Source organism: Phytophthora cinnamomi (assembly GCF_018691715.1).
Source record: "Phytophthora cinnamomi strain GKB4 chromosome Unknown Contig79, whole genome shotgun sequence".
Classification (NCBI taxonomy): domain Eukaryota; phylum Oomycota; class Peronosporomycetes; order Peronosporales; family Peronosporaceae; genus Phytophthora; species Phytophthora cinnamomi.
In genome coordinates this window covers 84,841-207,913 of record NW_027151012.1, presented here as the reverse complement: position 1 = coordinate 207,913, position 123,073 = coordinate 84,841, and the positions used below count along the sequence as shown (strand labels likewise).

At 53.6% G+C, this 123,073-nt stretch overlaps 8 protein-coding genes across 9 annotated transcripts; 7 read left to right on the top strand and 1 right to left on the bottom strand.

The window, feature by feature from the left end:
• Positions 1-14,154: 14,154 nt before the first annotated feature.
• Positions 14,155-14,445, top strand: IUM83_19944 (uncharacterized protein; the record flags this gene model as incomplete). Its single annotated transcript, XM_067945015.1, has 1 exon — positions 14,155-14,445. The coding sequence occupies one exon, from the start codon at positions 14,155-14,157 to the stop codon at positions 14,443-14,445; it is 291 nt and encodes a 96-aa protein (XP_067785498.1).
• A 7,223-nt stretch (positions 14,446-21,668) lies between these two features.
• IUM83_19943 (necrosis inducing-like protein NPP1 type) lies at positions 21,669-22,381 on the top strand (the record flags this gene model as incomplete). Its single annotated transcript, XM_067945014.1, has 2 exons — positions 21,669-21,800; positions 21,980-22,381. The coding sequence occupies 2 exons, from the start codon at positions 21,669-21,671 to the stop codon at positions 22,379-22,381; spliced, it is 534 nt and encodes a 177-aa protein (XP_067785500.1).
• Positions 22,382-31,184: 8,803 nt separating this feature from the next.
• IUM83_19942 (uncharacterized protein) lies at positions 31,185-31,690 on the top strand (the record flags this gene model as incomplete). Its single annotated transcript, XM_067945013.1, has 2 exons — positions 31,185-31,331; positions 31,394-31,690. The coding sequence occupies 2 exons, from the start codon at positions 31,185-31,187 to the stop codon at positions 31,688-31,690; spliced, it is 444 nt and encodes a 147-aa protein (XP_067785501.1).
• A 4,974-nt stretch (positions 31,691-36,664) lies between these two features.
• IUM83_19941 (Annexin (Annexin) Family) lies at positions 36,665-37,884 on the top strand (the record flags this gene model as incomplete). The annotated part of the gene is made up of 2 exons (XM_067945012.1): positions 36,665-37,115; positions 37,184-37,884. The coding sequence occupies 2 exons, from the start codon at positions 36,665-36,667 to the stop codon at positions 37,882-37,884; spliced, it is 1,152 nt and encodes a 383-aa protein (XP_067785499.1).
• A 12,927-nt stretch (positions 37,885-50,811) lies between these two features.
• IUM83_19940 (glyceraldehyde-3-phosphate dehydrogenase) lies at positions 50,812-57,106 on the bottom strand (the record flags this gene model as incomplete). Of its 2 annotated transcripts, XM_067945010.1 has the most annotated exons (4): positions 50,812-50,838; positions 50,903-51,623; positions 51,769-51,930; positions 56,961-57,106. In XM_067945010.1, 4 exons carry the CDS (start codon positions 57,104-57,106, stop codon positions 50,812-50,814), a joined length of 1,056 nt encoding a protein of 351 aa, XP_067785497.1. The 2 variants fall into 2 exon arrangements, with proteins under 2 accessions (XP_067785497.1, XP_067785496.1); XM_067945011.1 differs by lacking the exon at positions 56,961-57,106 and having other exon boundaries at positions 51,769-51,803.
• A 1,850-nt stretch (positions 57,107-58,956) lies between these two features.
• IUM83_19939 (uncharacterized protein) lies at positions 58,957-59,298 on the top strand (the record flags this gene model as incomplete). The annotated part of the gene is made up of 1 exon (XM_067945009.1): positions 58,957-59,298. The coding sequence occupies one exon, from the start codon at positions 58,957-58,959 to the stop codon at positions 59,296-59,298; it is 342 nt and encodes a 113-aa protein (XP_067785502.1).
• Positions 59,299-69,727: 10,429 nt separating this feature from the next.
• Positions 69,728-72,327, top strand: IUM83_19938 (Gag-pol fusion protein; the record flags this gene model as incomplete). Its single annotated transcript, XM_067945008.1, has 3 exons — positions 69,728-70,133; positions 71,234-71,451; positions 71,506-72,327. 3 exons carry the CDS (start codon positions 69,728-69,730, stop codon positions 72,325-72,327), a joined length of 1,446 nt encoding a protein of 481 aa, XP_067785503.1.
• Positions 72,328-72,419: 92 nt separating this feature from the next.
• Positions 72,420-93,169, top strand: IUM83_19937 (Serine protease family S33; the record flags this gene model as incomplete). Its single annotated transcript, XM_067945007.1, has 5 exons — positions 72,420-72,688; positions 72,854-72,990; positions 81,831-82,135; positions 92,118-92,271; positions 92,385-93,169. The coding sequence occupies 5 exons, from the start codon at positions 72,420-72,422 to the stop codon at positions 93,167-93,169; spliced, it is 1,650 nt and encodes a 549-aa protein (XP_067785506.1).
• Between the last annotated feature and the right edge of the window lie 29,904 nt (positions 93,170-123,073).

Below are 123,073 nucleotides of genomic sequence, written 5' to 3'. Positions count from 1 at the left end.
CACTCGTCTCCAGCGTCCGCCAGCACTTCCGTGCCGTTCGTTGTTGTGCATCCGGTTCGGCTCGTTCGTCCACACTCGCGTCCGCAGCACGCGTGCTCTCGTCTGCGCGTGTTCTCGGCACCCTGGCTTGCGGCAGGATACAGTGGTCGTAAGTTGGTGCGGTGGGGCAATAACCGCCACTTCCTGCAGGCGCTTGTCGTTCCTCGTTGATTTCGTTCGTCGTGCTCCTCGCGATGACGCCGGTCATCTCTCGTCTGTCGGCTTCTCGTCTCCGTGTTTTGCTCGTGCTGGCGTAGGGTATTGGATGCCGTGATCGGAAGCCTTCGTGCGCGCCTCTTCATCTGGCCGGAATATCTGGTGCCGTGCTCATCAGCTTCGCCCCTGCTCACTCGTCGTCATCGTCGGTCTGGACTCAGCAAATCCTTGGTCTTGCGCCGGGTGATGCGCTTCGATTCGGACCTGGATGCCGTCTTCGTGCGCGGAAGTCAAAATCGTCATGGGCGATGCCTTCGTCGTTTACACCCTCTGTAACGAGTTTACACGTTCGAAGCTGGCTACAACCGCTTGTGAATTTAGCAGAATGGATATCTGTTAAAAGTTTTAGATACTTCCTCACCTTTGGTGTAAGTCACACCAATGGATACACCCACAATGAGTGTCCACATACCTGTAAAATCCTATTGTAGAAAGCAGCATCTTTCTACCAATAGAGACGATGATTTGGGGGGTCAACAGCCAGCCGCTGTCAAACCCTTTATAGATGATAAACAGTTTTAGCAGATTTAGGAGGAAGATCAATTTACAAACAATACAGTTCTCATCTTTACCTAATCTAAGTCATTGAGTCTTTATCTGATTAAATTATATTGTGTATTCAAATATAATTAACCTATAATTACTAAGTACTCACGCTTCCTCATACACGTAGCGCAACGTGAGCTAAAGTAGTGAGTCAGTTAGACCTACACCTGGTAGCACTTTTGTAGTCCGTCCAATGACCGACTGCTTGACGTTCGTATGCGGTGTACGAACGCGGAGCCGAGAACCACAGAGCACGGAGGTGCCCATGGAAGCTACAACGCCTGCAACGCATGTTGCACGCTGACTGCCCCACCTGTCTGACCCAGAGTGGGGAGGCCCTCCAACGACTGTCAACAGTCATTGGAGAAGCGGCGATAGCTACAATGCTGCGTACGCTATCGCCGACGGAGCAACATGGTGTTGCTCTGGGATTCATCATGAAGGAGCAGCGTGACGCTGTTCCTCAGTGACGGCGTCGTCAGGGACGACACCGCGTGCTCAACCATTAAAGTTGAGCGTAAGCAATACGTGGGAAGAGGAGGCCTCTCCTCCGATGGCTTGTCGAACTCGACAAGCATAGCGGCTCGACGTATCGTCGACCCGTTGTCAAAGGTTGCGTTCGCCATGTCATAGCTGTCTTAGCGGACGAGCGAGGAGTTGGGCGTACGGACGCCGACTCTCCGATCCTACGTGCTTTAGCGCGAGAGATATTCAAAGAGGAGCTCAAACAAGGTTTGAGCCCCAAAACGAGTTCCGGTCGAGGGCGGAGTTCCTCGACCTTCAGCAGGGTAAACATGACGTCCATGCTTACGCGCAGCGCGCACGATATTTGGTATCGAATATCGTAATTCAACCCGATTGACGAGGCGACCAAGGTCGTCACGTTCATGAAAGGGCTTAGAGATGGGCCTGTGAAGCCTATCTCTTCCGAGTACCGAGTACTCGAAGCTGCAATCGCCCTTGCCATGCAAGAAGAGTTTGCCTGCGGCAGGCTAAGTCATGCAATGCGCCGAGGCCGCAACCGCCCCGTAGCGAGGACGGAGGTCCAGAACCAATGGACTTCTCGAACGCAACAACTGCTGGTTACCAGCAGCAGGGAGAACGTGCGATTCTTCCGTTGCGGAAGGATCGGTCACTTTGCACGGGGGCACAGCTCCCATGTCCCCTGGAAGAGGCCGTCTGGTGACGATGCTGGGCATCGCCGCGGACCAACAAAACGCGAACATCCAGTAGGACGCGGGGCGCCCTACTGGTAATGCAGATCGCGCTGTGCCGACATCGGACGCGACACTGAGGACTGCAGCCCCAGTGAGACTAGCTCTCGCAAGAAGCAAGATGACAGGCCGAACCTAGTCATCTTGAGGTTTACTCGAAGAGCGAGTGACTCTCTTCGAGCTTTGAGTGATCTCAGGCGCGTCGAACAACTTTGTTCGACTACGAAGCCTGTCGAGACTTGACTTCGAGGAGGTAGATACACTTCGGTCTTGAGGTACCGATTGGCAACAGGTGCCATCGTAAAAACCAAGAAGCGCGTCGTGAACGTGCGCTTCTCGTACAAACTAACAGTGTTTGTCGAACACTTTATCGTCCTGGACCTGGACGATAAGTTCGACGATATAATGGTACCGTGGCACGGTATGATCCGGTAATTGACTGGAAGAAGCGCACGATCGTGCGCTTCGGCCACGACACGGAACAGAGATGATGGCCGTGTTATCGCAGGGCACACCAACAGGTGCGCGCGGGCTTCACAGTCGAGACAAGCAAGCTGCTGCTGTCTCGAGTGTCGAAGAAGTGCGAGGGCGCGCAAATTAGACCCACGTCGGCAATGCTGCCGACGTCGGAAGAAAAGATGTGCTGGTTCCGGGAACCAACACCAACGTTCAAGCGTAGGAGGACAGTCCCTGACCCAAGAGGTCCAGGTCGATAACGACGCGTCGGCTCCGGCCGACGCCACCCTCGGTCATGAGGGGCCCCGCCAAATGAATGGCGTCGAGCTGACGAAGGCGTGTCAATCCGGGTTGATGCTGTAAACAGTGCGGACGGTTCAAACGTGCCGCACTGACGCAATCTACATGATGTCGTGCAGCCGGGCTGCACGACGAAGCTGCACGTCGCCGGGCCTGATATCGCGCGCCCGCAGACAGGTCTGCCGGCGAAGGAACACATTTCCGATAAACCGGGCTGCACGAAGGATATGCAGTCAGGCCGGGCATTACCGCCGCGCCTGCGGTGCAGGGTTCGCCGGTGAACAACTGCCCCACGGCCGAACCTGGACTAGAAGAACAACTTCTGTGCGGAATTTGGCTCCGCACAACAACGCAGGCACAGCGCACGAAGAACGCTGCGCAAGTCTCAGTCCGGGACCGAGACGCAACAAGGGCTGATCTGCTGGGCAGACTGAGGCAGTGACGCCGTTACGTCCGGAACGCTGAACGTCTTGACGCAGTCGTTTGTTGTCAGGAAGTGATGGAACTCGCTAATCCTCCGACGAGGGCGTCGAGTTGACTTCACTTCCAGTCATGAGCTGGAAGGCGCTACGCGACTTGCACGATGGACGCATCGAGCAAGTCTGCGTTCTCTCAGACAGCGAAAGGGTGAGCGGAAGCAGAGCTGAGGCAGCTCTTCATGGGAGAGCCCTCTGAGGCCAAGTGACACTCTGGTGCGAAGAGGTAAGCAGAGCGCTTCGAGGAACAAGGTTGGGACTCGCTGAAGTCGAGTCAGGTCCTATTGAGGGGTACAAGACGTACTCCCGGAAGAGGTCCTGCGGAGCTTCCGCAGGATAAGGCATTCAGCACGAGATTGATTGATCGTGCCGGGCACGAAAGTACTGTGTTACGCTGCGAGTGGCCACTGCGGCGAGCAAGTAAAGCAATCGACGACTTCTTTGAAAGTCGTCCTCGCGAAATAGGACACGTGCAGGAATCAAGTCCCGCACAGTGCTCCGACGTTCTGTCAAAAAAGCCACAGGGCGGGTGGCGCATCGTTCATGCGTACAACAAGCTGAACGATGCGACAGTACCGGCACGAGACGATACCGCGAAAGAGATGTTATCATCGATTCGATGGCCAGGGAGCACCGTTTAGTGCTCTCGACTTGCGAGATGGATTCTATCCGATCCCTAATGCGTGAGAGCGACATCCCTCTCACGGCAGTGAAACACATAACGGCATGCTCTGGGAACGGCTAGTAATGCCGCAGGGGCTCAAGAACGCCTACGACCTCCAACAAGTGCGTGACGCACTTGTTTGTGCGGTGACTTCGCACCGAGCTACTTCGATGATGTGTTCATCCACAGCCGAGCTGAGGACGGAAGCCCGACGTAGAAATACACAGGGTGCATCTCCGGAAGCTACTCGAACTTATGCGAAAGCATAAGCTCTACGCAACCTGAAGAAGTGTATCTTCGGGGCAAAGCGAGATACCGTCCTCGAGTGTATCGTAGGGAAAAATGGTGTTCGCCCTGACCGGAAAGGTCAGAGTGATTAATGAATGGCCAACGCCTTCAAGGGTGCAAGGAACTGAGACAGTTCCTTGGCAGCCACATGCTTATTGCAAGTACGTGGAGGATTACGCGAACAAGATCCATGACTGTACAGTCCCTCAAGAAGGGAAGCTGTGGAATCGGACAACCGATTGCCAAATGGCATTCGATACAGTCAAGCGGGGCTTGACTGAGGTACGCCAAATCTTAGCAGTGGCTGACCAAGATCGCCCATTTCACGTAGTGTGATGCATCGATTTCGCGATCGGATGCGCGTTGATCTAACAGCATGATCAGGACCGTGATCGCGTCGTCTACTTCAGCTGAAGCCAACTGAGCGCAACTATCCGGTACATGACAAGGAACCCCTTGCTATGAAATATGCACTCACAAAGGTCCGAGTGAATCTGCAGAGTAGACCATTTGTGGTTTTACACCGACCATGCATCACTGCGCCTCACAGGTGAAGTCGCCACACATATCACAAGGGCGAGATGGCTCTCATTCTTTGCAGAATATAACTTCCGGGTCGAATACAAACCGGAAGATTGAATGTGGTGGCCGACGCGTTATCACCTCAGCCGGACTACGCAGAAGCAGCTGACGTCAATGCCATTGACGTCACGCGATCGAGCAACCTACACCGTCTCTGTTGGACGATGTGAGGCCGCGTACGCGCGCGGCGGGCGCAAGCTCTGCTGGCCTATGGCGCAGCGCCTTCTGACAAGTCCCATCAGAAGCTGCCCAGCACCAGCCTTCGTGCGCGTGCACACTTTCGAGTGCGCGACGGAATACGGCTTTATAATGCAGTCGGCAGCAACGCGGATCGCGTTGTCGTACCGAATGATCATGACCTGCGACTCAGGATCATGTATGAATATCACGATGCCCCGACTGCGCGACATCTCGGACGTGAAGACACACGTTCTTCTCACGCGCGATTCTACTGGCACCACCAGTATAGTGGGTGCGCAAAGTACATCCGTGCTTGCGAGGTATACCAACGCGTAAAGCCTGCGCCATTCGCGCAGGCTCCTTTACTCACTACCGACTCCGTCAGAGGTGTTGGAAGTCCATCTCTTTCGACTTCATCTTTGGCCTTCCCCCCGGACGGCGGAGGGAATACCGGTGTTGTGTTGGTCTTCGTCGACCGCTTCAGCAAGATGGTACATCTTGCTGCGGTGCTCAACAGAGGTGACCGCGAAGCAGACGGCCCGTCTGTTCGTCGACATGGTGTTCAAACACAGGGGTATGCCGACCGACATCGTGTCGGACAGAGACCCGCGCTTCACAGCGCACCTGTGGCAGAAGTGTTTACGCAGGAGCCAACTTTCAATGTCGACTGCGGATCATCCGCAGCCGGACGATCAAACTGAGCGCGTGAATCGCGTGCTCGTCGATATGTTGACTACGCTCACTCGTTCCAATACTGGAGCGAGTGTTTGTCGATGGCGGAATTCGCTACCAACAACTCAGTGCATGCATCGACTGGGCATACACCGTTTTTGTGAATGCCATGCGGCATCCCGTCTGCCGAGTTTACTCGGGTGGTGGCTCCACTTTAAGTGGGGAGGATCTACGACTGCAATACAGCAGCCGCAGAAAACCACTGACTTGCTTGCAGTGTCAGCTGCAATAATGAACAAACCACATGAGTCTGCGCCCGCGAGCTCCTCAACTAACAAGGAAAAGACCATGGCTCTGCGCAGGGCGCAACCACCCGCGGAGAATCACGCAGAGGCCGAGCCTCTAGCGGAGAGCGAGCTGAATGACTTCAGCTCGGATGCAATCAACTTCATCCGCAAAAGACAAGCCGTAATTCGGTTTGTCCAGAACCCTATGCTGCAGCTTCTGTTGATCAGCATAAGCTGAACGCAGACAATGTGGGCAGAGGCAACACAAATGAATTTAAAGTTGGTTCATTGGTTTTGTTAGCTACGCAAAACCTGCCTAAACATGCAGTTTCAGTTTCCGGAGCAAGCAAGCTTGCTCCGCGCTTCAGGCCGTTCACTGTGTTGGCACGGCACGGCAACACATACACGCTAGACACCGTCTAGCATGCGCCTCCATCCGACCTTTTACGTCGGACGGCTGAAGCCATACCTGCAGCACGAGCCATCTAGCTCGGCTGACCCGAAAGCCTCGGCAGGAGCCGAGGCGAAGCAGAAGCAGCCTCGGCAACGATCAGCCTCTCCTCCAGCGCGCGGACGCTGAGTGCTGCTCTCATCCGGGTCCCCAACTCGACCTGGATATTCGAGGTGGTCTGTGAGACCGCCGCGACTTGAGCCTTCTGGTTCGCCAGCTCCTGCTTCAGGGCGGCAAACGCAGCGCCAGACGCTCCACGGCGGTCACCCGGTGGAGAGAGACGCGTACTGATCAGCCAGGACTGATCATGCCGGGGCGTGTTCCCACCCCCTGCCACCGCCGATCCGTGACGCCCGCGGCTCAACCCGCTGGATTGTTGAGCGGATTGTTGACCATAGTATCCCGAAACGAATCCTCAAAGGGCTCGTTTTCGTATTCGATGGAGAGGATTTCCTCCCCCATCAAGATGCCCGGGAGCCGCGGAACGTCTTGCTGGAGATTCCGGAAATGGTGAGGGCGTACGAGGAGCAGTACGCACTGGGGCAGCGGAAGTAGTACGAGCGCTGCGGTCATCGCATAGCGCCCGAACCCTCACGTCCTAAGAATTTAGCACGGAGCTCTTTGAGACTCTCGGGCACACGGGCGATGTACCGTTCAGGTCGCGGTCGCTCAAGCGGACCGCGCCTGGGAGGCACTTCGTGCACTGAAAGCCCTCGGGCACAGCGCACGGCACATTTGCCTCCTCCGCAGCAACGTGGAGTTGCTCCAACTTTCCACGCTTCGAGTACGTCTCAAAGCGATCACGCGCTTGCTTAATCCGATCACGCGGTAAGCACTCGGTTTCTTGTTGAAGTTTTCAACAAAGGCGTTCCAATTTTGACAAAGTGCCTGCCATTCGGGCACTTTGCTGCGAATGTCTTCTTGCTTTGAAACCATCGGAGCTCATGGAAGAGTCCGATGTATTAATCGCGCCTTTGATGCGTCTTCGCATCAAAGTTCAGCTCTGCAGCCACGGCGTCATCTTTGATGGCGCTGCATATGCTACAGCGGCACCTCATTCGGAGGTACCGAGTTCCCATACCGGTCCGTGATCTCGGACGCGAACGGCATCCACGGATCGCGCGCAGCGCCTGCTGCGCGCGGAGTGCCTAAAGAGCCCCAGCGGAAGCGAGTGGGGTATCACTCTCAGTTCGCGAACGCTTCGAACTCGAAGTCTCGTACATGTGCCTGCTGAAGGCCCACCCGTAGACCTCCACTGTTACAACAAGACAAGTACAAACGCCAACAACAGGAGACTCTCGTGGAGGGGTGATTCGAAGCTGCCCAAATACACCAAGCGCTTTGCTGCTGGCTTACCCAGAGCTGTCTCGCCTCGCCTCCCGTCACCTCGCCTCACCTCCACCCACTCCACAGACGCCGACGACCATGCACTCGCTCGATTCCACCGAGCAGAAGCTGGCGGCGTCTTCTGAGACGACGTGCCAGCCGTGGCCCTAGCAGACGCACTCGCAGTGGCGCTCGCACTAGCGCTCGCCGACGCACCGCCAGTCGCTCCGCCATTACCGTTCGACACGGACGCAGTGTTCGACGTTCCGTATCCGTTCGTGACGGTGACGGTCTTGCTCGAGTACGGACTATTGTTGCCGGCGTTCGCGTTGGCATTCGCAGTGGACGCGCCGTTGGCGCCGGAGGTCGTAGTCGTTGCCGTTGTAGGGGCGCTGTCCACGTAGTAGCGGGCGCCCGTTGTTCGGGTAGACGGGGGCAGCGTTGTAGCTGTTCTTTACAGCGGGCGGAGGGACATTGTAGCTGCGAGACGCTGAGTGCGTTCCGTGGTCACTCTGGTTACTACAGCATGCTTGAAAGGTGAAGTTGGTTGAGTACCGACTAGTGTACTTGTTGAAGTAGGGAGTGGTGGTTGAGGTCTTTGACCATGATGCCTGTGACTATGAGAGAATTAAGAGTGTTCTGCCGGATAAGACCTGCGGGTTCTGGGAACTGCTTCTGCATGCGAGCAGAATTCTTCTAAGGCTGCGACCGGTGTAGTCAAGAGTAGTCAACGGGGGTTTTGTGGCTCAAGGTGCTCCCCTACAACACTTAACGCCAAACAACAATAACACAATCAGTTTTCTCTCCAGATTGCACCCTTGTTTTACTACTCGATGCTCGGTCTCGTGTGACCATCTCGCTACTACCTGTTCCACATAGACGAAGTGCTGCGAGTGCGACCGAGCATCTCGCCGGTTATGAGCCCATGTGGCTTCTGTGTGGGATTTGGAGTTAAGCAAGAAGCAAGATGGAATTGGTGCGTTGCAGCGCCATGGTAACGCTGGAAGTCAACAAGGGCATCAACAAGGGCAGCCGCACCACAGCAACAAGATTGAAGACATGGTCAACAAGTAGGTCGAGCTCTCCAACGGCAACAAGAGGTGCGGAAAGTGGCCGCTACTACTAAAACGCCCAAGTATGATGCAGATGGTGGTTTTGATTTGTATCGGGCTCGATTGGAAGCATATCTGAGGCAACGAGACTGCTGGAATGTGGTTGTGGGGACCGAGGGTCCAGACGCGCAGAATGCCGCCCAGCAACAAATTTATGAAGAACGCAACCTGTTTGCGCGGGATGCTTTGCTCTGTGGGCTTCTCCCAAAGGATGTCAATTAAGTCTGCAAGTTCGCGCGGGTGAGTGAGATGTGGACAGCCTTCGTGCGAGACAAGACACGGCGAGACTTCGCAAACAGTATTCGGATTCGTGCTAAGTTGTATGGCGCGAAATTTGTGAAGGGTATGAAAATGGATAAATATTTGGAGGATATAGAGGATTATCGCCACCAACTCGAGAACGTGAATGATCAGATCGGTGATGCTGAGATGGCAAGTATCATTCTAACGGGAGTAGAAGGAACCTATCGAAATGTTGTCCGAACGTTCAATAGAGATGAAAATCCTCCTGATCCCGAACGAGTGCTGAATTCTCTGCGGAGCGAAGCCGAAATGGATGAAGCCGATGATGAAAACAACGATCTCTCCAAGAAAAAGAAGGAGGACGGCGACAAAATTATTGATTCAGTCCAGGGAAAAGACTGGCAAGCCAGAAACAAAACAAAGTAGGTCCTGGAAAGAAGTCCCAAGGAGGAGGCACGTGGAAAGAGACCCGTGAATGTCATTTTGCCATAAAGTTGGTCATCTTCGGGCTAAGTGCAGAAAGTGGCTTGCCGAACAAAAAGAAAAAGGAAAGCGGGCCAAAATGATGATGAAGACGACAGTGAGGACAGCGAGACGCGAGGTAAAAACGCCTCACAGAAGAAAAAAGAATAAGAAAATTGACTTCATGGGTCGATCGGTAAAATCCTCTGGTACCATTGGAATGATGCGAGGTTCGAGTGATGCTGCGGCTTCACGACAGGTCCTGGCTGGTTCAGATGAATTTACGCAGGAATGGATGTTAGATACCCGTACTGATGTGCATGTGTCCACTAATGTGGACTCATTTCAGCATGAATTGATCGAAGATGATATGTATTTCAATGACTGGAAGGGGGTAGTGCCAAAGCTGAAGGCATTGTCTGGTCCAAGTACGGACAATGAATGTTTTAGATCCGAATGGCTCCGGATTTATATTGAACTTGGAGGAAACGCGTTATTCTCCGAATGGACTCATTAATCTTCTGAGTCAAGAATTGCATGAACTGGATGGCTGGATTCTATCCACGCCGTTTACCCGTAACCCAGCAGATAGAGTCACCTACTTGACTAATGAGATGTATGAAGGTGTGAAGCTGATGTTCAAGAAGAGGAATGGGCATTACTGGCTGGATACGTCCCCCGTTCGCTCGAACGTTACTGTGCGTAGAATGACTTCAACTCCAAAGGAGAACAAATTACTGTTGTGGCACATGCGTTTTGCTCATCAGAATGTCGAAGCTATGAGAAAGATGGTTCAATTGGAGATGGTTGAAGGTATAGAGTCGCTCACTTTGAACAATTTAAAGGGTCCGTTGCGCTGGATTGCCTGTCAGTGTGCGAAACAAAGGCGAATAGCCTACAAACGTCAGCAGGGGAAACGTCAGACAGAGTGCTATGCGCGCCTGATGTTGGAGGTGTTTTGACTCCTGGAGGAAATATTTACTTCCAGCTTATTCAAGACGAAACATCACGGTATAAGTGGTGTTATCTTCTGAAGGAAAAGAGTGAAGCACCTTAGAATGTGATGAATTTGATATTGCGATTGGAAAAGGAACACTAGATCAATGGTTTTTCGTGTGATCAGGGGAAGGTGTTTGTCAACACGGTACTGATCTCCATCCTTGCCTTGCACTGAATCGAGTTGTTAACTACCAACGCGTATACCCCAGAGGAAAATTGTTTGGTTGAAAAACTGAACGGCGGGTTGATGAGTAAAGTGCGGGCTGTCAACGAAGCGGCTGGGTTGCCGTATTGTCTGTGGGGTGAAGTACTTGGTTATGTCGTAGATGTGGACAACATGAGTGCAACCAAGGCCTTGGATGATGTAACACCGTTTGAAAAATTATTTGGAAACAAGCCGGTTGTGCGTGATCTGCACGTGTGGGTCAGAGGTATTTCACTTTATTCCGAAGAAGAAACGTAAGACCAAACTAGACATGCGATCACACCCTGGTATATTTCTTGGATATGCCAAAACATCGCTCGGGTATCGAATTCTCGACTTGAGTACAGGAAATCTGGTGGAACGACGAGATGTCGTGTTTCATGAAGACATGGAGGCCGATCCCATGTACGTGAGAGATCTGATAAATAAGCGGTACTATGGCGAGGAAGTAGAGTTGGTCGAACACATCGATTTCGTGTCCTTACCGGTGAGCCGGGTATATTTACCGTATGATGCGTTTGACGAAGGACATAATAATGAAATTACTGGGCCCTCATCGTCGTCGGATGATGATGACGACGACGAGTTCTATGACACCGACGATGGTATGTCCGAAGCCTTTGTGGATGAAGAGATCGACGATGATGACAGTAGCAGTGATGGCGGTAGTGATAGTGACAGTGACAGCGACTTCAGTGGGAGAATGCTGAAGCGATGGAAGACGATGTCACTGAACAACCGAGTACTGGAGCAGGCGACGCCGGTGTTAGTGGGAGTGCTGGAGCTAGTATGAGCACCGATCGGAGCCCGGTGAATACTAGTACAGTAACGAGAACAGTACGGAGGTCGAACCGTGTGCGTCGACCTAACAGCCGATACGATTCTGGAAAATTTGTTTTGACGCAAACGTTGTTTCAATGCATGATGATTGCTACGGTTTGTGACTTACTGAATCCTACAACCGTACAGGAAGCGCTTGCGTCTGAGTGTGCGGCTCAGTGGAAGCGAGCAATGGATGTTGAGTACGAGTCATTGATTGAAAATCAGACCTGGACGTTAGTCCCAAGACCAAAGCCGACACGAGACAGGCCCATAAACAATTTATCGTCCCTATGGGTACTAGCACTAAAACGGAATGAAAAAGGAGAAATTGAGAGGCACAAAGCAAGACTGGCAATCAAGGGCTATCGACAAAAGTATGGATTGGATTACTTGAAAACTTATTCTCCAGTCGTGCGAATCGAGTCAGTCCGACTAGTCCTGCTTCTAGCGTTGTTGTTAGGCCTGGACTGTCAGCAGATTTTGTGACAGCCTTCTTGAACGGTGTACTGCAAGGTGTCGAAATTTACATGGAGCAGCCCGAGGGCTACAGCGACGGAACTGGGAGGGTTTGCAAATTGTTGAAAGGCTTGTATGGCTTGAAGCAAGCCTCCCGGACCTGGAACAATACACGGCATACCCATTTAGCAGACATGGGGTTCAAGAAGTGCCCATTTGATGCTGGCGTGTACTACAAGATGGGAGATCACAATAAGATTTTCTTAACAGTGTACGTTGATGATATTGTGATCGCGGCAGATCCGAGAGACGCGAAGAAAGTGGTGGAAGTTCTTGGGAAGAAATTTAAGCTGAAGAATTTAGGCAGAGTGAAGCATCTACTTGGTATTGAAATTAATTATGTGTCCGGCAAGACTCTGTGTATATCTCAGACTGCATACATTGAGCGGGTGCTGAAGAAGTTTGGATTGGCTGATGCCAAATCAGTTCGCTCACCTCAAATGCACAATGAACCAACACTTCGTCTAGAGGCCAAAACTGATAAATGATCCAACATTACCATTCCGGGAAATCGTGGGCTCACTTCAGTATCTCGTTCACTGCACAAGGCCGGACTTGGCGAATGCAGTGCGAACATTGGGAAGGTATGGAAGTGCGTACACGAAGCAAAATTTTCGTCAAGCTCAACGCATATTGAGGTATCTGCGTGATACTAAATACATTGGATTGGTCTATCGCTACGAGGAGATCGGTCAGGACGGTGTGAGGCTTGACTCCTTTGCGGATGCTGACCACGCAGGTTGTCCGGAGACAAGCCGTTCGGTAAGCGGTTGGACTCTTCGTCTTAATGACAATGTGTGGTACTGGCAGAGTAAGAAGCAGAGTACGGTAGCTGATGACACATGTGCGGCTGAACTAATTGCAGCGCACAAGTGCACGAAAGAGATTAAGTGGGCACAATTGATGTTGAAGGAATTGGGAATCGACCAGCGAGCCGTGGCTACGTTGTACTGAGATAACCAAAGTACGATCAAGGAAGTGAAAAACAATGGAAACTCACAAGAATAAAAACATTTGGCGAAAAAGACGCGTTCAATTGCCGAATGGGTAGATCGTGATCGATTGGAAATTGAATATGTTCCCTCAGCAAAGAACATCGCCGACATTTTTCGAAAGCTTTAGGGCCGTGTGTCTTTGAGCGTCTGCGTGACCAGCTCAACCTAGAAGATGTTCGCCATGTCGTACTGAGAACGCCGGAACCACCATGGACTATGATTGCGGATCAGACGTTGACATGAAGGAAGCATAGGTTTGCTGCGGCAACACGAATGAAGCACGTTGAGCAACCAAAGTGAAGTGGGAGTGCGAGACGCTGAGTGCGTTCCGTGGTCACTCTGGTTACTACAACATGTTTGAAAGGTGAAGTTGGTTGAGTACCGACTAGTGTACTTGTTGAAGTAGGGAGTGGTGGTTGAGGTCTTTGACCATGATGCCCGTGGCTATGAGAGAATTAAGAGTGTTCTGCCGGATAAGACCTGCGGGTTCTGGGAACTGCTTCTGCATGCGAGCAGAATTCTTCTAAGGCTGCGACCGGTGTAGTCAAGAGTAGTCAACGGGGGTTTTGTGGCTCAAGGTGCTTTCCCCTACAACAACACTTAAACAACAATAACACAATCAGTTTTCTCTCGAATTGCACACTTGTTTTACTACTCGATGCTCGGTCACGTGTGACCATCTCGCTACTACCTGTTCCACAGACGAAGTGCTGCGAGTGCGACCGAGCATCTCGCAGTAGCTGTTGACAGGCGCGCCGTAAGGGTAGCCGAGGCCCGGTACACCCACCCCAACGTTCGCACCGAGGCCCAGCACGTTGGCGCCGACGTTCACGCCGCCGTTGCCCAGACCGACGCCGACACTCGCGAGGCCAGGCACTCCGACACTGAAGCCGGAGCCGGAGCCGTGGTTAGCTCCGGATTGGATCATATACGGAATAGATCAGGTCTGTGAAACAAACATATGTTTTGCCGTGATCGGTTTTGAGGTCTGACATTGTAGTGACGAAAATTCACTGCTGACTTACATTCGAGCTCATTCGGCAAGATGCGCCGGTCAGCATAGGAGGCGACACCAACCGCGAGCCCAGTGCCACCGCCAACCCATGGAGGTGCCGTTTCATTCCCCGATGGCGGAGACGCTACAGTCTCAGTCGCGTCACCAAACACTGCCTCACCTCTCACGGCACTTCCTGAAGCCGGTGCTGCTCCACATGAACCACCAGGGGTCGCCGCTGTCGCACTACCGGAAGATGTCCCCGCAGCTCAAGCCGCGTCAGGAGGAGGTGCCGCCGCAGCTCGAGCTTCGCTACCAGAAGCCACCAGGACAGCCCAGCTCGCTCTATCCGGAGGTGTCGTTGCCAACGGCCCCACCGCCGGCGACCGCAAAGAGTTGACGACGTGCTACTACCGTGGGTATAAAAACGTTCGAGCGTGGATTCCCTCAAGCAAGATTGCGTATCATTGCGGTAAGACCTCCCAAGGGCATGGTTTCAGTGCATGATCGAGTTCACCATCGTTGCCATGGGTTTTCTGTTGGCCGCCCACATACGTGCGGTGTGCCGTTGGAGGCCAGGCGTGTGATTAACGTCACCGAAGCACTGAAGCGCCAAGCTGATACGCTGGCGATCCTGCAAGTTGCTCTGCCCTCACGCCATATCGGATAGGCGTTGCGCGAAGGTGCCAACGTCGTACGAGGGCTTTCTGAGCAGCAAGTCCTCCGTCGCGTGTATCGATCACGCAACTAACATTTCATCGGTAATGTACACGGGACATTGGAGACCCCTCCTACTTCTGTATCACTGAATGAGACTTTGCCTTCGTTTCAGTTTCACTACATCACTAAGCAAAGCCGTGAGGCGTTTGGGGGTATTGTGCAAGAGCTTGACTCGAACAATACGGGATGGACTTGTGCAACGTCTTCAGGATGCGTAACGAGCTCATTGCGCGCACTAACAACCCATTAGAGTGCTTCAATATAGAGATCAATGGCCGCTTTCCGAAGCCCCGCCCCAGTATGACGACGTTTGTAAGTGTCATGAAGACACTCTCCGCTGAGTACGTTCGTCGACTTGCTGATGTCCCACGCGGAGCGCTCCCGGTGATAGGATTCAACTGCCTACACCTGTTGAAATACCACCCGATATCCAGGGCGACGACGACCCTGTTGTCGCCGAGCTTCCTTCTGTGGAAAGCTGTGATGATGAGGACGACACCGCGGTTGTCTTGCTGCAGATGGTGTGTTTGAGGTTTTCGAGTCCTCTGTTTCTGTCTTGACTATTACAACACGATTTACGTATCTTACCGACGACAGGGATATATAGATAGCGCGAATTTAACTATACAAACACAGCGAGCGATTTCTGTTCCATCGTCTGATCGCACAGACAGCAATTCTATAATGGACCTACTTTGGCTCACTACTTTAGCTTACACGTGCGCCACGTGTATGATGAAGCGTTAGGTTTATCAAAATTTGAATTAATGATACATGACTCCACAAGCATAATATAAATCAAATAAAGACACCAAGTAGCTAAGTTAAGGTAAAATGAGAACTGTATTGCTTTTAAATTGATCTTCCTCCTCAATCTGCTAAAAATGTTTATCATCTATGAAAGGGGTTGGCAGCGGCTGGCTGTCACAGCCCCGTCAACATGCACGCCTCTGATTGGTAGAAAGATGCTGCTTTCTACCAATAGGATCTTTGGGTAGGTGTGGACCACTCATTGTGGTGGTGTATCCATTGGTGTGACTTACACCAAGGTGAGGAAGTATCTGAAACTTTTATCAGATATTTTTCTGTTAAAACCATAAATGACTATTGTCACGCACAAATGACAGTTGTCACGTATGACTTTTGTCATGCACAAGTGACTTTTGTCATGCACAAGTGACTATTGCCACTTGTGTGTGTAACCCCGTTACACCATCCCCCGTTAAGCTTAGACGTGTCGGTCTCGACACGTCAATTAATATTAACTGCTTGTCAATTGTTTGTGTTGGGGAGATCCGTGCTCATCCGCAATGAGAACGACCAAGTTGAAGACCGCCATTGCAACAGAGGGTAAGCTCTCTGTTGCTGAGCACCATGCGCAGCAGCGCGAGGCGCGCCGCTACCACGGGGACAGACAACGCGGTGTCTGTGTACGATTCGTCGATGTCGACCGCGTCAGTGCGTCGACATCTTCTAAACGAATTAGTGTTGCTTACCGTGATCGGGTAAGCAAGCGCCAAAGCACATCAAGTCCTTCTCGATGCGAGGCAAGTATTAGCAACTCCACGCTTTTGCGGTGGAGGCTGGTGTCCGTGCGCCGTGCGCACTATTCGTCCAGGTGGCGGTGCGTATTAGCAACCGCGACTTCAGCAGGTATGTTATATGTATTCCTGAAAGCTGCAACGATCTCCGTGTTAATTATCTAGCACGTGAGCCGTCGGGCGTTGTAGATTACTACAGCGCTCGCACTACCATCTTGCTGGTAGTGCGTGCTGGGCTTCGTATTCCTTCACCATGTCCGGAACGTCTTCCATCAGGACGTTCCGTGGTTCCCGTGTGTCGTGTTGGAGAGGAAACCCTCTCTAGCGACTGCGAAAACAATCCGGACCTCGGATCAACAATTCGCTGGACGATCCAGCGAATTTCTCCGCGTGCGTCTCGCAGCGGTGGCGGAGGTGGTGGAAACACGCCTCGAGTATGGCCAACGTAGTGTTGACCTTCCTCTCGTGTTGCTCCACGACCAAGTGACGGTCGTGGAGTACCTTCAGAGCGCGGAGGTTGCCACTCTGTATCAGAACCATCCTACCCCGGCTGTGGCGGTCTCCCTGACCGCTTTGAACGTGCCGGTCGGGCTGTAGGCCCGACTGTGTTAACTGCTCCAGCGCGTAGTCGCGCTGGAGAGGAGGGTTTCCCCTGCCAACTCTGTCTCTTCGGGTCAGACGAGCCACTTGGCTCGTGCTGGAGGTATGGCTTTAGTCCGACATAAAATGTCGGGAGGAGCCGCATGCTAGACGGTATGTCCAGCGTGTATGCGTTACCGTGGCGTGCCATCACTGTGAATGGCCCGATGAAGCGCGGAGCAAGCTTACTTGCTCCGAAATCCGAAACTGCATGTTTAGGCAGGTTTTGAGTAGATAACAAAACCAATGAATCCACGTTGAATTCATTTGTGTTGCCCCTGCCAATATTATCGGCGTTCAGCTTCTGTTTATCCACAGAAGCTGCAATCGTGTCCTGGACAAACCGAATTACGGCTTGTCTTTTATTGATAAAGTCAATCGCATCCGAGCTGAACTCGTTCAGCTCGCTCTCCGCTAGAGGCCCGGCCTCTGCGTGGTTCTTCGCGGTGTCTGCGCCCTGCGCAGACCCGTGGTCCTTGTTCCTTGTGGAGTCTGTGTTCTGCACAGACTCGTTTCCTTGTTCTGGGGGTCAGCGCCCTGCGCTGATCCTTGGTTCTTCCTGCCAAGGTCTGCGCCCCGCGCAGACCTGGTTGTCTTGTTCCTTGTTGTCGCGGCTGACACTGTGCAGGTGTCAGCGGCTTTTTGCGACTGCTGTGTTGCAGTCGTAGATCCTCCCCCACTTAAAGTGGGAGCCACCACTCCGAGTAAACTCGGCAGACGGGGATGCCGCATGGCATTCACAAAAAACGGTGTATGCCCCGTCGATGCATGCACTGGGTTGTTGATAGCGAATTCCGCCATCGACAAACACTCGCTCCAGTATTGGAACGAGTGAGCGTAGCTCTTCAACATATCGACGAGCACGCGATTCACGCGCTCAGTTTGACCGTCCGGCTGCGGATGATCTGCAGTCGACATTGAAAGTTGGCTCCCAAGTAGTGTAAACACTTCTTGCCACAGGTGCGCTGTGAAGCGCGGGTCTCTGTCCGACACGATGTCGGTCGGCATACCCTGGTGTTTGAACACCATGTCGACGAACAGACGGGCCGTCTGCTTCGCGGTCACCTCTGCCGGCACCGCAGCAAGATGTACCATCTTGCTGAAGCGGTCGACGAAGACCACAACACCGGTATTCCCTCCGCTGTCCGGGGGAAGGCCAAAGATGAAGTCGAAAGAGATGGACTTCCAACACTCTGACGGAGTCGGTAGTGAGTGCAAAGGAGCCTGCGCGAATGGCGCAGGCTTTACGCGTTGGCATACCTCGCAAGCACGGATGTACTTGCGCACCCACTTACACTGGTGGTGCCAGTAGAATCGCGCGTGAGAAGAACGTGTGTCTTCTCACGTCCGAGATGTCGCGCAGTCGGGGCATCGTGATATTCATACATGATCCTGAGTCGCAGGTCATGATCATTCGGTACGACAACGCGATCCGCGTTGCCGTCGACTGCATTATAAAGCCGTATTCCGTCGCGCACTCGAAAGCGGTGTGCACGCGCACGAAGGTGCTTGGGCAGCTTCTGATGGGACTTGTCAGAAGGCGCTGTGCCATAGGCCAGCAAGAGTTTCGTGTCCGCGTCGTGCGCGTACGCGGCCTTCACATCGTCCAACGGAGACGGTGTAGGTTGCTCGATCGCGTGACGTCAATGGCATTGACGTCAGCTGCTTCTGCGTAGTCCGGCCGAGGTGATAACGCGTCGGCCACCACATTCAATCTTCCGGGTTTGTATTCGACCCGGAAGTTATATTCTGCAAAGAATGAGAGCCATCTCGCCATTCTTTGTGATATGTGTGGTGACTTCACTGCAGTGCGCAGTGATGCATGGTCGGTGTAAACCACAAATGGTCTACTCCCAAGCAAATACACTCGGAACTTTGCGAGTGCGTATTTCATGGCAAGGTGTTCCTTGTCATGTCCCCCTTTCAGGGCGGGCGGCTGCCACTCCGTCTCCTCCTCCTCCTCTTCCTCCGTCTCGCTCTCATCGATCGAGCTATGAGAGGCGCTCGGAGGAGGTCCCTCGGCTACGCCTGGTGTGGCGACCACCATCGTCTTGTTTGGCTGATGGGAAATTGCGATTTGGTTGCGTTTCGATGAAGAAGTTTCCGATTGACGTTTTGCGACCCGATTGCCTAACGCGACATGGGACAAAGAAGGGAGACCACTTCTGCGAGCTGGGCTACCCTGCCGACATCCGGACCACTCCGGCGTTTGGACATTTTCGTCCGCCTTGCTACGCGTGGTCTCATCGCAATCTATCAGTTCGGGAGTAAATTAAGCGGCTCCTGAAAAATTGCCCAAGTCTCTGCTTAGTGGCCCGGCTAGCGACAGGCTCGTAAGACATGCGACGGAAGAGCACAAGAGAAGAGCGAAGACACAAGCGAGAAAGAAGACTCAAGCAAGTCCAGACAGAGAGCCGAAGAAGACTGCTCAAGATCGTCCAGACTCCCGCCATAGTGAAGTCAAGTCAAACTCCAGACTCACTCGCCTCCGGACCCCGGACTCAGGATTCCAGACACCAGGCTCCGGACGAAGATCTTCGATGGGCGACCGGTCGCGCCCTGTCCCAGCCTGATTTGTACCCAGAAAGACCTTCCAAGTTTCATGTATACTCCGACCAAGATGTTAACGACCGACCAAGACGACCGACCATGATATGTTATGCACCGACCAGATTTCTGCCCTATCCATGACCTGCTCGACACGCGACGTGATTACGCCACGCCCCGACTATAGTGAAACCAAGATAAAAGAGCTGATTCCAGAGAGAACAGTGGATACAGAAGCCTAAGAAAAGATAATCAGAGAGTTCAATTTGCCAAGAAGGGCGCAAGTGCTTCCCCGTCCCCAGGGACGAGGTGTGCTGTCAAGTAAGCGAGAGGAACAAGCCTCGACCGGAGGGATTAACCCTGCCGGCGGCCCTAAGCTACAAGACCTGCGTTTGGACGCGTCGTGACCGCGAATACCGCCGTGAACTCTCCCAAACGCTAAGACCAAGTTAGGCGGTGATCGGGCGACACGCGCTCCGAGGTGACCTGTCCTATTTCATATTCCAGTTGTTGGTCCTTCGTTCGGAGGTCCCATTTCATATTAACTGCGTTTCTAGGAGGTTGTGTGTAGTCACCCCTAGATCCGATCGATTGACTACTGTGTGATAGGATTGTATATTGTCTGACCGGAGGTTGTTCTCCTTTTTTGGAGTTTTTTTGGAGTTGAGCGTTTGGAAAGTCTTCCGCCTGGAGCTAATTATCTCCTTGCGGGAGCTGGTGCGCGTGAGTGAAGGGTGCTTTCGGACTCGACCGGTGGTCCGGAAGAAACTCCAGTAGACCGGTGTACGCCCCCCCCCCCCTCCCCCAAAGAATAAGTAGCGGCTGTATATTTGTATATGTGCATATTAACTCTCTGATTGTGAAGGTTTGGCTGGAAGGATCTGCTTGTGATCTCAACCCCAATCGTGGAGACCTACGTTTGAAGTAACGTAAGCGCTCTACACCCAAGACCTTATCATTGTGAAGACAACTCACCAGGTGGAGTTCGTTCTATCGAAGATAAACGACACCTACAGGGATTCACAAGGTCACATGCCACCTCCGTTTGGAGCACCTAGTGCTACTATCGGAGTCTGACCCCATTGGGAAACCCGGAAGGAGGAGTAATTCTCCGGACGGGCGGCCCGTGGCATCGTGCCACACACCTGGGCGGCAAAAGGCGCTCACCCGCCTCGCCACAATACACCCGAGTGACACAGCGTACCGATTTGTGAGGAGCCACCCGGAAAGATGACGCGAGACCCAGATCTCAGCTGGGCTCGACGACGACGACGGGAGCTTCCAGGGCCAGCATGGTGGCGTCAAGGACGGGTATCAGGACGTGCTACGGTGCTTCCCTGAATCAGGATGGAGGAGGTGTCGCGGCAAGGAAGGATGGCATGCCAGGGTGCCCCGGTGAGTAGAATGGAGGAGGAGTCATGCTTATGGGCGTGCGCGGCCGAGGCCGACGCCCGCAGTTGCTTGTCAGTCAAACATTTTCCCGCTAATAACGAAGTCTAACAATGTATCGTTTTACATTTTCGTTTAGCGCCGCCTCCTTCCTGAACCTACCGAGAAAAGCCCCTCCGAGCTCCAACCACCCTTGACTGTACTCCCCGAACAGCCCACGCGTGCCCGATCCTTGGCGGGAGGGTGCGCGACAGTAGATTGAAGATCGGATATTTAATATGAATAATGTATTGAAAGTATGCGAGGTAGCGGCTTCACAGTGCGCCAAAATTAATTCTGTGCCATTTTGGGTCGAGTTACCCTTATGCCGATTTGGTTTAACTCAAATTATATAGAGAACATTTGCCTTGTCGCTGTAAATGTAGAGAGTGATCACATCTTTGCGATGGATGGATCTTTCCGAACAGTACACAATGCACGTGCTACCTTGTGTACTTCGTACCGTATTTGAGATCTCATACCGCAGAGAGATCTCCTAATTCATACACTAGAAAACGTGCAAAACGCGATTGTCAGAATGTACTTTGCGCAATAAAAGCAAGCTAGGCTGTCGTACGGTATTGATCTGCTGGATAGTGATAGCCCGAGCCAGTTGGCATGGCGTTTCCCAAAGCGCAGATCTAGCGAGCGATGGGCTGTACCACCTTTCCTGCGTCTATGGTGCCAGCAGTGCTGAGCCACCGCATCTCCCAGCTCACTTTCAATTTCGTCGCCAACAGATCAGACCATGAACCTGCGTCCCTTGCTTTTCAGCGCTGTTGCCGTCGCTGCAGTGTTCGGCTCGGGGAAAGCTATCGTTATCGACCACGACAAGGTGCAGCCGTTTGCACAGCCGGACCCCGTCACCTTGTCCGAAAAGGTGGCCATCAAGTACAAGCCGAGTCTTCGCATCACTTGGGGGTACCACCCGTAACCTGCTGTCAATGCTGCCGGTGATACGAGCGGAATGCTGAAAGGCATGGGGAAAACAAACGGAAGGTGCACTGGGTCACCTCTGGGTTCGCAAGTGTATGGCCGTTCGGGTTGATTCAATGATAGGCCATCATGTACGCGTGGCATTTCCCCAATGAACAGGGCTACTACGCTTCCCAGGGTTCCCGCCACAAGTGGTCTGCCGCAGTCGTGTGGCTCTACAACCCTGCTTTCGAGAAGCCGAAGATTCTCGCCGTGTCGACCATTGGCGTTAGCGGAGTGTATACGATTACGAAGAATGATCAGCAGCGCGACCCACCCTTTGGTGACTACATCAACGAGACCAGTCCCATGCTCGCATACTTGTGTGGGTCTACGGCTACCAGGATCGGCTTGGCGGCAGCGAGGGATCAAGGCGAATTCCAAGATCTCATTATGTGGGACCAGTTGACGCAGGAGGCACGAAGCGGCCTAAGCAATGCAGACTTTGCACCCCCGTCATCGAAAAAGCCTTCAAACCAAATCTAGAGTCGGCTCGTCCGTTCTTCTAGCTTTCTATCGAAAAAGTGGCGCTGCCGAGACACGCGTTCCAAAGTCTCTCGGTACTCGGTAGTGTCAAGCGGAAAAGTGCCTGCAGAAACAAAATGTTGTTTTTGGTGGTTGTGTGGAAGAGGGCAAATGCCGAAGTGAGATTTATCGTTAAGCCTAAGTCTACGTTACTGTCCTCCTCTTCCTGTTGTTCCCCTTGTGCTCCTTGATGCCTCTCATCATGTTGTTTACCCTACCGAGGACTCAGTGCCAGTCTTCGGTCTATCCAACCACATCACGGCTAGGCACGTGCCGTGTCCACCGTCAACTCGTTCACCGCGGAGTCATCTCCGGACGAGTCTTCGCTAGGTCTGTCCCGTCTCCGGATGAGTCTTCGCTGGGTCCGTCCTGTCTACACTGGCGGCACACAATACCATCAGTCCTGTCTACACTCGCGGCGCACAATACCAACACTCCCACTCGCCGCTAGTGTTAAGCAGCCTTGGCGATGACTCGACTCGCCTCGGGCAGGTACTGCAGGCGCTTGGTTCCCACAGCCTTCGTTAACATGTCGGCGAGCTGATCCTTCGTCGGCACGTAGTCGACCGCGATGACTCCCTGCGCCACGTTCTCACGGACGAAGTCGTGCTTGATGTCCACATGCTTGGTTCGAGCGTTGTAGCCTGCGTTACTTGCCAACGCGATGGCTCCTTGGTTATCCTCCCACACTCGCGTAGCTCCAACTTGCTCGTGGCCCAAGTCCTTCAGCATGGATCGGGCCCACAGCACCTCCTGGGTGCACAGTCCGAGTGCCATGTACTCGGCCTCCGTCGAGCTTAGCGCCACTGTGCGCTGGTACTTCGACTTGAAGACCACCGGCGCCCCGCTTATCATCACCATCGTTCCGGACACCGAGCGGCGGTCGTCCAGATTGCTGCCCCAGTCCGCGTCCGTGTACGCCTCGACCACGATCTTCTCCTCGTTGCCGTTGTAGACGATGCCGACGTCTCGGGTACTCTTTACGTACCGGAGCACTCGGACCGCAGCATTCCAATGCTGTTGCCCAGGATTCTCCAAGAATCTTGACAACTGTGTGACTATGCATGCTACATCCGGGCGAGTGCACGTTGTGATGTACAACATACATCCAATGAGTGCTCGGTATGGCTTTACCTGCATTGTCTCACGTTCGGCGTGAGTCGTCGGTGACTGAGTCTTCGTCAGCTTCAGGCCCGACTCGCACGGGTTCACCACCTCCTTGGCGTCCTGCTGGTTGAACCTCTTCACCACGTCGTCAATGTAACGCGTCTGCTTTATCATGAGCGTCTTGTCCATGTAGTCGTGGTTGATCTCCATACCAAGGATGAACTTGGCCTCGCCCAACTCCTTCATCTTGAACGAGTTCTTGAGCGCCACCTTGACCTCCTGGATCTCAGCAGTCGTCTTGGCCGCAATGATCATGTCGTCCACGTACAGGCAGATGTACACGTACTTGTCAACCTTGCCCTTGACGTAGACGCACTGGTCGGCACCGCAACTCCGAAACCCGATGTTCACGAAGACTCGGTGGATAGTCTTGTGCCAAGCATACGCTGCTTGCTTCAGACCGTAGATCGCCTTCTCGAGTCTGCACATCATGTTCCTCGCGTTCGCGACGCCATAGGGCACATCCATGTACACTCGCTCCGTGAGTCCGCTGTTGAGGAACGCAGTGTCCGCATCCAACTGCTCGGTCACGTACGCCTTCGCCACCACCACCGACAACACAACTCGGATTGAGTTCATGTTGACCACTGGCGAGTATGTCTCGAAGAAGTCTACGCCAAACTTCTGCTTGAACCCTTTCGCCACCAGGCGAGCCTTGTACCTGATTACTTGGTCGTGCTCGTTGCGCTTCTTCGCGAACATCAATCGACATCCGATCGGCCGAGCATTCGCAGTCATCTGCACCATCGTCTAGGACCCATTGTCGGCGTGTGCTTTTAGCTCCGCGTTCATCTCCTTGATCCACTCCGAAGACTCGTTGCTACGCATCTCCTGTTGATACGTGCTTGGCGCGTCGTCCGCCTCACCGACATCTGCAGCGTACGCCAACACAGCTTCTGCAAGTAGGTTATCCTCGTCATACCTCGGTCGCTTAGGCGATGGAGGCCAGAAGTGATCGTCGTTGTCTGAGTCTTCGCTGCTGTGCATCCTCGAGTCATCGGCGCCTGCTAATCCATCTCCAAGATTCGCAGATTCACGTACGCACCGGATTCGTTCCGGTTCTGGGTGGAACACCATTTCCTCAGTCATCGCTGGATTCCCCACCCTTTGGAAGTTCGTCAGATCCTGTACCGATGACTCGTTCAACTCCGCCTCTCGCATCTCCGAGTCTACGGCGGAGTCTCCCACTGACTCCAATGGATTATCAGTCGAAGTTGCTGCGCAGGTTCCGGTAATGCAGCATCCTCTCCATCCTTCGTCACTTGGATTGTCACCGAGTCTTCGGTGGACGCCGTGTCATAGATGCCATTTACTTCTCGTTCGTCGAGTTTCACCGATCTGGTCACCTTCACCTTGTTTGACGCCAAGTCGTACACTCGGTAACCCTTCGAGTCTTCGGCGTACCCCAGGAACATGCATTTGAAGCTCTTTGCTTCCAACTTCGTGCGTTTTGCCTTGTCAATGTGTGCATACCCGATCGATCCAAACACACGTAAGTGGTCCAACCGAGGTTTCGCCTTGAACGACAACTCGTACGGAGTCTTCGTTGGGTGCATACTGTTGGTCGACCGGTTGGTTAAGTACACTGCCGTGCTGACTGCCTCTGCCACCACAACGTGGCCACACCCTTGTAATGCAGCATTCTCCGAGCCTTCTCCATGATCGTACGATTCATCCGCTCTGCCACTCCATTCTGCTGAGGGCTATACGGGACGGTCTTCTGGTGCATGATCCCGTTCTGCCGGCAGATCTCGTCCATCGACTTGTTGACGAACTCGCTGCCGTTGTCCGAGCGCAGACCCTTGATGCGCTCTCCCCACTGATTCTGGTACAGCTTCATGAACAGCTTGAACTTGACCGCGACCTCGCTCTTCTTAGTCAAGAAGTACACCACGACGTGCCGCGAGTAGTCGTCCACGAAGGTGAGCACATACCTGGCCCCGCCCTTAGACTTCGTCTTCATGGGGATCATCACGTCCGTATGAACGAGCTCTAGCGGACGTGTCGTTTTCGTTAACGATCGCGACGGGAAATGCACGACCGTCTGCTTGCCCTTCATGAATCCGCCGCATAGGGTCTTAACCGTTTTCTGGGTCATCGGCAGTCCAGTCGTGGCTTGCCGAGTCTTCGCCAACGAGTCGTCGTTGAGGTGTCCCATGCGAGCGTGCCAAAGGTCCCACCCGCTTTCGACCACCGAGTACTCCGTGTAGTACGCCGTGTCCTGCTGGCATTCCAGCACGTACGCCTTGCCGATCTTCTTACCCGAAGCGATCGCCGTCGACTTGTCCCAAATGACACACGACTTGCGCTGGAACTCCACGCTCATGCCGCGCTCAACCAATTTTCTAACCGAGAGCAGTCGTCGGTCGAGGCCGGGTATGTGGACTACCTCTACCATTCGGATCCGCTTGCCGTCGATGCCCGTCAAGCCTACTGACCCCGTCCCAGCCACGCGAATCTTCTTTCCATCCGCGATTGTCACAAACATGTCCGCCGACATGTCCGCGTACTCGAACAAGTCGTCGCGGTGTGGCGTCATGTGCGCCGTCGCACCGCTATCGATCAGCCACCCTGCCGACCGATCCTCACCAACAGCGAAGACTGAGTCTTCGTTGGTGTCACCATTGACTTGCTCTGGGCAGTCCCACTTCATGTGACCGAATTTGTCGCAGTTGAAGCACTTGCCCTTGAACCTGCCGAGCTGCCGTCCGCCATTGCTCTTCCGGTCGAACCCGTTGCCGACCTTGTTGAACCTTTGGTTCTTACCCTTACCTCCGAACGAGGTAGCCTTCAGCGCACGCTCCAAAGACTCCTTCTTCTCTTGTCGCTCGTACTCCTTGATCAACTTATCCTTGACATCGATGAGCGTCACGTCCTTGGAGTTCTCGACGATCGATGAGATCAACTCGTACTCAGCAGGCAGACTGCTCAGCAAAATAACGAGTTGTCGGCCATCGTCCAGCGGCTCGCCTAGCGCTTGCAGGCCCACGATGAGCTCGTCGAACTTGTCCAGATGCTTCGCCATCGTCGAGCCTTCCTCCATCTTGAACTCATGGAGGCGACGAGTCATCGCCACGCGGTTATGCATCGTTGTCCGGTTGTAAAACTCTCCCAGAGTATTCCACGCTTGAATGGCCGAGGTGGCCGACCGAATCTTCGTGTGGTGCTCCACCGCCACCCCTTGGGCGATGAGTCCGAGCGCCTTCATGTCGTTGAGCAACCAGGCCTCGGTGACCTCACTCGGGTCCTTCACCACTTGCACGTGCGCCAGCAGCCCCTTCCTCGCCAGCGTCATCCGCATAGCGAACTCCCACTGGAAGTAGTTGTCGCTTCCCAGGATGACTTCGGCCTTCTTGCTGGACGTCGTCATCTCCGTCGTCGTGGGCTTGAGCTTGTGCGGCTGTTAACCTGTTGTTTTTGGTGGTTGTGTGGAAGAGGGCAAATGCCGAAGTGAGATTTATCGTTAAGCCTAAATCTACGTTACTGTCCTCCTCTTCCTGTTGTTCCCCTTGTGCTCCTTGATGCCTCTCATCATGTTGTTTACCCTACCGAGGACTCAGTGCCAGTCTTCGGTCTATCCAACCACATCACGGCTAGGCACGTGCCGTGTCCACCGTCAACTCGTTCACCGCGGAGTCATCTCCGGATGAGCCTTCGCTGGGTCCGTCCTGTCTACACTGGCGGTACACAATACCATCAGTCCTGTCTACACTCGCGGCGCACAATACCAACAAAATTGTCACATTGTCAGCCAAAATACACGCGCCATTTTGAGTTTTGCGTGTGAGGTTGCGGTTTGCTAAAGGATATTACCGAATAACTTAATAACTTACAAACCCTGTATTTATTTAAAGCCCGGTGGTAAAAATGTCCCCGTCGTCAACTAATAAAGGCCCTCTATCAAATAAAAGCCCAAGTAATGACATCAATAAGCTAATAGCGTTGTGGGTACCTGTGGACATTACGCTAGCGGACCATTCAAACTGGGGGCTGCCACTTATCAACGAATGGGAATAATGAGGCAGATTGGGTCGGAGCGGCTTCGCGCTCAGATTTGAATCTGAGTGGCGGGCGTGTCATCCCTCCCCGAGGAGGAGGAATCCTATTGCGGAAAAGCGTGAACCCCATTGCGGACCTATAGGGCGCTATCGTACTGTCTATGCTGGCGTTGTACGCTCTGCGTCATGACATTACTGGTTTCGTAATCGATTACTAAGCACATCATTTGTAATTATGTGATGAGTTACGATAAGTATTACGGGACGACTTACGGGATGGCTGCAAGGTAAAGTTTACGGATAGCCCCGTCAACAAACAATTGCATTCAAGAACGAGCAGCCTTAAAGTGAGTAGCTGGTCTAGAGTACAAGAGAGTACGGACTTTAGGTTCCAATACAATGTGCCCCCCCCCCCCCCCCCCTCCCGTTTCGCAACCTCAATCCGAGATTTTCGTCCTACATAGCACGTTTGAGATGTGGTGGAAGCGGTGCACGTGCTATCCACTGATTTTTAATAACCTGTTAGATATTATACTCGGCAAATCGAATGATGGTAAATTTATTAATAGCTACCAGTATAGAGTCTAATAGTATAATAGGTGCGGCATTGGTTACGCTATTGTCAGGATGAAGGATTTTAAATTAACTGCACCTGTTACAGAATGGGGCTGGAGCGAGTATCGTGGTAGGAGGTAGCGCAAGGTGTGGAAGTGTCTTTGGAAACTATCATCGATGAGCTACACATATTACATATACGTGCGTGCGTTTGCAACGCCGCAATCACTCTTTGTGTCATGCCTCTCCGAATACACCTGTTACTACGCAGTAGTGGTCGTTGTCAGTCCTCTCTTACTCTCCAATGGAGGCTCAATGTACGTACGTATTAGTACACGCACAGTTGGTATGGATATGTAAATCCCTGGTCTGGCCTAAGGTTATCGACTTCAGGAAATATGGTCGTGAGCCCTATCAGGTCCCTGAAATTAGCTTCAGCATCAAGCGATATCTCGAGGTGCACGTAGAAGATGTGTGTCCACGTGGCTGCAGCGTACAACCACGCAGACACACTCATCCCTTATCCATACTGTTTATATTCATAAGAAAGGATGATTGATGTACCGGTACATGTACAGACTGTACATCATCTGTCCGATCAATCGATCCTATCTTTATCTTGCCGTAGTGCCGGATGATGCAGCACCGTTGCCAACTTCGCACGCAGTGCGAAGCGAGGCTCGATGTCATGAGTTCGGTGCAGTGTCAGTACAATCGAGTCAACGGCAGCTCCCAGGGTCTCGGCGATCTGGGAATGTGCACCGTAGTGAAATCTTGGGTTTGAAAAGGCAAAATGAAAAATGATATTGTAACTTAAAGTCCGTACTCTCTTGTGTCCTAAATTTCAAGGGCAATCGTTGTTGAATGCAATTGTTAGCTGACGGGTCACCCCGTAAACTTCTCATTTGAAACCGTCCCGTAAATCGTCACGTAATACGTATCGTAAATTACCGTGTACCTACGACGATCTTCGCTTCATTCTTAGTTTTCCAACCTACCACCAAGCAACTCAATTTACAACAATGAAGTTCTTCTTTCAGGCCGTGGCGGCGGCGGTTATGCTACTGGCAAGCGGCACCGACGCGGAACTTTATCGACTGAGCGAGAAATTCGGCGAACCCCACGGCACCTCTTTTTCGGATGCGGGCTTTGCCATCGCTGGACAAACGGTGCGCTCCGTCACGATCCGCACGGGCGAACGTGTGAATGGCGTCGGAATCGACGTTACAAGACCGGACGGGAGAGGACCAATCTGTTCCACGGCGGCAGCGGCGGCTACCCAAAGACTCTCGGTCTGAACTCTGGTGAACGCTTCCTGTGTTTGGAGGCCCACTCGGGTAAGTACCATGGTCGTACGCGCATCCGGTACATTAAGATCACCACTTCTAGTGGCAGATCGATTGATGGTGGTACCCCACAACCAAGATCGGGAAGGTTTGCGCACCGGATGGTTTCCAGCTGGGCGGCTTTGCTGGTTCGTCGGGCGATGAGCTCGACCAGGTGGGTGCTGTGTGGGTCATGAACTAGACTCGGACCAAGTTCCTGCTCCAATGCATCTGAGTAGTGGATTTCTCAAGATGAGGTTACTACCGATTACCGATGGCGCAAGGAGATCAATTCGCGTATATGTAGCGAACACCAGACCAGCTATCCCGATAATTGACAGTTTCCCGTTTGAAATCAGTTTTTATTTTTATTTTAAGCGGTTAACGCTGGTGGTACACAGTTTGATATCAGTGATCTTAGAGATCGGTACGAGCGCTGGAAGGAAATTTGCCAGCGGATTACCGGTATTAGTAGTAGTATTGGAGAGGGACTGCTCACCCGGGCGTGCCTGCCCGGGGTGGACACAGTTCGTTAGGAATGTGGTCCTGAGCTTTATTTTCCTGAGCTTTGGCTTTCTCTTCTATTTCACATTCAAAATTCAATTCATGTGACCGTTTTGAGCAGTTGAAAATTGAACAGCAGAAAAAATGTTTTAAACAGCTGAAACAAACAACAGAAGAATCGTTTAGGAAATTGATTTGAAATTTGTTTTGAACAGCTGATAAAACAGCTGAAAAAAATGAATGAAATGAACGAGGAAAAGATACAATAGGTCGGTTAACCAGTTAGTTTGCAATCAGCCAAATATCAAATCTTCACCAAATGCAGGTTGGACTTCGTATAAAATGGTATAGCACACGGGCGACCGTCTGTGAAGGAAGAATCAATTCGGGGGTAACTACTCGGTTTGCGACGCCGCAATCACTCTTTGTGTCATGCCTCTCCGAATACACCTGTTATTACGCAGTAGTGGTCGTTGTCAGTCCTCTCTTACTCTCCAATGGAGGCTCAATGTACGTACGTATTAGTACACGCACAGTTGGTATGGATATGTAAATCCCTGGTCTGGCCTAAGGTTATCGACTTCAGGAAATATGGTCGTGAGCCCTATCAGGTCCCTGAAATTAGCTTCAGCATCAAGCGATATCTCGAGGTGCACGTAGAAGATGTGTGTCCACGTGGCTGCAGCGTACAACCACGCAGACACACTCATCCCTTATCCATACTGTTTATATTCATAAGAAAGGATGATTGATGTACCGGTACATGTACAGACTGTACATCATCTGTCCGATCAATCGATCCTATCTTTATCTTGCCGTAGTGCCGGATGATGCAGCACTGTTGCCAACTTCGCACGCAGTGCGAAGCGAGGCTCGATGTCATGAGTTCGGTGCAGTGTCAGTACAATCGAGTCAACGGCAGCTCCCAGGGTCTCGGCGATCTGGGAATGTGCACCGTAGTGAAATCTTGGGTTTGAAAAGGCAAAATGAAAAATGATATTGTAACTTAAAGTCCGTACTCTCTTGTGTCCTAAATTTCAAGGGCAATCGTTGTTGAATGCAATTGTTAGCTGACGGGTCACCCCGTAAACTTCTCATTTGAAACCGTCCCGTAAATCGTCACGTAATACGTATCGTAAATTACCGTGTACCTACGACGATCTTCGCTTCATTCTTAGTTTTCCAACCTACCACCAAGCAACTCAATTTACAACAATGAAGTTCTTCTTTCAGGCCGTGGCGGCGGCGGTTATGCTACTGGCAAGCGGCACCGACGCGGAACTTTATCGACTGAGCGAGAAATTCGGCGAACCCCACGGCACCTCTTTTTCGGATGCGGGCTTTGCCATCGCTGGACAAACGGTGCGCTCCGTCACGATCCGCACGGGCGAACGTGTGAATGGCGTCGGAATCGACGTTACAAGACCGGACGGGAGAGGACCAATCTGTTCCACGGCGGCAGCGGCGGCTACCCAAAGACTCTCGGTCTGAACTCTGGTGAACGCTTCCTGTGTTTGGAGGCCCACTCGGGTAAGTACCATGGTCGTACGCGCATCCGGTACATTAAGATCACCACTTCTAGTGGCAGATCGATTGATGGTGGTACCCCCACAACCAAGATCGGGAAGGTTTGCGCACCGGATGGTTTCCAGCTGGGCGGCTTTGCTGGTTCGTCGGGCGATGAGCTCGACCAGGTGGGTGCTGTGTGGGTCATGAACTAGACTCGGACCAAGTTCCTGCTCCAATGCATCTGAGTAGTGGATTTCTCAAGATGAGGTTACTACCGATTACCGATGGCGCAAGGAGATCAATTCGCGTATATGTAGCGAACACCAGACCAGCTATCCCGATAATTGACAGTTTCCCGTTTGAAATCAGTTTTTTATTTTTATTTTAAGCGGTTAACGCTGGTGGTACACAGTTTGATATCAGTGATCTTAGAGATCGGTACGAGCGCTGGAAGGGAAATTTGCCAGCGGATTACCGGTATTAGTAGTAGTATTGGAGAGGGACTGCTCACCCGGGCGTGCCCGCCCGGGGGTGGACACAGTTCGTTAGGAATGTGGTCCTGAGCTTTATTTTCCTGAGCTTTGGCTTTCTCTTCTATTTCACATTCAAAATTCAATTCATGTGACCGTTTTGAGCAGTTGAAAATTGAACAGCAGAAAAAATGTTTTAAACAGCTGAAACAAACAACAGAAGAATCGTTTAGGAAATTGATTTGAAATTTGTTTTGAACAGCTGATAAAACAGCTGAAAAAAATGAATGAAATGAACGAGGAAAAGATACAATAGGTCGGTTAACCAGTTAGTTTGCAATCAGCCAAATATCAAATCTTCACCAAATGCAGGTTGGACTTCGTATAAAATGGTATAGCACACGGGCGACCGTCTGTGAAGGAAGAATCAATTCGGGGGTAACTACTCCTTTTCCCGTGATTTTCGATCTTCAGCTAAACACAATATCAAGTCGAATCCAAGCATCTCCGCTATCTCGAGCAACTCGGACACCACCTGGACAGGGCTCAAAACTCTTGACTAAGCTGTGTGAGAGCATCTTCACTCGCATCCTCTTCTCCACTAAATCACACAAAGAGGAGGAAAGCCGGTGCCGCTTCTTAGCCCTGTACTTCTCCTGAGCCAGTCGACGCTTTTGTTTGAGCTTGATGCCGAGTTCAATGAGCTTGTTTTGCGACCGTCTGTACCAATCTCCATTTTCGCGCCGAAGAGGACAATGAGAGACGTGCACGTTGGTCAGTCCCACACACAGTCGAAACACGTAGTCGTACAGCTCCCTTGCCGGTCGGTATTTGTCCACCGTTATTCGCCAAAGTACGTCGAGGCGACCAAAGTAATTTTCAACGGTCACACGGTCGTGCGAGATTTTGTCGTTGTTGCTTTGGTCTGCACGACTGAGGTTGCTGTCTTTTTTCGGTATGATGCAGCGAAGATAATCTGCTGCACCTTGGTATCCTTTGTCGGCTAGAATAGTCCATTCATTTGGATGGGCATCCAGCAGAGGGCCTTCATTCGGCAGAGATTCATCCCCCGGCAGCTTTTGCATTTTTTTGAAGATGAAAGGGCTTGTTCTCCTTGAACATTGTGAGGTCGTGCGTGGCCCCAGGCTTGTACTGCGTGCAATTGATCGCGAATCCTCGATTGTCCACGGAAACTTCGACCTCGAGTCCGTATAGGTGGTGTTTTCCACTATAGAACTTGCCGTTCTCACGGATGCTTCCGCCCGGACGCCAACTTTGCTGAAAGGTGACGTCTACTGCGTACAAGGCGCACGAGTAGTTGGCAAATGTGTTACCCCTTGCGCACGCCCTCCGCATTGTTGCTTCATCGCAGCGTTCTTCAATGTAGTCGACGTGGATTTTTGGGGCCAACATTTTGATGAACTTCGTAACAACGTCGGTGAAAGTCGTTGTCGCTAACCGAAAACGCTTGGCGTTGCTGCCCCAGGTCCCTCCCTCTTTCAGCATCACGATTGTCATGAAGAATGCGTTCTTGGGCTTGATCTCAGATCGCCTGCCTCGCCCTACATTGTAATTCATGAAAACGTGGTCGCGGACAGTGAGCCACAGCTCGTTCAACTCGCGGAGGGAAACGTTTGTCATGTCTTCGATCGCAGCAGGACCACCGAGATCCCTAAAAGGGTCCGTTATTGGTGTGTCGGTGCCTTCGTTCTCAATCTCATGTAGAGGTGGGTTGGAGTACTGGTTGAGATCTTGTTCTCGCTCAATACGACGTTCTTGTAGCTCCAATAGAACAGCTTCGACTCGATCTCGAGCGGATTGGCGATTTCCGGATGCCCGACGCGGCATTTTTGACTTGGTCTTGTATGTGGGCCCGAGAGAGACCGAGAAACTCGGTGAATGAACAAAACTATCGCCAAGAACCTCATGCGCTCGGGAGAGATGAGCCAAATCGGGATTGGACATCTCTCCCGAAGAAAAAGTAACCTCATCGTGTTGAACTAGGGTTTTCCCGTTAGATAGATTGCCTTGACATCTGTCAGGACTTCCAGCGGGATCTTGTTCAGACCCCCCGGGTTATCCCGGTTATGCCAATTTTACAGTCAACTCGACAAGAGGTCTAATTTATAGTGAAACCCATATAGTTTACCAACTCAGTTATCAATCGTTGGAGTGAAAGTGCGCAACAGCCGTATCATAGTTGTATAATGGCTGTATCGCATAGTGGGTTTATCAACTTTATGAATTGAGCTACCAACTTTGACTTTTTCTTCTTATTTTTACTGCTTACTATGAGTAGTAAAACTATATTTCGCAGCACTTAGGTGCCGCCGGGTGCTGGGGCATTGCCTAGAACCCGTATAGAAAGCGTCCCTGTCGCTTCAACGCATACAGAACGTCCGTGCTCGTGACTGTCTTACGATGCCCATATTCCGTGTAAACGACAGCAACTCGAATGAGATTCTCTCGTAGAACAGCACGTGTCTCGTGGCATACAAAACCAGAGATTCTCATGATATCAGCACGGCGGGCGAGCCGACGTATCACTGGCCCCGTAATACTAGTTGAAGTAAAGATTCGTTGGCCTCGTTTTAAAAACGCGACCGTACCAAATACAAAAGGCTGGACCATCAAATCATCAGCAATGGCACCGATAGAATACAGTTACTGAAGAACCCTGTTGTCCTGCTCAATCACTACGGCGAAGATGCAAGAATAGACGGATTGCTTATTGGGCTGCTGTCGCATTCGACTTAGTGGCGACGCAGACGTCGCCGGTCACCCGATCGTATAGACCATCTTCCCATTTTCCGCCTCAGCGAAGCAATCGAGTGCACGAGCTCTTTGTGGCGTTGGCGTGCTGTACGGCAGTATTACTGGTGGTCTTCCCGAACTTTGACGAGCTCCTGGAAGAAAAAAAAACTCCGGCCTTGCTACATCTTGCATCTCGGTCGTCAAATAGCTCCACCAGTTCGAGTAAATTGTAGTCCCGCGAGTGTTTTCGGCAGCGATCTCCTGTGATAGGTAAGTCACCGACAGCGTTGCCTGTGTGTCAACTTCATTGGAGTCGTCCCGCAGTTCCTGCGATTGTTCAGCACACGACGCAGTACTACAATAAGCCATGACAGTAGGTCGCTTCTCCTGTAGTGCTTCGATAGTTACTCTCGCTGCCACCGGGGTCCCGTCGTGAGTTACGAAACTTGCTCTTGAGGCCAGCGAAATCTCGTTCTATCCAGCTCGGTTGCTTCATAGCATTGTATGCAAGAGTCAAAGCCTGCCAGTCTTCCTTCCGGGTTGGTACGGGGCTACAAACTAGCGTCAGTAAGCACTCTGTTTCGCCTTCACTGTAGTTGTGAGATCCGGGCCTTTTGGTCATCTACAACAGTGAGGTTAGTCCGTGGATGTGCCAGCTTTCGCTTACTACCCCACCTGGATCGCGCGGATTCTTGTCAGGCTGACCACTGTGTCTGCGGCTCGTGGCGATTTCTCAAATGGCATTGGATTGTTGGGTTCTATACTGTTAGACGCTCATCGTCATTGAAGTTTGGTTGAAGGCCCACCAACCAAACATGAATATATTCAGCTAGCGACATGCATATGCATGATGAAGGAGCTTCACGAGTTAGACGTCCACCGCCGAACATTTAGTGCTCATTTGGCCACACCTCGCTTTCCACGTTCCAGATCGTTGCGGTGAGCAGGAGTGCGTTGCTGTCTTCGCGGTTGACTTCGTCAGGGGCTTTGAAGACCTGTGGAAAAATGCCAGTCAGGGGGAATAAAATACGTCATTTTTCACAACCAACGTACACTGAGAAGATCACCAAGTGACTCCGAAGCCTCAGCGTCCCCGAAATGAAGTAGCACCAGCTTCCAGTTGCCATATCTGCGGTCTGAAATCCACAACAGCTTCATCCGGATCACAATCTTGTTGGTCTGGTCCTTCGCTTGTAGGAATTCTTGTAGATGTAACAATTAAAAAAGTCTTATTTGAGGATATCTGCAAATCCCAGCTATGGAGAAGTTACCTTCGATTAGAGAATGTAACCCGGTTGTAACCGGAAATCGGGTCGCCTTTTCTGCGCAACCGGATCAAACCGATTTCAAACCGGATAAAACGGTTTAAAACGGGTTGCATCCGGATATGCATTTACACAATTTCTTCTTAAACTTAGTACAATAGGAGTATACGTAATTAGATTCTATCGAGACATAGAGGTAAACAGTCGCAGGTAATTGGATGCAAAATACATGATAACGGCCAATTAGCAGCATCCTATTCAAACTGTGAATTCTTATTGTTTTGCCCAGTACGTTTTCATTTGATATCACGATAAACCAAGGAAAAGCTTACTCGCGTGTTCTATTAGCGAGCTGACCTCCGACGATGAAGTGAAGGCGGACATGGCTGCGCTGCAACACGATGGTTAGGCTGGGAAATGGAGCGCGTCGCTGACTGAACGAGCCTCGAGAGTTGAGGCCTGCATGACACCAACCGTCGGCTCGACAAGATGGCGCAAGTGACGGCGACGGCGACAACCAAACATGAATAGAACGACCAGAGGAAGTGGCTCGCAGCATGGCTGAGTGCGCCGGGTACAGCGTGCCGTCCTGCTGGACGAGCGGCACGGGGGCGAACCAGTATACAACGAAGAGGACACAGAGACCACAGAGAAGCGGGCGGCAGCGGCATTCGAGGACGTTTCTCGCGACAGCAGCATGTTGGCGTTGGCTGGAGTGGTCGCGGGCGCCATCGACACCGATGGTGTCATCGGCACGACTGTGATCGCTACCCGCTCCGAGATCACCACGACTGCGGATGCCAACTTGACCGAGACGACGGAGACGGGGTCGAGCGGTGACGTGACCAGCAGCGTGACTGAGCGCGGCGACTACACTGTGACGTCTGGCTGGACGAGCGGCATGGGCGTGAACCATCAGACCTTGCAGGTCCCGGAGACCACCGAGACGACCGTGACGTCTTCGGACGCTTCTCGCGATAGCAGCAAGGTGACCGGCGTGGTCATGGGCGCCGTCGGCGCCGCTGTCGTGATCGGTTCTGCCGTGAGCGCTACCCGCTCCAAGACCACGTTTGGCGATGTCAGCTCGATCGAGACGACGGAAGTGACCGAGACGACGGAAACGGTGACGACGAAGCCGCTTGGGAAATGTGTCGCGTACGCGTATCCAGGGCGTAGCGGGGAGTACTGCCAGCTGCTTTGTCGATGTTTGACGCAGCCGAGGTGATGTTCGGTGCGTCTGCGTCGGCCTCCCAATCGGTGGGCGGTGTTGCTACTGTGAGCGCTTCAAGTGGTGCTGTAGCGAATTCCGCGGTCATTGGGGCGAGTGTATCGGTGGAGGAGAAGGCGAGCATCTCGTCGAGCTCGGCCGTAGCAGTGGGCGCTAGCACGACGGAGAGCGCACCTTGTTCTGTGTCTGCTGGCACCACGGCGTCAATGCCTGGTGTGAGCGTCGAGGAGAGCCCTGTTGCAGTGACGGAGGCGGAGACCGGTACTACGGTGATGAGAAGTCTGTACACGCGCTACACTCGCGAGGGCAGCAGCGTCGAGGCTATGTCGTCCTCTGCCGATATCAATGCGGCTGCGCAGAAGATTCAGCGCGTGTGCACGGGCGCGGCTTCGGACGAGGCTGCTCTGGCATCGCTGCAACTGTCTAAGACTGCGGAGCAGCGCCACCTGATCTGGTGGCGTTACCGCATCCTATTCAAGCAGAGCCTGAGAGTGTGGGTGAAGAGCATGAGCGACTACAACATTCTGCTGAAGATGCTCACAAGCACTCTGGAGCGCGTGGAGGCCGAGATCCTGCGCAAGTCGACAAAGGTCCTGGGCACGAAGGAGGAGTTGATTCTACCCGACGATGATTGTAGTGGGTCTAACTTGACTCACTACTTTAGCTTACACGTTGCGCAACGTGTATGAGGAAGCGTAAATACTTAGTAATTACTTAGGTTAATTATATTTGAGTACACAAATATAAGTTAACTTAGACAAGACTCCAAGTAGCTAGTTTAAGGTAAAATGAGAACTGTATTGTTTGTAAATTGATCTTCCTCTAAAATCTGCTAAAAACTGTTTATCATCTATGAAAGGGTTGACAGCGACTGGCTGTCAGAGCCCCGCTAATATGCATGTCTCTGATTGGTAGAAAGATGCTGCTTTCTACCAATAGGATCTTTGGGTATGTGTGGACCACTTACTGTGGTGGTCCACTTCAATGTATCCATCGGTGTGTCTTACACCAATGTGAGGAAGTATCCAAAACGTTTAACAGATAACCTATCTGTTAAATTCACAAGTGGCTTGCAGCCACTTGTACGTGTAACCCCGTTACACCATCCCCCCCCTTAAGGTTAGACGCGCGGGGTCCCCGCACGTCAATCTTTAGAATTGACCATTCGTCAATTCTCCGCGTTTGGAGAAGAAATCCGCGCTCATTCAACGATGAGCGCGCCTCAGAAGAAGTCCGCTAAGTCGATGGGGAGTCATATCTCTATCGACGACTACTTCGAACGCCAGAAGGCGAAGTATGGTGACGTCGTCGACTTTGACGACGACGATGAAGACATGGAGGGCGAGGAGGACTCGCCCTCAAAGCGTAAAGACTCAGTGTCGAGCGAATCGCTCGACCCTCACGCCAAGAACGTTCGCCCGCGTGAAGGGGACGAATCGGACGCTTCGAGCTCGAAGCGTTCGCGTACTGAGAGTGATACCCCACTCGCTTCGGCTGGGGCTCTCAGTACTCCGCGCGCTGCTGCTGCAACGCGTGATTCCAAAGCTCAAGGCTCTCCGCGCGCTGCGCCTGCAGCGCGCGATCCATGGATGCCGTCCGCGTCCGAGATCGCGGACCGGTTTGGGAACTCGGTACCTCCGAATGAGGTGCCGCTGTACGTATGCAGCGCCATCAAAGATGACGCTGTGGTTGCCGAGCTGCACTTTGATGCGGAAACGCATCAAAGGCGCGGATACTACATCGGACTCTTTCATGAGCTCCGATGGTTTCAAAGCAAGAAGACGTCTTTCGCAGCAAAGTGCCCGAATGGCAGGCACTTTGTCAAGCTGGAACGCCTTTGTTGAGAACTTCAACAAGAGGCCGAGTGCTTACCGTGATCGGATTAAGCAGCAGTGATCGCTTCGAGACGTACTCGAAGCGTGGAAAGCTGGAGCAACTTCATGTTGCTGCTGAGGAGGCAAATGTGCCGTGCGCTGTGCCCGAGGGCTTTCAGTGCACGAAGTGCTTTCCCAGGTGCGGTCCGCTTGAGCGACTGCGACCTGAACGGGTACACGTCGTTCCGTGTGCCCGAAAGTCTCGAAGAGCTCCGTGCTAAGTTCTTAGCACGTGAGGGTTCGGGCGCTGGCGATGATCGCAGCGCTCGCTCTACTCCGCTGTGCCAGTGCGTACTGCTCCTCGTACGCCCTCACCATTTCCGGAACGTCCTCCAGCAAGACGTTCCGCGGCTCCCATGTATCTCGATGGGGAGGAAATCCTCTCCACGAATACGAAAACGAGCCCCTTGAGGGTTCGTTTTCGGGATACTATGGTCAACAATCCGCTCAACAATCCAGCGGGTTGAGCCGCGGGCGTCACGGATCGGCGGTGGCGGGGTGGGAACACGCCTCGGGCATGATCAGCCCCGGGCTGATCAGTATGCGCCTCTTCACGACCGGGTGGCCGTCGTGGAGCGTCTGTAGGGCGCTGAGTTCGCCGCCCTGAAGCAGGAGCTGGCGAACCAGAAGGCTCAAGTCGCGGCGGTCTCGCAGACCGCCTCGAATATCCAGGTCGAGCTGGGGCCCAGATGAAGGGTTGCTCCAGCGCGTCCGCGCGCTGGAGGAGAGGTTGCTCGTTGCCGAGGCCAAGTCCTCCGCTTCTGCCTCGGCTCCTGCCGAGGCTTCGGGTCAGCCGAGCTAGATGGCTCGTGCTGCCGGTATGGCTTTAGCCGTCCGACGTAAAAGGTCGGATGGAGGCGCATGCTAGACGGTATGTCTAGCGTGTATGCGTTGCCGTGCCGTGCCAACACAGTGAACGGACCGATGAAGCGCGGAGCAAGCTTGCTTGCTCCGAAATCCGAAACTGCATGTCTAGGCAGGTTTTGTGTAGCTAACAAAACCAATGAACCAACTTTAAATTCATTTGTGTTGCCTCTGCCCGCATTGTTTGCGTTCAGCTTCTGTTGATCAACAGAAGCTGCTATTGTGTCTCGGACAAACCGAATCACGGCTTGTCTTTCGGTAATGAAGTTGATTGCATCCGAGCTGAAGTCATTCAGCTCGCTCTCCGCTAGAGGCCCGGCCTCTGCGTGAGCCTTTTTGCGGTGTCTGCGCCCTGCGCAGACCCGTGGTCGTTGGCCATGTTAGTTAGGGAGTTCGCGCCCTGCGCAGACTCATGTGGTTTGTCCATTGTTGCAGCTGACACCGTGCAAGTGTCAGCGGTTTCTGCGGCTGCTGTATTGCAGTCGTAGATCCTCCCCACTTAAAGTGGGAGCTATCACCCGAGTAAACTCGGTAGACGTGGATGCCGCATGGCATTCACGTAGAACGGTGTATGCCCTGTCGAGGCATGCACTGAGTTATTGATGGCAAACTCTGCCATCGGTAAGCACTCGCTCCAGTAGTGGAACGAGTGAGCGTAGCTCTTCAACATATCGACGAGCACGCGATTCACGCGCTCGGTTTGACCGTCCGTCTGCGGATGATCCGCAGTCGACATGGAAAGCTGGCTCCCAAGAAGTGTAAACACTTCTTGCCACAGATGCGCTGTGAAGCGCGGGTCTCTGTCCGACACGATGTCGGACGGCATGCCATGGTGTTTGAACACCATGTCGACGAACAGACGGGCCGTCTGCTTCGCGGTTACTTCTGCCAGCACCGCAACGAGATGTACCATCTTACTGAATCGGTCGACAAAGGCCACAACACCGGTATTCCCTCCGCTGTCCGGGGGAAGACCAAAGATGAAGTCCAAAGACATGGACTTCCAACACTCCGACGGAGTCGGTAGTGATTGTAACGGAGCCTGCGCGAATGGCGCAGGCTTTACGCGTTGGCATACCTCGCAAGCACGGATGTACTTGCGCACCCACTTACACTGGTGGTGCCAGTAGAAGTCGCGCGTGAGAAGGACGTATGTCTTCTCACGTCCGAGATGTCCCGCAGTCGGGGCATCGTGATACTCGTACATGATCCTGAGTCGCAGGTCATGGTCATTTGGCACGACAACGCGATCCGCGTTGTCGTCGACTGCGTTGTAAAGTAGCAGTCCTTCGTGCACACGAAAGCGGTGTGCACGCGCTCGAAGGTGCTTGGGCAGCTTCTGACGGGACTTGTCAGAAGGCGCTGTGCCATAGGCCAGCAAGAGCTTCGCGTCCGCGTCGTGCGCGTACGCGGCCTTCACATCATCCAACAGAGATGATGTGGCTTTGCTCGATCGCATGGCGTCAATGGCATTGACGTCAACAGCTTCTGCATAGTCCGGCCGACGTGATAACGCGTCGGCCACCACGTTCAATCTTCCGGGTTTGTATTCGACCCGGAAGTTATACTCCGCAAAGAATGAGAGCCATCTCGCCATTCTTTGTGAATGTGGCGACTTCACTGCGGTGCGCAGTGAAGCATGGTCGGTGTAGACCACAAATGGTCTACTCCCAAGCAAGTACACTCGGAACTTTGCGAGTGCATACTTCATGGCAAGGAGTTCCTTGTCATGCACCGGATAGTTGCGCTCAGCTGGCTTCAGCTGACGCGATTGGTAGACGACACGATCACGGCCCTCGTGATCGTGTTGTATAACGCGCATCCGATCGCGAAACCGGATGCGTCACACACTACGTGAAATGGGCGATCTTGGTCAGCCACTGCCAAGATCGGCGCCTCAGTCAAGCCCCGCTTGACTGCATCGAATGCCTTTGGCAATCGGGTGTCCATTCCACACAGCTTCTTTCTTAAGAAGCTGTGACAGCGGGCGGATCTTGCCCGCATAGTCCTCCACGTACTTGCACAAGTACGTGGCTGCCAAGGAACTGCCTCAGTTCCTTGACACTTGAAGGCGTTGGCCATTCGTTGATCACTCTGACCTTTTCCGGGTCAGGGCGAACACCATTCTTCCCTACGAGACACCCGAGGACGGGTATCTCGCTCGCCCCGAAGATACACTTCTTCAGGTTCGCGTAGAGCTTATGCTTTCGCATAAGCTCAATAGCTTCCGGAGATGCACCCTGTGCATCTCTACGTCGGTTCTTCTCGTCCACAGCCCGGCTGTGGATGAACACATCATCGAAGTAGCTCGGTGCGAAGTCGCGCACCGAGCGCAACAAGTGCGTCACGCACCTGTTGAAAGTCGCAGGGGCGTTCTTAAGCCCCTGTGGCATTACTAGCCATTCCCAGAGCATGCCGCTTGGCGTGCTCACTGCCGTGAGAGGGATATCGCTCTCACGCATTAGGATTTGATAAAATCCATCTCGCAAGTCGAGAGCACTGTAAACGGTGCTCCCGGCCATCGAATCGATGATAACATCTTTTCGTGGTATCGGCGTCTGCGTTGGTACCGTCGCATCGTTCAGCTTGTTGTAGGCATGAACGATGCGCCATCCGCCCTGTGGCTTCTTGACACAGAACGTCGGAGCACTGTGCGGGGACTTTGATTCCCGCACTTGTCCTGTTTTACGACGACTTTCAAAGAAGTCGTCGATCGCTTTCACTTTGCTCTCGCGGCAGTGGCCACTGCCGCGTGACACAGTATTTCGTGCCCGGCACGAGATCAATCTCGTGCTGAATGCCCTTATCCTGCGGAAGCTCCGCAGGAATGTCTTCCGGGAGTACGTCTTTGTACTCCCTCAGCAATTCGTAATAGGGACTCGACTTCAGCGAGTCCCAACCTTGTTCCTCGAAGCGCTCTCGCTTCGTCTTCGCACTGAGAGTGTCTTCACTCTCAGTGGTACTTCCCATGAAGAGCTGCCTCAGCTCTTCGCTCTCGCTCGCCGTTCTTTCGCTGTTCGAAAGAACGCAGACTTGCTCGATGCGTCCATCGTGCAAGTCGCGCGTGAAGCGCTTCCAGCTCATGGCTGGAAGTGAAGTCAACTCCGACGCCGTCGTCGGAGGACTAGCGAGTTCCATGTCACGATACTGGAATCCAGTATCGGTGCGCGTCAAGACGCTTAGCGTCTTGACATTCGGCGTCACCGCCGCAGTCTGCCCAGCAGACTGTTTCTTGTTGCGTCTCGGTCCCGGACCGAGACTTGCGCAGCGTTTTCCGCTTGCGCCGTCTTCTTGTTGTGCGGAGCCCGGCTCCGCACAGTTGTTCTTCTTGTCCAGGCCCGGCCGTGGACAGTCGTTCGCCGGCGGACCCTGTCCGCGGGCGTGCGGTATCAAGCCCGGCTTGACCGCATTTTTCCTTCGTGCAGCCCGGCTGCACGGTAGTGTGTCCTTCGCCGGCAGACCCTGTCTGCGGGCGCGCGATATCAAGCCCGGCTTGATCGCATAGCGCTTCGTCGTGCAGCCCGGCTGCACGACAGCATGTAAATTGCGTCAGTGCGGTACGTTTGCAACCGTCCGCACTGTTTGCAGCGTCAACTCCCGGAGTTGACACGCCTTCGTCACCTCGACGCCAATCATTGGCGGAGCCCCTCATGAGCCGAGGGTGCGTCGGCTCCCGGAGCCGACGCGTCGTTGTCGACCTGACCGCTTCGGGTCAGGGACTGTCCCTACACGCTTGAACGTGGGTGTTGGTTCCCGGAACCAACACATCTTTTTTCTTCTGACGTCGGCAGCATTGCCGACGTGGGTCTCACTTGTGCGCGCCCTCGCGCACTTCCTGGGCACTCCGGGACAGCAGCATGAAGCGCTGTCTCGACTGGTGAGCCGCGCGCACCTGCTGGTGCGCGCGCTGCGGTAACAGGGCCATCGCTCTCTGTTCCGCTATCGCGTCCGAAGCGCACGAGCGTGCGTTTCTTCCAGTCTATCACCGGATCATGCCGTGCAAGCCACGGCATGCCCATTACCACGTCGAACTTATCGTCCAGGTCCAGGACGATAAAGTGTTCGACAAACACTCGTTGTTTGTACGAGAAGCGCACGTTCACGACGCGCTTCTCGGTTTTCACGATGGCACCTGTTGCCAGTCGTACCTCCAGAAGACTTCGAGGTGTATCTACCTCCTCGAAGTCAAGTCTCGGCAGGCTTCGTAGTCGAACAAAGTTGTTCGACGCGCCTGAATCTACCAAAGCTCGAAGAGAGTCACTCGCTCTCTTCGAGTAAACCTTCAAGATGACTAGGTTCGGCCTGTCATCTTGTTTCTGCAGTGAGAGCTGGTCTCACTGGGGCTGCAGTCCTTAGTGTCGCGTGCCCGATGTCAGCACGCGCGACTGCATTACCAGTAGGGCGCCCCGCGCCTACTGGATGTTCGCGTTTTTGTTGGTCCGCGGCGATGCCTAGCATCGCCACGACGGCCACCTCCAGGGGGCATGGGAGCTGTGCACTCCCGTGCAAAGTGACCGATCCTTCCGCAACGGAAGCATCGCACGTTACCTCCCTGCTGCTGGTAACCAGCAGTTGTTGCGCTCGAGAGGTCCATTGGCTCCGGACCTCCCGTCTCGCTACCGGGCGCGGTTGCGGCCTCGGTACGTTTACATGGAGTTTAGCCAGCCGCAGGCTAAACTCTTCTTGCATGGCAAGAGTGATTGCAGCTTCGAGAGTACTCGGGTACTCTCGGAAGAGATAGGTCTTCACAGGCCCATCTCTAAGCCCTTTCATGAACGTGACGACCTTGGTCGCCTCGTCAATTGGTTAGTCACGATATTTGATACCAAATATCGTGCGCGCTGCGCGTAAGCATGGACGTCATGCTTACCCTGCTGAAGGTCGAGGAACTCCGCCCTCGACCGGAACTCGTTTTGCGGGGGCTCAAACGCTTGTTTGAGCTCCTCTTTGGACACTTCGTACGTGCTGAAGCACGTAGGATCGGAGAGTCGGCGTCCATACGCCCAACTCCTTGCGCGTCCGCCAAGGCAGGACATGGCGAACGCGACCTTCGACAGCGGGTCGACGATGCGTCGAGCCGCTATGGCTGTGTCGAGTTCGACAAGCCATCGGAGGAGAGGTTCGCCCTCTCTTCCCATGTAATTGCTTACGCTCAACTTTAATGGTTGAGCACGCGGTGTCGTCCCTGACGACGCCGTCACTGAGGAAGCAGCGTCACGCTGCTCCTTCACGATGAACCCCAGAGCAACACCATGTTGCTCCGTCGGCGATAGCGTACGCAGCATTGTAGCTATCGCCGCTTCTCCAATGACTGTTGAAAGTCGTTGGAGGGCCTCCCACTCTGGGTCAGACAGGTGGGGGCAGTCAGCGCGTGCAACATGCGTTGCAGGCGTGTTGGAGCTCTCCATGGGCACCTCCGTGCTCATGTGGATCTCGGCTCCGCGTTCGTACACCGCGTACGAACGTCAAGCAGTCGGTCGTTGGACGGACTACAAAGTGCTACCAGGTGTAGTGGGTCTAACTTGACTCACTACTTTAGCTTACACGTTGCGCAACGTGTATGAGGAAGCGTAAATACTTAGTAATTACTTAGGTTAATTATATTTGAGTACACAAATATAAGTTAACTTAGACAAGACTCCAAGTAGCTAGTTTAAGGTAAAATGAGAACTGTATTGTTTGTAAATTGATCTTCCTCTAAAATCTGCTAAAAACTGTTTATCATCTATGAAAGGGTTGGCAGCGGCTGGCTGTCAGAGCCCCGCTAATATGCATGTCTCTGATTGGTAGAAAGATGCTGCTTTCTACCAATAGGATCTTTGGGTATGTGTGGACCACTTACTGTGGTGGTCCACTTCAATGTATCCATCGGTGTGTCTTACACCAATGTGAGGAAGTATCCAAAACGTTTAACAGATAACCTATCTGTTAAATTCACAAGTGGCTTGCAGCCACTTGTACGTGTAACCCCGTTACAATGATGGCCTGCTTGAACGCCGAGATCGCGCTGCTGAAGAAGACGGTCCAGAAGAAGTGCGGTGGCAACCTGGTGGCGACCTTGTGATGATCTCAGCGACAACTTGAAGAAGATGCTTGTGACCGCTGTGCATGTCGAGGCGGTCAACTTCAACGGGGCGATCGACACGAACGTGAGGCTGCCAGACGGGTAGTGTACTTTGCCTACGTTATTTGGTAATGTACACTGGGATGATGTCCTTAGCAACACAAACCTATCGACTTGCTGAGAGAAAGGAGTATTCAATGTTCACATGTATTATTGAAGAAAAGTTTACTGATGTGTACGAGCGACTCACTCATTCATGTTCGAGGAATCTTTCTCGCTCAGATGACGGTTAAAGCTGTAAAATGACTTCAGCTCGCAGATTGCCTTGATTGTGTCATCACCCAAACGGGCACGACGAGTGTTAAGAGCTATGCCTGCTGCTGAAAATGCAATCTAACTTGGAACGGACGTTGCGGTGACAGCCAAAAAGTCTTGGGCCATTCGCTTGATACGTGGATAGACATCACCCATGGATTGAAACCACGCGCACACATATTTACTTTCTCTCATCTCACTCATTCCTTCGTCAGCTGTTAGCCACCGGTCTAGCTCCTTCCCAAACGAGGAATCCTCGCGCGAAATGTTTTGTGCTTCATTGGTTTCGGAATTTCCGTCACCTTCAACGCCCGCGAGGTTGTCTTCAGGCACTTCTTCTCCATTCTGGTTACTAAAGCGCGCCATAAGTACTTTCAATTCGTTTCCTCTCTTCTTCTTCGCTGACGGCGGACCAGAGGCTGGTTGATGTTGTGCCAGAAATTCTTCACGATAGTTCTGGTTAAACTCATTTTCGATCTCTTGTTTAATTTGCTCCACATCTGTCACCAAGAGGTGGAGATGCCGCTTCGCCCGTGGATCCAGAGCAATGGCAATCAGCGCTTCTGGCGTGATCACTTTCCTAGTATACTCGTCCATCTGTGCCTTGACAGCTTTCGCAAATTTCAGTGTCCGATGGTCTTGAACTTTTGCGGTAGTTTCCGTAGCGTGGAACTTGATCAAACTGTACGCGTAAAGAAGGATCCCAAACGTTGGATACGTCGAGGCTGACAACATATCTGTGGCTTCCTTGATCGGCTGGAGAAACTTATAGAGGGCTTCGACAGCGGTCCATGCCTCCGCTTGAATTTCCTTGGCTAGCGAATCACTTGGGCTAATAGTGAAATCTGTATATCCACGGACTTTACCTCGAATACGTCGTAGCAGCTCGTTCAAAGGCCATTTCAATGTAATTAGGCTCTCTAACATAATCCACGTACTGTTCCATCGTGTCGGTACATCAAGCTTAGGGGTAATGAAGTTTTCATCGAGGTCAGCGCACACAACTTGAAGAGCTTCAGATAGCTTAGATGAGTCCGTCAACTTTTTGACGAGATCACGGAAGTGCCCTATTGCGGAGTCGACAAAAGGACACGACTCTAGGCCTTCCTTCACAGCCAGCTGTAAAACGTGAGCTGTACAACGTAGCTGTACAACAGTTCTCGCAGACGAAGTATTTAGCTGTGTGCGAGGTGGGGATCCCGGTTCAGCCAATTCGACAAGATTCGTTCGCATAAGTCTCTCCATATCGCGCTGTAAGCGATCATTCATTTCAGCAACCATCGACGTGTTGTTGGTAGCGTTGTCTGCTGTAATTGTCCAAATGGACCTGAGTAGCGCGACATCCATGTCTTTTACTGCACGAATGAAGTGATGTGCGAGACGTTTTCCCGTGTGCGGATACATCACTCGCGTAAAGGCAATGATCAGAGAACGCATTTCCCAACTACTGTCGATAAAGTGCATAGTGATCACCATGTACCCCCGTTTCGAGGGAGACGTCCACATGTCAGTCGTGAAGCTGGCACGGCGACCAGCAACTTCGCGGCGAATCTCAAAGCGAGCGGCCTTCTTCTCTGTTTTCCACTTATCAAGTACTCTCTTCTGAATCGTCTGCTGGCAGGGTACGCTGTACTCGGGGCGCAAGCCCCTGCAGAATTCCACAAACTCTTTTTGATCGACCACTGCAAAAGCCTGTGCATTCACGACGATCCACTTAACCAACTTTTCATCACAATCCCTCACAGCTTCAGCTGTCATTACAGTGTTTGCTACGTGGATAGCACCTCGAGAAGCCAAATGGGCAGCGTTACGATTTATGTAGATGTCTGCATGATGGTCAATTAGATGCTTCCGAAAATTCCCCGTGTGACGACTTCTCCAAACCTGTGCGTCAAGTGTACACAGCAAGCATTGATAGTCGCCAGAATCGAGCTCTGATATGAAGTCGTAATTATCAGACGCATTCTTTCGCTTGCGTTTGTTTCCGACAGAGCCAATAACCCCGACAGAGGAGACGGAGGGGCCTATCGATGAAAAAGTAGAGATGCTGTCAGTATCTACGTCCATGCGGGTAAATTCGTTGGTCTACTGGTGTGTGGCTGGGAAGATATTTCGGGTATGTAGGCTCGGTAGGTCTCGCGTAGAATATTCTAGAGTGAGCGTCAGGCTAGTATCAGGCTGGGACAAAGCCCATGATGTTGGTATCGCCTTGAAGGGCGGGGAGGATCCCATGTAGTGGTCAAATTCATTCCCCTCCGGCTCTACCTCAGCTGTTCGATATCTTCGAATAAAAAATCACAGAGTAAGATAGAAACATGATTGGTAGTTTTTTACCCAATAATATTGTGTGTAAACCGGATCAAACCAGATTCGATTCGCTTTAATCCGGTTGTTTACCTAACCGGTTCGACCCGATTTAAAACCGGATCAAACCGGATTTGCTCATCCGTTTCCATTCTCTACCTTCGATGGTGCGCATGATGCGGGGGCTCGCTTTGCGTTGTAGGGCCTTCGTCGCTAAAATGACTTTCATGCGCTGATATGGTGTCCGTCTCGAAGACGCCTTAGGTGGCTCCATGTCGACGTCGTCGCGAACTGCAACTTCGGTCGTTGTAGTTGCAGCACTATCAGTCTTGCGCGGCTTGCGACCACGTTTCGAGACTTTCGCTGCTCTTAGCGATATGCCGGTAATCCGTCAAAAGTGTGAATGGCGCTAGCACCATTCACTACTAGTACGCTGGCGAATGAAGAGTGTGTCTTGTATCATGTTTGGAGAGGACACAAGACGTCGTATCACGTCGATTCATGCCGTCTTAACTGAGCGCACCGTAGTGTGCAAGCAAGCCTGTTCTGGAGACACACAATACCACTCGGGTCGTAAACAGAACCGCCGTGACCTGTTTTAAAAGATACAGGACATGCTATTGACGCATATCGCTTGAAAATACAATTGCACAATTTCTTCATCATCGCACTATCAGCACCTAGGTTACGTATTAGACTTACGCCTTGTGTAGTCCGTAAGTACCAGGACGCTTTCACCGCGCTCTTCCATGCGTACGATAGCGCGCATGCATAAGTTAAATGACCTCGCAGACGCTTGCTTGTTCGCACGCGGCGAACACATGTTGGATCGATCATATTCATACAGTCGTCGCAACCTGGTTTAGACGATGCAGGACATCACTATGGCACATCTCGCTTGAAGATAGAATTCTACAACTCGTGTATCGTTGCTATAGTACACGCGGTCTACATAAACCTAGTAATTCTACTGCATAACTTAAGCGCAGGGACTCTCGTCGCACTTTTCCACGCGAACGATAAGCACACGTTGTTTGCAAGCGAACACACGGCGGCCAGATCATATTTGTAGGTAGAGCCGCCACCGCGCCCTGTTTTAAAAGATACCGGATATCACTATCGACGCATCTCTCTTGAAGATAGAATTCCTCAACTAGTGCATCGTTCACATCGCTTTACCTACGTATACATGTATACATTACCTGTGCGTTCACTACCTGTATAAGCTACCCTCTCCTTGAACCATAAGCGGCATGCATAAGATATGTCTCTCGAAGCACTTGGCATTTAGAAACCTGCCGTTCAATACTCACTAACACGTCGCCCATCGACTCGTTATGCACCCCCCCCAAGGTTGCTATGAAAGGCTACATTGTCCGCTTATCCGCCATTCCCCACGACAAAGTCCACGAGCGGCGCAGCATGACCCGCAAGGAAAGCTCCGGTCTCATCTGGTTCAGCGATGTATTCGATCGTGTACACGAAAACATCTATCGCGAGGAAGCGTATCTACCGGATCGAGAATCGCGCAGCATTTCTGCTTCCGTCAAGCAAATTTACAAACCATTTTCCCGATAGCCGAAGCGAGCGATTGGCGCTTTCTCAAAACCGCTGGAAGCATCGACCAGCCTGTTCGATGTGATTTCCCGTCGACAACGGATACCAGCGCGCTCGCGGACCCCTGCTCCATTCCCGGGTCGGTCATTATAGTGTTGCAAGATGACACCTACCTGCATGGGTATGGTTGGAACGCGCAGATCGCTCTGAAATCCGAATTAGAGAAAGTTCATCTGAGCAAGTGTGACATTATGCTGTTTCGAGGAGATTTTATCTACTCTCCGCGGGGTTACGATACGGCGAATGGTTGCCTCCACGCATGACTTGGCATGCCGAGCTATGAGCGCGATATTGAACATCACCAACCGCAATTTGTGCCTTACGTTGACAACACTCCGTTTTGCTTGGAGGTGCAATTATCTAGGCAGTGGCCCGCCTTGCGTCCGCAAACACCTCAACCGATTCCACGGCTTCTACTTCCAAGATAGCCTCTCCCCGTAACCGCGATGCATCGTGCCACGGAATTGGATTGGAGTAGCGCTTTGCATGTGTGTTTATGCGTAGGGTAGGTGTTGCTTTGTTTGATAAATAACTTGAACGTGAAAGTTGTATAGTTTTTACTAACCACGATCGAAACACTAGCCTCTTCTGCAAACACCTCGAACCTGAAACTTGATACTTTTAGTGGCATTTCTATATAACAATTGCTATGACACGCATGTGCAGCACCAGGTCCACGAGGCGATTCACGTAGCCCCACTCATTGTCGTACCACGACACCAGCTTCACGAACGTGTCGTTAAGAGCAATGCACGCGTCCGCGTCGAACGTGCTCGAGTGCTTGTCGTGCAGGAAGTCGTTCGACACCACCTGGTCCTCCGTGTAGCCGAGGGTGCCGGCCAGCTCGCCCTCCGACGCGGCCTTCACGGCGGCCTTGATCGCGTCCATGGACGCAGGCCTCTCCAGACGGCACGTCAGGTCCACCACCGACACGTCGGGCGTCGGCACGCGGAACGCCATGCCCGTCAGCTTGCCGTTCAGCACCGGCAGCACCTTGCCCACGGCCTTGGCGGCGCCCGTCGACGACGGGATGATGTTCTGGCCGCAGCCACGGCCGCCGCGCCAGTCCTTGTCGCTCTTCGCAGGGCCGTCCACGGGAAGCTGCGTCGCCGTCGTCGCGTGCACGGTCGTCATCAGACCCTCCACGATGCCGAACTTGTCGTTGATCACCTTGGCCAGCGGCGCCAGGCAGTTCGTCGTGCACGACGCGTTCGACACCACGGGCGCCGAGCCGTCGTACTCCTTGTGGTTCACGCCCATCATGTACATGGGCGTGGCGTCCTTGGGCGGCGCAGAGATCACCACCTTCTTGCAGCCGCCCTCGATGTGGGCCTTGGCCTTCTCCGTCGTCGTGAACACGCCCGTCGACTCGCACACGTACGTCGCCGGCCTAGCCCCACGGGATCTGTGATGAGTTGCGCGCCGCGAGCACGTGGATCACCTCGCCGTCCACCACCAGGTTGCCGTCCTTGGTAATTGCTGAGCCGTCGAACTTGCCGTTCATCGAGTCCTACTTGAACATGTACGCCACGTACGCCTGATCCATGAACAGGTCGTTGATGGCCACCATCTTGGTCTTGGGGTTCTCGATGGCGGCGCGACACACGAGGCGGCGGGTGCTGGCGATGCGGCCGAAGCCGTTGATGCCGATGGCGACTTGCTCAGGCTCAGGGAAATGTCGGCCAATAAGTAACGACCTGGCCTCGTAAATAAACGAGTTTGGACGTTATCGTGGAACAAATACTTGCCCACCGATCCTTTATGGCGGGAGCGTTGGATCCATTCGCATTTACCAACGTTGGCAAACTGGAGGATCACTGAGAGCGCGAGAACCGGCGCCAACGATGCCAAAGAAACTCAATACATGTACCTCTGACGCTACCACTGAAAAAAAGCGAAAAAGAGAATGCGGTCCCCAAGCTGAAATCTGGAAGTGGTGGCGGTGGAGGTCGCAAGAATCATAAGACGGATAAGTTAAAGCCGTGCTTTGCGTCGCCGCCAACAGAACTAGATCTGCCGAAAGAATTGGTTCCTGCCGCATGTGCAGCGCTTAACTACAAGCTGCTCGCCGCTAATGATGAGAGTGGGAATCGACAGCGTCGAAAGCTGAGTGAGCCATTCAAGCTGGCTAACTTCCAGGCTCGCGTTTTGACAACAATGTATCAAGCAGCGCATAACAAGGAAGGCGAAGGAATTAACAGCAGCCCTGAGCAGAGGCCCAAGGGATCTAAACAAAACAATTCAACTCGCGAGCGTATAGATTAAGGTTTTACGGCTCCCCCTACTAAATACGCCTGAAACGGCCGGGCTGTATTTTAACGAATCCCGGCATAGTATTTTATGTTAATCGAATAAGTTATCTTCTATCGAATCGAATTCATACTAAGCGCTCAAGTCGCCTACGAAGATCAACTTCAGGAACGACTTGCTGCATATGAACCGTGGCTGCTGCGAGAAATCAAGCTCGCGTACGAAGAGGGTCGGTTGCGAAAAAAGGGGCGGCGAGTCCAAGGGTGCAGCAAGACAGCGGAGCAGAGCAAGACATCGCGGTGGCAGAAGGAGGGGGCTCGGAAGGGAGGCATGTTGGACCTACGACACTTACCTCAACAAGCGAAGCAGAGCAAGATAGCGCGATGGAGCAGGACACAGCGGCAGGACAGCGGGGTGGGGCGGGGTCAAACAAGGCAGCATGGCGGACCAAGACAGTATAGCGGAGCGTGAACTAAAGGAAGCTGCGCAATAATTGGCGGCCGCCAGGTTTTTCGTGTCAGACGATTGTGTGTCGAAACCCGTGCGAGACTCGCCGATGACCGACAACTCTGGACTAATCCAGACAAATGCGAAGCTACAGGAAGAAATCTCCCTTCTTCAAGCGAAGGCTGTCGTTGACTTGAAGCATTACCAGGACAAGCAAAACCCGATGCAAGCGAATCAGCATGTATTGATTGAAGATCTCGAAAATGTGCGATTGGTTTCGAATAGCTTGGGGGGGGGGATTGGATGCTACTAAGCCGAACCTGACCGAGTCCAAGAATAAGCTAGCGAAAGTGCGCGACGACATACTGCAGGCCCACTCTCAGTAGATGCAAGCAGAGCACAAAAGCTGGTCGCCTCCGAAGATCAACTCCGGGAACAACGTGTCGCTCAAGAAACCAAGACACACACTTTAGAGAAGCTGGCTGAAACGCTGTCGATGAAGGAACGGTCGTTGGTAGAGCGAGAGGCAAAGCTGGGGCTGCAGACCAAAATTCTAGAAGAACGAGAGCGCGACTTGTCGTCACAGGAGGAGCCTTCTGATCGTGTTTAAGCTCAGCTGTTCCAACCGAGCATCTTCGTTCCAAGGTTTCACCTTGGACTTTGTAAACAGTTAATGCTACAGCGCATACGTGTGGAGACTGCTGAATTCTCAACGACAGTGTGTGAGGCATTCCTTTTACACAGCCGGCCAAAGAGATATCGCACGGATTGTATGCCTGAGCGTCAAAGAAGAGATGATATAGGTTTGCGTCGTCGCATCCTTGCATTGTCTTAGCAGACTCACCGCGGTCAATTCGCACAATGGCTGCTGGTGGAGGTATGCTGGGTATTTCACTGTCATATGTGCTACGGCATCGTGAACCAATCGAAAGGTGGTCTCAGGGTGGTAACCGATCCCTTTCAAATCGCCAAGCGTGCCATTAGCAACCATTTTGTTCTGCTCTGCTATTCTGTGTCACCTGAATTGGCATACCTGTGATAAGATCAAGATATGGAGCCATTCGACAAAACTTTGTATCAGAAAGAGACATCACCATGCGGACCTCCGATCGATTCAATTTGTCCAGTTTTCCCTTTAAATTTGTCACAATGCGTACGGGATGCTCGCCTTCTGGAAGCAATTTTGCAGCCGTAGATATAAACGATTGGTATCGATCCTGGTGGCGTTGTCTGGTTTTAAGAAGGGTTTAAAGCGCAGGTTGGTGGCTGCGCCATCCAGGGCTTCTTCGATTGTGAGAACACGCGTGTTAATGATTCGAACAAACTCAGGAGTCCAAACACCTCTTCGAGCTTGCTGGCAACCACGCCCCCATTCAGTATCTTATCAAATAGGACCGATTCATCCAGCACGACTGCATCTGTAAGCGATCGCCATGGTTCATAGCCTGCGAGTTCCTCAGCAGAAATTTTAGCTTTTCGTTTGCGTTTTGTAGGATCTATGAACAAGGGCAACCCTCCCACAGGTGGCAACGGCAAACAATCTCGAACAAGTACCAGGTGAATGCCTCCAAAAGCTACACTAGCAACACGCTTTGCAGCACGCAATCTTTTGTCCAATTGGGATGGCTGATATTTTTCATCATTGCGATTTCGTCAATGACTATCAAATCGAGATAAGCAAGATAATCTGATGATCGGTTTAGCCGTATCTGGAGCAAAAAGCTCGCTAAAGTTCTTCCACCATTCAGTGTAGCCGATTTACCTGTCAGCGCAGGTTTCAGTACGCAATCGGAGCCCCCCCCCCCCCCTCCCCCGCTACGACACAGTGCATGTACTGCGTTAATTCTACGACTTTTTTCGGTTCCGCCTTCGCCACCGAGAAACATCCGCAGCTGACTATCACGTAACACCGAGTCAATAGCACCACCCGATACTTGTAAACCCTCCGCATGCCTCCACCGCAACAAAAGCGTTTGGCCTATGAGCTGAAAAGCATAACCTTGCTTGTCGTTAAGTTGTTCGCACATCTTGAACCCATTTCTTCACGAGTATAACAGGAGGTAATGCGCTCGTAATCCAACTCAATATTCTGTCTGGAGCGAATTCTAAATTTGAAACGGTGCCGTCAAGAATCTCATGCCTCTCCAAAATACTGCTCATCTGAGAAACCTTATTACCAGGGGCATCGAGGTCAGACAAACGACGGGATCAAGTGAAACGCTATCAAGAACGATAGTTTTGTCGTTTTCCAGTTCCCAAATCTCGTCCTCGTCATTCGCTCTCGCGGTGTCATCGCGAACGTCAATAGTGTCTACGGAGTCGAAAAGGTCGTCCTTCCCATCGCTACTGCTGTCGTCAACATGGACATCGCTGTCCCGCGTCTCTTTCGCTGTTTTACTCTGGGCTTCCGCCTTTTCGAGACCGTTGTAATAGTCGTTCATGTTATTCATAACAACCTCGAGAAAGGGGCTGCGTGAACCCTTCCAAGAGTCGAACGAACGAGTCCATGAAATAGATAGTCGTCCAGTTGCGAGACGGCACGAAATTTTGCCATATCCATGTTTTCACAAACGTTTACTCGTTTGCATGAATACTCGTCTGACGTTGTTGTCGTATTATATCCCGTAAACCAAGCCCGAGGAGCATAGCTTTCGTTTACATAGCATTTTATTCCACGAGGCGATATCATCACATCTTTTAAGTCTTCCATATACACAGAGGCTCGATACTGCCCACCAATTCACTCGGAAGGCTGTCCCGCTCTGACAGCATAGCTTTCATCTTATCCTTGTAATTCCAGTCCATGTCGCTCACCCTTCGTGAGTCTTTGCGAACCGCAAAGCGATCGCACACGGTGCACACACTCGTCCAAACTGTTCGCCCCAAGTGTGGATTGAAGACGTCTCATGCCCTCGGCTCTCTCATTGTCACTCAGCTCGATTTCGAATGATTCCTCGGCCACGCCCTCACGCAGTTGTTGACGGTCTCGACTTCGCTGCTGCTGCTTTCGATGCCGATTGCGTTGTTGTTGATCCTGGCCCTATTACCCGCGTCAATAACTCCGGTGTCGATGGACACGTGACAGCACTCATCCACTTTCTCAACATCCGATCCACCGCTAGCGCCTCGTTTTATATCTCCACGGTTTGTATCATCGGTAGATTGTTTTATTTATTACATCACCAGAAGTCCTAATTGAGTGCCCAACTACACCGATGCCTCTACCAACCGTAGCACTGCCATCAACAACTTTCTCTTCCATAACTGTGTGCATCTCCGCGGCATTAACATGAATGTTAGTTGCGCCAATTGTTTGAATTCGGTGGTACTTTCTCGCTCGATATCGCTGTTGACGAATGCAGTTGACTTCGCGTTGCCGATCGATATCCAAGTGCTTCGAAAGGTCGGTATCACTACTGTCGGATAAGTCTTTTCTACTAACCTCCGTTCCCACTACTGCATATTGCAAGACCGTTGGTTGGAGCCACACATGGCCACCATAGTCACCTTCATCGCCAGTTCCCATTTTAACTCTTTTCCGCTTCACACAGTAGTCATTCATGATTTTGTGTGACAGTGGCTCTCGTCAACCCCACAATCGAGGATTTAGTCCAAATCAGGCAATTTCACGAATGCCAACGTCTACCGCAGAACTTGTTGAGTGAGCAACAAGAATGGGCAGTCCTATATCGAGGCAATAAAAGACAGCCTCGTCTCTCCAGGGGATAAGGCGATTGATAAAATGACTGGAGTTCATTATACGTAGGCTTTCGTGATCGCTTCGATGGATACAGCGATTGATAAATTGGCTAGACTTCAGAATACACAGCTTTTCTAGTCCGAAACGCTTTGGTAAAAAAATATATGCTAGCCCGTTGTACTACAAATCTCATGCTTCATCAGGGCTACTGCCAGTAAACCTCATCATTCTTCACTGCTCCACCGCTCGTTCCGATCTTAAACCACGTACAACACACAAGCACGGTGCACCGCAAACAGCTCCCCCAGCGCGTCGTAACGCACCTCTCACGCATTCAGCGCCGCCACCACCACCGTCGCCGCGCTTTCCATGCGCAGCTCCACCGCTCGCTGTGCAGCTCCCCTGCGCCCGAACGCGCCTCCCGACAACGCAGCAAGTTTAAGAATGAAGGCGGCAGCTTGAAGTGCCGCGAGCATTTACGGATGAGCGGTCTAACCTGCACGCAAAGCAAGACCGCACGTCCCTTCGAGTCTCAAGTCGCCGAGTGTGAGTAGACTGCAGTTCACTATTTGTTTATTCTGTGTTTGCTTGTCGTGTCCGTAGGCAAAATAAGACAGCCTATCCGCAGTTCCGAATGTGCATCGCAAAACTAGTAGCAGCTACGCAAGCATGCAAGCAAGCATGTGCATACCCCTGTACCGTCCCCGCATCCGCCCCCGCCACCAAAATGGCCCGGACCGTCGGTGCCGGGCTGGCTAGACGCCTTGGAGCTGCATCAGTCGCTACCAAATGCATTCCATTGAATAGTGAATAAATAAATAGCTTTACCGGTTACTGTATGTATTCATTTAATTCAAAGCATCAAATTCATTCATCAGCCAATGTAGTGGGCGCTTCCGCACCATTTCCTTTTATTTGCTATGCCCTCCATTTTCGGACGGTCGTGGTGGCTGGGGCAGTGGCCGCGGCGCGGCGTCCGGTATTCCCCGGTCCCCGGTATTTATCGTTGCGTGACAGGTTTCGCGTGCCTCTCTACTATCGCTAAGTAACGGTTAAGTAAGTAGTAAGTAACATATATACCAGTACGGTACCGGTTGTGAAGTAAAAGATAACAGAAATAAAATTAGGACTGGGGAGGCAAGTCAGGAATAGTCAGCGACGGGACAGTAGACACAGTCCTAATGAACTGTGAATTTATGAAGCAGAAATGCGATTTGAAAATTAGGTTTTGCCTGGCGAGAATCGTACACCATTATTAGTCATGGCATGACTAATTAGAGTGAAGGGTATGTATACACGACAGGCATTCAATTAAGACCGTGCTATATTGATGGTGTTGTGTTAGTTGTAGAACGCCCTAGAGGAGGGCGCTTAATTCACATGGTGTTCAAATACTCTACCGCACATTATTCGGTATTCTACGTTACATGCAAGTGAATTAACTCTGAATTTCAAATTGTAGTGGGTACTCGAACTGAAATTGCTACACCCGTCACTCCGAACAAATGATTATAACAGTGGATGCCTACGGTCGGGCCTTCGGCAGGCACATCTACGACATGAACACCATGTGCGCGGTGAATGTGACGTGCTCGCCGAACGTGACATGCGCGACGAGTGCAGTGAGCACGACGATCCGAAAGCGAGTTTGTTGTGGATGAGTTGCGGGAACGCTGAGGAGAATCAGCCGTGCGAGTGGCACGAACGGAGGGTGGGTACTGGCAAAGAGCGCGCCCGCCGTGCTGTCGAGCGCGTTGAAGTACGTCCAAGAGGTCGGTTGAGTAAACTTGCGGTGCGACGGCGAAATGAGCGCCCCTCTTAAGGAGTGGACGATGTGGAGAGACTGCTCCCCGAGTGGAGAGCAAATGAGAACGGGTGTGGTGGCGGAGACATCACTGTGGGCTACAAGTGCGGCAGAACGCAGTGCGACGAGTGGGTTCCAGGCGGCGTACGATGTGGGTGGAAGCAACGGGAGACACTGAGGTGACAGACGGCGTGCTACTTGAACGCGTGCTAGTGGTTGTACGAAGACGAGAATGAGTATAGTGTTGACATTTGCTAGCTCTATTGGGCTATTGATTAATCGCTTAATGAAATTGAAACAAACGCACGAGGCGGGCGTTCCGGCAGGGGGAGATCAAGTGGATCTCTGACGGCCAGTACTTTGTTGAGACTACGAAGCTCACGAACGACCTCGCACCATGAGTATACGACCTTCCCAGCTGTCCGGGCAATATAAGTGGACCGGCACATGGTGGTCATACAGGGGCGTCAATTGAGCGGTACGAGCGAGTTGGAGAGTGAATCAGCGGCGAAGACATCGCCCATGACGACTTTGACTCCCATGCGCACGAAGTCGGCCTTCAAGGCTGGCAAGTCGAAGCGCATCACCCGACGCCAGGCCAAGGACTTGCTGGTCCAGACCGACGATGACGACGAGTCGAGCCAGGGCAAAGCTGATGAGCACAGCACCCACGATCTTCCAGCCCAGACGTACAGACGTGCAGCGGAAGTGACGAAGGCCTTTGTCCGCGGCGTCCAAGTGCCTACGCCAGCGTCTGAAGCGACGCAAGAACGGAGCGCAGAGACGGAGGAGCCGACGCGACAGGAGGTGACCGGTGCCATGGCGAATGAGCACGCCAAACAAAGCAACGAGGGAACGACATAAGTGCCTGCGGAGGAAATAGCGGACATTGCTAATACGCTGCACCAACATGCGACGGCTATATCCAGCCTCCAAGCCCAGGTTGTGGAGAACACGCGCAGTCGAGAGGAGGTGCGTGCTGCGGACGCGCGTGTGGACGAACGAACCGAACGGGGTGCGCAACAACGAACGGCACGTGAAGAAGTGCTGCGGGCGGACGCTGAGACGAGGGGCGGCAGCGTACGACGCGTGTAGGTGGTGCCGGCGACTAAGATCAGCACCCCAGCAATTCCGACGACAACGGAGTGTGAACGGTGACGGTGGCGACGACTCGAGCGATAGCTCGGACGACGACGTCAGCGGACGGCGCCGACGGAGCGAATGACGCGGACGACGAGTGCGTCGTGAGAGGCACTCACGATGGAAGAATGTCAAGGATCTGAACCTTCCGACCTACACGCCATCGCCGAAGGTATCGGTTTCGACGTGGAGTGACCGTGTAGATTTGACCCTCCAAGGAGCTGAAGAGTCGGGACGAGAAAAGTGGCCGGACGGTGCGTTCTACTATATCCTAGGCAACAAACTGATGGACGATGCCGTTAACATGAACCGGAGGCTATCTACGAGGGAGAGGAAGTGGTTGAACTTCAAGAAAGCTCTGTTATGCCGCTACGGTGAACGCAAGGACAAGTCAGCGGCAGAGTGGCACGTAAGCATGCGGCCGATGATGCCTGGAGAAACGTATGTAGATTTTGCGGCTGGACTGCGCGACGTCATCGGCCGTAACAGCGTGCATGACCGCGTCCAACTCGTGCAATTTTATCAGTGCCTTGCCAATACTCCGCGGAAGCTTGACCGGCAAGAGCCAGGGCCGAAGACACTAGAAGAGGCCGTGGACAAGGTCACCGAGATCGACGACCCGATGGACAACGTCGCCCAAGGGATGTTGAACAGCGGATTGCCGTGGACCATGGCACCGAGGCCGTACTTGATACCGATGGCTGGAACGACGGGGCAAACGATACCTCGGATCGGAGGTATGAGCCTGCCAGCCGAAATGCTGAGCAATAAAAGAGGGCATAATGGCCAGGAGGGACATGGAGCATGTGGCGCTCTTTACGTACCCCCGGGGTGTCTATAGCAAGGCCACCGATACGTGGGGTCCGCCTCCGGGACACGTCTGGAACGGTAAGTACTGGTACGTGCCTCGCAGGTCGGTCGGAAAGGAAGCGAACGGCCGCGAAGGTGGCGACAAGCGCCAAATCGTCGGGCAAGAGAGCTATCAAGTTTCGGTCGAAGAACGAGACAGACCAGTCCAGTGGCGACGCGTTCGACGCCAAACCGCACAAGCAGCTCAAAGGAGCAGTCAAACAGGCTAGCGGAGACAAGAGGCGAGATACATCGATGACGACGGAAGAGAAGCGCGTGAACAGCAGGTCAAGCGGCACGAGCCGTCTGAACAACGGAGAATGTTTCCACTGCGGTCAGCCAGGCCGCTGGGCAACGCAGTGCCCGAACGAGTCGAAGTGTTTTGCGTGTCACCAGCCTGGTCACTACGCACGAGCATGCACCAACGCTGATGCGGAGGCGTAAAATGACGCCTATATGGAACAGCGTGGGCGTAAGCCACGTTCAGCGGTGGAAACGAGTAGCGGGCGCGATTGAGGGGGTATGGCGTCCGGAACGAGGTGGAAAACCCTGGCTGGAAGGGCTGGCGGCGGATGATAATGATGAACGGAAGCAGGTGAAGGTTGCACCAGCGACCGACACGAAGAGGACGAGAAGAGCTGAGCAGACGACGACTGTTCGGCTGGTGAACGGAAGAGACGATGTACGGAACAGAGAGGCGCCACGCGAGGCCGACTCTGGCGAGATGAGCGAGACGAGGGCGGTAAATGCCGACGTGAACGAGGAACGCAGGGCGAGGAGAGGTGTCCTTGTGCGCACGATGACGGGAGCGGTACACCCGCGCAACGACGGCGCGACTTCGGTCGTGGAGATGATGAAGGAGGCAGAGGCGAAAGATACAGTGCGAGCTGCTATCTACGTATCCACCGTACGTCCAGCGATGGCAGCTGCGCGATATGTGCGAGCTGACCACCAGCATGAACAACGAGACAAGGATGAAGTGACACGGAGGGCGAACGATGGACGTCTGCCTGGAGAAGGTGCAGGCCCTCTTGGTGCTGGAGAAGACGCGTAGCCAAGTGCGTCGGCGGCAGCAACCGTGGACGAGATGACGATGAGCAGCCTCCGCGTGTTGGCATCGGTGCCACATGTAACGGCGTCGGTGACGGACGTGTCGGTGACGACGGACGCGGACGCGACGCCGAATGAGAACACGGCGGTGCAGGCGAACGAGTCGCTGGTGGCGACTGTGGGCACGACGGAGTCGGGCGTGAGGAAGACGAGCACGGTTCTCAAAGTGTGCCCGAGCAGGATAAACAGTTCGTGCGTATGAGTACGACGAGGGGTCTGCGCACCGCGACTAGTGTGAACGCCGCGCCAATGATGGACGACGGCGCAGCGAACGACGCGCACGAGGAGCTGAACGGGGATACGAATGAGGAGACGATGATGGTGGACGACATGACACATAGCGGCCCCAGATTTTCGCTGACGACGATCCGTCACTGGTTTGACTAGGAGTCTGTATCGGGCTGCGATTGGTGGAGAGAGAAGATGCGGTACGGTCATACCCGTGTGACATGAGTGGCGACAGGGATGGGGCGTGTTCTTGTGGAAAAAAATCCTGCTCCCGTCCGCAGATGGGCCCAACCGGCTGGAAATGTGAAATCCTGGGCGTGCACACCCAGGATTCAATAGTGGATTCAGTCCAGTCGCCGGACTTTCCCTACGACGTGTGCCTAAAGGCTAGCGGAAAGTGTCTCTGGAGAACGTATCCCAGAGTACACCTCGTCTTGCTGTGGTCCAGAGCGACAAGATGGATCAAGTACCAATAAACACCCACTACCACCACCGTCATCACGCGCCGGAAGCCGTACAAGGTGATGCTTGTGGAACTACACGCTAGTCTGTGATGAAGAAGAGTTTGTACCCAGCGTGCACCACGGAAACCCAAGATTCACTTGTGTGAAGACAAGTGCCCATGATTTCAAGATGGAATCCTTGGACTAGACCTTGAATCCAGACGTCCTATACTAAAACCAAGTATCTCCCGAGCCGACATCCAAGATTCACCAAGTTACATCAAGATTTCAAGAATCACCCGAGATACCAAGTGGAATCCTGAGTGTGAATGCAAAGCAAGTTTGGAGCCAGTTTGAGGCCAGTTTGCAATCAAGTGATGTGTGGCTTGACGATCAGTCGAGAATCCACGAAGACCTCTCTACTCGGCTTTTTCGAAGAGAAGAAGAAGAGTGCTCACACTATACTGCAACCAAGCCAACGGACTCACTGCATGGTGAAACCAAGTCATTTGTTAGCCCACGACGAAGGTGCGTTTTTTTTTCGACACCGAAGTCGTCACTAGTCAGGACCGCTGAACCCAAGGTATACTGAAGCCAAGATATTCGACCTGAAGCATAGTGAACCGAAGGCAATTGCCCGAAGAAAGGTGCAGAAGAGAGAAGTGATAGTGTAGTCGATAACCAAACAGAGTTCAATTTCCCTGTAACGCGCAAGTGACTTCGGCCAAGCCTGCCGTCGGAAATCCGGAGGTCCTGAGACTACGACTGCGGGACATTAAGGGCACATCGACTACAAGGACGAGTCATCTGTGTGAGCTCCGCCTACCCTAAGCCCAGTTAGGTGGTGATCAGAGACGCCATGTGCTTCCTGGGGTGATCCATCGATTTCATATCCTAGTTGGGTCACTTGCTTTGCTCGTGGTAGCCCATTTCATGTTCCCGATTGTGTTCTGGAGTGCTAAGTAGTCGCCGCCAGAATTGTATTGACTGCTGCGTGTGACGGGAATGTTAACTGATAGCGATGGTATTTTCCCTCTTAATTGAGGGTGGTGCGTGTATTTGCGACTATTCAGGCGAGCTAGGCGCCTGGATTTCAGACTCCAATGAGGCTAGTGTGTGAGTAACCCACTGTCCGAGGGTCCAAAAGTGACGGCTAGTTGTAGTGTGATCTGAAATTCTTGGTTTGCCATCAGCATCGAGGACGCGGGCTGGACTACACGTGCACCTCGGCGTTTATTCGAAGGCTGCTTTTACAACACCAGTAGTGCCGTTCCGTCGAAGATAAACGAGCCGACAGGGATTACGCAAGGTACTCATGCCAAACAATGAGGGCTGGATTTCAGGATTTGCTTGCGGTACTCTGGGTTTTCTTCTTCTTCTGTTGACCCCCAGTATTTTTCCTGGGTTACGCTATACAAAACACCCTGGACGATCAAGGTTTCATCGGCCTCGCCTCAGAGACCTCGATGGAGAAGGCCACGGCGGAGCCAGTCCCGGTGACGAGAAGCAGCAAAGCGAAAAAAGGAAGTTAGACTACGAGCTGTAAAGCTTGAAACACTTAAAGACGGCTTCGGGCCGAGATTGCAAAACCAAAAGTAAGATTGATTGAGTGAGTTTTAGCTTCTAGCCTGCCTACTATGCTCTCTTGTTGGCAAAAAGAAAAGCAAACATCTGTGGGAATCGAACCCACGACCTTTGAGTCAAAGACCCGGTACTAACCCACTAAGCAATACAGACTTGTGCAAAGTCATGGACACCCTACTCCTACATATGCAAATACTATGCACCCACCCGCGCATCCACGCAGCTTGAACATCCAGACGCGCTCCCACGCGCTCGTCCTCATGCACACGCAGCCTGCGCGTCTCATCTTGAGCATTGGACGCCGCCACAAAGCCTCGCACACGCGCACACACACGCACGCACACGCACGCACACACACGCACACGCACGCACACACAATGGCGCGCCAAGTGTGAAGCCACGCGCACGCATCACCCTTTAACACTCTCCCTTGATGCGCTGTGCCTGGCGTCTTAGTCGTCCATGCCGAGTCCAACGATAAACAGGCGGTGCTTGGGTCGTGCCAGCGCCTTGGTAAACCCGTCCGCGACCATCTCGTCTGTCGGCTTGTACTCAAGCACGATGATCTTGTCTTCCACCTTCTCGCGCAAGAAGTGATACTTCAGGTGGATGTGCTTCGTACGTGAGTGGTAAGCTGGGTTCTTGGCCAGCGCAATGCATCCTTGGTTGTCCTGGAATATTGTAGTAGCACCCACACACTCAGCCCCCACGTCCTTTAGTAGCTGACGCAGCCATACTGCCTCTTGGGTGGCATTGTATAAGGCCATATACTCTGCCTCCGTGCTCGATGTTGCCACTGTCGGTTGCCGCTTCGACTTCCACGAAATCGCACTCCCATTCAGGAAAAACACGTAGCCTGTAGTCGAGCGCCGAGTGTCCAGATCGCCTGCCCAGTTCGCATCCGCGTAGCCGAGCAACTCTCCCTTGGTCCGGCCGTTGAACACAAGCCCCAAGTCTTGAGTCGTCTTCAAATACTTTAAAATCCTTTTTGCGGCCACCCAATGAGACTTGTTGTAGTACTCGCAAAACTTGGCCACTTCACCCACAGCTTGAGCAATGTCCGGACGGGTGCAAGTTGCGAGGTACATTAAAGCCCCCACCAACTCGCGGTACGGGTACTTAGGCGCGAAAACTTCGTCCTCCGAGGGTTTCACCAGTTTCGAGTTGCTATCCGCTGGTGTGTGCACTGCCTTGCAGTTTTCTACACCGAACTTTTCTGCGAGTCGCTGAATATACGCTCGTTGGTTCATGATAATGACCTTGCTCTCACGGTCGCGGTGGATCTCGATGCCGAGACAGTACTTTAGCTCACCGAGCTCCTTAATGCTGAACTCACGCTTCAGCGCCTCCTTGATCCCAGTAATATCTGCTTTCGTCCTGCTGAAGATCATGAGGTCGTCCACATAGACGACAATAATGCTGAACTTTGAGCCAGAACGCCGAACGTACACACACGGATCCGCCGCCGATCGACAAAAGCCTTGGCTTTCCAAGTGCTTATTCAGCTTGCTGTTCCATTGACGCGCCGCTTGCTTCGTGCCGTAAAGTGCTTGCATCAGCAAACACTTCTTAGTCGGGTTGCTTTGGTCCTCGAAACCATCTGGCTGGTCCATATAGAGTTCCTCGTCCACGTCACCGTATAGAAACGCGGTGTCAACATCCACGTTTTCAGCCTCCATGTCTTCCTCTGCAGCAATTGCCACAACCATGTTGATGGACTCCTTGCGTGCTACAGGAGCGAACGTCTCCGTGTAGTCAACTCCTGGGCGTTGTGTGAAGCCCTTTGCCACCAAACGAGCCTTGAACTTGATAATTTTCCCGCTCGGGTCTCGCTTGATGCGGAAAACCCACTTGCACCCGATTGCCTTTTTTGTCTGATGGCATATCCACCAAAGTCCAGGTGCGGTGATCCTCAAGCGACTTCATCTCGCTTTCCATGGCACGCAGCCACTCGTCCTTGTACTTGCTGCGCATAACTTCGTCGTATGAAACAGCACGCTCGCCGTCGTCGTCTTCAGTAAGTAGACAGTAGAGGGAATCGAACTCACCCTCAAAATCGTCCAAGTTGAACTCACCACGTCGAGTCCCGGGGTACTCGTCCTGGTAGCGCACAACTCCACGCCTTTTGCGTGCCGGACGCACCATCCACTCCTCCTCGCCATCTCTCCCCGGAGTGCTAGAGCCACGCGTCGGCACAGAGTCAGTCGGCCCGCTGTGATTATCAGGTTCCCGGCGTGGGTGAGTTGGGGGCGTGCGGAAACCTTCCTCTACGCTGGGTTCTTCCGTGCGCTCCTCTTCTTCGTCGTTGCCGATGATATCGATCACCTCCTGGCTGCCCTCCTTACGCGCCGTAGCGAGTGGGGCTTCAGCAAACGTCACACTCCTTGAAATCACGATTGATCCGTTAGTTGGATCCAGCAGTCGATATGCTTTGTGCTGTTTGGCGTAGCCGAGGAAAACGCACTTGATACCCGAGTCATCCAGCTTTTTGCGTTTTTGCTTGGTCACATGGGCATAGCACTCGGTCCCAAAAACGCGCATGTGCTCCAGACGTGGCTCCCTTTTGTAAACCAGTTGGAACGGACTTGAGTGTGGGTTTGAAGTGTTAGGCAACACGTTCCGAATGTCTGCTGCAGTCATCATAGCCTCACACCAGTACGACTTGTCAATCCCGCTCTCTTTCAGCATGCAGCGTGTCATTTCGACCAGAGTACGGTTCATTCGCTCTGCCATACCGTTTTGCTGCGGGTTGTATGGTACCGTAAACTCCTGCTTGACCATCTTGTCGTCGCAAAGAGTCTCCATTGCTGCGTTGCAATACTCACCACCATTATCACTGCGTAACACCTTAACCTTGATGCCCGCGCTTGTTTCTGCCTCTTTGAGAAATTTCTTGAACGCCTCACACACTTCGCTCTTCTTGCGCAGTGGATAGATCGTCACAAAACGGCTTTTCATCAAAATAAAGCTCACAATATACTTGTAGCCCGACTTGGATGCGGGGGTGACAGGCCCCAACACATCAGAGCACACGGTGGTGTCATTGCGTGCACTCTCCCTGGCTTCGAGCTCCTTCTCGGTTGAACTGAATGGCTTGCGTGCTTGTTTCGCAGTCGCGCATACACCACACACGGTTCCAGGTGCAACTTGCGCACCACTGAGTTTTCCGTCCTTAACCATGGAGTTCAACGTGCTGAAAGACACGTGACCGAGTCGCCGATGCCACAGACCAACGTCGTTTTCAGCCACATGACACTCCTCACCACCATCAGTGTTGAGGTACATCAGCTTGCCTTGCTTCCTACCCGTCGCCACAACTTGGCTGCCGCGTTTCACAACGCACCGCTCGCTGTCCATAGTCACGGTCATACCGCGTGCTGTTGCAGCCGTCAGAGAGAACAGGTTCTTGTTTAAGTCTTCAACATGCAACGTGTTTTCCAGCCGCGCGTTTATCCACGAACTTCCAGTCCAGACACGCAAAACAACTGTTCCAAAGCCGAGAATCTTCAAGTTCGCACTGTTCTTTGCGCTCAATATGCTGCGCACAGTCTTTATAGCCGAGTACTCGTGAAAGGCGTCGCGTGTCTTGCACATGTGTGCCGAAGCACCACTATCCATCACCCAGCTCTCGCTCGCAAAAGCGTCGGTCGCGTTAAACGCAACGTTTGACTGGTCTTGGATACTGTCATCGGGACTTGCCCTAGAACGGCAATCCCTCGCGTAATGGCCCATCTTGCCACAGTTGAAACACGCTCCGGAGAATCCCTTCTTGCGTCCCCCGCATGTGTTCTTCTTCTTCTGTTGCTGCTTTCCATTGCCCTTACCGGCAAGAAGCGCGGTCGCCTCTTCGACGCGCGCCGAGTCCTTTTGACGCACTTCTTCCGCAATCAGCTTGCTCACGAGGTCTGCAAGCTTGAAATCGCTCACTGACATGCGAAATGCTTGAACCAGGCTCTCGTAGCTCGATGGTAGACTCCGCAACATCGTCGCACAGACGTCTTCTTCGCTTGGTTCACACCCCGCGTTCTTCATATCCATCACGAGCTTCTCTAACTCCGTTACGTGATTGCTGACGGAGGATGCTGTAAACTTGAACGCCGAGAACTTCTCTTTGAGCCACAGTCGGTTCGCCATGTCTTGAGTCTTGTGGAACGTTTTCAATGTGTCCCACGCTTCCTTCGCAGTCTTGGACGTCACCACGTGCATCAACTGCGAGTCGTTGAGGTTGAGCACAATCGCCGCGTGCGCTTGCTGCTCCTTCGCCGAGGCCACCTCGGCTTCTCCGCTGACCGCATCCCACAATCCCTTGGACATCAGGTACATCTTCATCTTGTAGCTCCACAGCGAGTAGTTCGAGCCGTCGAAAGGCTCGACTTTGAACTTGGTGTCGGTACTTGGGCTCATAACCAAAAGGAAGTTAGACTACGAGCTGTAAAGCTTGAAACACTTAAAGACGGCTTCGGGCCGAGATTGCAAAACCAAAAGTAAGATTGATTGAGTGAGTTTTAGCTTCTAGCCTGCCTACTATGCTCTCTTGTTGGCAAAAAGAAAAGCAAACATCTGTGGGAATCGAACCCACGACCTTTGAGTCAAAGACCCGGTACTAACCCACTAAGCAATACAGACTTGTGCAAAGTCATGGACACCCTACTCCTACATATGCAAATACTATGCACCCACCCGCGCATCCACGCAGCTTGAACATCCAGACGCGCTCCCACGCGCTCGTCCTCATGCACACGCAGCCTGCGCGTCTCATCTTGAGCATTGGACGCCGCCACAAAGCCTCGCACACGCGCACACACACGCACGCACACGCACGCACACACACGCACACGCACGCACACACAATGGCGCGCCAAGTGTGAAGCCACGCGCACGCATCACCCTTTAACAGCGAAAGCGTGCTTGGTGGCGATCAGTGCGAGTGCACCAGCGTCCACGCAACGATGGTGACGGGTGAGTCGGTGGGACGTCGCCCGCGACGATGAACGAGGCGGCGGTGAGCGATTCAGGTAGCGACGGGGCCACGGACGGCGATGCGACTAGCAAGGTGAGCAGTGAAGCGGGCGGCGATCCCCTGAGCGTGACGAAGTCGAACAAGCACGTGTTGCATGACGAGAGGCTCGCCCGCATGTGAAACGCGAGCGTTCAAAGGTTCTGATTGGTCGCCAAAGCAGCGCAGAGCTTGAGAGAGTGGCGGAGCAGCAGCGTATGAGTGACGGTCAGTTCTTGGAGAGATGGTGGAGTACATAGGGGCGGATGATGGGCTCCCCACCGCGATCGTGGAAGTGTCGGGCGCGAGGAGTCACGTGAAGTTCGACAGCGGAGCGAGGTACACGGTGGTGGGCACCGATTGGATGCAGTACGGCGATCGATTCAAACGAGTAGCCCCTGTCGACTATGTAGAAGGCATTGGTGGCTTTTTGTTGGACATTGTGTGTGTGTGTGTGTGGGAGTTCCACATGCGTAGTGTCTTTGGTGAAATCATTCGTGTGGAGGCATGTATTGTGTCCGGATGCACGGACGAGTTCCTCCTTGGCGTTGACTTCACGCGTGAGCATGGGGCAACTATGGATTTTGATCGGAATGAAATTCGCTACACTACGGAGGGCCGGATAGTGGTCATTCCGTTTAGGACGAGCGGCGACGGTAATGGAGCACGAGTGGCTGCTGTGCGAATTGTGCGAAGAACGGAAATTGATGCATGTGCAGTGACACCGGTCGAGGTGGCAGTAGCGGCGAATGATGATGAAGTAGCCGTGTTCCTGCCTACGAAGTACACCGGCGCGGTGATGTTGGCAGCGATCGTCACAAAGGTCAAGAACGGCAAAACGATAGTGCTGGTAGTGAACACGAAGAACGCGCAGTCGCGATGGTCCGCAAGACAAGGGTTGAGTCAGTGAGTACCACTAGATAGAAGCGTAGAGCTATTGCAAATGAACGGAGAATTGCGCCGTGGGCGGATCCACGAGTGGCTTAACGGATTAGGCGGTAGTGACGAGTCGCTGGAGGACGAGACGAACGTGAACATTGGCACCAAGGACGACGCGAGCAGAAAGTTAATAGTGCGGTTGTTGCGTGTGTACCGCCAGCTGACGGCAGACACTGGTGATTGTCCACCTGCCACGGTGCTCAGCACGGAACACCATATTGATACGGGTGACGCAGCGCCCTTTATGCTCAAGAGACGGCGTCAGGCGCAAGCGGAGGATTCGGTGATCGAGTCCAGTGTGAAAAAGATGTTAGCTGCTGGTGTAATTGAAGAAGGCGACGGAGCGTGGAGTTTCCCCGTCGTATTGGTTCGTAAGAAGGATGGCGAAGTACGGTTTTGCGTGGACTATCGTACGCTCAACAAGATTACGAAGAAAGATGTGTATCCACTTCCGCGAATCGATGAGACTCGCCAGGCACTTGGTGGAGCCTTGTTGTTCAGCACTTTGGACCTAAAAGCTGGATATTGTCATATTTGAGTTGCTGAGAAAGACAAAGCGAAGACGGCCTTCACAACGAAGCAAGGGTTGTATCAGTTCGTGCGAATGCCATTTGGACTAACTAACGCACCGTCTACATTTCAGCGAATGATGAACAATGTACTACGAGGGCTGACATGGACTACGTGTTTAGTTTATCTGGACGGTATCGTGGTTTATACACGTGGAGGAATTGAGAGACACATTTTGGAGTTGGCTTGCGTGCTTGAGAGACCTGCGGCGGCAGGACTTACATTGAAGCTTAAAAAGTGTGTTTGCGGCACGACGGATGGAATAACTTAGTCACCAACTGAGCGCAGATGGCGTACGACCCTTGGATAGGATCGTAAGTGCGGTGCGACATTTCCCACAACCACGAGAAGTTGTTGAAGTGAAGCGATTCGTGCACTTAGCGGGGTATTACCGCCGCTGCATTTAGGGGTTTGGCGGTATCATGGCGCCTATGACCAAACTGCTACGGAAGGGAGTGCAATGGGAATGGACAAGCGCACAACAGACGGCGTTCGAGCACGTGAAGGAGGTACTGACGACTCGGCCTCTTTTGATTTATCCCGATTTCTCTCTGCCCTTTCGACTAGTAACCGACGCAAGCAAGGTGGGGCTCGGTACATGCCTCATGCAAGATCGCGGGGGTGGATGGCAACCAGTTGCGTACGCACGTAAGGTGAATAGCGTGACAGAGGCGAATTAAGGGATCACTGAGCTAGAATGTCTAGCAGTGGTCTGGTCTATGAAATTGTTCAGGCCATATTTGTACGGTCGACGATTTACTATCATCACGGACCATTCGGCGTTGAAATGGCTCATGACGAGTCCAGACCGGACGGGAAAGCTACACCGGTGGGCGTTGACTATGCAGGAGTTTGATTTTCGATGTGCAATATCGGCCGGGAGCGATGAACGTGGTCGTTGATACATTGTCACGAGCACCGACAACTGCTACGGCGTTAGCAGCGATTGGCAGATGGAAGAATGCTAAGCGGCGAGCGGCCGCAGCAGCAGCAGGCACCGCGGACAAGATAGCGAAAACCACGGCGAAGGCGGTCGACTCTGCCCGGGAGGACGAGCACCAGATTGAACAAGTAGCGATGGAGCCGCGAGACAGCGAGAAGACGGCGAGAACGAAGAACAACCGCGGCGACCTGCTCGACGGGCACGACGGATGTGCAGTACGCGGGCGACCCCAGCAACGAGGGTGAGCATCTGAAGCAGGCGGCGGACAGCCACTCGAGGGCGGCGACGACGGCCAGCGCGGAGACGATGACCAGTCTATCGACGATGAGCAACCCCGCGACGAAGCGCACCACGGAGACGACGACCGACATGAAGCTGACGCAGTGGTGACCGTGCACGACGGCGACACCAAACTGCGCGACGCGGACGACGAGCGTGACCAGCTACCACGATGGAGGCGATTGACGTTGGCTAGCGATGTTGTCGGTGGCAGCGAGAGCGACGGGCAGCAGAATGACGATGCCGCCGTACGGCGTGATGACACAAGTCGGCATACTGGTGGGAGTGATGCTGAACGAGCCAACGCAGTGGCGAATGCAGCACCGCCATTAGCCAGAACGGCGAAGCAGCGCAAGCACAGTACCGCCAAGCCGAGCGCGAAGCGCGAGACGGTGGAAGCAGCAACGATGACGACGGCGAGCACTCCGTGGACGCACATGTCGAGACGAGATGCACTGAAGAGAACGCCGGCGGAATCGCGGGAAGTGCGGTTTATGGTGGTCGACGAGACAGCAGTCTCGAACGCGAACACGATGCCGAGCGTTGAGTCGACGAAGGGAGTACGCGGGATACCGCGCCGCACAAACCACAGCATGGACAGGAGCACGACTGACGTTCGGCAGGACGTAGGGGGCACGGACAGCGACGTCCGGGCACCACGAGCAGCGACGGATTACCCGAATGACGCGGAAGTGGTGAGTGGCACGACGATGACGGGCGGCATAACGAAGCCGAGCGGCACAAGGCCGCACATGGGCAAGTCGCACGATACGGTGGTACCGTACAATGAAGCGGGCGACGGCAGCAAATGACGACGATGCCATGGAATTTGACAGGAGATGAAGCACCACGAGTACGACCCATTATTGGCGATGACGGCATTGCAACTGAGACATCGGCAGCGATGCATGCCAACGAACGGCAGGCGACGTCAGTGAACGAGAAGAACGAGCAGTGCGTGGGCGTGCAGACACTCCAGCTGACGGACGAAGACATTGTGACTGCACCGAAAAGGGGTAGGCTAGTGCAGCGACTTGTGAGCGCGGGCGAGTACGAGAGCACCAAGATCGAGACACGACACGGCTTGGTGCTGATCAACACCGCGAATGGACGGCGCGTGGTGTTGCCACCGGCGCTGTGGCCGATTGTCTTTAAGGAGAGCCACGATTCCGCGTGGGCAGGGCACTTGAGAGCTCCCCATACCCACGCACGGATCGCCCAAGTATATTTGTGGTCAGGGCTACTCCAAGAGGGGAAACAATGGGTACGCGGCTGTCAGGAGTGCGGAAGCAGGAAAGCGAGGCTACGTGAGATAGTGCCTCCGCTCTGAAGTATCAGAGGTGGCGACGCCGGCGACCGGGTGGAGTACGTGACGCGCTACGCTGTGGCCGTGACGGTGAAGCAGCATACGGCCAAGAACGTGGCCGAGTTCCTGCTGAACCACGTGGTCCTCAAGTTCGGACCTTTTGCGAGTTGTTGGCAGATGGAGTTCCTGAACTGTAGCGGGTCTAACTTGACTCACTACTTTAGCTTACACGTTGCGCAACGTGTATGAGGAAGCGTAAGTACTTAGTAATTACTTAGGTTAATTATATTTGAATACACAAATATAAGTTAAGTAAGAAAGGATTCCAAGTGACTTAGATTAGGTAAAATGAGAACTGTATTGTTTGTAAATTGATCTTCCTCTAAAATCTGCTAAAAACTGTCTATCATCTATGAAAGGGGTTGACAGCGGCTGGCTGTCAGAGCCCCGCTAATATGCACGTCTCTGATTGGTAGAAAGATGCTGCTTTCTACCGATAGGATTTTTGGGTATGTGTGGACCACTCATTGTGGTGGCCCACTTCAATGTATCCATTGGTGTGTCTTACACCAAGGTGAGGAAGTATCTAAAACTTTTAACAGATATCCTATCTGTTAAATTCACAAGTGGCTTGCAGCCACTTGTGCGTGTAACCCCGTTACACCATCCCCCCTTAAGGTTAGACGCGCGGGGTTCCCGCACGTCAATCTTTTGGAATTGACCATTCCTCAATTCTCCGCGTTTGGAGAAGAAATCCGTGCTCATTCAACGATGAGCGCGCCTCAGAAGAAGACCTCGAAGTCGGTGGGGAGTCATCTCTCCATCGACGACTACTTCGAACGCCATAAGGCGAAGTACGGCGACGTCCTCGACTTCGACGACGACGATGAAGATATGGAGGGCGAAGAGGACTCGCCCTCAAAGCGCAAAGACTCAGTGTTGAGCGAATCGCTCGGCCCTCACGCCAAGAACATTCGCCCGCGTGAAGGGGACGAATCGGACGCTTCGAGTTCGAAGCGTTCGCGTACTGAGAGCGATACCCCACTCGCTTCCGCTGGGGCTCTCAGTACTCCGCGCGCTGCAGCTGCAGCGCGCGATCCGTGGATGCCGACCGCGTCCGAGATTACGGACCGGTATGGGAACTCGGTACCTCAGAATGAGGTACCGCTGTACGTATGCAGCGCCATCAAAGATGACGCTGTGGCTGCCGAGCTGCACTTTGATGCGGAAACGCATAAAAGGCGCGATTACTACATCGGACTCTTTCATGAGCTCCGATGGTTTCAAAGCAAGAAGACGTCTTCTCGCAGCAAAGTGCCCGAGTGGCAGGCACTTTGTCAAAGTTGGAACGCCTTTGTTGAAAACTTCAACAAGAGGCCGAGTGCTTACCGGGATCGGATTAAGCAAGCGCGTGATCGCTTCGAGACGTACTCGAAGCGTGGAAAGCTTGAGCAACTTCATTATGCCGCGGAGGAGGCAAATGTGCCGTGCGCTGTGCCCGAGGGCTTTCAGTGCACGAAGTGCTTCCCAGGCGCGGTCCGCTTGAGCGACCGCGACCTGAACGGGTACACGTCGTTCCGTGTGCCCGAGAGTCTCAAAGAGCTCCGTGCTAAGTTCTTAGCACGTGAGGGTTCGGGCGCTAGCGATGATCGCAGCGCTCGTGTTACTTCCGCTGCGCCAGCGCGTACTGCTCTTCGTACGCCCTCACCATTTCCGGAACGTCCTCCAGCAAGACGTTCCGCGGCTCCCATGTATCTCGATGGGGAGGAAATCCTCTCCAACGAATACGAAAACGAGCCCCTTGAGGGTTCGTTTTCGGGATACTATGGTCAACAATCCGCTCAACAATCCAGCGGGTTGAGCCGCGGGCGTCACGGATCGGCGGTGGCGGGGGTGGGAACACGCCCCGGGTATGATCAGCCCCGGGCTGATCAGTTTGCGCCTCTCCACGACCGGGTGACCGCCGTGGAGCGTCTGCAGGGCGCTGAGTTCGCCGCCCTGAAACAGGAGCTGGCGAACCAGAAGGCCCAAGTCGCGGCGGTCTCGCAGACCGCCTCGAATATCCAGGTTGAGCTGGGGACCCAGATGAAGGAGTTGCCCCAGCGCGTCCGCGCGCTGGAGGAGTGGCTGCTTGTCGCCGAGGCCAAGTCCTCCGCTTCTGCCTCCGCTTCTGCCTCGGCTCCTGCCTCCGCTTCGGGTCAGCCGAGCTAGATGGCTCGTGCTGCAGGTATGGCTTCAGCCGTCCGACGTAAAAGGTCGGATGGAGGCGCATGCTAGACGGTATGTCTAGCGTGTATGCGTTGCCGTGCCGTGCCAACACAGTGAACGGCCCGATGAAGCGCGGAGCAAGCTTGCTTGCTCCGAAATCGGAAACTGCATGTTTAGGCAGGTTTTGTGTAGCTAACAAAACTAATGAACCAACTTTAAATTTATTTGTGTTGCCTCTGCCCACATTGTCTGCGTTCAGCTTCTGTTGATCAACTTAAAGTGGGAGCCATCACTCCGAGTAAACTCGGTAGGCGTGGATGCCGCATGGCATTCACATAAAACGGTGCATGCCCGGTCGAGGCATGCACTGAGTTATTGATGGCAAACTCTGCCATCGATAAGCACTCGCTCCAGTATTGGAACGAGTTAGCGTAGCTCTTCAACATATCGACGAGCACGCGATTCACGCGCTCAGTTTGACAGTCCGTCTGCGGGTGGTCCGCAGTCGACATAGAAAGTTGGATCCCAAGAAGTGTAAACACTTCTTGCCACAGGTGCGCTGTGAAACGCGGGTCTCTGTCCGACACGATGTCGGACGGCATGCCATGGTGTTTGAACACCATGTCGACGAACAGACGGGCCGTCTGCTTCGTGGTCGCTTCTGCCGGCACCGCAGCAAGATGTACCATCTTGCTGAAGCGGTCTACAAAGACCACAACACCGGTGTTCCCTCCGCTATCCGGGGGAAGACCAAAGATGAAGTCCAAAGACATGGACTTCCAACACTCCGACGGAGTCGGTAGTGATTGTAACGGAGCCTGCGCGAATGGCGCAGGCTTTACGCGTTGACATACCTCGCAAGCACGGATGTACTTGCGCACCCACTTATACTGGTGGTGCCAGTAGAAGTCGCGCGTGAGAAGGACGTATGTCTTCTCACGTCCGAGATGTCCCGCAGTCGGGGCATCATGGTATTCGTACATGATCCTGAGTCGCAGGTCATGGTCATTTGGCACGACAACGCGGTCCGCGTTGTCGTCGACTGCATTGTAAAGCAGCAGTCCGTCGTGCACACGAAAGCGGTGTGCACGCGCTCGAAGGTGCTGGGCAGCTTCTGACGGGACTTGTCAGAAGGCGTTGTGCCATAGGCCAGTAAGAGCTTCGCGTCCGCGTCGTGCGCGAACGCGGCCTTCACATCATCCAACAGAGACGACGTGGGTTTGCTCGATCGCATGACGTCAATGGCATTGACGTCAGCAGGTTCTGCACAGTCCGGCCGATGTGATAACATGTCGGCCACTACATTCAATCTTCCGGGTTTGTATTCGACCCGGAAGTTATACTCCGCAAAGAATGAGAGCCATCTCGCCATTCTTTGTGATATGTGTGGCGACTTCACTGCGGTGCGCAGTGAAGCATGGTCGGTGTAGACCACAAATGGTCTACTTCCAAGCAAATACACTGGGAACTTTGCGAGTGCGTACTTCATGGCAAGGAGTTCCTTGTCATGCACCGGATAATTGCGCTCAGCTGGCTTCAGCTGACGCGATTGGTAGAAGACGACACAATCACGGCCCTCATGATCGTGCTGCATCAACGGGCATCCGATCGCGAAGTCGGATGCGTCACACACTACGTGAAATGGACGATCTTGGTCAGCCACTGCCAAGATCGGCGCCTCAGTCAAGCCCCGCTTGACTGCATCTAATGCCTTTTGGCAATCGGTTGTCCAATTCCACACAGCTTCCTTCTTAAGAAGCTGTGACAGCGGACGGATCTTGCACTCATAATCCTCCACGTACTTGTGCAAGTACGTGGCCAAGCCAAGGAACTGCCTCAGTTCCTTGACACTTGAAGGCGTTGGCCATTCGTTAACCACTCTGACCTTTTCTGGTCAGGGCGAACACCATTCTTTCCTACGAGACACCCGAGGACGGGTATCTCGCTCGCCCCGAAGATACACTTCTTCAGGTTCGCGTAGAGCTTATGTGTTCTCATAAGCTCAAGTAGCTTCCGGAGATGCACCCTGTGCATCTCTACGTCGGTCTTCCCGTCCACAGCCCGGCTGTGGGTGAACACATCATCGAAGTAGCTCGGTGCGAAGTCGCGCACCGAGCGCAACAAGTGCGTCATGCACCTGTTGAAGGTCGCAGGGGCGTTCTTAAGCCCCTGCGGCATTACCAGCCATTCCCAGAGCATGCCGCTTGGCGTGCTCACTGCCGTGAGAGGGATATCGCTCTCACGCATTAGGATTTGATAAAATCCATCTCGCAAGTCGAGAGCACTGTAAACGGTGCTCCCGGCCATCGAATCGATGATAACATCTTTTCGCGGTATCGGCGTCTGCGCCGGTACCGTCGCATCGTTCAGCTTGTTGTAGGCATGAACGATGCGCCATCCGCCCAGTGGCTTCTTGACACAGAACGTCGGAGCACTGTGCGGGGACTTTGATTCCCGCACTTGTCCTGCTTTGCGACGACTTTCAAAGAAGTCGTCGATCGCTTTTACTTGCTCTCGCGGCAGTGGCCACTGCCGCGTGACACAGTACTTCGTGCCCGGCACGAGATCAATCCCGTGCTGAATGCCCTTATCCTGCGGAAGCTCCGCAGGAATGTCTTCCGGGAGTACGTCTTTGTACTCCCTCAACAATTTGTAATAGGGACTCGACTTCAGCGAGTCCCAACCTTGTTCCTCGAAGCGCTCTCGCTTCGTCTTCGCACTGAGAGTGTCTTCACTCTCAGTGGTACTTCCCATGAAGAGCTGCCTCAGCTCTTCGCTCTCGCTCGCCGTTCTTTCGCTGTCCGAAAGAACGCAGACTTGTTCGATGCGTCCATCGTGCAAGTCGCGCGTGAAGCGCTTCCAGCTCATGGCTGGAAGCGAAGTCAACTCCGACGCCGTCGTCGGAGGACTAGCGAGTTCCATGTCACGATACTGGAATCCAGTATCGGTGCGCGTCAAGACGCTTAGCGTCTTGACATTCGGCGTCACCGCCGCAGTCTGCCCAGCAGACTGCTCTTGTTGCGTCTCGGTCCCGGACCGAGACTTGCGCAGCGTTTTCCGCTTGCGCCGTCTTCTTGTTGTGCGGAGCCCGGCTCCGCACAGTTGTTCTTCTTGCCCAGGCCCGGCCGTGGACAGTCGTTCGCCGGCGGACCCTGTCCGCGGACGCGCGGTATCAAGCCCGGCTTGACCGCATTTTCCTTCGTGCAGCCCGGCTGCACGGTAATGTGTCCCTTCGCCGGCAGACCCTGTCTGCGGGCGCGCGATATCAAGCCCGGCTTGATCGCATGGCGCTTCGTCGTGCAGCCCGGCTGCACGACAGCATGCAAATTGCGTCGGTGCGGTACGTTTGCAACCGCCCGCACTGTTTGCAGCGTCAACTCCCGGAGTTGACACGCCTCCGTCACCTCGACGCCAATCATTGGCGGAGCCCCTCATGAACGAGGGTGCGTCGGCTCCCGGAGCCGACGCGTCGTCGTCGACCTGACCGCTTCGAGTCAGGGACTGTCCCTTACACGTTTGAACGTGGGAGTTGGTTCCCGGAACCAACACATCTTTTTCTTCCGACGTCGGCAGCATTGCCGACGTGGGTCTCACTTGTGCGCATCCTGGCGCACTTCTTGGGCACTCCGGGACAGCAGCATAAAGCGCTGTCTCGACTGGTGAGCCGCGCGCACCAGCAGGTGCGCGCGCTGCGGTAACAGGGCCATCGCTCTCTGTTCCGCTGTCGCGTCCGAAGCGCACGAGCGTGCGCTTCTTCCAGTCTATCACCGGATCATGCCGTGCAAGCCACGGCATGCCCATTACCACGTCGAACTTATCGTCCAGGTCCAGGACGATAAAGTGTTCGACAAACACTCGTTGTTTGTACGAGAAGCGCACGTTCACGACGCGCTTCTCGGTCTTGACGATGGCACCTGTTGCCAGTCGTACCTCCAGAAGACTTCGAGGTGTATCTACCTCCTCGAAGCCAAATCTCGACAGGCTTCGTAGACGAACAAAGTTGTTCGACGCGCCTGAATCTACCAAAGTTGAAGAGAGTCACTCGCTCTCTTCGAGTAAACCTTCAAGATGACTAGGTTTGGCCTGTCGTCTTGTTTCTTGCAGTGAGAGCTGGTCTCACTGGGGGATGCAGTCCTCAGTGTCGCGTGCTCGATGTCGGCACGCGTGACTGCATTACCAGTAGGGCGCCCCGCGCCTACTGGATGTTCGCGTTTTTTGTTGGTCCGCGGCGATGCCTAGCATCGCCACGACGGCCACCTCCAGGGGGCATGGGAGCTGTGCACTCCCGTGCAAAGTGACCGATCCTTCCGCAACGGAAGCATCGCACGTTACCTCCCTGCTGCTGGTAACCAGCAGTTGTTGCGTTCGAGAGGTCCATTGGCTCCGGACCTCCCGTCTTCGCTACCGGGCGCGGTTGCGGATTCGGTACGTTTACATGGAGTTTAGCCTGCCGCAGGCTAAACTCTTCTTGCATGGCAAGAGTAATCGCAGCTTCGAGAGTACTCGGGTACTCTCGGAAGAGATAGGTCTTCACGGGCCCATCTCTAAGTCCTTTCATGAACGTGACGACCTTGGTCGCCTCGTTAATCGGGTTAGTCACGATATTTGAGACCAAGTATCGTGCGCGCTGCGCGTAAGCATGGACGTCATGCTTACCCTGCTGAAGGTCGAGGATCTCCGACCTCGACCGGAACTCGTTTTGCGGGGGCTCAAACGCTTGTTTGAGCTCCTCTTTGAATATCTCGTACGTGCTGAAGCACGTAGGATCGGAGAGTCGGCGCCCATACGCCCAACTCCTTGCGCGTCCGCCAAGGCAGGACATGGCGAACGCGACCTTCGACAGCGGGTCGACGATGCGTCGAGCCGCTATGGCTGTGTCGAGTTCGACAAGCCATCGGAGGAGAGGCTCGCCCTCTCTTCCCGCGTAATTGCTTACGCTCAACTTTAATGGTTGAGCACGCGGTGTCGTCCCTGACGACGCCGTCACTGAGGAAGCAGCATCACGCTGCTCCTTCATGATGAACCCCAGAGCAACACCATGTTGCTCCGTCGGCGATAGCGTACGCAGCATTGTAGCTATCGCCGCTTCTCCAATGACTTTTGACAGTCGTTGGAGGGCTTCCCACTCTGGGTCAGACAGGTGGGGGTAGTCAGCGCGTGCAACATGCGTTGCAGGCGAGTTGGAGCTCTCCATGGGCACCTCCGTGCTCATGGGGTTCTCGGCTCCGCGTTCGTACACCTCGTACGAACGTCTAGCAGTCGGTCGTTGGACGACTACAAAGTGCTACCAGGTGTAGTGGGTCTAACTTGACTCACTACTTTAGCTTACACGTTGCGCAACGTGTATGAGGAAGTGTAAGTACTTAGCAATTACTTAGGTTAATTATATTTGAATACACAAATATAAGTTAAGTAAGAAAGGATTCCAAGTGACTTAGATGTCCACAAGTATAATATGAATCAAATAAAACACCAAATAGGTAGTTTAAGGTAAAATGAGAACTGTATTGTTTGTAAATTGATGTTCCTCTAAAATATGTTAAAAACTGTTTATCATCTATGAAAGGGGTTGGCAGCGGCTGGCTGTCAGAGCCCCGCTAATATACACGTCTCTGATTGGTAGAAAGATGCTGCTTTCTACCAATAGGATTTTTGGGTATGTGTGGACCACTCATTGTGGTGGCCCACTTCAATGTATCCATTGGTGTGTCTTACACCAAGGTGAGGAAGTATCTAAAACTTTTAACAGATAACCTATCTGTTAAATTCACAAGTGGCTTGCAGCCACTTGTGCGTGTAACCCCGTTACATAAACTGACGGACAAGGTGATCGAGGATCTGGTTATTTTGCTCCAGGCGCAACAGATCAACCCGGTGCCATATAGGCCCCAGATGATCGGATTAGTTGAGCGGTTCCATAGGATATGGAAGGATTGCGTAGCGACATACATGAATGAGGACGCGCAGCGAGACTGGGATGTATGGGTGAACTTTGCGGTCTATGCATATAGTTCTGGACAGTATTCGACAGTCAGACTGTCACCGACCGAGCTCATGATGGGCAGAAGATTGAGAAGCCCTAACGAGTTGATGAGAAGTACGAGTGTTAGCGAGGCCGGTGAGATGACGGCATACCGCCAGTAGTTGTAGGCGGCGATGGAAGCGGCAGACGGTGTGCAGAGGAGGCTAGGACGCGCGATGCAACGGGGTTACACACACAAGTGACAACAGTCACTTGTGCATGACATTTGTCACTTATGGTTTAACAGATAAATATCTGTTAAAGGTTTTAGATACTTCCTCACCTTGGTGTAAGGCACACCAATGGATACATTGAAGTGGGCCACCACAATGAGTGGTCCACACCTACCCAGAGATCGTATTGGTAGAAAGCAGCATCTTTCTACCAATTGGAGACGTGCATATTGGCGGGGCTCTGACAGCCAGCCGCTGTCAACCCCTTTCATAGATGATAAACAGTTTTAGCAGATTGAGGAGGAAGATCAATTTACAAACAATACAGTTCTCATTTTACCTTAAACTAGCTACTTGGTGTTTTATTTGATTTATATTATACTTGTGGACTCAAGTATAATTAATTCAAATCCTCATACACGTAGCGCGACGTGTAAGCAAAAGTAGTGAACCAAAGTAGGCCCACTACACGCGAGCAAGAGCGACAAGCCAATTATTACAACAGAAACGTGTGGAACAGGCGGACGATCAGTTCCGGAGATCGTGTTTGGATGTTTAAGCCTCCACGTGGGCCTAAGGCGTCTAAATTCGTTCATCAATGGTTAGGCCCGATGCGTGTGGTTGAGCCAGTGGGATACGACAACTACTTGGTCGAGCGCGAGGACGTGACGAGTGAGCCGGAGCGGCACATTGCACGCGTGTCGTACCTGGTATCTTATCACTACCCGGTGGCATCATTGCAGCGGGCGGCGGCAGATATCGAGATTCAGCTGAACTACGAGAATGCAGTCGGACGGCGGGCGGATGGTGCGACACCAGCGGTAACTGCTCCAGCAGCGGCGGCGCCTGTCCAGACAGCGGTTGCAGCAAGCGGCAAGAAGCGACGTGAACGAGCAATGGCGATTTCGAAGGTGCGGTGGAGATCGCACGAGCTCTTGGTGGAACTTCGGAGACGATGACGCAGGAATCGAGCAGGACAATATGTGCTCGAGTATGAGCTCAGGCCTGTGCGAACAGCGGAGCAGCGACGACAAAACCCACGTGCAAATGAACGAAGCCGATGGGTATCAGTCAAGGAGTACGACGCGTTGTTCCAAGCCGACAGAGTCGTGGAAGACTCTGGAGTGGATGAAGGCGTGTAACAGTGGAGATCTACGGGCGGGCCTTCAGACACATGTACGAGATGGACGTCATGTGCGCGGTGAACACGACGTGCTTGACGAATGCGACGGGTGCGGCGAGCACGTCGAGCAGAGAGCGAGTTTGTTGGGGATGCGTTGCAGGAACGCCGAGGAGAATCAGACGTGCGAGTGGCCCGATCGGGGGACACGCATTGGTGGAGAGCGCGACCGCCGTGCTGTCGAGCGCGTTGAAGTACCTCCAGGCGGTCGGTTGAGTAAACGTGCGGACGACTGAGGGTGACGGCGTAGTGAGCGCCCCACTTACGGATTGGACGAGGTGGTGAGAGAGCTCCCCGAGTCGAGTGTAACTGAGAACAAGTGTGGTGGCGGAGACGCCACTGTGGGCTACGAGTGCGGCAGCAAGCGGTGCGACGAGTGGGTTCCAGGCGGCGTACGACGTGGGTGGAAGCAACGGCGGACACTGAGGTCCGGGGGTGTTTCAGAAGCGTCACGCGCGGGATCTGGGGACAGTCGGCGTGCTACTTGAACGCGTGCGAGTGGTTGTACGAGGACGAGAACGAGTATAGGGTTGGCATTTACTAGCTCTATTGAGGTTATTGACCAATCTCTTAATAAAATCGGAACGAACGCACGAGGCGGGCGTTCCGGCAGGGGGAGATCAAGTGGATCTCTGACGGCCAGTACTTTGTTGAGATTACGAAGCTCACGAGTGACCTCGCAGCGTGAGCATACGACCTTCCCAGCGGTAGGGGCAAGATAAGAGGACCGGCACATACCCCTTCCTTATTAACGCAAAATACTGTAGATACTAGTTTGCTTAATAAATAGCGCCTCTATTGCTCTACTTCCTGTCCGAAATATAGTCAAACCTGTTTATATGATCCTCCCTATTTGAACGTTGCCATTTATTTGATGCAAGCTTTGTTGCTACCAAATATTTTACTTAGTTTTTGTATAACCGCTGTTTATATGTATACAAGGTATATGAGTCACATTTTGGAGGACCAAATTAGGTCTAACCTGTTTATTTGATTCACACTGTTCACGACCACACACTCTTCAAAGCCCCCACTGCTCAACGCCCAACGCCCAACGCAAGCACCCTTCCTTCGCAATGTCTCATCGCACCTGTCTGACGCTAAGCTCCAAGTGCACCTAAAGCTCAAGCAGAGTCCTGGCATGAACAACCCCAGATGTGATAGTGAACGAAGCAGCAGGAAGTGATGCAGTTTCGCAGGACGAGCAGGAGGAGGAGGAGGACCAGGAACCCACAATTCGACCTGCCATCGCTCTGAGACACTGCATGGAAATTTCTGCATTTCTGCTTCAATGCGGAGAGCAGACTGATAGAGAACGAAGAGCTTTACAGACCGTGACCGCTTTGGTTCGGGAGACTACGGTGAAGGCAAAGCGGCAGCGAATTATTTGCGATTTCTTTACGTGCACCACATTTTTTTTTAACTGAGTCCATTTTATATGAGTCATTGTTGTAGATGGTCACCAACGGGGCCTCATATAACCAGGTGTGACTGTACTATATTTCATGGTTCGCACAATCTCGCAAGCTATTTGATCAAATAGCCGGCACTATAGTAGACTGCCTAGCTTTTGATCAGCAACAAAGCAGCAGCAATCAAGACCGATAACTGATTTAGCAACCTACTGAGTTAAATCAATTATTTGGGAAAGTGTCGCATAATATAATCTGGATCTTTGCAGGTGACAATGTCTGATTTATAATGGAGGTTGTAATTGTACGTTGGGCTCGTAAAGGGCGAAATTATAAGTGATATTTTAACTTAAAGCGCGTACTCTCTTGTAGCTAGCTACAGTCGTGCACCTCTAATTCGGCAGGGTGGACCATATCAAAGCTGCGAAGCCACCAATTACACAAGGAAACCAGAAACAGCCGCTTCAGTGGAACCACTGAGATTTATTACATTAACTCAGTAGAAACCCATATCAAACTTTGACACAATTCCTGTGTGGCACTAACGAATACGGATTGCCTTCGTATACAGATCACGCTAGCCTTCAGACAGCCACTTCATAAAGAGGATTCCACTGGTGTGTATGCAATTCCGCTGGAGAACATGTCGAGCTCGGCGTCTTCCTTCTTGTCGTGGTACTGGACCTTCAGGCTAATCGAAAGAGAGTCGACGTAAGAGGATGGTCGACGTGTCACGGCTTTTGCGGCAAAAATTAAACTGGGGTTTTGTATTGATGGTCTTCGCACCAAGATTTGAAACGAGATCCTAGAAAGTGTCATCTCTCCTTTAAGAGGGAAAAAAATCGTTGAGGTTAATCATCTGAAGGTGATGGGCAGAGGTACTTGCGCAACCAGTCGGGCGTCATCATTAGATCTCGCAGGCTATAGGCTGATACTGGTGCCGAATTAGAGGTGCACGACTGTACTCACTTCATGGTCACGCGTTGTTGAATGCAATTGCTAGTTGACGGGTCGCCCCGCAAACTTCACCTTGAAGCCGTCCCGTAAATCGTCCTGTAAATCATCCCGTAAATCGTCCCGTACGTAATACGTATCCACAAAAATATAAATTACGTGCTCCATAATAAATTACGAAAGCAGTAATATATAACGCAGTGCGTCACAGTTTTACGCTCTATTTCAGTAGACTAGCAAACCCTGCTCAAATCTTGCATTCTTGTAGACGTTTATGGTAGCATCTTTCCAAATTAGGCGGGGACACCGTACAATGGATTGGACGTCTCCCATTCATACTCGCATATATATTTTCGTCATAACGTAGTCCAAAAGTACTGTAAGTTATGGGCTCGGATGCCTAAATTCTGGGAATCCAGGGGTTAAGAAGATGGTGCACCCTACCGTGATTCGGAACATCTCCTCAAGGGCGTTTTCTGTAGCCTTTTACCGCGAAAGGGTTAACTTATTTTGTATCAAATATGCTACTGTAGCTAACAGTAAACAAAATTGAAAATAAGTACTGCTAAAACACACCGAAGGTATCCCATCTCCAACAAGCATACGGAGACAACGTCCACTGATACGATTCGCGTCTTTCCCCCGTTTGGGCTCTCCACACATCAGCTCAGCATTGAGACACGTTACTACATGTAGAGCTACAGAACTCCAACAATCGAGTCCGTGGGCGTATCTATAGTATTAACCCTTTCGCGAACCAAAAGAAAATTACTTGGGTTTGTATAGTATACAAAAGTAAGTGGTTTGCAAGTTAAAGAGCGCAAAATGCCCCGTTTTTCAAAATCACTGTACGCAACGAGTGTACCAAAACACGGTGTATAGAAAAATAGAAGGGCGCAGAATGCCCCGTTTTGAAAAGCTTTTCCATTGGCTAAAAACCGCTGATGGGCATCAATGCACCAGTAAAGATGAGGCTAAAACGAGGCTTATTTTTTGGCCTTCCCCTTTTGTGTACGGCGATTTCGAGATCGGCATACAGTAGTGGCATTTATGCTGCTTTTAGTATGGTATTTGTGCCGAAACAGTTTATACTGCATTGACTATAAATCGTTTGAAACTGGATCTCTAAAAGTATCTTTGCTTCAGTATGGTATGTGCGGCGACCTACCTTATAGGATACTGGTCTTTGCTCCAACCCTCACTCCCTCATAACGAAAATATGGAGCGCGGCGACAAGCGGGACCTAGACGACGCTGGACGCCCCAGAAGCAAGCGCCGACGCGGATACCTCGATGCAGCCGCTCCACCTGTAGCCGACGCCACCGATGCGTTTCTGTTTAAGGAAGCATGGCGCGTGTTTCGTAGTGACGGGTGGGCAGCAAAGCCGCCGTCTACGCGAAGTCTCGATACAAGATACAGATACGTGCGTCCTGGTGGAAATTCGGCAGTTACAGAAGGGATTGACTACGTATTGGGCGAGGCTGGCGTGATTGCCGAGTACATGAAGAGTGTGAAAGGCGTCAATCGTTCTGGACTTGAAAGTCAAGGCGAACTCGACAAAGGTAATGTACAGCAGCACTAGAACTGACGATTTTTAGTATTCAAATTGGTGTGTTTGGGGTTGGTGGTGCAGGGCAACTGTATTCTGCGCAGACGGAACTGTTGGAGTTCGTGTGGATCTTGGCAACACAACCGCCACTGCTGGTGATCGTGTGGTTCATGTTGGCGACGCTACGAGTGCTGTAGGTGGCGTTACTAATGCGCGTGCGGTTCGTGGCGACGCCGCCGCAGGTGGTGGTGATCGAATTGGTGGCGTCGGCGCAGACGCTGATGCTGGTGGTGTGCGTGTGGATTTCGGCGACGCAGTCGCAGATGATGGTGGTGCGCGTGCGGTTCGAGACGGCGCAGGCGGTCGTGGTCGCGGTCGTTGTCGCGGTGGCCGTGGTCGCGGCGGTCGTCATGGCGGAGAATACATATGTGGTGAAGGACGTGAACGTGGGCGCGGACGAGATCGTGGTCGTGGTCGTGGTAGTGTGCGCGGAGGCGGACGAGGTCGTGGTCGTGGTCGTGGTCGTGGCCGTAGCCGTAGCCTCGGACAAGCTTTGGAGAGAGCTTTACCGAGTAATGGTTCTGGGGTATGTGCTCGAGCTGAAACTTCAGTTGCGTTTACTCGTCAGGGTCTCCGTCGTAACCAAGCATCGGCAAGAAAGGAAGCTACTATTCAAAGTGATGACGAAAGTTCCTCAGGCAACGAATCTGGTAGCAACAACGGTAGTGAGGACGAGTGGAACATGGATTCGGCTAGTGACACTTGTGACGATGATGATGAGTCGAGTGATAGCGCGGTCGATGCAAGCACCAGTGGAATCGAGCCGCCTCCAAACCTGCCAGTCACGGTAAACGGAGACGTTGCATCAGATGACCAAACGCTATCGCAATTGTATTCTAACACGCTGGTTGCGTTTTCGCCAGCTCGAGAAAAATGGATGGCGAAGAAGAAATACAAAGGTGTTGGAACTGCTTATATCATTGGTCGGGTGTGCCGATGCATCAAAAAATCTAAGAAGGCACCACTTTTGTTTCATATTCGCTGGTTGGACTCTCAGTTCCAGAGCCATGGAGAGAACGTCTCGGTCGATGTGGTCCAGAAGGGACACTATAACTACAATATACTCCACCGTGAGCCCGCCCAGGTTGGGTGGCGTTCCCTATGCGAGCAGACAGAAGTCAATGACATTGTGATGGACGGAGATTTAGAAGATCTAGTGGAAGAGTATGTGAGCTATAAACCTCCCGAGTTCTTTCCAACAAATCTACGCGAGGTAGAGATCATCCAGAACATGCGTTTCGACCCAAGTGAGCAACTCGAGGAGCCTGCAGATTTATTCAAACGCACTGACGGTTCCACAGCAACAGTGGTTAGAGAACAGTATCGTCATTTGTTCGAACATTCGGCGTCTTCGAGTTTCTTCGCGTATCTACCTATTTACTTCTGGCAGCAAGTTGTTCACGAAACTAATACCTACGCATCGCAACACAACATCCCGATCAAGAAACCATTTACTTTGCAAGAGCTGATGAGCGTTCTGGGTATCTTATTTTACATGGAGGTGACAGTGAAAGGAGAGTACGCTAACTACTGGGGGCGGCAGCCTGAGGACGGTATCTTTGGTAGTGGTGGTGTTGATCTGGAGAGTGTGATGCCAATCAAACGATTTAAACTCCTACGACAAGCACTGTCCTTTCGAAGTGAAGTCTCTTCTGAAACAATACAAAAAGACCCGGCAGCTCGAATCAGATGCTTGCTGAACTTGCTGAAGGTAACAGGGGGAAATATATTGACCTCGGTCGAAATGTAGCTTTGGATGAGGCAAGTGTGGCGTGCCGCGCTCGCTTTGGGCGCCATCTTATCGTGTATAACCCCAGAAAGCCGACGGGGAAGTACCACTTCAAGATGTACATGTTGTGCTGTGCATCGATGTGGATTGCGGTAAATTTTCGCCTGCATTGCTCCGGTGGTCTCACGGATCGACTAGAAGATGTGACATCTCCTACAGAGGCCCATAACCTCGCCACAGAACTGAGTGAGGTAGCTACCATTCGTCAGCACGTTCTGGAGGTTGTACGTCCGATTTTCAACACTCAGCGTATTGTAAACACTGACAATTTTTACACGTCCGTACAACTACTCCAAGCGCTGCGAGTGAAAGGGCTACGTGGCAGGGGCACAGTAAGAAGCAATAGTAAGCATTTCCCACAGCATGTAATGCTGCACAGCAAAGAGTCCAATCGTGGTGACTATCGACAAGGAGTTTCTGTGGAACATCAAATGCTTGCTGCCGCATGGTGTGACGGCAACATTGTGCGTGTTGTATCTAATGCAGACTCGTCGAGCATGACTACTGTACGAAGGCGGATTGGTGCTGAAAGCGTGGAGTTTGCTGCACCTGCGTGTGTGAAGCAATACAATTCGTACATGCAGGAGTTGACCGCCTGGATCAAACACGTGCAAGATTTTCTATTTCTGACGGTCACTCCTTCCAAAATGGCACAAAAAACTAGCTATGGCTGTCATTGATATCGCTCGATGTAATGCATACTTGACTAGAAAACTTGTGATGCCGATTTCAAGCAACCGCGACCCGCATCGTGAATTCATGTTGGATCTTATCAACGAGCTTATTTCCACTAGATGGACAGAAGCACCTAGTAATGGCCGCATGCTCTACTCCGGAACAACGCCCACCGCAGACGAAAGACCATCGCCTTCTCCAGTGAGCACTGCGTTTGCTGCTGCAAGCCCAACAGAGAGCCCAAAGAAAGTATGTACTGCTGTGTCGTCAAAGCAAATGTTCCAGGTCGCCAACCGCAAACGCCGTCAATGTATTATCTGTCGCTGGGAAGACAGATACGCAACCGAAGTGACTGATTTCTGTATTATACATGCCGTGTGCTTGTGCAAGGAGTTTCACCCTCCTAAAGATGGCGAGATTACACCACCATACGTGTGTCCTCATACCACGTGGACGTGTTGGGAGAAGTATCACAAGTTTTACCTGCCACGGAAGCTTTTTTCGGACAAAGGCAACTTGCGCAAAACATCGGAGTTGTTCAGGTTGAAACCAAAAAAGCCCCCTGCAGAGCGATCTGGTCAAGCATCAGGAGATGCGGTGCATCCCCCTCCGCGAAGTGTGGTTCGATCAATTTTGATTTGACATTTTGCATACAAAAAATAAGATAGATAACACATTCGCGAAATCACGCCATTGAAAACTAAATCTGTAAGACATGCAATACCGAGGAGTACAAGTGCCTCGTTAGCGGCATGTCGACGAAGGACATGGGCTACGACAACGAGAACCACATTAGCTTCGCCAACGGCTAGGCCGTCTGCACGTGCGGTATGGCGGCGCGCTCCTGCGATGACTACAGCTTTGACGTGATCGACACGTCCTACTTGGTCGCCAATGTGGCCAAGTTCATCGTGAACTCCACGGACGCTAGTGCGTATGCCGAGTGCGCCGACTCGTGCGTCGAGTGCGCCAACGGCATCAAGGACCCCGTCATGGACCACGACGTCACCACGGACAACTACCAGTACGTGTGCCTGACCAACGGCTAGAAGATCTACTAGGTTTTACAGACCAGATTCTTGAGCCGAAGTCTGCATCGAAGACTGTCTATGGCAAGCTCAACGCAGCAGAGAGCTGATACAACCGCTACCTTTCGTGTCTCTGAGCTGTTCCAGCCTTCCTGTCAGGAATCTCCTGATCATTTTACTGTTGGCGGCAACCTGCTGCTCCTGCTCCTTTTGAAAACACTTTTGATTCCACCGGCGATCGCTCAAGTCAAGTCAACCGACACTCCCCATCGACGACATCGCCGCTGCCAACACAAACGCCATGCTCACTTCATACCTGCTCACTGCGCTGGCCGGTGTGCTCTTCGCCTCCCAAGTAGCCGCCGCCAGTTGCAGCAGCTGGTCCACGCGCTACCAGACCAACCTCGAGGGCGTCTGGGTCTGCAACGCCACCCAGTGCGACACCGTGTCGAACAACTACACGAGTCTGACGTCGGGCCAAGTGGACGTCTACACGACCTCCAAGGCCGGCAACCGCTTCGCGTACAAGGTGGTGAACGTCGACTCGACGGCGGTGAGCAGCCCGACGTACTCGATCGACGTCAATCATGCTTACGTTTGTAGATCCAAATATTCGATCTTGACGTCCAGCTAACTGGGACACTTAACACCTTCCACAGCACCCATCGTGCACAAAATACAGCTCGGCACGATGCTTGGTGTCTTGGGCAAATTTTCTCACCAAATACGACTACGCGGGCACAATCATGAAGTCCCAATTGTTCTTCGATCTGTAGCTTGATATGGTCCTCGAACAGGCGATGGTGTGCTAAGATAATTGTCGCGTTGCTGAACGGTCGGTCAAACTGGAGCAATATGGTACTAGCGTCGCCATGTAGAAGGTTGATCTTGGCGATGTACTTTCGAATCAGGGAATCGTTCTTCATCAGCTGGATCCCACGACAAACAACATCACCTCGCACTTCGATACCATAGCACTTAGAAGCGGAGGTCTGTACTGCAACTTGAGCAACCACATTGCCGAGCCCACAACCAACGTCAAGAAATATGTCACGGTTGTCAATATCCCCTACAGTTTCAATCAGGGCTGTCACCCCAGCAGGAAGAATCTCACAGGCGTTAAGATGGCGCTTACCAGCCTCCTGGCGAATATTGGACATCGTTACGGAAGCAGACAACTTCTCCACAGCTAGCATAGCTGCCTTAGCATCCATTTTCATTGCAGTTGTGCAAACATGACCACCAGCAACATCGCCGGCTTCATCCCCCATCGCCGTGCTGGCGGGCCGGCGAGCACCACCACTGCCGCCGTCGCCAGCTCCATCGCGGGGCCGGAGCTCTGAGGACGGCCGTGCTCCAGCTGCTTCTGCACCGGCTTCTCCACGAGCGGTCGGCCTTGGGAGAAAGAAACATGACGGAAACTCGGCAAGAACGCTGCCGTACGTTAGCTTTAGCGTATGCAGGCGCATTCGTAACTCCATGGGGGAGTGCTTCGCGCTCCTCATCCTGTGATGCACATTGGTCCACGATATACGCACACCACGGCGTTCATATACGGCGGCAAGCTGCACGAGCTTCTTGTCTTGGGCAACTGAAACTCGTGTCCTCATCGCAATAAATACCCCCAAGCTTGATGGAAATGACTTGTTTTTACTATGCAGTTAGTAAATCATTTCGAGCCAGTGTTCCCTGATCGGTGGTCGGTGCGCATAGAGACGTTAATTTGACAGAGCAAGCGGTTAATTCGTCGATGTATAGGGATGAGACTAACGTGAAGTGATACGATTGGTCAAAATATCAAACAGCGCAGAATGCCCCAATTTGGGGGGCATTTTCGCACCAGCTTTTGTAAAATCAGCAAAACGGGGCATTGTGCCCCCTTTGACCGCGAAAGGGTTAACAAACCCTTGTAGTCACATGCATAATCAAGACAGCATCAACATGCCATCAACACCCTCATCAAATTGACTTGCTCATGGCACTCATGTGTAGTTGTGTTGTGGACACAAAACAAGGGATGTCCTCTCCTCATTGGTCTCATTCTCCAACTAACCAGCAACAAGTGAGAATGCGTCTCTACCAGCTATTCGCGCTAGCAGCCATAGCCGCTCAAGCCTCGGCAAAAACCAAGATTACCGTCAAGACCCGGCTCAATGGCTGGTACAAGTGCTCCGACCACACCTTTTCCGACGAAGGCAGCTCAAGTGGGCGTGTTGAAGGTAACGCACTCGGTGTGCTGTGGACAGCACACCGAGTGCGTTACCTTCAACGCGCCGCTCTGCTACGCTGGCGTCTGCAAGACGCCGCAGTTTGTCAATCCGACAATCGACGTATTTGTGAAACGCATGCCGGCAACGAACTCCGACTCCAACACCGCTACAAATGTCTGGCTCCTACAAGGTGGGCCCGGATATTCCTCGTCGTCGTGTAAGTGTTTTGAGCTACAGTAACGAATTGGTATCGCCCTTCGTCGTGCCATATGACTGACGGATTTGATGTCCTGTCGTTTTCAGTGGAGGCCTCAAGGATAAGTTTATTCACTCAACTGGATGGGACAGCGAACATCTATACGATGGACCACCGTGGTGTTGGTCGCAGTACGCTTTTGGACTGCGTCGCAGCGCAGGCTACGACCAGCGGGTCTCCGAATGGCAGAGATATTGACCCATCCGAAGTCCCAGCCTGTGCTCACGAACTAGCAAACACGTACGGCGACCTTGTCGCATTCACGGTCACAAGTGCAGCCAATGATTTGGTGACTTTCATGTCGAAGTACACCAGCGACGCCAACACCATCGTGTACGGCACCAGCTATGGAACAGTGCTGGTGGAGCGTGTAATTCACCTGAACCCCCAACGCGTGGTGGGGTACGTTTTGGACGGCATTGCAACGACGTCGGGAGCTCCTATCGACAAGACGGAGTATGTATCTACGTGGGACACCGACTTTGGCGAAGTGGGTGACCAGTTTTTAGAGCTGTGCTCGGAGGATACCTCATGCAACAGCCGCTTCAAGAAGCCAAACACGTTACCAAAAACCCTTAGCGGGTTGCTGGCACATTTCGACAAGAATCCGAACTCGACGTGCGCGGCGATCATTAGCAAGTCGATGCCTCTTGGTGATGTGGCACCGTCAGTTACGTTACGTATCACTCTCGGCACTTTGTTGATGGACGCTGAGCAACGGAAGACCATTCCTCCGGTGGTTTACCGCCTGAATCGCTGTGACGAGAGGGACGTCGAAGTTCTGACACACTTCGTAAGCTTATTTCGTACGGCAGTTTCTGCCAAAGGCTAAGATGATGCATTTTCTCGCCGCTGCTGTACCAACTTATCAACTTCTCAGAGGGGTGGGAAATTCCGACGCCATCGATGGCAGAGATGGAAAAACGATTCACTAGCATGCGTATCGCCTCTGGAGTATACTCATATGTGGCTCTTTATTGTGCTTTCTCCAAAGAGAAGTCGAAGGCGTGCGATGAATTCAACGTCAGCAACTATACTGCACACAGCATTACCTACAAACGCGACGAGTACTGGAACAAGGCTGCCGTAGTCCCCCGCCAGGCCAGCGTACTGCTTCTCAGCAGCAAGTTGGACGCTCAGACGCCTCACAAGTATGTGGAATATTTGTTGGCCACGCTGGATGGAAACCAAAAGGAGCTAGTTACTTTAACAGGAAGAAGCTTGATTTGGTGGAGGGCGTGCGAAACGAAGAGTGCCGCCCCCGCAGTTCAGACGGATGGAAGCTTCTAGAAGCTTCCACAGCCGCCCTACGTCTGCCGTATGTATTTTAACCTGGCTTCACTATACCTACCGTAAAGGTGAGTCATTTCTATATCTACCTCCTATTGGCTACCATTTCTACCAATCCGATACACTCACCCCTTCTCTGGCTTGCGCGTCCCTTCAGACTTGTCATTCCCGAAAAAGAGCGAGAGCCGCGAGGTGTCCCGCTGCTGCCTCAAGGATTCGTCCGACCTCTCGTCCCCCACGCTGCGGCCTGGTTGGCGGAGGCTTGGGTAGGTCTCTGATGGTGACGGTGGAGTCTCCCGTGGCTGATCCTGTTGCCGGCATGTCGCCGCTTGCTCATGCTCGGTCCGCGTCGCCTCTGGCGACGGCAAATCTCGACGCCTCGCTTGGTGCTGCTTCGTCGGCAGCACCCACTGCCTCCTTAGGTGTCTCTCCGGCTGCGCCAACCGTGGGACCTGCTAGTCCTGCCTGTGCCCCCCCGTGATCTCGACTCCGAGTTCGGTGAAGAAGACGAGCGGATGTGGGAAGCGATCGTCCGCGACAGTCAACAGCCTGACTTCGCTGTTTCAAGCCCGGTTCCATCAAGCCCGACTTCCTCGCCTCTAGCGTCTCCTTCAGCGTCGCCTGTGATTACTGGTGGTGCTGTTGCTGCGGTTCCTGCTGCTTCAGGTGGCCTCTCTCCGTTATCGCGCCTTCAGGAGTTGATTTTCGAACTTGAGGTTGAAGGATGGAGCGGTGACGAGACGACGGCTGCTGCTACGGGTGAAGACAGCTCGACTTCCACAGCTGAACCTGTGGCTGACGATCAGGCTTCTCCAGAGGCTGGTACGGGTCTCTTCGATGACAGCGATGATGAAGAGGACAGACCGACGAAACAACGCTCGCGTTTGCGTCGTGGTGACGAGACGTCTAGCTGGCATCCACGGCTTCCTCCAGCGCCCGACCGACATCCGTCCCGTAATCAGAAGAATCACTACGATCCGACGGCGCCGTGGGACTACAGCTAGATCGTCGACATCGTCGCTTGCTTGATTCTCATGGTGACCCTCCACATCGCTGTTACTTGGTTCAGTGGAAGGGTCGTCCATTGCAGTTGAGCTGGGTTTGGATGGAGCAGCTCGATAAGCCGTGGCTGCGTCGCATGATGGATCTCGTTGATACTTGGAAACGTGTGGGATCGTCGAAACCTCTCATGCGTTGGGCCAAAGAGCGTGACAAAGCGTCTGAAGCTGGAACCTGTTTCATGGACGCCTTCCGGTCTGCGCTAAACTGTCGTGTAGGAACACGCGCTAAATTATATATGGCACACTTTCCCCACCAACAACACCCACCGAGTCACCGAAGACTCAATGGGCTTGTTAGGGTTAGAACCTGAAGGCCCAGGAACTTTCCCTTGCACCGGGTTGATGTTTCCCCTGTGTACCGAGCTTCCGCTAGTCGACCGACGGAAGACTCAGCGTCACTAGCCACGAGCAAAGGCTAGCACGCTTTCACACACAAAATATACCTCGCAGGCCCTCAGAAGGAAGGGTCCCGGCCTTTTACGGCGTGATGCGAGGGTGCCGGAGCTATACTCCGGCGGGAAGAAATAAATGGAGTGCGCTCTCGCTCCTCCAGTTCCTGGCGACGACTCGTCGCTACCAATACACCGGCCACTAACTCTTGGCCCTGCCAGGGATGAACACACGCTACACTAGTAGATGTGCCCACCGACAGTCATAATCCTACCTACCAGGTTTACCTTGAGCTGCAGGTCGTTCACTGCAGGCACCGGTGTCGCCCTTGCGTGGTTGGGAGGAAAAGCTGTTCTGTTATTGTTGCCCGAAGGCTTATCTGGTCTTCTCTTAAGTTTCCTATCGATCAATACAAATATCAAGTATAAACGCGTCCGTTTTTGGACCGCCAGTTGTAACTCACGACTCTTCGGCGCTTTCTCTGCGACGTGGCGGCGTTACCGACGATTCAAACGGCCGCTGAAACGCCACCGACGACTCGGGACAGGCGCCGATGACTCATAAGTTCGGATCTTGCCAGTAGGTTCGCCCCGCACTTAGCGAGCTGCAACTGCCCGCTCTTGACTTGGGACCGTCGACGAGTCATCGTCACCGGCCTATTTAGGCCAATCAGCGATCAGGGAGTTTAGTCCAATGACTGGCGATGGGTTGTGACTTGCCAGTTAACGCCGGCGCCTCGAGTCTTCTTCGTCCCTCGTCCCGCCTTTGGGTTTTGGCTTCGGCTTCATTCCCCGATACCACAAAACTATCTCAGTCAGCCGGACTTGGTTACCATGGCAATGTGGGATGCATTCGAAGACACGCGTCCCTCATCTATCCACTTTGGTGTGTCGCGTGAGGATGTGACGGAGTTCTTCAATCTACTTCAGCGTCAAAGTGTGCCTTTGAACTACGACCACCTTCTCCAAAATGTTCTCTCAAGCTCGAGCGCCGATGTCGCAACGTTCTGTTACTTTTGTCGCGATCTTCCCGCTGGTGTTTACACGGTTTGCGCAGGTCAGGATGGACTTGGGCACTGCTTCGTTCTGGTGAAACGTCGTCCTGATAGCCGCGTCATTGCTCTCGATAACCTCAAAGCTGGTAAAGACCCGCCGATGGACGTGCTTCCTCTGAGCGACCAGCTATGGATTCAGCACGTGAAGTGGATGACTCGAGTGGAGTTGAAGCCTGGATACAAGTGTCGTCACGACAAGCGCAAGTCGAAGACGCAGCGAATGCGGGAGAAGCGCATGAAGCAACAGGAGCAACTACAGTAGGGGATGTAGTACGGGAATACATGTAGGCCTTTGAGCCCCCCCCCCCCCCTTCAATTGCTCGCGCTTCACCGTTTTCGGCGTTTCTTTCGCCGTGCTGGTTCAAACTCGGCGATGAGATCTGGGACTTGCGACAAGTTCTCAATTGGTTCCCAGGTTGCTTCTCCTCGCCCACCCACTCCACAAGATATTGGGTCCGTCGTTTATGAGTGCGTTTTCCACGTAAACCCTTGACGATCTGGCCAATGCTGCCGTCTGCTAAAACAGCTTCGCTTGGTCTTAACAATCGAGTTGGCTCCTTGTGCGGCTTCAATGACGCAGTGTTGAAGACGGGATGCAGCTTATTGCCAGCTTGGATGTTGAGTTCATACGCGTGGTTGTGGATCTTCCGCACCACTGTGTACGGTCCAATCCATTTCGGTCCAAACTTGGTGGAGTTTGGCAAGCCGGAGTGCTTCGGGTCTAGGTTCTACGCGCTCAAGTAAACTTTGTCGCCAACCTCAAAGACTTGTTCAACACGGTTTCGATCGTAGACGTCGCGCATGCGTTCTTGGGCCTGACTAACGCTTCACGGCAGCGTAAGAGGATGGCTGCTTGTCGCTCGTGAAACTCTGCTCCGCGTCGACTATTTGCAACAGCTGCAAGTTTCTCAGATGCGAGTTGAAGCCGGTTCAATGGTATATAGCCTAGATCGGCTTCAAAGGGCGCGAATTTCGTGCTGGCGTTCACCGTAGAGTTGACTGCAAACTCAGCATTGGCGAGATGGATGTCCCAGTCATCTTGAAGTGGACCAACGAAACATCGGAGATACTCTTCCAGGGTTCGGTTCATCCGCTCCGTTTGACCATCGCCTTGCGCTCGGTGTGCTACGGTCATGTTCAGCTTCGTGCCGATGGATTTGAATACATACTGCCAGAAGGCAGACACGAACTTCCGGTCACGGTCGGAGACGATATTTGTCGGCATGCCGTGCAGTTTCCAGATGTTGTCGATGAAGAGTCGAGCAACACCCTCCGCGTTCACCTTCTTGGTAGTTGGCACGAAATGACAACGCTTGGTCAACCGATCGACGACGACCCAAATGGAGTCGACGTTCCGCTTCGTTCGCGGAAGATCAGTAATGAAGTCCATGGAGATCGACCTCCAACGTCCGTCTGGGATGCCCAATGGTTCGATCAAGCCAGGAGGCTTCGTCAACCGCGGCTTGTTTCTCCGACAAGGCTCACAGTTGGCGACAAACCTCTGGATGGACTTCAACATCTTCGATCAGTACCAATGGCGTGCTAGCGTCAACTACGTGCGCTCAGCACCGGGATGTCCGCCGTAGTTGGTGTCATGACACTCGCCGATAATTGGCTGGCGCAACTTCACATCGTTGGGCACGACAATACGTGGAGCGTTGTCTACAGGTGTCTGGTACCAGAGCAAACCGTTTGCTTCGGAGTAGCATCGGTACTTCTTGTGCTGCTGTTGCTCGCGCTTCGGTCTCGAATCGGACTTGCGTCGCTTGATCGCTGTCAAGATTGCTTGCGCGTCACGGTCCTTCTTGTACGACTTCTTGATTCGAGCAACCAACTCGGAGTCACCAGTTACCTCACTGATTGTCGAGCTGAACGACGTGTCGTCGAAACTCCTAACACTCAAGTCGTGAAAGAATTTCGTCACTGGCTGCAAGTCTGGTCTTCGGCTCAGAGCGTCGGCGATGCCGTTTCACGCACCGGGGATATAAGAGAACGTCGGCTGGTTTACCGCTAGGATATCATACCAGCGCGCGAGTCTTCGGTTTGCCATCTTCTGCCTGAAAAGTCCTTCGAGACTTTTGTGGTCCGTTTCAACAATCGGTGGCTTATCCAGGCAGTAGATTCTGAAAGCTGCCAACGCGTGGATGATTGCTAGCAACTCCTGCTGCTGCGTTGGGTAGTTGAGCTCTGCTGCTTTCATCTTGCGACTGGTATATGCAATCGGACTCTCAACTCCGTCCACAACTTGGAACAGGACTCCACCAACAACGAACTTGCTTGCATCACTACGCAAATGCATGGATCGGCTGAAGACCGGCAGATGTAATACTGGTGGGTTGCAGAGTCGGCGCTTCAGCTCCTCGAAGTTCTTCAGTTGCTCATCGCTGAAATGGATCTTGGCATTCCGCTTGTTCTTCTTCTTCAAGAGTGTAAACATGGATGCTGTCAGTGATGCATAATTCGGCCAAAATCGCTGAACGTAGCCAGTCAAACCGAGAAATCTATGAAGCTCCTCTTGCGTCCGCGGTACAGGCCAGTCCTTGATGGTCTGCACATTATCTGGATCCATTCGGACTCCATTTCGCCCTACGAAATCTCGGAGACACGGGATCTCGTCTGCGCAGAAGACACACTTGGACAACTTGACATACAACTTGTTGTCGCACAGGATGTCCAGCGTTTCACGCAGTGCGTCCGGATGGTCCTCGACGTTCGGTGACTTGGTGAAGATGTAAATGTCGTCGTAGAACGACTTCGTGTTCTTCAAGTCTCGAAACATCTTCGATGTCAATCTGCGCATCGTTGCTGGCGCGTTGCAGACTCCCATTGGCAGAACAAGGTACTCCCAGAGTCCGTTCGGTGCCTGGAACGCAGTAAAATTGACGTCTTCCTCTCGCATACGCACTTGGTAGTATGCGGACATCAAATCCATCGTGGAGAACCAGTTCGCTCCGGACATGGCGTCCAAGATGTCCTCCTTCCGGGTCATCGGAATACTTTGGCGTACTGTGTTCGAGTTCAAGATGTACGATACGCCAACCGACAGGTTTCCGGACACAAAATGTCGGAGCAGCGGGAGGACTGATGCTCGTATGAGCCATGTCTTCAACCCATCTCACGATCTCGCGTTGCTGCTCCGGTGACGGTCGCCACTGTTGCCGGTACATGGCCAGATTCGGATCCTTCACATCGATGCGGTGTTCGAGTTCGCGCTTCTCTGGTAAACCTTCAGGCAGCTCGGGACGGAACACATTGTCTTTATACTCCGTTAAAAGGTCAAAAGCTGGATTCTCTCGGAAGGTGTCCCAGTCTGTTTCCAGATAGCGCTGTGCTTTCGCACTCCCAACGTTGTCGGGTTCGTCGCGCCGTTGCAGTGAACGTGCGACTTGCTTGATCGTCTCGTTCAACAGCACCAACATGAAGTCAGGCTCGTCGATCTTCTTGGTCTTGATTCTCAGGAACTTCAGTACAACACTTGGGGTCTTCTCCTTCTGCACTGCGTCGCCAACAGCTTCAACCGTAAGCTTCACATCCGTTTCCAGTGCGGCACCTCGACAGGAATCGGGTCTTTTCGCCGATAGGCCTTTCGCCTCGACAGATCTCCGAAGCCCGGAGGCAATCACCGGTTCGCCTTCCTCGATCGGCTTACCGGTCTCCCCTGCTCGCTTCCAGTGCAGAGTCTTCGTTCTCGTTCCTTCGATTCGCCGACTTCTCCAGTCGATCTGCGGTTGCATGTCCTCGAAGAATGGTATTCCAAGGATGCAGTCGAATTCATCTGGGATCTGGTAGACTACGGCCACACATCTGCAGGCATCGTCCAGTCCAGAAGCCCTTGACTTGTACACCAAAGGGTTTTCACTCAGAACGCTAAGGCTGATATTCTCAAACTTAAGTGTTTCGGTTACGCTCTCCGCCACGCCAGGACCCTCCTTCACTGACGTGGTTGACCATTTCCCTGCTTCTCTTGCTCCTTCTTCCAGATGAAGCAGTTGGCTTTGATGTGGCCAGGGATCTTGCAGTGAAAGCAGGTGTGACCTTCGGTGCGCTTGAGATCAGATCTCGGCTTGAAGCGCCCTTGGTTACGGAAGGGTTTTCCCTTAAATGGCTTATCTCCTTTGGGAGCTTCGCCAGCTGCGATCGTCCTCTTGTCTTGACGAGACTGTCGGTCGCGCATGTCATCGATGAAGTGCGTAACTTCGTGCTTGACGGCCAGGTCCATGGCTTCACTCAGAGTCTCAGGGTTCTCGAGCTTAACATAGCTGCGTGTACGAGGCTTGAGGCCGTTCGCGTAGTACAGGACCTGGTCGAGTACGCTCATGCCTTCAACCCGAAAGATAAGAGCAGAGTACTCTCCGTTGTAGGTCTCGATATCCGCCGTCTGCTTGAGTCGCTGAAGCTTCTCACGGAAGACGGCGTGGTAGTTCGACGCTTCGAAGTGTTGGAGCACATGCTAACGGAAAATCCCCCACGTGTGCTCCTCGCTTCTCGTCGTCGAAGACCAGTGCAGGAACCACCCGGAAGCCGGCTTCTCCATAGCCGACCCGGCGATTTCCGGCAGACGCACGCTTGCGTCGTCGATCTGGACGACGTTGATGCGGCATGCGTTCTCGATCTGGAACAGTCATTCGCGGACGTCCTCTCCCCTCTTGCCGGTGAACTTGGGCTGATTGCTGGCACTCGCGTGCGCTCTGCCATGACTTCATTCAACCGGTCGATCTCGGCCAGTAGCTGGGCGTTCGTCGGCATGGGCTCCTTGTGGTCAGGTTGCTGGGACCAACAAGTGCTACAAGTTTAACAGGAAGAAGCTTGACTTGGGGGAGGGCGTGCGAAACGAAGAGTGCCGTCCCCGCAGTTCAGACGGATGGAAGCTTCTAGAAGCTTCCACAGCCGCCCTACATCTGCCGGATGTATTTTAACCTGGCTTCACTATACCTACCGTAAAGGTGAGTCATTTCTATATCTACCTCCTATTGGCTACCATTTCTACCAATCCGATACAGTTACATTCAACACTTCCATTCATGGAGCGGTCTCATGGACCCAGATGAACGCAGGCGATGTTTCGTCTGTGACTTGCGGCATCAAGATACTGGCTTCGTATGTCAGTAACAAGGGCAAACTCAAGGGCCTGGACAAATCTTGCGTGGACGAAATGCCCAAGATCAACTTGACGCTCTCAACGGACTACCTAGCCATGTACTTCGGTACGGACGACGTGTACGATGGTGCCTTTAACTCAAGTTTGCTCTAGTACCCCCCGTCATCTTAACGATCTCTGGGATACTAGGAGGGACGGCATCCCTGTGGATATCTCTCTCGTTGAATATGGGGCGCTAGTGAGCGTGACAGAAATACACTGATACCCTTCTTCTCAAGAACTTCGAATTTGATAAACAAATCCAACAGAATTTGTGTGCGTACTATTAGACTTGTAACTTCCCTCATTCTTCACGACATGTACGAGGAACGCCAATAAATGAGGGACGCCGATAAACCGTCCTACATCGTGTTTCTTAGCAGCATCCTTCGTGAACTCTACATCTCACTCACCTCATGTAGTGGTCCACAGAAATGGCGACGGTAGCGAATGTCAACAGCACCAGGAATATATAGGGAACGGGTCGTTCTGATCAAAGCTTCCGACTTCCACCTTCAAGAGCACATGCCACGACCAATTTAGAGACCGCTCGTATCCCTAATCTTGGGCTCTCGAAAAGGCCATAGAGTTTTCTAGATAACTAATCTCATTTGAGTCGTCTCCTGACGACGACGAAGCTGAAAGTACTGGAACTGCGGGTGGTTATAGTAGAAAACCAGAATAGTGTACGAGCAACCAATTACAATGTACTCGGGTACATGACGGAATAGGTTTCGGCTGCATCGAGTGCCTGAAACTTCCGCCGGTGTTCTTCGGCTTCCCTGCGTGCCCTAATGCACGCGGATGCACTTCTGACCTGCTTGGTGGAATCGCAACGGGTACCCGAAAGTAGGGTCCCGAAAGTAGGATACCCGATTGAAATTGCGGGTGAGTACGGTGACCCGGTAGGTACAGTGTAACGGAGTTACATGGAATAGTGACCCTGGCACTATTCAGGGATGGCTACAAAAGGGCACTCCCCTGAGTAGTGACACAATAGCCTTGAGAGCCAACCGATACATTTTATATAGGATACACTATACGGAACTTCGGGTTTGTATGCAGGCCAAATCTGAACTAACCTATAAATACACTCAGTCTTAGATCTACCGTACTTCTGATCAATCAGTCCCCTTAGGCCAGGGACACGTGAACTACCGTTCACTGAGAGTTTGTATACTCTCGCTAGCACACTTCCTCTGGGCAAGGTGCTCGTGTGGCCCCGTCGCACTTGGTAGCACTTGTAGTCAATCCTACACCTACGCGGGTAGATTGGACTACCTGAATCCTCTGTGGTCTCAACGAGTGAGCCAAGATGGATAGAAGTGAGTTTCCTCACTTGAACGACTCGCAGTTCGAGTCGATTCTGAAAATGGCTGGCATCTTTGGAATAGATGCCCTGCGTAGCTTAGCGCAGCGACGCCGGCTGAGCATCAGCGCGTCGACACCTACGAGCAAGGGCTCATCGCCCATGTTCAGGGGCTGCAGGCTGCCGCAGCCGCACCGAAGCCGGTGCAACCGAAGCCGTCGAGGCTGAAGGTTCACCCCTTTGAAGGGAAGGAGGGTGAAAATCTCCACTTCTGGGTCCGAGAGGTCGAGCTCGCGATGGACGCGGCTCTCATCTCGGACGAGCGACTCCGTTTCGCTTCTGCTCTTTCCAACCTTAGTGGTCGCGCTAAGAGTTGGGCGTATACGCGCAAAACGACAACGCGGGATGCTCTGCATCATGGTCCCAGCTCTGTGATCAGTTGCGGACCACGTTCCTTCCGGCGAACTATGAGTATCGCCAGCGCTCGCGCTTCCCCGCCTGCAAACAAGGAAGACGCGAGCTGCACGAGTACATGCAAGAAATGAGAGTACTCACAGCCTCGCTGGGGGGAACGCCCCTTCCCGAACGCATCAAGGTGACCGTGTTCATGGACGGTCTGCGTGTTGGCCCAGCCCGCACGCAGCTGTTCCGAGTGCAAGCAAGCACTATGGAGGAGGCGATACAGATCGCCCTCCAGGAGGAGTACAGCCACAAACAGGTTCGTACCCCTGCCACGGTATGGCAAAGCAACCCTGTGCTGGATGGTGCGCCGAATGGTGGTTCCGGCAATGGAACCTCCAATGGGTCAGTTCCCATGGATTTGGGAATGGCCGAGCAGCACGACATTCGCTGCTTCGGCTGTGGCAAGTTAGGGCACATGAAACGTGCCTGTCCTGCGGGAGGACAAAGGAAGAGTTATTCTTCGAAGCCCTTGGGGTATGAGGGTCGCTGGCAGAAGCCGCGACCCAGGGACCAGAGGCGCGCAGGACACCAGTAGGGGCGAGGCGCCCTACTGGGGAGTTCCTAAGTCTTCACGAGGGGTGTGCAGGTGGCACGAGCCATGGGGACTTAGCCCCCGAGAGTCTATGCACCCTCGAAGCGGAGAAGGGCAGCGATTGACTGCTCGTGGTGTACGCGAGTGTACCGGGATACGATCATCACTTGAGAATCTTGATCGATTCTGGGGCGTCAAACCATTTTGCGCGCCACCAGACAGTCGCGTCCAACCGCGACAGGTATGCCGATGTTCTACGTGGCAGCAACGGCAACGGGTTGGTCTCGTAAGGCTAGCCGACTGTACGGTGGTAGAAGTACCTCGGGTCCACATGGACCTGGCTATCAAGTCCGAAGACTTTGAGAGCAAGGATACGTTATTGGACAAGTACGACTTGATCCTTGGCATGCCGTGGTTAGAGAAACACGAGCCTTGGATCGATTGGCGCAGCAAGGTCATCGGGGCAAGCCGTCCCCCGCGCTCTGACAGAGCTTTGATGAGTCATGTTTCCACCTCCGGCAGAAGCTGGGGCGCCCGTGAGGCAGTGTCCAAAATGTTCATTGGGGTCGTCGAGACTGACGGCGACTCCGAAAGTGACCCGGTCGACCAGGTTCCGCGTGTGGGGGTGCCAGACGGCACCTACCAGGTGGGTAACTAAGGTCCACGTGCGGGTAACAGAGTTCCGCGTGCAGCAAGTGTTGCAAGAGAAGGCACCGTCGGTGCTGGCGTGGGTAACTTAGTTCCACGTCCGGTCACGCAGACCTTAACAGATGAGGAAGCCACCACAGGCGCTTCCTGTGGGTAACGTAGTACCACAAGAGGTCGCTCAGACCATAACTGATGCGGGAGTCGCTGGGAGCGCTCCTGGTGTGAGTAGCATAGTTCCACACGTCAAGGCGGGTAACATAGTTCCGCACAAGAACAAGACGATCCATGGTGCCGTCAAGTCGGCACCACCAGACGTAGACATCAGAGTGTCACATCGTAAGCCGGGCCTAGTCGCCCGATCGGCGACATCCGTCACCAACGAGTTGGAGCCATCCGTCTGGGCTCCAGCCGCCGAAGAATGATATCACATCTTCGACGGCGTGACCGGTTGCCAGGTCAAGGCAGGTGCCGTTCCGCTTACGGCCCTGCCCGAGGTTGCAGAGTTACTGAACCTCGAAGAGCTCGCAATGGAGGACTTCTTGGCCGAGTTGAAGGCCGGGGAGATCTCAGAGCTGGTCCTCCTAAGGCCGGAGCCAACGTCAGTGGAGTAAAACCCCTCCACTGTCATGGACAAGGACGTCCTGGAAGAGTTCCAGAGACAGCGCGTGTCGCGCTTGGGCTCTGATATCCTAAAAAAAAACATGGGATCCGGTGTATCCCTTAGTGAAGGAGTTTGAGGACGTAGTATCGAAGAACCCTCCGTCCAAACTCCCACCAGACAGGGGAATCAGGCACGAGATTGACCTCGTGCCGGGCACAAAGTACTGTGTCACGAGGCAATGGCCCCTTCCCCGGGAGCGATGCGAAGTCATTGATGATTTCGTTGCCGCCAAGGCGAAGGCAGGCATGGTGCGGGAGTCGAAGTCTCCGCACTCGACGCCCACCTTCTGTGTTCGTAACCCGAACAGAAAGTGGCGTCTGGTTCATGCTTAAATCAAGCTGAACAGCGCGACGGTGCCAGCGCAGAGACCGATCCCGCCGAAGGACGTGTTGGTCAACAACATGGTCGGGTGCACATTGTACAGTGCACTGGATCTGGTGGGTGGGTACTACCAGATCCTGATGCGCGAGAGCGACACTCCGCTCACGGCTGTGAGCACGCCGAGCGGTATGCTCTGGGAATGGCTGGTAATACCAGAGGGGCTCTCGAATACCCCCAGCAACGTTCAATCGCTTGGTCACACAACTGTTCCGACCTTTGTGTGCGTTCACACAAATGTACTTTGACGATATATTCGTCCACAGCCGTGCCGAGGCAGCCCGGACGGCCATCGAGGTGCATCTCCAGCACCTCCGACGTGTGTTTGAAGTCATGAGGGCAAACAAGCTGTTCGCCAACATCAACAAGTGCGTGCTTGCAGCTGAGGAGATTAAGGTCCTTGGCTGCTTCATTAGCAGCGCTGGGGTTCGTGCGGACCCGGAGAAGGTGGAAGCCATTGCGGCTTGGCCGCCACCCCGGTCACAGAAAGACCTACGCCAGTGGTTGGGCCTCGCCAACTACCTGCACAAGTATAGTGCTGGCTATGCCGGTCTGGCACGACCGCTGTCGGATCTCCTGAAGAAGGATGCTGACTGGAGTTGGGAGCGTCGCCACCGGGATGCCTTTGACGACATCAAAGCGAGCGTACCGCGCGCCCCAGTCCTGGCCCTGCCGGACGAGACGAAGCCTTTTAGCGTCGTCTGTGACGCATCCGACTTCGCCACTGGCTGCGTGCTCCTACAGGCCGACGATAATGGCCACGAACGGGTCATCTCGATCCAGTCAAGGTAGCTTAGAACTGCCGAACGGATTACCCCGTTCACGACAAGGAGCTACTCGCATTGAAGTACGCCCTTGTCAAGTTTCGGGTGCACCTACTGGGCTCTACGCCCTTTGTTGTCTATACAGACCACGCGTCCTTGCGGACAGCCGTCAACACGCCGCAGCTATCCCAGCGGATGGCGCGCTGGCTGTCCTTCTTCGCGGAACACAACTTCCGCGTCGAGTATAAGCCGGGCAAGCTGAATGTGCGTGCCGACGCGCTGTCGCGCCGACTCGACTACGAGCTCGCTCATATTAGTCAGGCCACGAAAGGTTCTTTACGATCGCATCCGGTTGGCGTATCGTGATGATGCCAACCTTGGGCCTCTTGCGCGGCTCTTAGCCGCTGACCCGGACGCCAAGGCTGAGTGGCTTACGCCTCGCAGTGTGCGCGGCTTCACCGCTATGAGTGGCTGATGGCCTGCTCCACTATAGGGTGGAACCCGATGATCCTCCCCGTATTGTCGTGCCGAACGACGAGGACCTCAAGTACGACATCCTGATGGAGGCGCACGACGCGCCGTCCAGTGGCCACCTCGGCCGTGAGAAGACGTACTCGTCAATCACGTTCTGGTGGTCCCACACTTACAAGTGGGTGGCCACCTACGTCCGCACGTGTGAGGCGTGCCAGCGGGTGAAGCCTGCGGGTGAAGCCTGCGGGTCACGCCTCGGCTCCATTACAGAGCCTGCCGGTCCCAGCGGACTGCTGGAAGTCGATGAGTCTCGACTTTGTCTTCGGTCTCCCGGCCGATGACCGTGGCAACACCGGTGTTATAGTCTTTGTCTGCCGTCTGAGAAAGATGGTCCACTTTGCACCAGTCTGTGACACCGTCACTGGCGACGAGGTAGCTCGCCAGTTCACGGACTGTGTCTTTAGAGACCATGGACTTCCCGAGACCATCGTCTCTGGTAGAGACCCGCGTTTCACCGCTGCGTTTTGGCAAACCCTGGTCCGCCTTCTAGACACTCGGCTGTTAATCTCTACGGCGGATCACCCGCAGACAGACGGCGCGTCAATAGAGTGCTCGAGGACACCCTCCGCAGTATCTGCGCGGAGAATCCCCGCTCTTGGGCTGAACGATTGTCCATGGTTGAGTTTGGCCTCAACAATGCGGTGCACGCATCGACGGGGTTCACCCCCTTTACCTCAATGGGTTACGACACCCTCAGGTGCCGCTCACCTTACGAGGCGGTACCGGAGCTTCGGTCGCAAGTGGAGGAGAGGCTCGGAAAACGTTTCCTCCTAGGCCTCGGACGTAAGTCCAGCTTCACTGCGGAAGCAAGTGTCCTCGTTTGTCGTGGACAGGCTGAATATCATCAGCAGGGCTAGAGATGCAATGGCACAAGCCCAAGACAAACAAAAGGTGTACTCAGACCAAGAGGGACGAGGAAACTTAAGCGTGTTTAAGGTGGGGGGGGGGGGGGGCTTAGTTCTCCTAGATACTAGAAACCTACCGCTAAACACAGTTAGCTCGGTCGAGAGCAACCAACTGATCCACCGCTTCATTGGGCCTTTCACGGTCCTCAGCCGACACGATGCTGAGTACACCATAGACTTGCCTAAGTCGATGACGACTCACCCGACGTTTTACGTGGGTCGTCTGAAGCGGTACCACAACCCTCAGGCTCAGGCTGTCCCGCAGGAAGCGGTGGGCGGCCATGTGGACGAGGGTGCAGCTCCTCGAAGCGGGGCGTCGGCTCGCGATAAGGCAGATGGTACGCCCGCTGGTCGTAGGACGACGAGGCGTACATCGGGGTGCCATAAGCAGGGCCGTGGCCGTACGGAGCCGGGTATGGGAAATGATGGGGCTCCTGATAGGGCGCGCGGCCACGAAGTTCGGCCCGAAGGCCCGAAAGACCGTCACGCAGGGACTCGAAGTCCGACGCGTAAGCCCGACACTCAACCCTAGCATGGAGGTCGCGAATCTCCCGGAACGGTGAGTCAACGTTCTCACGAATCCGATCCACTGCGCCAGGCTGACCAGTCCTAGAGGCAGCCTCGCCACCAAGGTCAACCCCCAACACGATCTCGAGCGAGTACACACGCTCTCGGAGAAGGCGAATCTCCTATTGCTGAACAGCCACTACCTGGCTCGGGGTTTCAGAGCGCGGCGGCAACACCTCCGGCTCGTAGCCATGGTCGTGAGAGGCCACCGCCTGCCCTCCTTGATCGGAATGGGGAGCTGCACTTCTACGTGGAGCGGGTCCTCCAGGAGCGGCGTCTCGACGGCAAGCACCAACTTCTCGTGAGGGTGGAGGGGTAACCCAGAGTAAGAAAACTCGTGGGAGCCTGTTGAACAGCTCCAGGTTGACTGTCCAAAGGCTGTTGCGATCTGGGACGAGAAGCAGCGGACGCTTCGTAAGTAGTCCTTGGCTTCTTGGCCGACGTACGGGGCACGGTAGCAGACGGAGTCGCACCGCGCCCACGCTCTTCACGAGCTTTGGCTTTTGCCTGTTGCTTGAGCTCCTCCATCATTGGGTAGAGCTTACGTTTGCTCACGAGGTGAGCGAACTCCACGCGGAGGTCGCGCTGGTCCAGTATAGCGGACAGGAATCGGTCCTCACGGAGTTCTTTATACCCTGGCCGGAATACCCTTGCGAGATACGTATCTCCAGAAGAAGTTTTCCACCTCAATCCAGGTCATAGCCTCGGAAGGCTTGACCCAGGGATAACTCCACACTGGATGGAGTCCACCCTTGTCCTCCGCCTTCTTACGAAGGTTGGTGAACTCCTTCACAGGGATCTTGTGCGGCGCTAAGAGCACAGACCGAGCGGCTTCAATGTCGCTGACAAAGGGCGGCTCTGGCTCAACCAGAGCACGCTCATAGGCGCTCCTCGAGGTGTAGCCGCTGATAAGGCCACGAGGAGGCGTGAGCTTCTCCAGGAGCTGTAGAGCACCAGTGCCGTCATCCGGTGGTTAATAGTCCTTTGGACGCACAGCGCCCCCGCCAGAACGAGGGCCTACAGTAGCCGTGGCCGGCGCTGTTGCTTGTCCCACACGGGCGGCCGAGCCAGCGCTGTAGTACTGCACCTGCTGCTCATCGAGGTCAATAGAGACCTCAATGGGCTCGTCGACAAGCCCCTTCTTCAGACTCGGAGTCATCGAACATACCCCTGTAGTCGTCGCGGGGCGGCGACTTAGTAGCGGCACGCTTTTTCCCACCGGGCGCGTCGCTCTCCACAGCAGCGGCGGCCTTAGAAGCTTGGGCGCGCGCGAGGCCTTCCGCCAGGGTCAAGTTATTGACCGGCGGAGCCGCCATGGGCTCAGTGTTCGTCTTGCCGCACGACGGCTCGTGTCCGGGTCAGCCGGGGCGTTGGGCACGTCGCCCTCCGCCGGCTTCTTGTCGTTGGCGGCCTGCGCGCTGCATTCGGAGGTGTCCTCCTCCTCTTGTGAGCTCTCACCCGAGTACACGACTTTGGTGCAGCTAAACAGGGGCGAGTCCCAGTCTCGGCGCAGGCTGCGCCGTTCATAACTGAACCTGGGGTTGTCCCCCTCATCCGGCGGAGCATCGGGCGACTTGCGGGATGCATGTTCGCCGTGCGACTCCTCCGGAGAATTGCTCGGAGAGCGCACCTCCTCGGAGGCCGCGTCCATGGCCTCCTTCAGCGCGACCGACTCATTCTTGGCTTTGGCCTTCTTGGCCCGGAGTGTCAAAGGTGCTTTTGCACCGCGCGAGCTGCGCTAGGGAGACATGCTTCCGGTCGACTTGGAGACCGTGGGGCTTGCTCAGCGATGCGCCAGTTGCTTTCTGGGGCCCGACAGCCGATGCGCAAGAGCTCGCGCCGTTCGCGATGGATTTCGACTGTGCGAGTGAAATGTGAGTGAGCCGCCACCGTACCCTCGCTCTGATCGGTGGATATGATCGAATCTAAGTGGGGATGATGTAACGGGGTTACATGGAATAGTGACCCTGGCACTATTCAGGGATGGCTACAAAAGGGCACTCCCCTGAGTAGTGACACAATAGCCTTGAGAGCCAACCGATACATTTTATATAGGATAAACTATACGGAACTTCGGATTTGTATGCAGGCCAAATCTGTACCAACCTATAAATACACTCAGTCTTAGATCTACCGTACTTCTGATCAATCAGTCCCCTTAAGCCAGGGACACGTGAACTACCGTTCACTGAGAGTTTGTATACTCTCGCTAGCACACTTCCTCTGGGCAAGGTGCTCGTGTGGCCCCGGCACATGCAGGACAGGTGTAGTTCCGAAAATGATTGCCAATCATCCCAGTCGTTTCTTGTTAGGACGTGGTTGTAACGGGATTATACGAGGGGTTACCCTTTTGGTGTAGCTTACACAAGGGCTGCCCCTGGATGAAGTACGGCCGCGGGCCAACGATTAGGAATGCACTAGAGCTAGTTATAGCTGATAGTAAAGTGCAGATACTTGCACCTTAGGAGGCAAAGCTACAGTAAAGAAATCAATACAGTTTTGCCTTTTGTAAGGAAGTGTCTGCGACTTGTTCTGGGCGGGTCCTCGGATAGGATCCTGCTCGACACTCAGAGTCGTTAAACCTTCCTCTGTGCAAGGAGCTACGGCAGCCCCGCTGCACTTTGTAGCACTTGTAGTCAATCCCTCACGTGAGTCTGTCAGACTGTACCTCTGTGAGGATGGAGCAAGTTGCGTTCGCGAACCTGGCCCCAGGCCAACAGGAGGCGCTTAAAAAGCAAGTGTCCCTGTTGGGCCCGGAGAGCGTAGCGTACCTTGCCTCGCAAGGCCCGGACGCGATTAACGCGCGTCTGGAGGCGTTCTCAAGTTATGAGAATGCTTTGCTGGAGCACATTCAACAACGGATGAGCGCGACGACACCTACGATGGTGTCGTCCGCGCCGCTGGGCGGGTGTTTTAGACCCAAACCACTCATGTTGAGTGTCAAGACGTTTGAAGGTCTAGAGGGAGAAAATCTCTTACTCTGGATTCGAGAGGTCGAGATGGCCATAGGCTCCGCCCTGCTTCAATCGGAGCTCCAGCGCGTAGCGCTTGCCATATCCAAGCTCAGTGGATGAGCACGTGAGTGGGCGCTTACAAGCGGGTCGTCGGTGGACCAAGCCTTCCCGACATGGGATGAGCTCAAGCAGCAGCTCTCGCGAGTGTTCTCGTCACCGAACCACGCGTTCGCTCCAAGTTCTTGGCCACCCGCCAAGTGAAGAAGGATTTGGTGGACTACGTCCAAGAGCTGCGTACGCTCATTGCGGGTACATTCGCTGAGCCTCTGCCGGAATCGGTCACCGTCACGGTGTTCATGGATGGTCTTCGGACCGGGGTGGGTCGCGCGGAAGGCTTCCGCAGCCGCCCTACCTCGTTGGAGGAAGCCGTTGCCGTGGCATTGAATGCCGACTATAACGTCAAGTCGGCTCGCATGGGCTGGAGCGCGGCACAAACGAGCATATCGGCTGACCCCGAGCCCATGGACATCAGCTACGCTGAAGACGAAGAAGATGAGCTTCGAGCTGTTGAGCAGCGCCGTGGTATTCGCAGGCGCTTCACCTGCGGAAGCACCGACCACTTAAGGTCAGGTTGTCCGCTGCGCAAGCCGCAATATGATCGCTCGAGCCGAAGCACCGCTGCGGACCGGATGTCGGGTTCGTCGCGGAGAAACGGCTACACTCAGTAGGCGCGGGATAGCCTGTTGGAGATGAACAAAGTTATGTTGAGCCTCAGAGAAGTGGAGGTCAGCAGGGCTTAGCCCCGAAGAGAGCCGTACTCTCTAACACGGAAAAGAAATGGTAGCCGGGCTTGCTGGTCATCCAAGCAACTGTGAAGGGCTTTGAAAAGCCGTGGACGGTCCTGATTGATTCGGGGGCGTCTGGCAATTACGCCAGGCGCTCCACGGTTGATGGAAGTCAGCTGTATGCTGAGGCGCTGCGAGCTCATACGCGTGATATTGTCACTGTTTGTCTAGCGACGGGCGCACGTGTCACGGTGCCCAAGGTCCCCATGGATTTGGGCGTGAAGTTCCTTGACTTTGACAGCTAGGAAAGCTGTCTAGTCTTGGACTTGGATTCAAGGTATGACCGCATCCTTGGTATGGCGTGGCAGGAACCCCACGAACCATAGATCGACTGGAGGTCCAAGTCGTTAGGCGCTACGCGCTTCTCTCCTGGTGGAGCTTTGGCGAGTCATGAATCCACCTCTGCTAGGACGCAGAAGTGCTTTTGGCGCGAGCACTGGACCGAGTCGGTCAGCGCGATTGATATCGGAGTTTCCGAGTTGGTGGACACTGAGTGTGTCGAGTGGGAGCGTTCCGAGCGTGGCTCGGGCGCTGAACGTGGAGCGGCACGACTTCCACTGAGCGGTGATAGCCCGGAGGGTGAGGCACTGTTGCGTGCTGGTGAAAGCACGGTCGGCGTGACGCCAAGGAACTGTGGTGTGGCACATAATCCACTAAGTGGAGGCTGCCGATCAAGCAGCTCCTCGCTGGGTGTCGGTCGAGACACCGGAGCTCTTCCAAAGCTGAATGAGGTTGCAACAACTGGCGTTGGCGTGGGCGCGAAGTCGAAGGTCTCTTTGAGACGGACCCCGTCTGCGAAGAGGAGGCAGCGGCGCCGTGCGCTGGCTGCGAGACGCAAGGCGTCTGAACTCGCACGAGTCGGGATGATATGTCGAGCGGCATTGCTCCACGCGAGAGCGAGCATTTCTATACACTTGTGAATGGGGTGGCGGGCGACGTCGACGGGAACATCAGTCTCGACTCCCTGGCCGCGCTTGAAACTCTCTTGGAGCAGGACGAGATGTCCTTGGCCGAATTCAGCGAGGCCCTTGACGGCTGGCGAATTGGTCGAGGTGGTTGTGATACGGCCTGAAGAAGAACTAAACTCGTCCTCGCTTCTTGATGAAGCTGTACTCGAGGACACCAAGCAGGCGCGCTGAATGCGCGTAGCGGGTCCGCGATCCTGAAGAACCCTTTGGATCCCTTCTACCCGGTGGTAAGTGAGTATCAAGATGTGGTCTCCAAGAACGCGCCCTCGGGGCTCCCCCCGGATCGAGGTGTGCGTCACGAGATTGACCTTGTTCACGGAACGAAATACTGTGTTACGAGGCAGTGGCCTTTACCGAAGGAGCAGTGTGACGTTATTGACGCATTCTTCCGTGCGAAGCACGAGGCAGGCATGGTGCGCGAGGGCAAGTCTCCCCACTCCACGCCCACCTTTTGTGTCAGAAAGCTGAATGGCAAGTGGCGCACCATGCATGCTTTTAGCAAGCTCAACGCTGCCACCATTCTCCGATCTCGAGGAAGGATGTCCTCCAGAACTACGTGACGGGCTGTACCATATACAGTGCGCTCGACTTAGTCGACGGGTACTATCAATTGCTCACGAGAGCGAGTGACATCCCTCTCACGGCTGTGAGTACTCCGAGCGGGATGCTCTGGGAGTGGTTGGTCATGCCCCAGGGGTTGTCGAACGCGCCGGCAACGTTCAACCGCCTGGTAACGCAGTTGTTCCAGCCCTATCGGGCGTACGCACAAACGTACTTTGACGATATCGCCGTCCACAGTCGTGCAGAGCACGGGAAAACGGACGTGGAGAACCACGTGGAGCACCTACGAGCGGTACTCGAATGCATGCGCACGTATAAGATATACGTTAACAGTGACAAGTGCATCTTCGGCGCGGAAGAGATACCCTTCTTGGGGTGCTTCATTGGGAAGCGAGGCCTGGGGCCTGACCCGGTCAAGGTCAAGGCCGCTGTTGACTGGCCGGTTCTCATGAACCAGAAGGACCTTCACAAGTGGCCTTATCTCGCCAATTACTTGCACAAGTATAGGAGAACTACGCTGATATGGCTCGGCCATTGTCTAATCTCCTGAAGAAGGATACACACCGGCGTTAGGACGCCGAGCATCAAGATGCGGCTGCGCCGATTAAAGTTAGCTTGCTTCGTGCGCCTATCTTGGCTTTACCAGACCCCGCTCGTCCGTTTAGTGTCATCTGTGACGCTACTGTGGTGTGGCAGAACGCACAAATTAGTCCTCGCAACAGACCCAACAATCGCCGAGCTTGTCGGCGCATATTGGCCTGCGGTAGGGTGTCCCCAACGGTTCAGCCCTTCCGGGACAGCAGTGGCGGTACTTGCCGAGACCAGGCAACCAAGACAGTCGATCCTCCGGAAGACAGCTGAGCTCACTGACTCCCGTTCCTTAAACCCGTGCCGTCCACCAAAGGATGGCCGACGGCACGTGAGCGCTTTTACGGGCCACCGAGAGCAAAGGATTCTCGAATAGAAGTGTCACGGCACCCGGGCTATCCGGCGTACCGGCCCGCGGACTCGGCGGGACTTGTCCTTGGCGCCCTCGGCGAGTTCCTTTCCCTTCCCGGGCCGACTTGTCTCTTATCGCTACCTGTCAACACCCTACAAGCTATCCCTCTCGGGTGCTGACGGCAGACATAATCCAGTCCGCGCAGGGACTTATCGGACGTGTGCGCTTGTGTTGGACATGGGAAATTCTGCTCTGTTTGTTTGTTATCTCCCCGAAGAACCGCTAATGCTCTAACCTACTTTTCCCTGTGTCATATACAAATGTCTAGTGAAATGAAGGTGTTTCGGATATCAACTGACCCCTAACTGAGTCCCTATGTAACTATCTTGGGATTTCGCTGACTTCTTGACTCAATGAAAATTACCGTATCCGCTCTCACTTTGCAACGCCAGACCGCTCTGGCTTTAAAACACTTTCGTCGACTTCGGTACTCGGCGGGAATTATCGTGCAGCTCCCACTCTGAGACAGCAGACCGCTCTGACTCTGAGACACCTGGTCGGTACCGTGGCAGCTCCGACTCTGAGACACTTGGCCGATCTCATTCTGCAACGCCTTCGCTCAGCCAGGCTGGTGTCACCGGAATTCGGTGTCGGGTCACATACCTGTCACCGAATTTTGGTGTGGCACTACACCACACTTCGGACTTCGCCATCGGCAGTGCCCTGCTTCAAGCAGATGCCGAGGGGCACGAGCGCGTGGTCGCGTTTGAGCTCGCCAGCTGAAGGCTGCTGAGAAGAACTTTCCAGTCCATGACAGAGCTACTTCCGATGAAGTATGCGCTCGTCAAGTTCAGGGTCCACCTGTGGGCTCTCAGCCGTTTGTCGTCTATACGGATCACGCGTCGTTGCGCACTGCGACTCAGTCGCCTCACCTCTCGCAGAGAATGTCCAGGTGGCTGTCCTTCTTTGCAAAATACAACTTCGAGGTGAAGTATAAGCCAGGTAGGCAGAATGTCCCCGCGGACGCGCTGTCGCGCAGACCGGACTATGAGCTCGCTCACATCACGACGGTGACTTCGTCACTACCGGAACTAATCCGAGCGCATTACGCCAAGGATGACACTTGTGTCGCGTTATTGAAGGCTCTGGCGAGCAAGGAGTTTGAAGACACGGATATTGGGTTGTAGGCGCGGCTGCGCGCGCGGTTACATCGTTATACCCACGATGGTGGCTTGTTGTTTTTCAAGACGGGACCCGAGGACACGCCCCGCGTGGTCATCCCTCATGATGAGGACTTGAAGTATCGCATCCTCTCTGAGGCACATGATACCCCGCTGGGTGGCCATCTTGGTCGTGAGAAGACTTACAGCTCGGTAAGCACCCACTTTTGGTGGCCGAAGCTGTACAACTGGACGAACACTTATGTACGCACGTATAAGACGTGTCAACGGGTGAAGTCATCCCCTCATGCGGCGGCGCCGCTGACAGTCTTGCCGGTACCTTCTGAGTGCTGGCGCTCCATGAGCACGGACTTCGTGTTTGGCCTACCTGCCGACAAGGCGGGCAACACGGGCGTCGTGGTCTTCGTCGACCGGCTGAGCAAGATGGCTCATTACGCGGCTATGCTGGATACGATTGATGGTATAGGCACAGCAACGCAGTTCGTCGATCGCGTGTTTCGACAACACGGAATCCCGGAGCCGATTGTCTCGGACTGAGACCCCCGATTTGCGGGACACTTCTGGATCGCGGTCTTTGCAGTGCTTGGCACCAAGCTAGACATGTCCACGGCGGACCATCCGCAGAGCGACGCTCAAACGGAGAGCGTGAAACACGTCGTGAAGGATATTCTCCGCCGCATTTGTGCTGCAACGCCGAAGCGATGGAGCGCTATGCTTCCACTCGTCGAGTTTGCGTCGAACAACGCTGTTCACGCCTCCACCGGCTATACGCCGTTTTACGTTAACGGTCTGGCCCATCCCCGTGTCCCTTTAATGCCGCCACGCTGTGGCTCTAGGCTTGGTGGGGGAGAGATGGCCGACCTAGCCGATCGGCTTGCTGATGTCAGCCCGACTACTGTTCGTAAACAGGTTGATGAGTTCCTGTCAACGCGTTTAAGTGTAGTACGACACGTGCGTGACGAAATGGTTGAGAGCCAACACAAATAAAAGGAAAACGCGGATGCCAGGGGCAGCGGCAATGTTGAAAGTTATGAGGTCGGGGACCTGGTGTTTCTAAATGCAAAGAACCTACCTACACTTGCAGTTTCGGCTGTCTTCAAGACGAAGTTGCGTCCTCGCTTCATCAGACCATTCAAGGTCGCGGCCAAACGGGGCCTGGCGTACACGGTCAACCTTCCCAAGATGATGCACACAGACCCGGTGTTTTACGTGGACATGCTCAAGCGATATCACAACCCGAGCCAAGTTAGCGCGGAAGCGCTGGCTCCGACGAGGACAGCGCCCGATACTGGAGTGTCGGACGGGCTGGAGCCCCGCGTATCATCGTCACCAGCAGTTCAAGCTGGCCACGAAGACGGACGTTCTCAGAACGAAGCGCCGCGACCGCGCGCTCCAGTCCGGCCAAGCGCAGGTCCTGCAGACCCTCGAGGTCCCCTACTGGCGCTCCACATCGAGCAGACCATCGTCGAACCGGGCGAACTGCTCACCCGCCCAGTTCTGGAACGAGTCGGCCGAATGGCTCTCGTAGTCCACATCGGACAGGCGCTGGCGCAGCACGCGCGCATCCAGCGGTTGCTTGTGGTCCTCCTCGACGAGCATGGGGAGCTCCACTACCACGTGGAACGACTTCTGAAGCGACGTCGTCACCGGGGTCATGCCCAATATTTTGTGAAGTGGAGAGGGGAGCCTCCGTCCTGGGAGTATGAGGTACCCCTGCGGCAGGACTGCTCGGAAGCCGTTGACGCTTTTGACCCTGAGAACCCGCGCCGCTCAACGGGCTCGCGGTCGCCTCGCGCTTCCCGACGCTGGACCGAGACGACGACACGTCAGAACGAGCGCTCGTGTGTGACGCGTGAGCTGAATCCAAGGGCGTAGATCTCGGTGCGTTGCGCGGGGCATCTGGAACAGTACGAGTGGCGCCTGGGGCGCGAGGTCTTTGGCCTCACTGACGCTTTTGACGGGCCTTCTTCTTCGCCCACATGAAGCGGAGGCGCCGTTCAAGATAAACATCTTGGTTCTTGAAGCTTGCTCGAAGAGCATCAATCGACGACAAGTGGCAGGCGGACTCAGCCCAGGCCGTGAACTTGCCATCATCCTCGACCTCGGTTTCACCTGGGAGGAGAACCACGGGGATCCGATCCACTTTCGGAACGGAGAGCTCGCACATCTGATCATCCAGCCGGGTGCAATACGTCGAGTGGTTTTGTGTGTCGTCAAGCGGCGTTGCCGCAGCGCGATGCGCGTATTGACTTCGGCCTCGGTCGACGCTGGAGGTCCTATCACGTAGGAACCCAGCAGGCCCTTAGCCATTTCGTTCGCGACCTCGACGGGATCCTTCTGGCCCCCGGGGACATAGCCTCGACCGGAATGAATGAGGGGTAAAGCCTCAGTGACGTCTGAACGCCGTGGCGCGTAGCGCTCTTCCAATTCCCGGCCCTGTGCCTCGTCCAGCGGATTCGTAATGACATTGGGATCAACATGATCGTAGTTGTCATCGCCATACCTCGAAAACAGAGGTGGCCCCTGCGCAGGGCGTCCATACGAGCGACAGCGCTAGCGACGCGATCTGTGACTGCTTGGGTCGGCGACCCTGGGTTCAGGAATGACTGTCGCAGTGGCGAGAGCGGGTGCGCCGAGGCCTCCGGGCTGTAGATGTCCTTTGGCGAATCGTCGCCGTCGTTCGACGAGTCGTAGTCGACCTCACCCTCTTCTTGCTCGCTGAGCTGGTCGTCAGCGCGGTGCGCATCACGCGACGTCTGCTCGCAGGTCTGGCTTGAGCTTCGCTTGGGCATCACTGTCGGTCCGTGCTTGCGGAGGTGCGCGGCACGATACTCGGCTACGGAGAGTCTGTGGGGAGTAGTGGCCGCTGCGGGCCCGGGTGCGCTGGGCGCAGAGACGGAGAGACGGAGACTGGCTCGGCTGTGGGGCGTGACCCTGGCGACGAAGCGTGTGTGCACGGTGACTTAGGCTGACGGTCTGACGACCCGAGCGCTGCTTGCATGCGTGTGCGCGTGGCGCAACGAAAGCTATAATAAATCTCAAGGCCCACGTCGGCTGCGATGCGAAGTGACCTCAACGGGAGGAACGCGAGTGAGGACTCGATGAGTTCGCCATTTTGATGGGGGAGAGTGTAACGGGGATACACGAGGGGTTACCCTTTTGGTGTAGCTTACACAAGGGCTGCCCCTGGATGAAGTACGGCCGCGGGCCAACCATTAGGAATGAACTAGAGCTAGTTATAGCTGATAGTAAAGTGCACATACTTGCACCTTAGGCAGCAAAGCTGCAGTAAAGAAATCAATACAGTTTTGCCTTTTGCAAGGAAGTGTCTGCGACTTGTTCTGGGCGGGTCCTCGGATAGGATCCTGCTCGACTCTCGGAGTCGTTAAACCTTCCTCTGTGCAAGGAGCTACGGCAGTCCCGCTGCAGTGGTGATTAACAATATATTTTTATATTTGTTATTATACGGGTACGGGAACCCGAACGTCACGGAGGGACCTGCTTGACGGGTGTGGGTACCCGATACCAGACCAACCCACCAGTCGGACGGGTAGGGTGGCCCATGAACCTCTTTTTGCGACCTCCGGTTTGCATGGATGAATATTAGAAATGAACATTTGGTTTATATACAGTACAACACCACACATTGAATACTTCAAACTTCGGGATAACAATATCCGAGTGTCAACGTCTCGCCAAAGTACCACATCAGCAACAAATATGATCATTGAACTTCCCGGTTGTCTCGATGGCATGAAGGCAATAAGTATTTCGCACCCCAGCTTAAACAGTATGGTGTATGTTCTTCTAACCTAGGTTGCTAGTGGCTAGGCTTGAATCGAAAATGCCACAGCAGCACTGAAGAAGCTGTACCGATCGTGAGTCGGAACTGTAAGGCTGAACGCCGATATTTCGTCGTATCGAGCAGAGCTCGCAATCGGGTACCCGAACCCGGGTAAAATGTTTACCCGACCGGGTATACCAGAACTTCCGGTAGGGTGCAGGTATACAAATAGCTTTATTTGTAGTATTAAGTACATAATGGACCCGGGGTTAGTTCGGGTACCCGATCTGCGCTTTCTGACAAAGCGTGCAACATATTCTGAGTTTGACCTACTCTTAGTCGATGAAATCGTTATTAGATCTCACTGCAAGAATATCATCTAACTCCGCGATTTACACATTATGGCCCCCGCTGTGAAGAAATTGTGTTCCGATACTGGGCCGGGACCACACGAGCACCTTGCACAGAGTAAGTGTGCTAGCGAGAGTATACAAATTCTCAGTGAACGGTAGTTCACGTGTCCCTGGCTTAAGGGGACGGAATGATCAGAAGTACGTTAGATCTAAGACTGAATGTATTTATAGGTTAGTACAGATTTGGCCTGCATACAAATCCGAAGTTCCGTATAGTTTATCCTATATAAAATGTATCGGTTGGCTCTCAAGGCTATTGTGTCACTACTCAGGGGAGTGCCCTTTTGTAGCCATCCCTGAATAGTGCCAGGGTCACTATTCCATGTAACCCCGTTACATCATCCCCACTTAGATTCGATCATATCCACCGATCAGAGCGAGGGTACGGTGGCGGCTCACTCACATTTCACTCGCACAGTCGAAATCCATCGCGAACGGCGCGAGCTCTTGCGCATCGGCTGTCGGGCCCCAGAAAGCAACTGGCGCATCGCTGAGCAAGCCCCACGGTCTCCAAGTCGACCGGAAGCATGTCTCCCTAGCGCAGCTCGCGCGGTGCAAAAGCACCTTTGACACTCCGGGCCAAGAAGGCCAAAGCCAAGAATGAGTCGGTCGCGCTGAAGGAGGCCATGGACGCGGCCTCCGAGGAGGTGCGCTCTCCGAGCAATTCTCCGGAGGAGTCGCACGGCGAACATGCATCCCGCAAGTCGCCCGATGCTCCGCCGGATGAGGGGGACAACCCCAGGTTCAGTTATGAACGGCGCAGCCTGCGCCGGGACTGGGACTCGCCCCTGTTTAGCTGCACCAAAGTCGTGTACTCGGGTGAGAGCTCACAAGAGGAGGAGGACACCTCCGAATGCAGCGCGCAGGCCGCCAACGACAAGAAGCCGGCGGAGGGCGACGTGCCCAACGCCCCGGCTGACCCGGACACGAGCCGTCGTGCGGCAAGACGAACACTGAGCCCATGGCGGCTCCGCCGGTCAATAACTTGACCCTGGCGGAAGGCCTCGCGCGCGCCCAAGCTTCTAAGGCCGCCGCTGCTGTGGAGAGCGACGCGCCCGGTGGGAAAAAAGCGTGCCGCTACTAAGTCGCCGCCCCGCGACGACTACAGGGGTATGTTCGATGACTCCGAGTCTGAAGAAGGGGCTTGTCGACGAGCCCATTGAGGTCTCTATTGACCTCGATGAGCAGCAGGTGCAGTACTACAGCGCTGGCTCGGCCGCCCGTGTGGGACAAGCAACAGCGCCGGCCACGGCTACTGTAGGCCCTCGTTCTGGCGGGGGCGCTGTGCGTCCAAAGGACTATTAACCACCGGATGACGGCACTGGTGCTCTACAGCTCCTGGAGAAGCTCACGCCTCCTCGTGGCCTTATCAGCGGCTACACCTCGAGGAGCGCCTATGAGCGTGCTCTGGTTGAGCCAGAGCCGCCCTTTGTCAGCGACATTGAAGCCGCTCGGTCTGTGCTCTTAGCGCCGCACAAGATCCCTGTGAAGGAGTTCACCAACCTTCGTAAGAAGGCGGAGGACAAGGGTGGACTCCATCCAGTGTGGAGTTATCCCTGGGTCAAGCCTTCCGAGGCTATGACCTGGATTGAGGTGGAAAACTTCTTCTGGAGATACGTATCTCGCAAGGGTATTCCGGCCAGGGTATAAAGAACTCCGTGAGGACCGATTCCTGTCCGCTATACTGGACCAGCGCGACCTCCGCGTGGAGTTCGCTCACCTCGTGAGCAAACGTAAGCTCTACCCAATGATGGAGGAGCTCAAGCAACAGGCAAAAGCCAAAGCTCGTGAAGAGCGTGGGCGCGGTGCGACTCCGTCTGCTACCGTGCCCCGTACGTCGGCCAAGAAGCCAAGGACTACTTACGAAGCGTCCGCTGCTTCTCGTCCCAGATCGCAACAGCCTTTGGACAGTCAACCTGGAGCTGTTCAACAGGCTCCCACGAGTTTTCTTACTCTGGGTTACCCCTCCACCTCACGAGAAGTTGGTGCTTGCCGTCGAGACGCCGCTCCTGGAGGACCCGCTCCACGTAGAAGTGCAGCTCCCCATTCCGATCAAGGAGGGCAGGCGGTGGCCTCTCACGACCATGGCTACGAGCCGGAGGTGTTGCCGCCGCGCTCTGAAACCCCGAGCCAGGTAGTGGCTGTTCAGCAATAGGAGATTCGCCTTCTCCGAGAGCGTGTGTACTCGCTCGAGATCGTGTTGGGGGTTGACCTTGGTGGCGAGGCTGCCTCTAGGACTGGTCAGCCTGGCGCAGTGGATCGGATTCGTGAGAACGTTGACTCACCGTTCCGGGAGATTCGCGACCTCCATGCTAGGGTTGAGTGTCGGGCTTACGCGTCGGACTTCGAGTCCCTGCGTGACGGTCTTTCGGGCCTTCGGGCCGAACTTCGTGGCCGCGCGCCCTATCAGGAGCCCCATCATTTCCCATACCCGGCTCCGTACGGCCACGGCCCTGCTTATGGCACCCCGATGTACGCCTCGTCGTCCTACGACCAGCGGGCGTACCATCTGCCTTATCGCGAGCCGACGCCCCGCTTCGAGGAGCTGCACCCTCGTCCACATGGCCGCCCACCGCTTCCTGCGGGACAGCCTGAGCCTGAGGGTTGTGGTACCGCTTCAGACGACCCACGTAAAACGTCGGGTGAGTCGTCATCGACTTAGGCAAGTCTATGGTGTACTCAGCATCGTGTCGGCTGAGGACCGTGAAAGGCCCAATGAAGCGGTGGATCAGTTGGTTGCTCTCGACCGAGCTAACTGTGTTTAGCGGTAGGTTTCTAGTATCTAGGAGAACTAAGCCCCCCCCCCCCACCTTAAACACGCTTAAGTTTCCTCGTCCCTCTTGGTCTGAGTACACCTTTTGTTTGTCTTGGGCTTGTGCCATTGCATCTCTAGCCCTGCTGATGATATTCAGCCTGTCCACGACAAACGAGGACACTTGCTTCCGCAGTGAAGCTGGACTTACGTCCGAGGCCTAGGAGGAAACGTTTTTCCGAGCCTCTCCTCCACTTGCGACCGAAGCTCCGGTACCGCCTCGTAAGGTGAGCGGCACCTGAGGGTGTCGTAACCCATTGAGGTAAAGGGGGTGAACCCCGTCGATGCGTGCACCGCATTGTTGAGGCCAAACTCAACCATGGACAATCGTTCAGCCCAAGAGCGGGGATTCTCCGCGCAGATACTGCGGAGGGTGTCCTCGAGCACTCTATTGACGCGCCGTCTGTCTGCGGGTGATCCGCCGTAGAGATTAACAGCCGAGTGTCTAGAAGGCGGACCAGGGTTTGCCAAAACGCAGCGGTGAAACGCGGGTCTCTACCAGAGACGATGGTCTCGGGAAGTCCATGGTCTCTAAAGACACAGTCCGTGAACTGGCGAGCTACCTCGTCGCCAGTGACGGTGTCACAGA